Source organism: Ceratotherium simum, chromosome 30 (genome assembly GCF_057802395.1).
Source record: "Ceratotherium simum simum isolate JZ-2026a chromosome 30, ASM5780239v1, whole genome shotgun sequence".
NCBI lineage: Eukaryota > Metazoa > Chordata > Mammalia > Perissodactyla > Rhinocerotidae > Ceratotherium > Ceratotherium simum.
The window spans coordinates 23,516,152-23,660,330 of record NC_141929.1 but is presented as its reverse complement, the minus strand read 5'-3'; the positions used below and the strand labels follow the sequence as shown (position 1 = coordinate 23,660,330).

The window sequence follows — 144,179 nt, the reverse complement described above, 5'->3', positions numbered from 1 at the left end:
AATGACATTGATATCTGGATATCCGAAGTAACATCATGTCTCACCTGTTTGATTTGGGCGTACGAGGACCAGGCAACAAATGGAGTCCTGGTCAAGGTCTGGTTACTGTGGGTCTAGTGGGTCCAGGTACTCATCTGGTGGGCATTTCCCTGGTTCTTGAGGGTATAATTAGAATAGACATAGCTTGTAGTTAGCACAGCCACCACATTGTTTTCTTGGAGGGTGTGATGGGAGATATCATAGTGAGGAAATCCAAGTCGAACCCTCTAAAACTGTCCCCCTTCCCAGTCAGGACTGAAGGTCTGAAACAATCTCATATTCCGAGGGACAGGGACATAAATTAGGGCCACCCTTAAGAACCAAATGGATGCAGGGGAGAAGATATCATATCTTCATTTAAATCACTAGCCTGGCCTCTTCAAATCGTTAGGCGACAACAGTGAACTAACATAAACTCAGCAGAGCAGTAGCCAAAATTGCAACTGTTGTGCCAGATGTGGTGTTTTTGCTAGAGCAGATCAACATGATTTCAGGTACATGGTATGCAGCTATTGATCTGGAAAATGTGTTCTTTTTTATCTTTATCAGAAAAATTGAACAGACAGTTCAAATTTACTTAGAATGAACAGTACACATTTACATCTTGAGATATGTTAACTATGTCAACCTTTGTTATTATGAAATCCAAAGGGACCAGCATTTTCTAGAAAACAACTATACCTATATTACCTTTAAAACTACACACTGAACCAGTATATTGATCATGTCATGTTAAGCAGACCAGAGAGCAAGAAATGGCTAGCACATGCAAGGCTTTAGTAATACAAGAACTGCCTACTGGGCAAGATATAAACTCTATGAATATTCAGAGTCCTACCACATTATTAAGAAATTAAGTGTCTAATGGTCTGGAGCATGCCTGGACATCCTCTCCAAAATAAAGAAAAAAATATTGCATCTTGCTTCTCCCTTCATGAAGAAGGAAGGCCAAAGTTTAAAAGCCTCTTAAGCTTCTGGAAGTAGCTTATTTTATACCTGGGAAAACTGCTTCAAACCATATACTGAGTGACAGAAATGACTAAAATGTCTGAGTTGAGTCTAGAGCAGGAAAAAGCTCTCCAGGGGATCAAGGTTATGGCTCTGCACCTTGGACTCTTTCTTCTGTCAGGCCTTATGTTATTAGAGATATCAGGGGTGGCATAAGATGCTAAAAGGAACTTACAGATAGACCCATTGGAAGAATCTCAATGCAGACCCCTCAAATTCTGGAGCAATGTCGTCCTACCTGCAGTGCAAAAGTATACACGTTTTGAAAGTCAGCTCCAGGTATTTTTCTGGCCTCCAGTAGAGACAGAACATCTGACCATGGGACATCAATTACCATATGGGACATCATTACCATAAAACTAGAAGTGCCCATCACTAGCTGCGTACTGTTAGATCCACCAAGTAATACAGTTTGGCTGGTCTAACAACAAGTCATCATAAGATGGAAGCAGTACATCTGAGATCAAGCCCAAGCAGGACCAGAGGTACAAGTGAGCTATACAAGAAGGTAGCCTAGACCCCTTCCTCCACGACGTATCATCCATTGTTGCAATAGTTCCCTCAATTCATACCTTTGGCCATGTGGGATATGTCCTATGAACGACTGATGGATATCCACTCAGTATGTAGGTACAAGCCAAAAATGGATGACTGCTGCCCTATAGTCCTAGGGAAACCTAGAATGAGAGTGGTGAGGGGAAATCCTCCCAAGGGCTAGAAATTTGTGTGAGGCATCTGGTCATTTACTTTGTGTGAACTAAGAAGTAGTCTGGGATTAGAATAGATATAGACTCAAGAGCAGTGATGTGACTTGACAGACTGGTTAGGGGCTGGGAAGGAGAAAAATTGGAAGAGAATGAATGAGGAAGACTGGTATAGAGGGATGGGATAGACATATCTGAAGGAGTATAACATGAGAAATTGTTGTATTCAATGCTACCTACCAGAGAGCATCCACTACAGAAGAGACCAACATTTACACTATGGTTCACTTTGAATAGTCTATGGGTTTTGGACAAATGTATAATAAGTTGTATCCATCATTATGGTATAATACAGAGTATTTTCACTGCCCTAAAAATCCTCTGTGCTCTACCTATTCATCTCTCCGCCCCCCCTCAATCCCTGTCAATCTTTTTACTGTCACCACAATTTTGCCTTTTCCGTAATGTCAATTTGTTAGAATCATACAGTATGTAGCCCTTTCAGATGGGCTTCTTTCAGTTAGTAATATGCATTTAAGGTTTCTCCATGTCTTACATGGCTTGATAGCTCATTTCTTTTCAGTAGTGAATAATATTCCATTGTCTGGATATACCAGAGTTTTAAATTCCCTGTCTGATAATTCCAATATTCTGTCATGTCTGGTTCTGATGCTTTCTCTGTCTCTTCAAATTGTGTTTTTTGTTGTTTTTTTTTTATAGAGGACCCTCATCAGTGGAGAGCACTTCTTCTTTTTTTTTTTTTTTTGTGAGGAAGATCAGCCCTGAGCTAACATCCATGTTAATCCTCCTCTTTTTGCTGAGGAAGACCAGCTCTGAGCTACCATCTATTGCCAATCCTCCTCCTTTTTTTTTCTCCCAAAGCCCCAGTAGATAGTTGAATATCATAGTTGCACATCCTTCTAGTTGCTGTATGTGGGACACGGCCTCAGCATGGCCGGAGAAGCGGTGCATCGGTGCGCGACCGGGATCCGAACCTGGGCCGCCAGTAGTGGAGCGCACGCACTTAACTGCTAAGTCACGGGGCCAGCCCCCAAATTGTGTTTTTTGCCTCATGGTGTACCTTGTAATTTTTTCTTGAGAGCCAGACACAATATACCAGATAAAATGAATGGTTGCAAATAGGCCTTTAGTAATGTGGTGGTGAGGTATAGGAGAGGGAAGGTTCTACAGTCCTATGATTAGGTCTTCATCTTTTAGTGAGATTATGCCTCTGGATTGTGAACTTCACAAGTGTTTTTAAGCTTTTTCTCCCCCCTTCAGAGGAAAGGATGGCTAGAGTGGGCTGGAGCTGGGTATTTATTTCCCTTCTCCTGGGTCAGTTAGGCTCTGGTAATATCATAGCTGATTAGGCTCTGGTTAACTACTTTCCCCTCAAGGCAGGCCTTGTTAAGAACAGAGTGCTCTGGCATATTTCAAAATGGTTGCTTTTCCCTCTTTTGCTGCCAGAAGCCCAAGGAGATTTTTCTCTGATGTTTACTGGGGGAATGTGCTTAGGCTCCACTATGATTAAGTCCTTCTAGAGCTTCTATCTGTCAGACTTGTCTGGTCCTCCAGCAATTCATCAATTTATAGTTCAGGTTTTCCTACCCTGGCTCTGGTTCCTGTAGCAGTTTCTGCTCTTGAGTGTCTAGAGGCTCGGGTAAGCTGGAACTCCTGTATTTGCCTGTCTCTCCAATCTTGGGGTCTGCAGTTTGCCCTGCGTCATCTTCTCTCTTACGGATCCAAGAAGAGTTGTTGACTTTTCAGCCTATTTAGCTTTTTACTTGTTAGGGTGGAGTGGCGACTTCCAAGCTCTTTACATTCAGACTTCCTTATATGTTGAAAGGCGCAACGATTCATTTTTGTACATATTTTGGTTTACCTTTCCGGCTTTAAGGGCCTCAGCCAATACCACTAACTGATGGCTGTATAGAGTATCTGATCCACTGACACAGACTCCCATATATCATCATGTCAGACCAAGGGATCCACTTGACAGAAAAGACGGAGAGAGAGTAGGCATATGGCCATGAGAGCCATTGGTTATTTTTCTTTCTACATAGGCTGAAGTTGCTGGCCTGAGTGAGTGATGAAATGGTCTATGAAAGGCTCAACTGGAGGCCCAGCTCGGAGGTGACACTTCTGTAAGATTTTTCAGGTTTCAGAGTACACTTTAAATTAATGACCTTTATAAGTTGGTGTGCATGTCCCCTCCCCCAATAGCAAAGATGCACAAGTCTGGGAACTGTGGGTGAAAGCAGGAGTGGCCCCATTACCAAAGCTTCCAGTGACCTGCTTGAGGAATTTGTGCCTCTCATCTCCAAAACTCTGGCCTCCACAGTTTTAGATGTCCTTGCTCCCAAAATGAGAATGCTTCTGGAGGAGACAAAGCAAGAGTTCTGATGGACTATAGGCTATCTGGACAGTTTTGGATCCTTCTGTCAAGGAGCCAACAGAAATAACTGACCCTGACCATGGGGAGGAAGTAGCACTGCTGTTACACAGTGGGAACAGAGAGTAATGTCTTCACACCCAGGTGATCCACTCCGGTATCTCCGAGTCCTCCCTTAAGAAACTATGATAGTATGTAGACAAGTGCAGCAAAACTACAGAGCCCTCAGGAATAAGGGTCTTGGTCACAACAGTAGGTAAACTACCAGGACATACGGAGGGAATGACTGAGGGTAAGAGAAATACAAAGTAGATTCTGGAGGAGGGAGGGAGACAAGTGTCAGTTGTGGTCTTTAGATGAGTTACAGCAGGGCAGCTGCTCACCTAGCAAACCTCCTTTTCTAAACTTCCCCAGGAAGAGAAGTCAATCAGAATCCTGAATGAGTTCTTCTCAGATCTAGATTCTTCTCTCAGAAGTGAGTCCAAGGGACACAAAGGTGAATCATAGTGAATCTGCTAGTTGTCCCTTTGGAACAAGAGGACTCATTATCCCAGCTTCTGAGAGTGCTATTGGCAGATAGTCCTTAGGTTAGTCCCTGTGTAAATTATCTCCATTGAAGAGAGTTCCCTCTCCCAAATTCACACCCTTTCCTGGAGCAGCTCATATTGAATGACTGATCCAATAGGGGTAGAAATACCTGGCCCTCTTGCTCCAACTGGGAATAACACTGAATGGTCATCTGAACTTCAATATTGCACATCAATTGTCTGAAGCTTCCATTAAGACTGCATCACACATAAATTAGCCTTTTGCACAATCCTATATCTTTTCCTTCCCCCTCCATAGATTCCTCATTAACTTCCTGCATGGGAGTCTCTATCTTAGAGTCTGCCAGCCTGAGATAGCCTCCTAATTGTTCTTCTTGCCATCTTGCCCATTCCTTGGCCCTAATGCATGGTATACACTTGGCAACAGTAAATTATTGTTTAAAGTAAGTTATGTTATGTCTATTAAATACTTAAAGATTACTCAAAACTTTCCAATCAATTTTAAATGTATCCCAACTCCTTACTAGGCTCTGAAGGAATGATCTCTTTTTAGGTTCTCTGACCTTATATCATATCCATCCACTGATTTGGTCACTAAACACTAAACAGACCTCCTTCTAGTTCTAAGGACAAGTCACAATCTTTTTTCACTACAAGGCCTTTGCACACACTGTATTCTTTGCTTGGGTGATATTGTATTTTGTCCAGCTCAATCTCACCATTCATATATCAGTTCAAATATTGATTCCTTAGTGAAACCATCACAGATCACCCCATCTAAAGCAAGTCTCCTGAAATTCTATGTTAGTCCTCTATTTCTTTCCTTCACAGTAATTTTCATAGTCTGTAATTATTTCTTCTTGTTTACTTATCATCTGTCTCTCACATGATACTGTAAGCTCCAGGATACAGCATAAATTATATCTATAGTGATTGTGTATGTGCATTCACATTGTATCACAGCACATGACCCCTTTTCAATAAATATTTAGAAATTCATGTGTAAGATCAGCATAGGATGTAGTTATATCCAGCCCTGATCCCAAAAGAATTTCTTTTGTTAATACAGCCTTCCCTGACTAATTCCTATCACGAGAGCATGAGGGTGTGGCCCATATTAGGATTTGACATAATCCTTTCACATAAACTATATGGTGAACACATCCCCTCCACTTGCATTGCTGCGCAATGGCCAATGCCATTCCATACATGCTTTCCATGCACACAACAAAATGGACCTGAGGCTATGGATCTCTGATTGTGACAAGTCTATCAGGACTCACATATTACCTTTGGGTTGATTATATGATTGCTCCAGACCTGGAAGACGGCTGCTCAGTACGGCCTCTAGCCATTCTCTTGTTTTGTAGTTCCTTTGCTAATACAGTAGTAATAAAATTTCTGATTGGCTGCTTGCCATGGCAACCTTATGTGATGTTCAAGTACATAGGAAATAAAGTGGAGAATTAACATTGCAGAAGAACATGGGGTTAAAGAGAAAAACACACATCTATTCTGTTTCTGTATTTCTAAAACATCCCTCCAAAATCATCAGCTGAAAACCAAAGTTATGTCCTGATAACAATAACCATCTTTCTAGGACAAAGAGTAGTACAATGCAAACTCTTAGGTCTATAAAGCTAGAACCAACTGTGTGTATGTGTGTCTGTGTGTGTGTGTTATGCACACATTGAGTGGTTGAAATAAACCTCATAGTCTGCTCCAGTGCACCACTGTGGGGCACAGAATAGGAACAAGAAATGGTGCAGAACCCCGTGCTTGAGATGAGATGGGAAGATCAAGCTGAACAACTAGACCAGGTGCTCCCACTGATGCAGAACTAATGGAAGAGACAGAAGAGAAAATCAACAAAAAATGTAATAAGAACTTTTGTGCAATTAGATCACAAAGAGAAGTTTCTGGAATTAAAAAAGGGGGTGGAATTTAAGCTCTTCCATAGAATTATAAACATCCTAAGGGACGAAGGGCAGGCTGTCACATTATGTTTGTAAGTCCAGTTCTCAACACAATATGTGACACATAGGGAATGCTCAATAAATGAACTGTATGGAAACGATTTCTTGAGTAGGACCAGCGAGTCAGCAGCCCCCAACCCAGAGAGGTGCCTGAATAGGGCCTGTCCATATCGCACCTGAAAAAAAGCAGGCATATGGCTTTGAACAGCTTACTTTACAATGCCTTCTTCTTTTATAAGATACTTGGCCTTTTGTGAGTGGAGCTACAGCTGTCTCTGAAAATGGCAACATCTGATCCTAAGGCCTAGAATATAAAGCACTTGAAAATGTCATTCATTTAAGGTTACCCTCTGATGCTAAGAGCTTAGAAAAAAAATAATGGGCAGAACTGGCGAAGGAAAAGAACAACCAAACAACTATTTTTAAGAATATGAAGGATAGGAATGCATGCTTTATGCCAGAGACCTTTTTTTCTTGGAAGAATTTGAAATAGGTTTATTATTTTGGAAAATATGTGGTCAGCCGAAGAATAATAGAAATGATAGAATTATTTATCTCTTTCTAAAATAAATGTGACCAGGGGAATGCATGATAGATGACTGTTGTATGGCTCTAATAAATGGTAGGACCAGGATAATTGAAAATTGCAGTAGAAGTGATTTCATAGATGGAAATATGATTAAAGTGACAATTCCTTATCAGAAAATCTAGGTTCAAATCCCCACTCCACTTCTTTTTAATTATGTGATCTCATCTGCAAAATGGAGATTACAATGGCACCCTCCTCTCAGTCATTTGGTGAATTAATAATGCATATAAAGCCTAGATATATAGGAAATAATAAATATCCCTACTAAGGGAAAACCTCATTTTACTGATTGGTACCTAGAAGCTCATTCATTAGGACATTTATGAAGCATGTCATATGTTTCAGGTATTGTGTACCTGGGGTGGGGGAATAAGAATATGATCTCTGCCTCGGTTAGAGTCACAGAGTTTTGGGTTCAAGCATGATTACAAAGACTTATGTCAGAAATATTTGCTCTAAATGAAAGGAAGGGCAAAAAGTGAGGAAGATACAGCAGTAAATGCTTAATTCTGCCTGGAGTGTTCAGGAAGAACTTTCTGGAGCAGGAGGAATATATAATCTTTGGCTTTACAGATGTGTAGAAGTTTGCTCCATTATAATGATGGGGAGGAAATTCTGACCAGAAAGAAAAGCACAGTATCAACGATGTATGGCATATTAGCAACTGCAAGAACCGGGTGGGGACGTAGAGTAGAATATGTGAGCATGGGCCAGAAAGTTCTGCAGAGCCGTCTGCAGTGGGTCTTCTGTGTCAGCCTGGAGTCCTTATACTATACGAAGTTCTATACGAAGACCATAGAGAGGCAACCTTGTTTGGAGAGGAGGATTGTCTTTTATTTTATTTATTTTTATTTTTTAACTTTTCATATTGAAATGATCTTAGATTTCCAAAAATGCTGCAGAAAAAAAACATAGATTTTCTATATTCCCTTCATTATGTTCCCCAAATGTTAACATTTTGTATGCCCATAGCCAATTATCAAAAAAGGAAATTAATATTGACTGAGCAACATTTTGAGAGTCTTGGCTTTAGCACATTTTAGCTGTATGACTCAACTAACATATTTGAATCTCAGTGTCTTTACAACTTGAGAATAATAACTGCTTTAGAAATCTAATATATAACTTAAATTATACGTTGGGTAACAAATATAATATATTTTCTGGAATACAAAAAGCTTACAAACAATTGTTTAATAAGTGTTATACTTTAAAGAAATGACTGTGTGATGAGTTAGTCATAGTAAAGATGCCTCCTTAATGCCTCAATGGTAAATGTGCAAATAATAAACATGTCTGACTCACAAAAGATAGACAGAATTTGCTGAATGTCAAAATGAAAGTACACAGGATTTTTTGAGAGATATCTGGACCTCAAACCAGCTTACTGGGAATGTTAGATTTGGGCTTCACAGGCATAATATTTCTTTTTCTATGAATTATCAGCTTTCCAATTTAGCTAATATTTTGTGAGTACAAATTCTGATTCAGGGTCTTTTTTAGACACTGAGAGTATAATAGGCATCTTCTGACATGGCTTCTGGTAATGCCCAACTTCTGACATTCACTTTGTGTAATCCCTTCCTATCCCCAAAGTATTTGCTGGACCCAGCAAATGGTTTCAATCAAATAGAATATGACAAAAGTAATGAGCCATCACTTCCGGGATTAAGTAAAAAAAGACTGAGTTCTATTTTGCTAGAACTCTCTTTCTAGCTCTTCTTGCATGCTTGTTCTTATTAAATAAGCTCCCATATTGTGAGCTGATCTGCAAAGTGGCCTCCATGTCAAGGAACTGAAGGAAGCCTCTGATCAACAGCCTTTGAGAAACTGAGACCCTGAGACCAACAATCCACGAGGAAACTAATCCTGCCAACAGCCACTTGAGTGAATTTGGAAGATCCTTCCCCAGTTGTGCCTTCAGAAGAAACACTTAATTGTATCATTGTAAAAGACTCTGAAATAAAGGACCAAGTTAAACTGTTCCTGGATTTCTGACCCACAGAAACTCTGATAAAATAAATGTCATTTTAGGCCACTGAATTTGGAGGTAATAAGTTATATAGCAATAGATATCTAATGTAAGTGATAAACCAGTTATATAAAGTTCCTGTTATTACGTAGCTGCTATATTGATGGAGGAGAATCATGTAAGTATCTAGGACTGCTTTCCAGGCAGAGAAATCAGTGCAGATATTTCTGACTACACCTGAGGAAACGGAATTGAAGAAAGAAAAAGTAATTTGAACCAGATAACACAGCACAAAAGGATAATACTTGCATTTGTATGCAGATTTAATAACTTTATATCCTCTTCTTTTTCTAGTGGTTTCATAAAAGGAATAAAGTAATAATAGTAAACTCATAAACAGATAATCTCAAAGCTTATAAAGAATTAGCAGATCAAATTCAGTATTATGTATCTGAAAGGAAAAAGTGAAGGGAAACTCAAGGCAAAACATTATGGAGAGCAGAAGAAAGAGAAAGAAAGAAACAGAAGGAAAAACCAACAACAGAAAGTAAGAAGAGGATGGATGGCTCCATTTTGGGGTGAAGTCAGAAGTAGTGCTAGACCCTCTCAATACTGAGGGATTTTAGTACATTTTTATCCTTGTACAGAAAAGTTCAGTGAGCCTGTGTGTGTATGTGTGGGGAGAGAGAGAGAGAAAAGAAGAGAGAGATTCTCCTTTTCCTTTTTCTTTCTTTCTCTCTTTTTTTTATAGAGGTATTGGATGGTTAATTTTATGTGTCAACTTGAATGGCCTAAGGGACACCAGATAGCCGGTAAAACATCATTTCCGGGTGTGTCTGTGAGGGTGTTTCTGGAAGAGATTAGCATTTAATTCAGTAGACTGAGTAAAGAGATCTGTCTGTGCCAGTGTGGGCGGGTACCATCCAATCTTTTGGGGCCTGAATGGAACAAAAAGGTGAAGGAAGGAAGGACAAATTCTTTCTCTCTTTTGGGATGGCCATCTTCTCCTGCCCTCAGACATCAGAGCTCTTGGTTCCCGGGCCTTGAACTCTGAGACTTACACCCTCAGCTCCCCTGGCTCTCAGCTCTTTGGGCTTGGACTGAATTACACTACTGGCTTTCCTGATTCTCCAGCTTGCAGATGGCAGATTGTGGGACTTCTCAGCATCCATACCTGTGTGAGCCAATTCCTATAGTAATAAATTTCTATACTACCAATATCTATCTATCTATCTATCATCTATCTCCTATTGGTTCTGTTTCTCTGCAGAACTCTGACTAATAAAGTTATTGTTTACATAATGCTCATAACACTTGCGGCCTCACAATACCTGCAACTGAAAATAGGAGACCAAGTGATACAATCGGACATCATTTAGTTCGGTAAATTTAACATGTTGTTTTGTTTCTAGCCACAGAACTGTCATCTAATTGGCCATTTATATGCATAGTTAGTCACTAAAACCAAAAAAAAAAAAAAAAAAAACCAGAACTAAGATGAGGCTGAAGAGGAGGGAGCAGAGACACAGAGCCTTCCCAGTCTCCTCTGCCCACAAAGCGGTTCCAAGCGTCAGTCTACAGTGACCGATCTGCCTCAGTACCCAACTCTTCAATGTCTTCTCAAAACCAAGAGGAAATTTGACTTCACTTGTTTGTACAGGAAAATACTCTCCAGGATGTCCTGACCTCTTTGGAAAAATGCAGAAATTCTGACATTTTAAAGGTTAGCTTTATATTGTACTTGGCACAATATACTTTAGGGAGTAGTTAGCTAGTATTATCCAAGCTGCCTAAAATCTCAAAGGTCATGTTGGACCACATGTTCCCTCCCCGGCCTGTGTTCTTGCTCACACACACCTGTCTCTATTCCACCTGCACAGCAGGAATACTTCCTCCATGAAAAATGGGAACGTAGCATACACCTTCTACAAATCTTAGACCATAGCACACTGTTTTTGGGAGAAAGAATTCCTAACATACTTGGAATCTGAGCATGACTTACGTTCCCCTTTTGAGCCTTGTGTTTAATAGATGGGCTATTTGCACTTTTGGAGAGAGAGTACATTTCGCTTTTCTAATCAATGTTTGTGACTCTTGCTTTACCTCCTTTGTGAAGAAATCTTTTTCTCCTTCCATCTGCTCTATCAACCAATCACCAAGGGCACTTCAAATGAATGACTCGCCCTGAGATGAAAGCTATTAATTAATCCAAAATTAATCCAGAAATTCTGATATTTTTGTTTATTTATTTATTTATTTTTTGTAATGCAGTAACATTGGTTTACAACACTATATAAATTTCAGGCCTACACCATTACATTTCAATTTCTGTATAGATTACATCATATTCACCATCCAAAGACTAATTACAATCCATCACCACACACATGTGCCTAATCACTCCTTTCACCCTCCTCCCTCCCCCCTTCCCCTCTGGTAACCACCAATCCAATCTCTGTCTCTATGTGTTTGTTTGTTGTTGTTTTTATCTTCTACTTATGAGTGAGATCATATGGTATTTGACTTTTTCCCTCTGACTTATTTTGCTTAGCATAATACCTTCAAGGTCCATCCATGTTGACACAAATGGCTGGATTTCATCGTTTCTTATGGCTGGGTAGTGTTCCATTGTCTATCTATACCACATCTTCTTTATCCATTTGTCCCTTTCTAATAGGAATGTCCCTAGTGGGGGCCTTCTTTTTTTTTTTTAATGAGATATTTGGCATTCTAAGTTTCCAGGTGCCCTTTTCCAATTTGAAGTGGCAACATGAAAAGTCTTAGTTTATAATGGATACCTTTTTCTTGAGGATAAAGTGAACTTTTTATAAGGAATTGTTCTCGTAAGATTCTGTTAGCTCAGGAAGGGTCCAAATTTCCCAAGTCTCCCAAAGACAGGTAGTAGAAATTTTACATTTCAAAATCCATTTTGAAAATTACCAGTGGATCTGAAGAACCAGATACTTTAAGGTGATTTGATTTATTTAATAGCTGCTCCTGGGATTTGAATATCAGTTTCAAAACACGTTTAGAACTAGTAAGTTAGCACATTAGGTGAACTGATTCCTTTCAGCAACTTTTAAATAAGAATAAAAATAATCTCAATATCTTATGGTCTGTGGCTTTGAAAAATGCTTACATTTCATTATTGTAGTATTCACTCTCCTTTGCATTTATGAATATTCTAGGAGCAACAGGGCAGAAGTTGGACTTTAAAAAAGTTGATCTCTATTTACATTCCATTTGAATAAGCTTCTATTTAAACAGAGAAAGTAGGTTTCCAATTTTAAAACACGAATGAATAATAAAAATGAAGATAATGCTATGTATATTCTATTTGGTGCTAATGTGGAATGCTATTGGAGGGGTTTCTTCGTCATTTTAATACCTGGAGGCTTTTTTTTTTTTAACAATCTCTGCCACCTGTATTCTGTTTGAGATCTAATCATTCAATGTCTACAAACAAGTGATAACATTATTATGCATTTTTGTTAACTTTCACTCTTTACAAGAGTGACAAATATTCCTTTTCTTAGGTCCAATAGCTCAGGCTGGGCACCAGTGGACTCATTACAATTCCATTAATCAGCAGAGGCCTCCTGAGAGTCTAGCTTTTTAAAGCCCCTGTCTTTTATATCTCACTGGATTTTCCCAACAAAAGCCACGCTGTTTGTTATCTTTTTCATTTTACCATTCCCTTTTAAAAAAGAAACAATGAAAACAAAATCCTGAGATTAGGTTGGTGATATCAAAATGATTCTGACAGCCAGCGACAATGCTGCCAACCTGAAACGGGCTGCTTACATTATTTATGAGCATTAAATGTCACCAATTTCCCCTTCATCAGATAATTTCAGGAGACATAACCAATTCTGTGGAGCAAGAGGGAATATTTGTACATGTGCAGCCGCCTCCACCGCCCCTCCCCACACCAGCCCTTCCGTATATCACACTGGCTCTGTGTCAAATTCTCCTCCCTGGGAAGACAACAGGTGCACCTGATCATGCTTCAAGTTTCACTACAAGTCTCAGATCAGGTCGCTTGATAGGGATGTCAAGTGTGTTCTAAACCAAATGGGACCCTCTGGAATGTGAAATCATTAGAAAGTCAACTAATTTTTCTTTTTTTACTTCTGTTTCCCATGTTCCCTTTAGAAGTCAATTATCAGAGGTAAATTAGCAGAAGTTGAAAGGAAAGACAGTATCCCTCTGGCTCCATGATCTATTGATTGCTTTGGTGGCTGGGAAGGAGGGACTCAAATAATGAGGGGAATGAACACAATCCATGTCACTGGGATTATCAGTGTGAGAGGGAGATGGGAGTCAGCTATTGAGGAATATTTAACTAACATTTACCAGGTAGTCTGAGTTTTTTCAAAGCTCTAATTGCTAAGTAGTGACGTACCAATTAATTTCATATCACACTGGCTTTTATACTCTCATTCATCCAAGTTGAGCAGTGAGGTATGTTTAAAAACCAAGCATCCTATGACAGAGATCTTTTGGGAGAGGTTTTTGCTCTATCATTCAGTGTTCTGTCCTTAGCAGTTGAAAGGGTTCTAGAGTTCTTGTGGAACTGGTTTGAACTTCTGATTATAAATCAGGTGTCTGAGGACCAAAGAGGTTTTCGTAAGGTTAATGTTTTCACACTTCTGGAGAGCCGAAATGGGGCTATCAACATAGGCTGTCTTGGCCTTGCATTCTTTCAATTCAACTAGAACTTAAAACAGCAACAATTTCTCCTTCACCTACTGCACAGGAAGAGAATTATGTTTCTGCCATCACTAAGAACGACATACACGTTTCAAAGATATTCATCAAATGCTAGATATTACAATAGGTGTTTGCTTATAAAAATGAGTAGGTCATCTAAAAGCTGACTTCTGGAAGAGGAGCTTTAGTCAACTGGAAAAGAATTAGGGTAGTGGTAGAGGTAGAACTAGATTTGAAATGGATGGTGCAAAACGTATTTACTATCGTAAGTAACCCCCTTACTCCATCCATTGGTTCATACAGAGTTCATTTCAGATTACCTATTGGACATTAGTTTTATTTTTTCTACTTTCACTTTTTGGATTGTTTGTTTCGTATTTAGTCAGAGTTTTCCAATAGGAGAATATATACATACAAGTATTATGAGAAATTGGCTCAAGTCATTATAGAGGCTGAGAAGTCCCACAACCTGCCATCTGCAAGCTAGAGACCCAGGAAAGCCAGTGGTGTAATTCCAATCTGAGTCAGAAAGCCTGAGAGCCAGGGGAGCCAGTGATATAAATCCCAGTCCAAGGGCAGGAATAATTTCCAGTAGGCAGGCAGGAGAAGAATGAATCCTCTATTCCTCTGTCTTTTTGTTCTATTCAGGCCCTCAACAGATTGGATGATCCCCACTCACACTGGGGAGGGCAATCTACTTTCCTGAGTCTACCAATTAAAATGCTAATCTCATGTAGAAACATCCTCACAGACACACCTAGAAATAATGCTTAATCTGAGTACACTGTGGCCCAAATTGACACATAAAATTAACCATCACAGCCTTTCACCCTAGTCCTAATACCTCCTTTTGGTCGCAGGCTCCATCCCAGGGAGGCAGTCCTCATACGTAGCTTATATAACTGTAGAAATCCTTAAGACCTTCTAATTCTTCAGAGTGAGATATATACAAGAACAGCAATCAACTCTACATTGTATAGGAGTTGTGACAACAATTTTGTTATCATTATCATCATTAACATAACTAATGTTTACTGAGGAAAGCCATCTAAGCACTTTAGAAAACAAATTCTCTCGTCTACAATAAAAGGAACTGGGAAAATTCACAAATACGTGAAAATTAAACAACAAAGTCTTGAGCAACCATTGGGTCAAAGAAGAAATCAAAAGGGAAATTAGAAAATATCTTGAGACAAATGTAAACGAAAACACAATATACCAAAACTTTCAGGAAACAATAAAAGCAGTACTAAGAGAAAGGTTTATAGTGATAAATGCCCACGTTAAAAGACAAAGATCTCAAGTAAACAACCTAACTTTACACCTCAAGGAACTAGAAAAACATACTACACCCAAAGCTAGCAAAAGGAAGGAAATAATAAAGATTATAGCAGAAATAAGTGCAATAGAGAATAGAAAAACAATAGAAGTCGACAAAACTAAGAGTTGGTTGTTTGAAAAGATAAACAAAATCTACAAACCCTTAGCCAAGCTAACTAAGAACAAAAGAAGACTCAAATAAATAAAATCAGAAATTATAGAGGAGACATTACAACTGATGGCACAGAAATAAAAATATCACAATGAACTATTATGTATAATTATATGCCAAAAAATTGGACAATTTAAAATAAATGGATAAATTCATAGAATACAGCATACCAAGACTGTATTAAGAATAAATAGAAAACCTGAACAGACCAATAACAAATAAGGACATTGAATCGTTAATCAAAAACTTCCCAACAAAAAAGGTGCAGGACAAGATGGTTTTACAGATGAATTCTACCAAACATTTACAGAAGAATTAATATAAACTCTTCTTAAGCTCTCCCAAAAACTAGAAAAGGGAACGTTTCCAAATTCATTTTATGAGGCCAGCATTACCCTGATACCAAGGCCAGACAAAGACACTACAGGAAAAGAAAACTAGAGGACAATATCCCTGATCAACATGGATGAAAAAATCCTCAACATAATATTAGCAAAATAAATACAACAGCACATTAAAAGGATCATTCACCATGATAAAGTGGGATTTATCCTGAGATGCAAGGATGGTTCAATATACACAAATCAATCAATGTGATATACCATATTAACAGAATAAAGGATAAATACAATATCATCTCAATAAATGCAAAAAATTTGACAAAATTCAAAACCCTTTCACGATAAAAACTCTCAACAAGTTAGGTACAGCTGGAAGTTACCTCAAGACAATAAAAACCATATTTGAAAAGCCCACAGCTAATATCATACTTAACAGTGAAAAACTGAAAGCTTATCTCCAAAACCTCGAAGAAGGCAAGGATGTCCACACTCACTACTTCTAGTCAACATAGTAACAAAATTATTCCATTGAATCCTCATGAAACTCCTAGAGATAGGTAATTACTATGTCTACTTTTACAAATAAGTAAAGGAAACATAGATAATCTAAATTTTCTAGCATTTCTCTAGTACCTATATCTGGTAGATGTTAGAGCTAGGATTCAATCTCAGACAATTATAACTATTACATATACAACTTCTTTTCTTGCCAAATGAGAAAATACTTTTTCGAAAAGTCATGATGCTTGGCACAGAGGAAGTGCTCGATAATTATCAATAATTAAGAAATCACTGTGTGTGAGACTTTATGCAATTCTTCTTCCTATGAAGAAGTATTCCTATGAGGGAGCATTTTATCTCTCAAAAAGCCTGTCATTTTTTTTTTTCATATAGCAAAATGTGTAGGCACTGATAAATATATATAATAATGCCAGTTGTGTGTGTGTGTATGTGTATGTGTCTGTGTTAAACTTACTTGCCTACAACTAAACCCATCTCAAGTCTCAAGTTGTAATCTTATCAGTTCTCATAGGCTAAACACCACCACAGCAGGTCAGTGCTTGTCTTGATTCAACTCCCCGGACGAGACAGGGGCAAGTCTGAAGCTGACCTGATGTTTCAACAGGTATAATTCTTTTATATGTTCTAGGTGTGGACAACAGGCTGGCAGCATTATGTCCTACCTCAGATTGTTTGAATACTACATTCTTCAGCCCTTAGTAGTTTCCTCCATCCCCCGCTTACTGTTGGGCAATACCACTTACATGATTACATTGCATTTGGTTTATCCTCACTTTCTGTTGTATCCCACCTCTCTACAGCCGAGCAGAAAGTGAAAGTGATCACGTGATGGCATTGCAGGTGACACAGCGCTAAGCCTCAGAACTAGACTGATGGTTAATGCCTTATGGACCAGACACTGCTGAGGTTTCACTATAAATGTGAAGAGCTGGAAGACAGATACCTGGTTCAGCTCATTTCTTCTCATTAATTATGGGAGATGACTGCCTTTTGCTTTCCCAAATTTCACTTGTATTTGGAAATTAATTAATAGATCATTCACTTCAAATATTAATTTTTATACAATTTTTAATGTCTCATATCTTAGTCAGGTTTACTGCATGCACACCCTAGGGATGGGACAAAGGATATCGTTCAGGATTAGCCAATCAGGATACTTTGTTCATATATGTGCAAATGTCCCAAAATGGCCAATGAGATAAATTTCTGGGAATTTTGTTGCAGTTGGGGACAAAGAAAATTTCTCTTTTACTGGACTTGATGATGTAAAAAGGAAGCCACTGGTGACTACTTGCCATCCCATTTGAGAACCTCACTTGAGAGCGAATCCAAAATAGTGGAAAGTGTGCCCAAAAGATGGGTTCTGAAAGGTTCAATTATCTTTTATTTCTTGTTTTTTAACTAAACTATGAATTTCAGTTTTCTGTTACTTTTAAATGGAAAAATACTGAGCCATATAATCGCTATTTCCGTATTGTGTTTAAGAAGATTGAGGCCCAGAGATGCTCAGAAATATTTTACTTTGCATATCAACTATCTTTCTTGGAAAGTGAACTGCAATTGGGGATGAAATCACACTGATACTTAACGTTCCTTCTTGCTACTACTAGTTGTCATTTTTTTGACTCTGGAGATGATTTTTGAGACTTTTAAATGAGAGGAAATGAAATATATTCTTATTTCCCAACTCAGGGTAACGTCCATTAAAAAGGAAAAAAAACACATACCACTATTAACTATTTCCTCCTTCTGTCTGATACTCATTCAACGGAAAGAGAAGAGCCGAGAAGAAATGACTGGTTTAATGAGCTTGAATGGCACTAACCCCTTATACATCATCAATTTTATTACTAATGGTTATCATATTTTAAGCACTTGCTTTATTCCAGGCACTATGAAAAGCACCTCTTATATTTTCTCATTGAATCTTCAAAATAATAGATGTGACAGATTCTATTAATATCCATTAGTATTGTACATTAAATTAATAAAATAAATCTCAGAGAAGCTAAACATTTTTCCCAAAATCACCAGCTGGCAAGTAATAGGCTTTGAATTTAATTCAGCTCTGACTTTATAATATAGAGGCCACACTTATAGCCATCCTTATATAGAGTACACAGAGCTTTTTATCTTCCATTAATTCATTTAAATTATATAAAACATCCTTAAGTTATCTTATAGAGGAGAAGGTTATTCATAGCATATTCTCATACAGAATTATTTTCCCCTAATTCTGAGGCATGTTTTTTTTTCCTTTTTCCCAATTCACTTTCCTGTTCTCATTCTCTTTAGGTCTAGGGAAGAAGAGAGATTTCCCCAGGACATAGATACTTTTTCTCAGGATGCCCAAATCACAGTCTATTTGTATTATCTGCATAAGGAAAGAATTGTTTTCCCTCTTCATATTAATAAGTAGATTACTTATGGCACAATGCAAACCATAATGGAACACATTAAGTGTAAAACCCGTATTCCACACTCTGTTGACACACATAAAAAGAACAGCAACCAAAAATGGAGGTATGTAAATAAAGTCTCTATCATCATTTTGTTAATATACATATTGAAGCAGAGCAGGTAAAATGGTGATCATGATGATGATAACAATAACAAACATATCTGCAGCCATAAAACTCACATAAAAGTGGCTTAGAGGAAACAAGGAAGTTAACATACCACAGTCTTACTACCAGTTGCATCTCTGTTCCTGTGCACGATGACTCGTTGATGACCTCTGTTGATATGCCTCTTTCCAATTTCTTACCTTCCTTCAGTATATAAAAGAAGACTGAATGCACAGCTAGGGTTTTCATCAAAATTCATGTCAAGCACTACCATTTGTTATGGACAATTATAGGAATTAGAACCAGATAGATTGGGGGTTTGCCTCTGATTCCATCAATTTTTCATTTTTACCCCAAGCATTAAAAGCTGCTTCCTAAAATGAGAAGAATATTCATTTCCACCCTTTATGGAAAAATTAATATTAGTTAAACTTTACAATGAGTAGAATAAAAGAAGAGAGAGAGAGAGATGGATTTCATTATTACCAGCAAAACCTATGCCTTCAATACTATTATCTTGTTTTGTTCTAGATCTTTAATGTGATATATCAGGTGCAAATTAGTTTTATTTTTTATTAAAATTGAATGCATTCTGAGTGCCTAATAGGTGTTAGCAGAGGACTCATGTGGTAGAAACTCAGTAAATGATTACTAAATGAATAGAGAATTCATATTTGTATACAATTTTTACAAGATTCATTTATAGTAAAAACATTAACTGAAAATACTTATCATATGGTTTGGAGAACTTAGTATGATATTAACAAATGACAGAGAAAAGAGAATTACTTAACCCTTTTGGAAATTACTTAACCATTCATTTGTTTTTATTTATTTTATCAAAGAGGCAGGGAAAAATTGGAGACACAAAAAAGTTCGTCTCCAGTCATTCTAATTTTATCAAAAATAATAATTATTTTAATAGTAACTAAATATGCATCTTAATAATAATTTAAAATGTTCTCCATTTGTGATTTATCTTGTTAGATTTTCATTCTCAATCTCTGAGGTATTAGGGTATAACAGTCATCTGTTCTTTCTCCAAGTAATTGATATGTATGGAAAACTACTTTCAACAACTCATGAATACACATTATTTTTAAATGTGACATGAAATGTTCATCCCATTGAGTTGGGCCACAAAGAATTCTCAATAAATAATGAGTGTTATTTTTCTGACAAAAATTAAACTACATTGGAAACAAAATAAATATCTATAAAAGATGCCACTTATTTCAGAATTAAGCAACACATTTCTAAATATCCCAATGGTCAGACAAGAAATACAAGGCAAATCAGAAAATATTTCAAAATCATGACAATGAAAACATGATTTCAATATTTATGGGATGCAGCTAAAGCAAAGCTTATAGAGATATTTAGAGCTTTCAATGTTCATATGATAAGAGGAGAATTAAATTAATAAATACAAGAACAGAAATCAATGAAACAGAGAAATGACAATAGAAAAAAGCAGAAATCCACATATTGGTTCTTTAAAAAGCTTAGTAAGATGAATAAATCCGTATCACGACCAATTAAGAACAGAAAGGAGGAGAGAAAGAGAGAGAGAGAAAGATATAGAACAGATTACTGATAACAGGTTTTAAAGAGTTGACATCACCACAGATCCTGCAGAGAGTATAAAGATAATAAGACAATATTATAGTAAATATTTTATATAATAATTGAACAGCTTGGATAAAATGAGAAAATTCCTTAAAAAGCAAAACTTACCAAAAGTGACTCAAAAAGAAAGAGAATATTTGAAAATCTCTCTATACAATTAAAATTTGAATTAATTATTAAAAACATGTATACACCCCCCTACACAAATCCAGTCCAGAACAGTTTCACTCACAAGTTATATCAAACATTTAAGGAAAAAATAATGCCAAACTTACACAAAATAGTTCAAAAAAACACAGGAGGTAGAATACTACCAAATCTGTTTTATGAAATGAGCATAACCCTGAAATTAAAACCTGACAAAGATGGTGCAAGAAAATAAAATTACAGAAAAATATCCTTTATAATCATAGAAACACATACTCCTTAAAAATATTAGCAATTCATATAAAAGGATAATAAATTCTGACTGCAAGAGGCAGAATAATGGCTTCCCAAAGATGCCCACTGCTAATTCCTGGAAACTACAGAGTTAGGTTACATGGCAAAGGGAAATTTAGGTAGCAAATGGAATTAAGTTTGCTAATCATCTAATCTTAAAATAGGGAGATTATGTTAGATTATCTGCATGAGCCCAAAGTAATCACACTGGCCCTTATGAGTGGAACAGGGAAACAGAAGAGAAACAAAAGAGAGATGGCACCACGAGAAGGACTGGGTCTGACGTTGACGGCCTCACAAAGTGTGTAGACCATGAAGAGAGTCAAATGAAATATTATTTTAAAAAAGGAAATAATTGATTAATGTATAAAATCCATGATTTGCATCATTTAAGAGTCAATTTCAGGGTTTATAGTGACACTGGATCATTTTTAAGCTTAAAAATTTGTTTATTGTAAGAATTAATACGATCTATGCTATTCACGTTTGAATAAATGTGAACTCTCGCAGATTTTAAAAACCTGATTCCTTGCCTGAATTGAAACACTGTTAAAATTGTATACATCTGCACACAATGCATTCAGTCAAGGGAGTTTATATGTAAATCTAATGGTTGTTAATTCCAGAGAATAACATTCAAAGTGATAGTTTAAAAAATAAATGATTGATTTAAGAACATTGACAGACTGGAAGGACTACTACAAGCTTGATTAAATAAAGGAGTATATTGATACATCCTGTATTCACATCCTGTGGCAGAATCATTTTCACCACGGTTCCCATAGGAACTATGGGGGCAAGTGTTTTATTTCAGTCATACACCAAGAGCTTGTTGGAAATGCAGATTCTCAGGCCCTGCCCCAGACCTATTAAATCAGAACCCGCATTTTCACAAGATTGGAAATTTGCATATGCATTACATTTTGAGAAAATGTTACCTAGAAAATGAGCATGGTGTAAGAGTGAAATTAGTCAGATGTAGGTTACAATGTGCAAACACAGAATTTTTTTTCACTGCTCTCTGAGTTTGCTACCAATATATGCATTCCAATATGTCATATATTAACAGCCTAGAACAATTCTTAAATTATGATGTATTGATTTTATTTCTGGAAGTTTATTTTGATGAATTAGTAAAAACTTGGAGAAAGTAAACAATAGAAATAACACATCATTGAAATATACAAAGCCTTAAAATAAAAACAAATAATAAATGCCTAACACATAGAACAAAAATTAAGTAAACATGGGACATCCCTATAATAGATTAGAAATTCTCTAATGTATACTACCATAAATATTACAATACTGAAAATGTGATATAAAAAATGATATAAAAAAGAAAACCTATGCATGTGTTATGATCACAAAAAATCAAATGAACACAAAAACTAAGCATATCAAAAGGAACACTTCAAGAGTTTATCAAAGCAGAGTTTATTCCTCTGCCAGTGGAATATTGAGCCATTTCAATAAAATTTTGTTCTAGTATATACATAACTTTCCTATTTTCTTTAACCACATACACTAACTTTAAAATGAAAAGTAAAATTAATTTGGGAAAATATTTTTTTGAAAGAAAGAAACCAAAGGGTAAAATTGGGATTCTTTTTGCTGAATATGAATAAACATAGATGCAATAAAATAGGACAGAAGAGAGAATTCTGAGTTGCCCTAAATTCCATCTCTTACTGAAAATAGGACAATGAGACAAGAATTCTGACTTGCCCTAAATTTCATCTCTTTCTGCTAAGTCAGCTTTAATAAGACAGAAGGTGGCATTTTTTTGACATATATTTCTGATTGGCACTCAGACCAAAGTTACTGCCCACCAATGTGTAGTTGAAATTAACTCTTAGAGAGTCATTTGCTACTCTCAAACTATAAATATGTAGAAGGTTATCTGTGAGTGTGGCAGGGAAAAGTAGGTGGAGGGAAAGTGATCCACAGGGCCATTTCAAAATTTCCACAGATATTTGTGACCCAGCTTTACCTTGAGCAACAGAATGAAACAAAGAAATAACTCTATGTCCTACTTCTTTTTACAAAAGGACTTATTTTCTAAACTTCTTTGAACAAAATCATTCTAGGCCCTACATTTTTAGTTTTACTAATGAATCAAATTGTAATTCAAATAAAATAGAAATATGTGTGCCTGTTTTCAGCAGATTTTGTCATGCAGCATTCATTCATTAAAATAATTCGTAGCAAATAAGATCAATTTATAGAATCATGACAAGTTCATTCAAATATTTTTTCATCTAAATGCTATCTTAATTCTGCATAATTTGAAAAAGATATTCACATAAGATTACTTTAACTTGATCAAGCTTGATATGGATAATTGGAAAACTTTGGAACAATAAATCAGAGTAATTTTACTAAACACACACCGAGAAGTTCATTATTGCAAAGAAATATACTACTACTCTGACCACTTTCTGTAAGCTAAAATCTTAGTTCATTAAGAAAAAAAATGACAAGAACACCACAAAATCCACATTATCAATATTTTTACCATGTGTCTCTTACTGTGCTTCTAAGAATATTGCATAAGTAATTTCATGCAGACCTTACCATGACTTTTTGAGGTGGATGCTCATTTTGCAAAAGCTAGAACTGAGACTTGGAAGACAAACTGCCAATAAGTGGCAAAGTGCGCCATATCCCTCAAATCTACTGTATATAGAAAATATGGTTTACAACTTATAAGTCTAGAATAATTGTAGCTAAATAACTAATTTAGAAATGTATGTATGGATTTTTATTCTCTGTTTGAAAACTTGGCCACTTAAATGTGACAGTATCTATGTTTGGAGAGTGGACTTGGTGTAAGAACTAAGCTAAAGAAGAATCTATAAGCATTTGCCCTCTGAAGCAACTAATTCTATTTTCTCAAGTAATATAAGATCAAATATCTTACTCATTCAATTGGTCACCAGGAAAGCCCAGTATTAATATGGCTCTAAAAACACACTTTGCACATGCAAAATAACATAACACAAAGAAAACATGCATTTTTCTCTTTTTTCACGTATCTGATATACACTGATTCCTAGAATTAGAAGGGTTCTTAGAAGGTGCTGTATTTCTCAATAATGTTTATTTAGTGCATTAAGAAAGAACATGTTAAACCCTCCATCCAAAGGAGAAACATACTCTATCATCTGCAACATTCCTGAGAAGTTGATTAATAGGTGTCCCCCCTACTGGACTGTAAGATCCAAAATGGGAGGGAAGGTTCATCATGATCATAAGTCTTCACATAACACAATGCTTGAACATTATTAGGTCCTTAACAAACTTGAATGAGTGAACAGCTTGGTGTTCATTTTGAAGTTACTCCTTGCTATGGGGAGTACGGAGTAAATAAGTGCTAAAGATTGAAAAGTTCCTCCTTACATGAAACTCTCATCTCTATGCTGTCTCATCATTGGTTTATTTCTTAACATTGTAGCTTAACCATAAGTTTGCATCAAGTAGGTTCAGACGACAAATACCAGCCAGTTACATCAATTAGTATCAGTAATGAGTTATAAAATAAGCGACAGAATTAGTAAAGGTGGTGACAGAGACTGATTACAATTGAATGAAGGGGGCAGGGAAATTACTTCAAAAAAGAACTTTTATAATTCTTTATAACAAATTTTAAATCTATAAATTCCAAACGTGTCAATCACTTTCTTGAACAACTTTTTAGCCTAAGTTATAGACAAGTGGTAGGTTAAGGCTTAAAATGGGGTTACTGTCTTGTATTTGCAAAATGTGCAAATTTTTGTCCAAGATACCTAAGATATTTGAAGGTAAATTACCTAAATTTTTTTCTTAATTATTTTTTTCAAAATCTGTCTTCTCCTTATAAGATATAATAACTCAGAGGTGTTTGGACCATTTTCTTCTCATTAAAAGATTATTATAAATGAAAAACAAGATCTTTCCCCCAAAATGACCCCCATTTGATTTGATTTGATTTGAAGGGTTCTCTCTTTCACAGGTTTGCCCAGACTTTCACATCACAGAGCTGCATCCTGCTCGACATAGTTACTTGCTCGTCTTCACTTAATGACTCTCATAAAAATCGCTGAATCAGAGCAAATGTTCTACCTCTCCACTGCCCAGTCCTTACAGCATTTGTTAGGAGCTCATTGATTACTGTGGGAACATTTGCTAAGGGTCTGTGGCTTGGGTTTGGAGCAGAAACTTCTCCAAGGAGTTTTGTTTCTCTTTGTTTTCACGTTTAAAGAGGTACTAAAAATGGTTAGACACGATCTTGCCTTTGAAATAGAATTCTCTCAAGTTGTGTTTAATATCTCACTATGTGGCTCTCAGAAGCTTTCAGACTCTGTGTCTTTAAACATCCTTTGTTCATCTTTGCAGGTGTCAGCCTTGTAATATTGAAAGGAAGGTAGGTCTGCTACTTTTGTAATGGAAATGCAAACCCAGGCTTATTCATTAAGGACAACAGATTAAGTACACATAGGACATAAGTGCTTCTGACCGAGTTCCTATTCCGATGCCAGTTAGGAATTTGCTACTCATTTGCGTTGTGATTCATTGGCCATAGGGGTCTGTCACACACAGAGAAGACAGAATATTAGAGCCAGGAGGAATTGTAGAGGGGGAGAAATTAGCACATTAGTACTTAGATGAGCAGAGTAAATGCATCTTCTTTACCTTTTGTAACTAGCTGCTTTTGCTTTTTTTGGACCTCCATCTTGCTGGAAAAGGAGGAGATTTTAACTTGCTAATTGCAAGTACTCTAGTTGCTTCTGATTTTAAAATGTGTTTTGTTTTGTTTGGTTTGGTGAGGAAGATTGGCCCTGAGCTAACACCTGTTGCAAATCCTCCTCTTTTGGCTTGAGGAAGATAGGCCCCACGCTAACATCTGTGCCGGTCTTCTTCTATTTTGTATGTGGGTCACTGCCACAGCATGGCTTGATGAGTGCTGTCAGTCCACACCCAGGATCCGAACCCATGGACCCCAGGCTGCCGAAGCAGAACGTGTTGAACTTAACCACTACACTGTTGGGCCGGCCCCTTAAAATGTGTTTTTCAAGTAACTCACTTTCTTATGCGGAAGTGCTACAATTTTCAGTTTTCTTCACCTTTCTCATGCTCCTTCTGAAGATGATGTCTGTGTGTGTGAAGGCTGGAGTGTTTCAGTAGTGTTTAAAAGGGCATTTGGAGGCAATGTAGAGGTGAACCTGGAGTGTAAATAGACATAAGCTGACTCTGGCTGAGCTTGCCTGGGACAGCCCCTGTTCATGCCTGTGGTCCTGGTGTGATTATTAACAGTGACCCTTTTACTCCCCAAATGTCTTTGCTTAGACAATGTAGATGAGGGTGTAAAGACGGGCACATTTAGAATCAGTTCAAACAGACTCCATCTCTATCAACATAGTGATTACTGATTTTCTTTCAGAAAAACTGCAAAGTCACGTAGCCAGGGCATGTGCAAAAGAAGAAATCTTGACCTGAAACCACCTCGGAACCAAAGATCCTCCTTTCCACAGAACACAAGGATGGGGAAAGACCAGAACTTGAATGTCAGACTCCTCTCAGAAGTGAGGGGTCAGTCATTCAGGAAGATCTGGTGTTAAAATTCCTTCTCCACCTCATCATAAATGTTTGGAACCCTGTCATAAATGTTTAAAACCTCATCATAAATTCTTGAAGCCCACCAAACAAAACCTGTCCCACCAGCATTTTCACATGTTAGCCTGTTCTCCCTAAGCTCTTAAATTTTGCCCCAAATCTTGAATCAGGGAGACAGATCTGAGAGCACAAGCCCCTGTTCTCCCTGCAGATGGATCTTGCAGAGTAAAAGCTGATCTCTTTTCCCAAAGGCTGATGCTGTAATTAACTGGCTTGTTTATGCACATCGGGCAGAGAATCCCAATTTTGTGCAGTAACAAGGGTACCAGAAGTCAGTTATAGAGACTACAGTTTAGGGCACAACATCTAGTTTATGTCAGGCCTTCCATTCTGAAATCTAGTACACATAGTGTTTCATTTAGTTTATTCATTAATTCGGCCAATATCTAGCACTTTGCACGTGTCAGACACTGTTTTAGGCTTTAGGAGATTTGGCATTGAACAAAATAGACCTATCTCTGTTGTCATGAAACCTACATTTCAGTGTCACTGGTTCATGGTCCACATTTTGGGAAACATTAAATGATTTAATTTATTTTACTGATGATGAAACAAGGCCTCTAAAAATAGTGACTTCCCCAAGTCAAGTAATAGGTTAATGATAAATCCATAATCAGAATCCCAGTTGCCTGACAAACAGCTTAATTACCTATAGCAGGGGCTGGCACACTACAGTCTACAGGCCAATCTACCCATTTTCTGTTTTTGTAAATAAAGTTTGTTGGAATATGGCCAAGCCTATTCATTTCTGTATGTCTACAGCTGCCTTCGCCCTACAATAGCAGAGTTGAGTAGTAGCAATAGATACCATATGGCATGCAGAGCCTAAAATATTTACCATCCAGCCCTTTACAAAAAATGTTGGCCAACCTTTCTTCTATAACATAGGTGTCCCTATTCCTGACAATCTCATTCAAGAAGGTAAAGCCTGACAATGTAGACTTGTAGGCATAGCCATTTACCACCTGTGTTGCCTTGAACAAGTCAATTAACCTCTCTGGGATTTAATTCCCTTATCTGTAAAATGGAGATAACCATTAGTGCATTGTTAGTAGTGAAGATTAAATTAGGTAATGTGTGTAAAACACAGAGCTGGTAAAAGAAGAGAAAATAGTTGTTAACATTTCTAGCTGGATAGCTGGTCCGTGAGCTCTCGTCTGTGGAGGGTAAAGGTATAAGGTGAGATTTTGTTTCTATTGTTTCTGTGCCTTTACAACCAATGGTTTCCTGAGAGTTTTTGCCCATAATTTTCTAACGTGAGTGTTACATACAGCACTCAGGAGTAAGCGATGAATCCGGGCTTTAGTGGCCTCTCAGCTCAGCAAGAGACATCTTTTTCTTATAAATTTGTGGATCACTGCTATGAGACTTCCAAGTAGCGGGATTGACTTAATGAGAAAAGAGGAATGAGGAGCAATTACATTTCTATTAAGTGGACGACATTACCCTTGATAAGGCTGTTGGAACTGAAGCATCCTCCTCTCCCTCAGGTGTAGTCTTAGAAGCACAGAACTGATTGATTCATTAAATATGTGTTTGTTTTTGCCTCTGAAATCAGCTGTCTCCTAAGATAATTCCTTGGTCACAAAAGACTAAATTCCAATTTATAGTGGAATTGTTAAGCCAGCACAGAGGCTATGAGAAGTATCAAGAAAGGTTGGCTCCTAGCACCCATGAAATATGAGCAGATTCCAGAAAGTATTTGGAAATTCTCAGTGGGACACATAGGCCATTTGTAACACTGGAATTGAAAGAACCATGGCCATAGATTGCTACAATATGGTGCAATTCCATCTTAATTGTCAAAACAATCAAATTAGCTAATACTTGTCCAACAGTTTCTGTGTGTCAATAACTATGCTAAGGATTTTAGTAACTTTATGCTATTTAATACTCTCAGCCATCTTAAGACCTTTATTTTACACATCATGAAATTGAATTATCCAAGGTTAACTACTTTGCAGTGGATTGCACAGCTTCTGAACTACAGAGGTGGAACTGAGATGCACACCAGGTCTTCCTGTATACGGAGAACATTCTTTGTCAATAGTTACACCTTGTTTCCAAATTATGCCTGTTTAGAGTTTCTCTGTGAAGCCTTCTCTGATAATACTAAGAGTTTTACCTCACTCCTATTTCCATCCAAACATCTATTGATATTATGACCAATGATTATCTCACTCACTTTAAGTAAGTAGACATAGCTTTACTCAGGATGACAAACAAATAAAAAACAAAACAAAAATATACTCTCTGGGGGGCTGGCCCGGTGGCCTGGTGGTTGAGTTCAGTGTGCTCCGCTTTGGTGGCCTGAGTTTGGTTCCCCAGTGCAGACCTACACCATTTGTTGGTGGCCATGCTGTGGTGGTGACCCACATACAAAATAGAGGAAGATTGGCGCAGATGGTAGCTCAAGGCAAATCTTCCTCAAGCAAAAAAGAGGAAAATTGGCAACGGATGTTAACTCAGGGCAAATCTTAGCAAAAAAACCCCCAAAAAAGATACTCTCTGTTGAAGTAATTTTTGGTTTATTCTTTTCCTTCTTTCTGTTAATCATCTTCTGTGCTAATAAAATATTTTTTCCAAAGCTGTTATTTACATAAAATTCCTAGTATTTGCTCAGGTTGTTACTAGGATATGAATAACAGTCAATATTTATTGTACATTATTCATGTTTTAGGCACCTGGCAAAGTTTTACATGCAACATCTCATTTAACCTTCATAACAATCTTGTGAGTTAGTATCATTTCCATTTTCCAAGCAAAGAAACAGATTCAGAGAGATTAAGTAATTTGATCAAATTCATACCACTCCTAAAAGTAATCAAATTCATCCCACTCCTAAAATTACCAAAATCCATGTGATTCTAAAATCTGTATCCTCTTAAACACTTTTCCATACTTCATCTTAAGAGCCTATTTTTCATCAGTTGATTAAGGATACTCCATCTTACCCTCATATGTTCTGAAAAAATTCTGCTAATCACTTATTTCTAAGCGAATGTCTCATCTCTGGCTGTGTGCCCTTCTAGTTTTCTGTCTGCCTTCATTCTGAGCCTGCTGTCATCTTTAGCTAGCCCTCTTCTCCATCTCTATGCATCCTTGTGTTCAGGTGTAGTAAATGCAAGCCTTTTTATTTAGCTCCCTCTGGAGGTGGAAATACTAACTTCCAAAGTAAGTCTACATTAAAAAAGCCTCCTTTATCAAACTCAAATAAATAATTCCTGTGAAACACCATTTACTGTTCATTCTAGCTGCTATTATGCAAGAATTTTTCATTTTAACTTTCCTTGTGTTGAGTGATTCCTTAAGCAATTTCTCCTCAGAGAAAGACACTCAAACTTAATCACCACTGCTGTCATGCCAAGGATTGTTTTAAGGTAAAGAATAAGGAACAAAAGCAGCTCATGGATGACAGAGTTGGTGTAAGATCCTTGTTAAGGATGTAGGGATTAGAATCAAAAGGATCTGGATTTGGATCCTAACTTTCCTATTTAGGGATCATACGTCTTGGAGAATTATTCAATGTTACTGAGTCCTAATTCTACTATCTGAGAATAGACCATCTGCATACTTCACTGAGTTGTTCATCCAGTCTGTACTTGTTGAGTGCCTACTATGTGCCACATATTGTGAAGGTTGATTAGGACAACTAGTATAAGGCAAGGCAGAGGGGTGGGGTTTAACACGAATCACCTAAGCCAACACAAAGGCTAAATGCCACCCACCAATCTTGTGAGGGACTAGAGGATCCCAGTCAACCTTCTATTAGAAGTTCCATTGGTTTTTTTTTTTTGTAAAGCTTTATTTATTTATTTATTTATTTATTTACTTATTTATTGTGAGGAAGACCGGCCCTGAGCTAACGTCTATTGCCAATCTTCCTCCTTTTTTCCTCCCTTTTCTCCTCAAAGCCCCAGTAGATAGTTGTATGTCACAGTTGCACATCCCTCTAGTTGCTGTATGTGGGACGCGGCCTCAGCATGGCCAGAGAAACGGTGTGTCGGTGCATGCCCGGGATCCGAACCCGGGCGGACAGTAGTGGAGCACCCGCACTTAACCGCCAAGCCACGGGGCCGGCCTCCTAGAAGTTCCATTTGTTTTAAAGGAATCTCTCTGAGTAAGAACTCGTACTGACTCTTTTAGAGCCAAGGTAGTTTGGAGAGCCAAGGAGAAAGTTTTCTGAGAATATAATCACAATACCTGGTCTGATAAAACCTTACTTTGTGAATTAATGTAAAGTTAAATGCCATAAGGCATAATATATTCATCACAGCTGGTTAAACATGTAACAAATTACCTTAATTATGGATTAGAATGCAAACAATCAGAAACTGCTGGAAAAATATGAATTATATGGTCACAAAATGAGGAGTCCAATCAATTGGGAATTTGTGAAATGTTCCATGAGAGGAACAGGCTGCTAATAGAGATGAGGAAAATATATTTTAAACTGTCATTGTGGTTTTCAGGCAAAATGATGCCATGATACCGACATTACCTTAAGGAGAACTGATATCCACTCATATATCTCTCTAAGGTAATCTTTGGGGAGAATCATTTCCCAGCCTTAACACCTGGCTGCTGTGTTCAATGCACTTCCAGGCAAGCTGCTTTCAAACCAGCGCAGGAAACATGTGTTTTGAATGGTCTTGATTTCAAGTACTTCTTGACTTTCTCTTTACTTCATGTAGTTCTAAAAATCAGAGTAAGAGGGGCTCTCAGACACCATTGAGTCCAAGGCTTTTATTTGACAATAAAGAAACAGAGGCTCAAGTATGTTAAGTGACATACACCTTGTCCAGGAGAAAAGTCTAGAAAAGCTGTGACTATGTAATGGAAAGTGATAGCTACTATTTCCTGAACACCTATTACGTCACAAGCACAGGGCTAGGAGTTGTAAACACATTGTCTCATTTGGTTAGCACAATGAACCTATGAATAGATATTGCTATTTTTATTTAAGAGAGGAGGGAATTAAAGCTTGGAGAATTGAAGTGACTTTCCCAAATAACAAGTAATTTACCTCTAGTCTAAATATAGATGTTTGACTTTCAAACCCATCGTCTTTCAATTCTACAGATTGCCTCCCTATTCACATTTACCTTGAAAAAAAGAAAAAATTCTATGCTATAAACACAATAGTTTTTAAAAAGTTCTATATCAAAAACCACTAGAAACAAAAATATCGATGTCTTTTTTCCTCCTTATTAACTAGTTATTTTGACATAGATATGCAGCCTAGAAATAACAACTTTATAACTCAGAAGAAGGAAAACACTCTGTAGGCTTTTGCTTTGTTTAGTTTTTTTTGTTTTTCTTTCATTGAAGAAAGAACTTGAGTGAATTAAGAAAATTTAACTCTTGCTTCAGCAACTTGATTGATGATTTCTGGAAATACAGTTTACTATACCTTAGCAAGTTACTGGAAGTTTTCCTCTATTACACAGGACACGAGGGGAAAAAAAAAAAAGAGTTGTGCTGTTCCATATTTATTCAGCCATGATTAATCTAGTGTTGAATAATAATTTTTAATTTCCATTTCTTGAATATATTTATTAATTTACCTCCTGCCAATATATGGCTCTGGTTGCCACTATTTAGAATTTATGCCTGTTCTTCCTAAGTATCATTTGCATAATGGAATGACGAGGTCCATTCACTAGCAGTTGGTTGTGTGGGGTGTTGGATAGAGTGACTGTGTTGTAATTAGTGGCATCTGGCCTCTGGTTTCATTAGCATGTAAATGAAACAACTAGAGGCCATGGCAGCCTGGTGGCTTCACAACAGTCACTATAATGCATATCTGCTTTTATAAGCATATCAGTGGGATTGCTTTTTATAAAGGAATAAAGTATGTATGTCTGAATGAATTTGACTGTCTATCTTTGCATCCTGAAATCTTAAGGAATTTTATTTGTCAAAGAAGAAAACAGGACTGTAGTATGTCAGTCTCAACCTTTCCTTTACATTTTTAAGCTATTAAAAATGTAATCCAAGCTCTGGTCTCTACCTGGCCTGCCTCCATTTCCCCATCATCTCTTTGTCTTCTTTATTTTCCCTAATTAAACTAGCCAGTTCATCTTCAAAAAATGCAGCACTTTTTTTTTTTTTCTCATGGCAATAACTTACATAAGAAACAACAAGGCTCTCTATTCCCTATCTCACTGTGTTTAGACTCTTCTCCACAATCTTCATGGTTCTATTATTACTTGGGATTACTGATGATGATGGATAGATTGTAATTGGAGCTAACCCTTGTTGGTATGTACAAAGGATTGTTTTATCCTCACTTGATCCTCTCAGCAATTCAATAAATTGGAAGTACCAAATCTTTATTTTCAGATTAAAAAGAAAAACAGAAGAGAAAAGAAGGAAAAATGAGGCTCAGAAAGGTCCTGCAACTTGCCTAAAGCCATTTGATTAACTGTTACAGCCAGGATTTGAATTCCAGCCTCTTTGACTGTAGAATCCCATTTTCTTAGCCACTTTTCTCTCAACTTCCCACAACAGATGAAAACTTGTTCTGGGAAGCGATTCTGTGCTCTGAGGATTCCCTAAACAATAGAATTTTATCATTACAAAAACATTCTAAAGCTCAAGATTTATAAAATTTGTCACAGTGATAACTTTGGATGTTTTACCTATTTGGAACTAGATGTTTATTTGATTTTTGCACGTCAATGTGATTTTACTCCTAGTCATCTCATGGATTGAGATCACTATTTTCCAAAGAGTAAAGTGTAGAACAGAATCTCTGTTTTATGGATTGTTTATGGGTGTTACATGACAGTGGTGTTTCTTGGTCTATTAAGTTTGGAAAAACTTGGGGTAAACTTCCTTAGCAAGTTTTCCCTACAGTAGAATTTCTAAAAGCCTTTTAATATGTTAATGTGAATATATCTAACTTCAAGGGAGGCTGAGAATGTATCTTTTATTTTTGCCTTGACTGCGTGAAGTTCTATTTGCCAGCAAGAAAAAAGTTGCAGAAGTTGTGGGTTAAGGACTGTTGGGTAAGTAATACCCTGTTTCTAGCATCTCTATATGACTCTGGGCAATAAATTAAAATTTAGCCCTATATTTCTCAAAGGCCTTTCCGATCATTTTTTGAATCATACATATTATTTACACCTTGATTCACAGAAGTCACTGAAATGTGGGAGAATGAAACATCTCAAATTGTCACTGTAAAATTTAAGGAAGATAATGTATGCAAAGTACATAGGCTAGTATCTAGCATAGAACATATACTCATTAAAGGTTTGTTTAATTTAAATATGAATCAATTTCTAGAACTTTATATTGTGTTCTTTTCCTTATCTATTAAGACTAATTTTGAAATAGTAAAGTTTGATTGACAAGAAGAAAAAAACTCACTACCATCATCCTTAATAATTATCAGTAATAAGCAGTGAATTAATAGCAGTGGCCTCTCTCTGTTGCTATCAATTACACACATTATTAATAGATTGACAAAAATCTGCCAAGGCTTAGATTGTTAACAGGAATTGACACTTCAGTTATTGCTAGTGTTAGACATTAATTTTGGAAGGTGCAACGATGCTACGTTAAAATGCGTGTTGTGATGGTTTATGGTGTGGGATAGAAGATCCCTTCTGGAAAGTGGTTTGGGATGTAGGTTAAGGGAAAGATATAAGCACATGTCAGAGAGAAGAGATGTGGAGAGAAGCTTGTGCCCACACAATGATTACTGACACATGCCAACAACTGTCTTATAAAGCAAAGACTCTGGGTCATTAATCTGAATATTTGTAAGTTTGTTAAATAAAATTTAGAACAATCTCAATATTGTAGCTATTAAAAATAATTTATGGGGGGCTGGCCCGGTGGTGCAAGCAGTTAAGTGCACATGCTCCGCTGCGGCGGCCCAGGGTTTGCCGGTTCGGATCCTGGGCACGCACCGACGCACCACTTGTCAAGCCATGCTGTGGCAGCATCCCATATAAAGTGAAGGAAGATGGGCACGGATGTTAGCCCAGGGCCCGTCTTCCTCAGCAAAAAAAGAGGAGGATTGGCAGATGTTAGCTCAGGGCCGATCTTCCTCACAAAATAATAATAATAATAATAATAATAATAATAATTTATGGGGTGGGGGGAGGGCAAAGGTTGAAGTGGCACATATGTATGGTGATGGATAAAAACTAGACTATTGGTGGTGAACACGATGCAGTCTGTACTGAAACTGACATATAATAATGTACAACTGAAATTTACACAATGTTATAAGCCAATGTGACCTCAATAAAATAATTTTTTTTTTCCTTTTTTTTTTTTTTTAATTTTTTGTTTATTGCAGTAACATTGGTTTATAACATTGTAAAAATTTCAGGTGTACATCATTGTACTTCTATTTCTGCATAGATTACATCATGTTCACCACCAAAATACTAATTACAACCCATCACCACACACATGTACCCAATTATCCCTTTCACCCTCCTCCCTCCCCCTTCCCCTCTGGTAACCACCAATCCAATCTCTGTCCCTATGTGTTTGTTTATTGTTGTTATTATCTACTACTTAATGAAGGAAATCATACGGTATTTGACCTTCTCCCTCTGACTTATTTCACTTTGCATCATGCCCTCAATGTCCATCCATGTTGTCACAAATGGCTGGATTTCATCGTTTCTTATGGCTGAGTAGTATTCCATTGTGTATATATACCACAGCTTTTTATCCATTCGTCCCTTGATGGGCACTTAGGTTGCTTCCAAGTCTTGGCTATCGTGAATAAGGCTGCAATGAACACAGGGGTGCATGTACCTTTGCAAATTGGTGTTTTCAAGTTCTTTGGATAAATACCCAACAGTGGAATAGCTGGATCATATGGTAGTTCTATCGTTGATTTTTGAGGAATCTCCCTACTGTTTTCCATAGCGGCTGCACCAGTTTGCACTCCCACCAGCAGTGTATGAGAGTTCCCTTCTCTCCACAACCTCTCCAACACATGTTGTTTCCTGTCTTGTTAATTATAGCCATTCTGACGGGCGTGAGGTGATATCTCATTGTAGTTTTGATTTGCATTTCCCTGATAGTTAGTGATTTTGAACATCTTTTCATGTGTCTGTTGGCCATCTGTATATCTTCTTTGGAGAAATGTCTGTTCAGGTCTTTTGTCCATTTTTTAATTGGGTTGGTAGTGTTTTTGTTGTTGAGATGCATGAGTTCTTTATATATTTTGGAGATTAAGCCCTTATCAGATGTATGGTTTGCAAATATCTTCTCCCAATTGTTAGGTTGTCTTTTCGTTTTGTTGATGGTTTCCTTTGCTGTGCAGAAGCTTTTTAGTTTGATGTAGTCCCATTTGTTTATTTTTTCTATTGTTTCTCTTGCCCGGTCAGATGTGGTGTTTGAAAAGATGTTGCTAAGACTGATGTCGAAGAGCGTACTGCCTATGTTTTCTTCTAGAACTTTCACAGTTTCAGGTCTTACATTCAAGTCTTTAATCCATTTGGAGTTAATTTTTGTGTATGGTGTAAGGTAAGAGTCTACTTTCATTTTTGCATATGGCTCCCCAGTTTTCCCAACACCATTTGTTGAAGAGACTTTCTTTTCCCCATTGTATGTTCTTGGCTCCTTTGTCAAAGATTAGCTGTCCATAGATATGTGGGTTTATTTCTGGGCTTTCGATTCTATTCCATTGATCTGTGTGTCTGTTTTTGTGCCAGTACCATGCTGTTTTGGTTACTATAGCTTTGTAGTATATTTTGAAATCAGGGAGTGTGATACCTCCAGCTTTGTTCTTTTTCTCAGGATTCCTTTAGCTATTCGGGTCTTTTGTTGTTCCATATAAATTTTAGGATTCTTTGTTCTATTTCTGTGAAAAATGTTGTTGGAACTTTGATAGGGATTGCATTGAATCTATAGATGGCTTTAGGAAGTATGGACATCTTAACTATGTTAATTCTTCCAATCCAAGAGCACGGAATATCTTTCCATTTCTTTGTGTCTTCTTCAATTTCTTTCAGAAATGTTTTATAGTTTTCGGTGTACAGATCTTTCACCTCTTTGGTTAAGTTTATTCCTAGGTATTTTATTCTTTTTGTTGCAATTGTAAATGGGATGGTATTCTTAATTTCTCTTTCTGCTACTTCGTTGTTAGTGTACAGAAATGCAACTGATTTTTGTATGTTGATTTTGTATCCTGCAACTTTACCATATTCGTTTATTACTTCTAAAAGTTTTCTGGTGGATTCTTTAGGGTTTTCTATATATAAAATCATGTCATCTGCAAATAGTGACAGTTTCACTTCTTCCTTTCCAATTTGGATCCCTTTTCTTTCTTTCTCTTGCCTGATTGCTCTGGCTAGGACTTCCAATACTATGTTAAATAGGAGTGGTGACAGTGGGCATCCTTGTCTGGTTCCTGTTCTTAGAGGGATAGCTTTCAGTTTTTCACCATTGAGGATGATATTAGCTGTGGGTTTCTCATATATGGTCTTTATTATGTTGAGGTACTTTCCTTCTATACCCATTTTATTCAGAGTTTTTATCATAAATGGATGCTGGATCTTGTCAAATGCTTTCTCTGCATCTATTGAGATGATCATGTGATTTTTGTTCTTCATTTTATTAATGTGGTGTATTACGTTGATTGATTTGCGAATGTTAAACCATCCCTGCATCCCTGGAATAAATCCCACTTGATCATGGTGTATAATCTTTTTAACGTATTGTTGTATGCGATTTGCTAGTATTTTGTTGAGGATTTTCGCATCGATGTTCATCAGTGATATTGGCCTGTAATTTTCTTTTTTTTGTTGTCCTTGTCTGGTTTTGGTATCAGGGTAATGTCAGCTTCGTAGAATGAGTTAGGAGCTTCCCCCTCCTCAATTTTTGGAAGAGTTTGAGAAGGATAGGTATTAAGTCTTCTTTGAATGTTTGGTAGAATTCACCAGGGAAGCCGTCTGGTCCTGGACTTTTATTTTTGGGGAGGTTTTTGATTACTGTTTCGATCTCCTTACTGGTGATTGGTCTATTCAAATTCTCTACTTCTTCTTGATCCAGTTTTGGAAGGTTGTATGATTCTAAGAATTTATCCATTTCTTCCAGATTGTCGAATTGGTTGGCATATAGTTTTTCATAGTATTCTCTTATAATCTTTTGTATTTCTGAGGTGTCTGTTGTAACCTCTCCTCTTTCATTTCTGATTTTACTTATTTGTGCCTTCTCTCTTTTTTCTTGGTGAGTCTAGCTAAAGGTTTGTCTATTTTGTTGATCTTTTCAAAGAACCAGCTCTTGGTTTTATTAATTTTTCTATTGTTTTTGGTCTCTATTTCATTTATTTCTGCTCTGATTTTTATTATTTCCCTTCTTCTACTGATTTTGGGCTTTGTTTTTTCTTTTTTTTCCTGTTGCTTTAGGTGTATTGTTAGATTGTTTATTTGAGATTTTTCTTGTTTGTTGAGATAGGCCTGTATTGCTATAAACTTCCCTCTTAGAACCGCGTTTGCTGTTTCCCATAAATTCTGGCATGTCGTATTTTCATTTTCGTTTGTCTCCAGGTATTTTTTGATTTCTTCTTTGATTTCTTCATTAACCCAGTCATTGTTCAGTAGCATTTTGTTTAATCTCCATGTATTTGTGGTTTTTCTGATTTTCTTCCTATAGTTGATTTCTAGTTTCATACCTTTGTGGTCAGAAAAGATGCTTGGTATTATTTCAATCTTCTTAAATTTATGGAGACTTGTTTTGTGGCCTAATATGTGATCAATCCTGGAGAACGTTCCATGTGCATTTGAAAAGAACGTGTATTCCTCCGTTTTTGGATGGAATGCTCTGTATATATCTACTAGGTCCATCTGTTCTAGTGTGTCGTTTAAAAAAATTACTTTTAAATTATTAAATATTAAAAAAATAAGACTAAATATTTGTTCATTTAATTCTCAGAGTAACATTATGGGGAAATTGAAGATTAGGAAATTGAGATCAAGTAGTTTAAATTACCCAAGTTAAGTTGCGTTTGGTTGGTAAAAGAGCTAAGAGTTGAACACATCTTTCAGAAGTGAAGGTATTTTTCACTATACCACATTATGTCCCTAGAGCTCCTAAGGTTTGGGAGAAATAAGTGGTGACAAAGGGGGCAGAAGGAATGGTAATGGAACCTTTGAAATGGTGCATAGGAAATGCCTTCAACACAGCCCTCCTAGCGCCCCCTGGGTGCTAAGTCCAAGTCTGGCTTCATCATATCTATTGGAACACCAGCTCCATTTCCCTTCCCAGGAAAATCAATGATACTGGCTTCATTTTCACATTATATTTGTAGTCTGCTATTCTAGTCTGCTAAATGTGTGGTGATTACGACTAGCGCTGATGAAGAGTTGGCCTGTGGTGCCTCTGTTCTTACCAGCTGTGGCTGGATTCTCGCTCTATTCTCAATCTCCATCACTATCAGATAGGATCCTCTTGGGGATGGATATTGCCCTGAGTTCACACTGGGCTGAATTCATACATGGGACAAGATGAGAGCATATCTTTCACCCATGGAGATTTGGGAATACCTCCAAGATTATAAATACTCACAGTCTTCATATATATCTTAAAGGAAATAATTTTTCATCTCCAATGAGAAAATAACATTGAGAAGCAATGGTAGTGAAATACTTATTTTACATTGAAATGGCACCTCAAATACTTATTCTATATATAAGCGGGCAAGGCCAGCACAGTACTCTGCCCCTTCATCCCGTTTTCATACTTTAATACACAAAATTCCTGAGATTCTCAGATATTCTCAGATGTCTAGATTTTTATCTCTGACCTATTTAAACTATCTCCTTGAATATAATTCTTGGATTTTTGCATCCTTTGTCTGCTCTTTCTACAAAATCTCTATGTGGAACTTTAGTTTTTGGTTGGTTGTATGTTTTTCACTGTTTATGAGTGTAAAATTCCTATGCACGATGCTGACAGATTGTACTGTTTCAGGAACAGTGCTATATGTGCATTACCTGTTTGGTTCTTACACTCATCTGTATTAGTGGGCGAGGGCTGCCATAATAAAATACTACAGACTGGGTGGCTTAAACGCAGAAATTTACCTTCTCACAGTTCCGGAATTTGAAGTCCAAGATTGAGGTGTTGGCAAGTTCAATTTATCCTGAGGCCTCTCTTCTTGGCTTGAAGATGGCCACCTTTTCGCTGTGTCCTCGCATGGCCTTCCCTCTATGCACGTGGATCCCTTCTGATAAGGACACCAGTCACATTGGATTAGTGCCCCACTCTTATGACCTCATTTAACCTTAAATATCTCTTTAAAGGCCCTATTTCCAAATACAGTCACTTTGGAGGCAAGACTTCAACATATGAATTCTAGTGGGACACATTTCAGTCCATAACATCATCCAAGAAGATGGATAGAGTTTATCCCTGTGTTACATGTGGATAATAGTTTATCCCTATCTTAAAGATGAAGAAACTGATCTCATCTCATCTCAAGTTTGGGCAGACTGTCTTTCCAACTCGGAAGCTAGACTCTTAGCTGTACTACGTTGGGCTGGAAAAACAAACACACATGCTGTGTGAGGATGTGTACATCAGGGTCAGCTAGAGACATACACCATTGTAGGTCATAGGAACAAGGGTTAAGGGACAGAGTTGAATTTTCAGAAGCCAGTGATAGAGCTAAAGATAGAGTTTGGAGTAGGGGTTTTAAGAGTCCCAAGGGCTGAAAATCCACCATCTGGAACTATAATCAAGATTTTTATGATGTACATTTATTGAGCATTGCATGCTAGGCAATGAGTTAAGTGCACGTGCGTGTTTGCATACACACACATACACACACACACACACACACACAGTGAGATAAAAGTCCTGTTATTGTTCTCATTTCCCCAATGAGGTTCTGGAGGCTCAGAGAGATTTAACAACTTGCCAAAGAACATAGTGGGATAACCGGTATTGACCCACTGGCTGTTTATCTTTTAGTTCATAAACCTGAACTCACTAAACAAAGCTGTATCTTGAGCTGGCAGCTTCCATGTCCTGTCTCAAATTCTCTCACTTACAGGAACGTAGCCAGAGCTCCTGATGAGAAAACCAGTCATGGACTCATCTCTGAGACTGAGCTGAGATTCTTCAAAAGAAACAGACAATAGAGCAAATGTAAGTTTATTCTGCAACGTATCTCTATTCGCATGTACAGTTTCATAAAATGAGGTTATCCACTCATCATTCAGATGGTTTGCATGCTCATGACATTTGTAGCCTTTGCTACCACATACTATTCCATTAGAGAGTATAACAGCGACGTCTCTTATGTGCCTTAATATTCTAAAGTCTCTTATTAGTCCAATGCTATCAACCTCTCTGATTTATGTATTCTAAAACTTTTAAGACCAAGCCCATTTTTTTTGTCCAGCCCATTGGATGAAAAAGGATATATTAGGATGGAAATGGAGATGATGACAGACAAAGGAACATGTGTTTATTAAGTGGCAGGAACTGAGGTAACCACTGTAATTGTGTGTGTGTGTATGTACGTAATTACAGTTAATCCTTAGAATTCTATGAGTAGATAAGATCTACTATTAGTCTTATTTTACATAAAGAAACTGTGTTTTACATAGATTATTCCCTCACATTTTCCATAAGCAAGTGGTGATGAGGGTATTAAAATTCTATAGACTGTGACCTACATATATACATTGATATTATATTATATATATTAAATACTTGAAATTATCAGTAAAAATTAGCAATGCAGGAATCTATAATATAAAACTAACAATCACAAAATATATATAAATAAAAAATGTAATGTTTTAATATAGTAACTCACTATGTACTGGCCCCAGTGCTAAATACTTTATGACTTAACTCATTTAATTCTTACACAAATTCAAGAGATTAAAACAATAAGCATTCTCACATTACATATGATGAAATTGAAGAACGGAGAAATTAAGGAATTTGTCCCAGTGGTCTTGCTGGAGGTTGGAATCAACCCCAGATCCAAACATTGGCAGTCATGTTGTTAAGCACTGAACTATACTAACCTTCAATGACACAGAGTACTGTATTGAAGTTATAAGACAACGGTGAGTATATTGACTTTATATATATTTTTTTAATCCCTGTGGGAGATTATTTGCACAATAGTACTGACTAATGGCCTCGCTGTTTACCTATGATTTTGCAGCTCCTCCCATGATTGACGGAGTCTTTGGCCATCAATTGTATCTTGGTCATCCTTCTTTCTTTGGCTAAGAGAATGCAGTGGAAGCAGGGGGATGCCTGAGGATTTGAGTACTTTACTCTTTCTCTTGGAATGCCTGAGGTCTGAGGCTATTCTAATGGAAGATAAGAGATCACATGGAGAAGGTCCCAAGTGTAGAAGCTAAGGCCATCTTAGATCAGTCTACAGACTTTCTCCCAAACAAGTGAGAAAACGCAGATCACATTAACAACCCACAGCTGACCATAAACACATGCGCGTGCCCTGTTGAGAAAAGAAGAACCACTTCTCTGACCCTTAGGCTTGGGAGCCTATTTTTTAAGTGTATTTTTTGGTGTAGTTTGTTATATTTCAGTAGCTAACTAGTGAAGAAATTGACAACAGAAGTAAGGTAATGCTATAATAAAAACTTACAATGTGTGCTATTGTTACGGAACCAGGTTCGTTTTGCCTGCCGCCCAGAAAGCCAATCACCAAGATGACGAGATTGCAGAAAGAGAGGGTTTAATCACATGGCAGCCACGTGAGGAAACGGGAGAATGAGTCTCAAATCCGCTTCCCCGAAAATAGGGACTCAGGGATATTTATGGGGTAGGGGTCAAGGTGGTCTGAAAAGTGGAGATAGATGATTGGAGGTGAGGAGAGGTGAGGTAGTTGATGATCTGCGTAAGCGTAGTCAGACTTCATGCCTCTTCATAGGACGCATGTTCACAGAATGGCAGTGTTGGCATGACCCGAGGGTGGAGTTTTTAGCCTCTTGACATCAAAAGGTCACTTATTGGACATCTGCGGGGGCCCAGATGATGGGTTGGTGGTCTCAATCTGCCTGAAGTGGACAAGGGGCTCTAATTCCTGAAAAGATATCTCAAACATCCATTACCATGGTGACCCAGGCTTCAAGGAGATGTTATCTATAGGAATCTAGTGGGAGTCAGATAGCGTGTTGCCTGAAAGCCCAGTTAACAATGGGCGGGGGAACAACGAAAAGCTACAATCAGTAATTGCAAAAAAGAAAAAAACTTTACTTCCTAGCTACTTAATCATCAATGGCTAACTGCTTGCCGGTTTCACTATCAGCCTCATTAAGTAATAAGTGAAAGTTTATTTTAAAAAAAATGAGCAAACAATTGGAAAAGGCTGAGAAAATGTGAGGAAATTTTTATTACGGGCTATCGTGACCCATTTTATACAGTAGCAAAACAATTCACAAAACTGTAGCCAGCTGTTAATAAGAAAATGGAAAAAAAAATTATATGGCTCTAGATAAGGAGTTCCCTAGGCAGAATGTTGAAAGTGTCAGCTGAGCACTATCAGTTGTATATGTTAAGGTGTGGGGGAAAAAAAGGCATGAGCTGACAAAAGAACCGAGTTTTCAAGTAGCATTCAAAAGGAATGTAGAGGCACCAGGATTTATTAGCCTAGAAATCAAATAGTAGCTTATCTGCAGTTTCTCCAGCTAGCAAAAGATTCTCAAAGAAAAATACATGTTTGAGGAATAAATAAAATTAAGGATGTATCTGCAAGAAACTTTGTTAAGATCTCTGAAAGCATTAAGATGGTATCTACTAGACTCCCTCAGCTAGGAAAAAATTCATCTAGGAATCTTAAGGGTGTTGTTCTATAGTGATGTGACACGGTTAAATACTTGTGGCATGTTTCAAAACCTTTTGTGATTTTAGTTTTGGCAAACTGAGTTGAATAAGATTAATAGAAGGTTCACAAAATTTTAAGAGGGTTGCATCGCAACAAAAGACCTTAGTTTGGGTTAAAAGGTGACAAGATGATTCAAATATCCAGAAGCCATCTGGGATTCGAAACTTGTATGGGAAGGAAGAAAACTGTTCAATTGTCACTGCAGATGCCATTTTCGGAAGGATCCAAAGAGGGTGATGAAAAAGGAAGGATATCTCAGAGGTTAGAGCCAAGGACCAAAAAAGTAGAGCCAAGAGTAGTGGTGAACAATGTATTGGAGATCTAGTCCTAGGGAGAAGAGCCCAGGGAAAATTCCCCACTCTCGGCATGTGTGTTTGGGGCGGGGGGGCAGGGGTGGTGATGGACAATATTTGACCAGTGTGTTTTCAGAATTGGTATGGATTAGTGATGCTATGTGTCTCCGCTTCCTCCCTCTCACTTTTAGAATGAGACTATGCATTGTGGTTATCCTGTCCCTGTTCTACTATTGTACGCTGAGTATACGTATGAGGCAGATAACTCGCCTTTCTAATTCATAGGTCTCTGGTTCAAAAAGGAGTCATCTCCAAGGAACTGCATCCAGACCTGACAAGATCTTGTGTTTGTAGCCTGGTATTGTAATTATATGACACTTTGGAGAATTTGTGGAGGGGTAAATAGATTTTGTGTGTCAAAGAGATATGAATAATTTGGGCCGAAGTTCAGATCACAGTAAATTGATTACTTTGATGGGCCGAATAACAATCTCCCTATTTCAACATTCTTTTCCCTGAAAGTTTCTGGTTTTCACTCACTATGACTCTTGGCTGGCCTTGTGTTAACACTTTTGAGCCTAAGCCTGCAGAGGTTTGCATACTCTGCTCGCACTCATTCAAGATTGGGCTGATTTGCTCTGGATTCTTGCATCCACAATGAGAACTAGGCCAAGTCAGTCTACTGGTAGATGAGAGACCTCATGGAGGAGAACTGAGGGACTCCAGCCACCAGCCAGTTAACCCCCAAAAGCTGTCTTACCTAATCAACACAGAGCTGACCACCAATGTATGAGGTAACTTAGCCAAGACTGGGAAACCATGTCGCTGAGCTCATCCTAAATTGCTGATGCACAGATTTTAAGATTAATGTGTTATTATTTTAATACACTATATTTGGGGGTGGTTTATCCCACAGCAATAGTAGCTGATTCAACTCTGCAACTGTGGATTTTTTATCAAAATTCACATAGTTTCAGTATTTTCATTTGTTATTTGAGGATAAAATCAACTTTAGGTTGTAATCATATTAATAAATAAACATTTAAAACATATAGAACATAGTAGAGTTCTAATAAATATTTTAAGTGAATGAATAAATGGTTAGTATTCAATAAACTTTTTCCAAAAATTGCGTTGTAAATGTTATACAGTTAGGGTAATTGTGAGGGTTTTTTTCCCACTGCCCTACGTTGGAGAATAAGAAAATGCCTTTGGGTTCTTTCAAAATAGATTATTCTGCTTCTGTAATGGGTACCAGTAGGATTGATTGAAGAACAATGCCATATTAGGAGTCACAGTGGTTTGGAGAAAGCCAGGAAACATTTTCTATTGCGATAAAGATAAAAGAGCCTTTTCTTAGAGAAAGGTAGTAGCTAAGTGCTTTGTAAAAATAACAAAGCAGAATCATTACTCTAGAGAAAAAATAGCACAGTCAGAAATTATATATTACACCTTTTAAAGGAAAGTAAGAAGTCAAAGTCATTGTCCCAACCTTATGAGGCACTCTTTTTTGTCTAGATTGGTTTACACTAATAATGCTATAATTTGTGCCACCTAACTCTTTTTTTTTTAGAGAATCTCATGTCTTTTTTTTTTGCATTCAAGTATTGTAATATGTCAAGGAGTACAGACTAACCCTTAATTTTGGTCTTATTTTGGACTAAAGTCATTAATCCTCCACCAGGTACAGACGATATATGACATAATATGAGGGGAAAAGCGCTTACATTATTACTCATGGTCAAAAGTAAATTAGAGTACATAGGAAACAGGAGTTATTGAGAGCTCTATAAAATTCTGTACTGTTGCTGAATAATACAAAGGAGGGTTGGGGTGGCAGAGCTCCGGCAGAGACCCAGGATGAGGAATTAAGACAACTGTAGTAATGAATTGGGATATAATGTCGCAGATATTACTCCTATTATGAAAGTAATTTAACTACATTATTCTCCGTTTTCTCATTTGTTTCATGGTGTGAGGCAAAGAAAATGATTTCTAAAGTCACTAAAATTCAAAATCTTGAGTGTAACTCCCCTCCCTTCTATCCAAACCCTCTTTCTCATTCAGGGGCTGTTGAGGCCTTGGATGAGAGCTTATCCAAGCTTCCTAGTGTTGAAATATGGGAGCCAATGTCAGGGATTCTATGCAAGGTAGTTCTCACAGATATGAGAGAGTTTGGAGGCTCAAAGTAACACCCACTTTTAACCTTGCTTATGTGGTTTGAACCTGACAACTGATCATGTCATTTTTTTTTTTTCCTCAACCTTTGGCCCAGCACAGATTATGACACATAGTAGTAAACTTGCAAGCATTTCTTGAGTCTGTGTTGAAGACACTCAATGTCTTTTGAAAGATGCATAAGCAATAAACTACAGTAGTGTGTGACTCGTATGTGGGAGAATAGAATGGTATGGTATGGGTACACGGAGAAGAACATGATGAACATGCTATGAAGTCTCTGAGAAACCTTCATAGAGAGAGCGCATCTGAGGAGGGTAATAAAAGATAAGTAAAAGTACGACGTGCAGAGGGAAGAAAGAAAACCTTCAAGAGACACAGAACTCTAGTAGTTGATTCTCGATGTGGAGCTCTTATCATTTAAGATGTCTAGACTTGTGGCTAACTCAGAGATGTGGTCGATAAAATATTTGCTAAACTGAATTGAACTGAAAGACCCTCCTCCTTCCCTAGATGTGAAGGAGGCCCAGATTATCAGAAATGGACAAAAGAAAGTTGGAACCTCCTTTCTGACAATGTTCTCAAGACTGCATTGTTTTGCCTCAATTTCGTTTCTCTTCGGATTGCCATATTAAATGTGTAACCAAAATGTCCTAAAGGATGTTTCATGAATATTGTGTACAGTAGTTTGCTTGTTTAGGGTATGTCTTCCAGTGTATCTATGTGTGTTTAGGGATGCGTGTTTGAGTATTGTGATGGCAGTTTATGAATTTTTGCTGACTTAATGGCTAAGTCTCCAAGATCTATGTCTCCAAACTGAGTAAGCATTACTGTTCCTCACAGCCTGAAGGCCTGATGGTATGACAATAGTCTTTGGGAATATTACAGATGTGAATTCAAATCCCCCCCCGAGTTTAAGTGTGCTTCAGCTGAACAAAATGACAGTAGCTGCAGATTACATATGCAAATTGAATTTTAAAACTAATTGAATATTAATTGAGAAGGGTTCTATGACTCAGTAGGTAAGCTTGGCATGATCAGTAAACAATGTCTGTCATGAGCCAATCAAGGTGAGTGAAAGACCAAGTGCTACTTGTCATCCATCTTTTTCTGGATGGTGATAGGGCTATTGAATTATTATGTGCTGTATTTTCTTCTTCATTCTCTGCATCCTCCACACCCCCATTTCTGCCATTCTATTTATAATCTCTTCCTGTTTTACTCTATGTAATCATGTACCTTTCTTTCTTTTTTTTTCCTAATAGCTATTTCATCTCATTCTACCTAATAATCTCTGCTCAAGAGCTGAAGGAAAACAGATATAGAGAAGTCCTTGTCAATGGAATAGCATGCCATCCAAAGTGTTTGAATATGTACTACTCCTAAATCTCAGATTTATCCAGTGTCTTGAGAGACTTTGATAATATCCCCTCAGACTTTACTTGAAGAACAGAAACAGTCCATTAGGCCTGCACCAGCTATTCCAGAATCAGGAGTTTCCTAAAACCCAAGAACAGTCCCTTCCCTTTCCTCTCTGACTGTCCTGATGAAGCTAAAAATTACCATTCTTGTTGTTGTTCTAGTCCCTAAGACACTAAATATCTTTTTGTACCCCCACCCCGAACTTCTACTACAACAGCCAACAAACCATATGCAATTTTAATGCTATTGTCTCATAGAAAATTCAATAAAAATGATTAGAATAACTTGGGTTCTTATTTTGATCAAGCTATATGGCCCAGACCATTGGAAACCATGTTTGTTTTATCTACTCCACTGGACTGCTGTAAGGTTTATGGAGATAATGGACGTGAAACTGTTTGGTATAATGCAATTCAGATACAAGGAGTTGTTATGCATATATGTACTAATTTTGTATTTATACCTCCCTTCCAAAAATGATTTCATGTAGCTAATGCATATTCAATAAAAAAGAAAGTATTCTACTTAAATCAAAACAAAAAAGGGCAAAATAAAAAAATCAGTTATTTTATCTTGCTTCTTTCTAACCCTTTAGTCCTCTATGCATTCTGAAATTAGCTATATGAAGACTTTACTTAACCTCTAAGAATTCTGTGTATATTTAGAGCTATGTTTTCAAAAGAATTGATGGTAACTCTATCTAGAATGTCCAGTAACTGGTATATATTGTCACTTAATGAATGCTTTTTTCCCTCACTATTTAGTTTACTGTATGCTCCCTGTGGATATAGATAGGAAGATAAATGAGAATTAATCCCTAGCAATGATAAAAGGTAATTAAAGGGTTATTTAATTTTCTACTACTTTCAGGAAAAATCTCATGCTTCCATAATATGATTCAAGATAAGTTTCCCACCACTTCTTCCACTTCTGGGTACAACTACCCCTGTCTATCAAACCAAATCAAACTATTTTCCATGATCCCAAAAGCCCTATCACAGTTTCATGTCTATTGCAAGACACGTTAAGTTTCTTCTGCCCTAAACATCTTTTCCAACTCTCTGAATAAGAAATATTTCTTCAACCTCCAAGAATCAGCCCTACAATCTCTCGCTTTGATAAGTCTTCTTCATCATTTTAGAATTACTTGTTTGAGAGATGAAGAAGAGAAGAGATATTACGTTAACTTAGGGCAAAAATCGTATTGATATCTGCCTTCATCTGCATTTCCTGGCACAGGGTTAGGGCAAGTGATCTTTCATTCTATTTTTAGGGAACATCTGCAAAGATGAGGAGAATTTGCTCCAATCCGTTGACATGATGCTAATGCAAATAGCTTTATTAAGGAGCAATTCCCTGCTTGTTTAATAACCTGACAGAATCCTGCAGCATATGCTAGCACACTAGTTCAGAAAAATCTGCCAAGATAATCCTAACAGCACCACATCATTTACAACCACTGGTCAAAAGAACAGAAGTGATTGTTGTGGCTTCATTAAACCCACTGTCAATGAAATCTTGAATGCATCCTTTGAATTTAGGACTTTCTCTCCCAGCCAGCCACTCTAATCATAGGAATGGTCATTTGCACTTGAGTGCCATCAACTCTACATTGTTGCTGCAGTGGTACATTTAATTCAGTGTTACAGAGTTAAGGGGAGTGAACAGAATTCATCTTTTGTCACCTGCTGCCCTCAATAGATATTCTTCCTGAAAAGATTATAGTGAAAATAGTTGTGAAACTATTGATCCTTAAACCTAACGCCCTTGTTTCTGTTCCCCACTCTCCTATTCTCATGAGTTTTCCAAGGTCTTCTGGGTCCTTTTCATGGGAAGATAGTTGAACAAAGGCAGGTTTGTCGTGATTAGATTATCTCCACACGTAACACCTAAAAGGTCATTCAGTCTTATCTCTGAGACAACTAACTTTCTTTGGAAGTAGATGAACTATGTCTCTTTGCTGCTGATTTGTTTCAAAAATAAGAAAAGGTAGAACAATAGATACATTATGCAGAGTGTTTCTGAAAGAGAACTTTTATAAATTGGTAATTTAGAAAATCAGTGGGTTGCAGACGAGACACAGCATCCTCTGCCGAGCTTTCAGCAACAACAGAAGTGTCATTTGAGTCCAATCTTTAATCAAACTTTTTAGAATTTATACCTGGTCCATGCAGAATTGAGTACGTGGACTGAGTGATATATACCAATGCCTCCGATTTCCATGAGATCTAAGATGCTGCTTTATCAAGCTCATTTTTCACAGGAGGGAGTTCAAGCAGAGAGAGAGGTTAAGCAGTGCATCCAAGTTCATTCTGAAAGTGAACGGTAAAAATATATGTTCTCATCCCTTCTTTTGGACTCACTGCTCCTGTTGCTTACAAAGAATGGTATGACTAACACCATTTTTCACCAAGCTATCCCAATAACTAACACGATTTTTCACCAAGCTATCCCCACACCCTTTCTTACCTAGGATGAACCACACTAATTTTAGTCAGGTAGTCAGGGAAGTACTCTCACTCTCACAAAAGGTGAGACTCTTTCCTAGCACTAGGAAATGAATCCTAGTTGATCTGAATGAACACTGATAATTTCAGTCTCTAATTCTTGATGGCTGCTCTAAGGGTAAGTATATAACCCAGTTCCAGATAATGAGAATTAAATATAAATGAATTGGAGGACTGCCCTTCCTGAAGTAAACTATAGAGTCCTTAAATCTACCTTGTACTGTGGTATGAGAATACTTAGAGCTGTAATAACTATCTGTGTCTAGGAGGTAACCAACAGACATATGAAAATGGCCTGGGGTCCTTAGTATATTTATGAGCTAATATAACACACTCAGGGCCACCTGCCTCCAAACTTCTTGTTAAATAAGTTAATCAAAGTCTCTATAGCTGAAGCCACTACATTCTTTTACATGAGTTCAAAGCATTACTAACGGATAGATGAGGTCAGAGTACATACCACAAGTACAGTGCCTTGAGTGCTTACATAGAAAGTGGAGGCTGATGGGGGGTGATGGTAATTAAGACTTGAGTGAAAAAAAGAGTGTCACTTAAGTCCATACAGTGAAGGGCAAATAGGGTAGAGCTGATGCACTTCTTGAGTCACAATTAAGAACATGTTTGAACAGAAATACAATAGAGTTAGTGCTGGTTCAGGCTGGTTGGAGGTCCATGAGAAGATCAGCCTGCGGGAGCAGTCATATGTAGCACAAACCAAAATGATATTAGACAGAACTGAACTTGTTCCAATAACTTAGTATGAATTAAAACAAGTGGAAACAACACCCAAGTCTAGGCCCAGATAGCTTGGGTATGGGCTAGAGTTGGTAAACTGGCCCATCAGAAAAATCTGGCCTGCTGCCCATTTTTATAAATAAAGCTTTTTATTAGAACACAGACATACCCACTGTTTATGTATTTCAATGACAGAATTGAATGGTTGAAACAGAGACCATATGGGCCACAAAGAATAAAATATTTGCTATCTGGCCCCTAAGAGAAAGATTTTCCCAACCCCTGTGTCTTGACATGAGTACAGCCATGTTTGGCCGCTCCATTGACCTACAGCCACCAGCACAAAAAAAAATACAAAGCTGCTTTCTGTGTGGTGGGAACTGGCCTTTTCCCGGGAACTGGCCTTTCTCCCACGGAGAGAGTTGCAAGTTGTAACATTTCAAGGCTCTTGGAGCGTCGTAGCCCAGAATGGACTGGCCATCTGTGCCGGGCTGAGACGATAACCAAAGAGAACAATGCACGTACACAACTACTGGGCTGGGACGTTAGCCAGGGGACTCAGTGCACGTACGCCACTGATAACCATTTGTGCATGGAAACACTAAATGCTTGCTCTGCAAACTCTGTAATTGCTTACTCTGAAAATTACTGATGGTATAAAAACTGCTGGAAACTGAGACCCGGGGAGAGTTCCACGTGTGGAGGGGACACCTTGCCCAGGACGTGTGATCCTTGCCCAGCCGTGTCGATTGACAGGACTCTCCCGGCAGTGGGGCGTGGATGTTGTGAGTAACTGATTTGATGTGAAGTAATTGATTTGATATGAAGTAATTGATTTGATGTGTTCTCTTTTCGGTCAACCTGGTGTTTCTCTTTCTGGTTGATTTGTGTCATTTCTCTTCAGCCGATGTGGGTGTTTTCCCTTTCCAGTCGGGCTGATGTTTTTTCCTCTTAATATTTGACCTATTTGGATCTGTTTGCAGACTATCACCTTTACTATCCTCTATATAATAAAATATACCTTCAGTCCATTTGTTTGGAGTGGAAAGTGTCTTTTACGTCTCTGATCGAATCCCCGAACCTCTCATAACACCCTGGGATTGAGTGTGCACTGAGGATTTTATAGTCTGAGGACAAGACATGGGAAGGTGAGAAGAAAAAGACCAAGAAAAATTGAACATGCCCTTGGAGGCATTTGAGTGGGGAAAAGGAATAGCTGCTACACCATAACATCACAAAAATGCTTTGTATCTACGCCAGTGACTAACACTACAGTAAATGCTGTGTTTGCATAACTGAATAAAAAAACAGACAAATTCGTAGCTCTGCTAGCATTTTATGGAGGGAACTTTTGATATGCTAAGCATCTGACTACCCATTGGCTCTGGTATTTAGGCCAGTAGCCTAAATAAATTAGTGCACATGTGGAACAGCTCAAGATGAGAATGTGTGTGGATAGGGAGGTACGGGTTTTGGGTGTTGAGGTGAAGGAAACAGAGAGAGTGGTACTGACATATAAAGCTTTAGTATTCTATTTTATCTTTTAGATTGCTTTTGGCCCAAAGCCTGACTGATGTTTTACCATTACCCATCAATATGATTACACATACTTTGGATCTAAAATTGCATTCCCAAAACTAAGCATCATCAAAAATGCAACAAAGGAAGAGATGGCTCATGACAATCCAAATGCCTCCATACAGAAAGAAAAATAAACATTTCATTTTCATGAAACTTGCTTTGAAAGCTGAAATTCACATAATGAATTCATAAAGAGACTTTGCTATGATAGGAATAATTTGGCCCTAAAATATGAGCTGTCTTTATTCATGTAATAATTGCCTGGCAGTACTGAGGTGTACTCCCCCTTCTTTCTGCCCATGTTTATAATGTTGCCAAGAAGTAGAAAGCCTAATACAGGGTACCTCATGGCTGAGATTTCACCCCAAGTCATTTGAGTCAGAAGACATCATGGCCAGTATCAGAACCATGTCTCTTCACGAATAACTGCAGTCAGGAGCATAATGCTGACCTGCACTTACTTGCACCATCATTTAAACCCAGTAATTGAAGTACTGAGTGAAAAAAAAAAACAAAACAGTATCCCAATAAGAGCTTTATTTTTTACCGTGAAATAGTCCAAATACAGAGCAAACTGTAGGGGAGGAAGACAATTCCTCTACCCTCTAGGTCCTTCTGCCTAGTCTAAGAATTAAAATGACATGAGACAGAATAACAGGAGAAAAATCAAAGTTTAATAACACATATACCTGGGAGAAACACAGGGAAACTGAGTAACTTGCCAGAAGGGCCAAAACCGCCACCTTAAATACCATCTTCAGTTAAAGACAAAGGAGGATGTTGGGTCTTCAAAGAGGAGGAATGCAATTTACATGGAGATGGAGGTACAAATATTTGTTAAACAAATGTTTGCTGGGCCAACTGGAGAGAGACATTTTACATCACACGAGAGTTATCTTATGATATTAATTCCTTCCTGGAATAGGCCTTCTATCTTAAAATTCTTTGAGGCAGTTGGGGGAAGGTCAAAGTTTCTTTCAGAGTCTTTGGTTCTTAAAAATAATCAAGGCAAAGAGACACATTTTGGGGTGGCCAATTCTGATCCCCCACATTCTTTACAAAAATGTTCTTCCGTCTCCCTTCTGTCTGGACTACCTGCTTCTCTCATGTTCTGGATAATGCCTGCTGACCTTATAAGACACAGTTCAAATGTCCTCTCTTTAAAGGAGTCTTTCTTCACTGACCTCTTCTAGCCCCAATGAACCCCACACTATTGTACTTACTCAGTGCCCTGTACCTGGCCCAACTACCTATTTATATCACTGGTTAAAGTTTTTGTCTCTCTTGAAATGAGGGGACAATTCCTTTTCATCTCTCTATCCCCAGTATCCATTGCAATGCCTGAAGCTGTATATTAAAGAAGAAATTAATACAGAACAGCAAAGGAATATCATAATAAGCTTTTTTCCTCAATTCAAGACTAATCTTTCTTTTTCTGAGCTGAAAAGTGATTCCTGACCTACCTTCAAAGCAAAATAACGGTAAGTGTAGTCATGTGGCTTTGTGAAACCTGATCTTGACTAGTCTGGGTTCTAGTCTGAGATCTCTCATTAACTAGCTGTTATTTTGTACAAAACACTTAACCTCTTTGTGTTTCATTGTCATTCTCAGTTGGAAAAAAAAGGAACATAGGATGGAATTGGATAATATCTATGATGCCTTCTTACATTCAATCTTCTCTGAAACTGTAAATGTGTATTTGTGACAAAAATAGATTTTCTTTTCTTTACTGTAGAAATCACTTTTTTTCAAATAGCATGTCATAGTTATTCTGATATTATGCAGATCTGTGATCAGAAATGATAAAGCATATATTACCCAGTTATTCTAAAAGAGAAAGATTAAATGTCACTACTATTATAAAGTTATGTTTTTAAGTTGACAAGTGTAGTGCCCAAAGATGTGACATTGTTATATATGTATATATATGTGTCTAAACATATATACACTCACAGTATAAATAATACTTTATAAAAATCCTACTGCTAATTACTATGCAAAATAGGTGTTATTTGAATTATGTTTTATTAAATCTGTAAATTAGGTGCAGACTTTCATTTTCTTTTTAGAGGGACAGATGAAAAGCATAGATCTGATACTCTACCATCATTAACACAATTGAATGGCCTTAATTTCTCAATAGGATCATTCAATATTCATTTTTTAATTTCTGCATTTACACATAATATGTCTCTGGAGGCCTCTAACGGATTCCATTGCTGCAGTTTTAATGAGAACTATCAAAGGTTACTATGAGATGATGATCTATAGTTAATTCATAGATTTCCCCAGACATTTGTGCAACTCAGTGCTGTTTAGATTCTTTTTTAATTTTATTGTCTTGAAACATTTATTCCAGTTTTAACTGCATCTTTAATCATTATTACCATAACCCTTTCATTCTTAAAGCTAGTATTTTGAGGATTAAAATGGAAAAATTATGGCCTCTTTAGGGAATTTAATAACTTTGCTTATGAAGAAACATTGAAAAATTATTTTATGTCCGTGTGATGTTTCAAAATGTGTTCTGATAAAATATTTTAATCTAACCAAGCAATATTAATGTTTCTTTCTTCAAAATTTTATAATTATGATTTATTATATTTACACAAATGCATTGATCAGAATAAAACATATGAAGTGCTCGGTTAGAGGTAACAATGATTTTGCAGACTATGTGTGAGTCAAAAAACACTGATATATATATCATATATATTTATATTTATATACAAAATGTAGGACAATAATATCACAGAGGATGGAAGAGGAGAACACAATTATACTTACAACAGCAACCTTGAAGTGAGAAGATACTATTTGAAGGTAAACAGACAAGTTAAAGATATGTATTGTAAACCCTAGAATAATCAAGAGCTATAACTAATTTACCAATAGTGGAGATAAAATGGAATACAGAAACCATAAACTTAAATGAAAAAAAAATAAATAAAAAATAAGAAAAGGGGAGAAAAAAGAAAAAAAACAACAGATGGGACAAATAGAAAAAATAGCAAGATGGTTCAATTAAATCAAGTCATACCAATTATTACATGAAATACAAACAGTCCAAACTCTCTAATTAATGAAAAGAATCAAGGCTCCTTTGAGGAGTGGCAGGCAATATACAAAATGAGCCTGATTCATATATGTGTGTGTGTGCGTGTGTGCGTGTGTGTGATAAACCACTTTGTAATTGATTTTATTTATAAAAAGTTAATTATTTTATAAAAAATTTTAAAAATGAGAAAAGTTTTATATTTACTCATATATTAGTTATTTCTGTTGTCCTTTATTCTTGTGTAGATCTGAATTTCCAATTATCATTTCGTACCTTCCTTCAGAACTTCTTTTAACATTTCCTTTAATGCAATTTTTGTAGCAATGAATTCAGCTTTGATTTATCTGAAAAAAAAATTTATTTTAATTTTCTTGCTTATAGAATTCCAGGTTGAGCATTTCCTTTATGTTTTTTCATCAGCACTTTAAAGCTGTTGCTTCATTGTACTGTTTCCTAGTTTATGTAAAGAAATATACTGTAAGTTTTATATCTGTTCCCCTGTACACAATATTCTTTTTTTCTCTAGCTAGTCCTAGTTGTTATTGTTGTTGTTTGTTTGTTTGTTTTAAAGCAGGTTATCAGCAATTTAAATATGATGTGCCTTGGTCTGGTTTTCTTTTTCTTTTTTTATTCTGCTTGGGTTTATTATTTTTTCACGCTTGTGATGGTGTTTCCTATTTCTGCTGCAACAAATCACCACAAACTTACTGGCTGAAGCTAACACAAATTTATTATTTTACCCTTCTGGAGGTCAGAAATATGAAATGGATCTTATGGTCTAAAATCAAGGTGTGGGTAGAATTGTGTTCCTTTTTGAGATTCTAGGGGAAAATCCATTTCCTTGCCTTTTCCGCTTCTAGTAGCCTCCTGCGTTCCGGGGCTCACAACCCCTTTCTCTATCTTCAAAGCACGTCACATCAAGCTCTGCTTCTTAATTGCATCTCTTTCTCTGTCTTTTTTTTTTTTTTTCACCTTGACCCTCTTGCCTTCCTTTATAAGGATCCTTGTACTTATGTTGGACCTATCCGGGTAATCCAGGATAATTTCCCCATCTCTAGATTCTTAACTTAATCACATCTGCAAAATCTCTTGCTATGTAAGGTAACATATTCACTCCAGGGATTGGGATGTGACATTTTGGGAGGTCATTTCTCTACCATAATAACTTTATAGAGTTCATTAATATTGGAAAGAAAATGGCTATTATTTCTTCAAATGTTTTGATGCCCTCTCCCCTTTCTTTCAGAGACTAGAAGTACACATGTGGTAGACTGCTTGATATTGTCACACAGATCACTGTATCTGTGCTCATTTCTTTTTGTTTAGTTTTACTTTTTTTCCTTTCTGTGCTTTGTTGTGGATAACTTCTGTTGCTGTATCTTCTAACCCACTGATATTTTCTTCTCCAGTGTTGACTTTGCTGTTAATCCTATCCTATCATATTTTAATTTCAAGCTTTTTATTTTCCACGTCTAGAATTCTCTTTTGGTTCTTTTTTATATCTTTAATTTCTCTTTAAATTATCTTCAGGTTTTCCTTCAAATCCCTGAACATATTTACAATAGCTGTTTTAATGTCCTTGTAGGCTAATATCATTGTCTCTTTCATGTCTGGGTCTATTTCTATTGATTTCTTTTTCCTGGCTATAGGTCATTTTTTTATCCTGCATCTTTGTATGTCTAGCAACTTTTTATTTGATTATGAGCATTGTGAATTTTACGTTGCAGAGTATTGAATTTTGTTGTACTAGCGTTAAGTTCATGGAAATTGTTCTGGTAGGCAGTAAATTTACATGTGGATCAATTTGATTCTTTCATGGCTTTAAAAACTTTTCTAGAGTGTCTCTAACAGTCATTTCATGGGATTAATTCACCCCTCACTATAAGGTATGGCTTTTCTCAGATTGCTACTGAGTGTCTCTTGCATTTCCAGAGGTCTTTTCGTTCTGGTTGATGACAACTTGAACACTTCTTGGCCCTATGCTTCAGCTTATAGGTCCATGGCAATTGTTCTTCCTAAAAGATGTTTTATCCCAGACCTATGGAGTTGCACTCTATGATCTACAGATGGTACTCCGCCAAAGACAGAAGGGGATTCTTTTATAAATATCTGATACTCTTTCTCTGCATATTTCCCTCTTTCACAGCACTCTGTTCTGCATATTCCAGCCACATGATCCCTCCAAACACCACTTTCTCTCTTCTACTGAAGTCTGGAAATTGCCTCCAGGCATAAAACTCAGGGTATTTAGAACTTGCCTCATTTTTGCCCTTTTCCTCATGGATCATAGTCATATCTAGTACGTGAAAGAGTTGTTTCCTATATTTTGTTCAGTTGTCTAGTAATGACAGCAAAGGGTAAGCTCAGAACCTGATATTTCCATAAGGTCAGAAGCAGAACACCCTCATAGTCTTTATTTTTTTTTTCAACTAATATATTTTGAAAAATTTCAAAAAATCATTCCAAAATGACTTAGATGAAATTTTTATTTCCAATTAAAATGAAGACTTTAAACAAAAAAATACTGATTTTCCTGTTGCTGTTCCTCTTCCTCCTTCTCATTATTATTATCATCATTTGCATGCCTGGGTCTATGAAATGGGATGTATAGTTGCTACATGTCTTGAAGCAGTAATTAATAAATTAATTCAATATGTTCTTATCAAATGCTTATCCACTCTCATTCCTCTTTTAGGCATGCAATTAGAAAAATCTTAAAGCTAATGCATTTGACTCTCATATTTAATGAATCTGTTGACATGAAACCAGGAGGACATACTTCAGAGAATACGTTCTATACAAAATGATGGTGCCACGATTTATTTCTGGCCCTATATTATGTGCTCGTGTTATGGAAATGATAGAGTATAGAGTTATATTCAGTTTAATCAGGAAATGAGATATTTGAAACAGTTACTATAATACAGAGCGGCAAATGCTACACTTGAAGTGCAGACACAGTACAATGGAAGGACAGAAGAGGAAGCATCTCACTTCTTCGGGAGATTAGGGAGGCCTTCACAAGTTAGGCTATCTATGATGCGTAATGGTAAGAATGAATAGGAGCTTTCCAGACTGATATAACAGGGATGTGCATTTCAGGCAGATGGAGAAATGAAATCATTGTGGAGAACAGAACAGGACAAGTCTGACAAACTGTTACCAAATTAACATGACTGAAGTGTATGTGAATACTTGGAAGTGAGCAATGGGAGACAGGGCTGGAGCCATAGACAAGAGACCATGCAATACAAGTCTTCTACTCTCTGTTAAGGATTTTGGACTTCATTGCCTAGGCATTGAGCAAACCATGAAATATTTGAAGAAGCAGAAGAAGAACTCTTAGATTTGTACACCAGTATTTTCAAGTCAGTTATAATTTCCATTTTCTCCTAAATGGACAAATATGTTTGAAATGACACGAAAATTCCGATATTATGTTATTGTAACTCTACCTGTTGGACGACCCTTCACACTTTAACTTCCTAATTTAGTTTAAGAGAAGGGTCTAGCAGACTTCTACACAAAAAAGTAGACACATGCATTTTTACCTTCAGGATCCTGAACTATTGATGGACACTGTGCTGGGGAATAACATATGTTGATGACAGAGACTCCTTGGATATAGATGACTAGAGCATTGGGGTAAGAATTTAGTCTGGGCCCAGAATAATTTAACCAGATATTAAGGTATTTTTTATATTCTTGATCTATTCCATTGGTAAAATCAGTAGTACATTGTTTTCATGATAATTGAAATTATTTTATTTCCTTTGTTAAAATTTTGGGCCATACCTTATAATTTCTCATGTTAGATGTCTGATTAGTAGTTATTGTGGCATAACAAACCACCAAACCACTTAGTGGCTTACTACGATAACTATTTATTAGCTTCCAGTCTGCAGGTCAAATAAGCAGTTCTTTGGTCCAAGGCAGTTTGAATTATTATCGGTGGGGCTCAATGCGTTACAAGTATAAATCGTTATCTGGGGATTGGCTCTAATGGGTGTTTCTGATATTGGCTGAACACTCTCACTCATCCAAAAGCCTTGGCCAGGAAAACTGGACTTGGACTTAATCTCTCATCCTACAGAAAGACTAGTTAAGGGCTTGTTCTCACGGCACAGTGGGGGTTCAAGAGACCAAGAAGAAGTTTGCAAGGTCTCATGAGGTCAACTAACATGATGTCGCATCTGCCACATTGTTTTGAACAAATCACAATATAAACATCCCAGATTCAAACAGTGGAGAAACAGACACTCATTTTTGATGGGAGAAACTGCAAGCTCACATTGTAAAGGGGCTTTGATATAGAAAGTAAAACAAAATGTGGCTATCTTCACAAACAATCTATCACAGAGGTTTTTTGTTTTTTTTTTTTAAGGAAACAAATATATGGCTTTACATCTATTATAGGTATCTAGTATAACAAATTGGATTTGTAGTCTTCTTTAATATATCACTTGTTTCTCAACTGATGACAACAGCAATAATGTTTTGCAGACTCTGAGCACCTAATAAAGAATAAAGTTATACTGACTCTTTATTTCTTGCTCCCTGCAGGCAATAAGATAGACCCTGTTTTCGTCTCATAATTATAATGCAATTTACTGAGATTGTTTTCCAACCCAAACCTTCCCACTCTTTAAACATGGTCAGATGCCAATTAATTATCTTAATCTTCTCTTTCCCTTTACATCAAACTGAGTTCTAAATTGACATCCTTTCTAGCTGGATGGTTGAAGCTATTCCCTTGGAAAATAAGGCTCGGGTTAATCTAAGTCACTTGAATGCTCTTTTCTTCAATAATCCAGATGGCTTTATTCTGTATTCCTCTGGTAAAATGGAGATTTTCTTACTAGCTATTGAGGGACAGCAATATTAAGATCAATTCATTTTGAGTTTTATAGGTTTTATGTGATAATTATGCTTCTTTCTATTAGTGTTTTTAGCCAACCAGATCTGTCTCTCCAAAGTTATAAAGTCAGCTAACCAAAGCACCATGTTCTATCATATTCAGCTAGAGAATCTATCTTTTACCCATTGTTTGTTCAAATAAGGTTTCAAAGAGAGGTTTTAACTGACGGCACAGTATCATTTCTCTATATGGAGACCCATCCAATAGCTGCACCAGAAAGTCTTGTATTAAAGAACGAACAAGAAATTTAGATTTTATACGTGCAGCTTTAATCTAGAAAGAATTCTGTGAAAAAAAAAAAAAAACTGAAAAGAAAACTTTCCTTCCTTTCCAAGATCAGGCAAATTTAGCTTAGAAGAATTCGTGATTTAAGGATTAAAGCATGGAGTTCTCTAATTGGTTGTCTCAGAAAACTAAACTCTAAACTAATTTGTAAAATATTTAGCAATCGTAACATAAAGAGAATCAGGGGGTTCACTAGAACACTTTCTTTTGAGTCTCTTCTGTAGCTCTTGATGGTGTATGGGAGTTATCATGGATATACGAGAGAACGTTAGGGAATTTGGTTGGAGAATATTGATTAATTAATTGATACCATTAATGTTTATTGAGAATATACTAAGCACTAGGAATCGAGCCATGAACAAAAAATACAAAATCTCTGACCTAGAAGCTTAACTCGGTAGTGGTTTAGGAGATGCAGAAAAACAAACATATGGAAACTTAAGTGGTGATAAGTGCTATAGAATAAAGGAAGCAGGGCAAAAAAAAGTAATTTTTTATACTATCTTGATAGGGTAACCTGGGAAAGGCATTTTGTAAAGATGATAACTGACTAGAGATCTAAAGGAAGTGAGGGAATAAGACTTGTAGATATCTGGAGAAATTTTGTAAAATATTTTATTTAACTCTACATATGGCACTAAGTTTTTAATATATCACAGCAGTGGAGCAGCAATTCAGACATACTTGAAATAGAATCCCTGATCTCAGACCAACCCATTCTCGTAAGTTGGTAGATAATCAACATTTCTGTGTATTTCTGAGTAAATTAGCTATTGGCTGTACAACAAACCACACCCAAACTCATCCGTTAAAACAACAACCACATAGGGCTGGCCCGGTGGCGCAAGCGGTTAAGTGCGCATGCTCTGCTGCGGCAGCCCGGGGTTGGCCGGTTCGGATCCCGGGCGCGCACTGACGCAGGGCTTGTCAGGCAGTGCTGTGGCGGTGTCCCATATAAAGTGGAGGAAGATGGGCATGGATGTTAGCCCAGGGCCGGTCTTTCTCAGCAAAAACAGGAGGATTGGCAGATGTTAGCTCAGGGCCGATCTTCCTCACATACACACACAAAAAAACAACAACAACTATATATTTAGCCTAACAAGTCTATGGGTTGGCGATTTAGGTTGTGCTCTGCTGGGCAGCTCCTCTGGTGTCAGCAGGGCTCTCTAGGTCAGCTGTGGGTCAAATATTGGTCACGAGTTGACTGTCTCAGATCTGTGGGATTGCAGCTAGGACAGCTGAACTCTTATCATCTAGCAGCTGACCCAGACTTATTTAAACCTCAGAAGACAAGTCTCAACAGAGAGAGCAGAAGCCGGCAAGGGCAGTTGAGACTCAAAACTTCATAATGTCACTTCCAGTGAGTCTATTGACAAAACAAGTCATAAGGTGAGCCCAGATTTAAGAGGTATGGAAATGGGTACTCCTTTCGATGGGACAAGTTGTCAAGTCAGATAGCAAAATAAGTGGATACAGGGATGAAAATGATTGCAACCGTGTTTTCAAAAAGCATTGTTTTGTTTGCTTGCTCTTTTGTTTGTTTGAGTAGGGATAACAGTACCTGCCTCGTGGAATTCTAACTTAAGTAATGTAATGCAAATAATTAGTTCACAAATTTTGTTCAAAGCAAAGCAAAATTAAACAGAGTACATTTGTTTACTCTCAAATATGTTTCAGAAGGTCACTTTGTGTGGAAGTCCCTTAAGTGAGAACTAGTTATGCAATTACTGCCATAATTAAAAGCTCATTGGGTTAAGGAAATAATGGCATATTTATAAAAGTTCTTTCAAATTTGTTTATTTAAATAGAAATAGGACGTTAGTACTACCAAAGTTTATCATATAGTTGCAAAATAAATAACCTGCAGCCATCTGATATGAGGATCTCAACACATTAGAAATAATTGCTAATATTTATTAATTTTTTATATTTCAATAAATATTTATTGAATGCCTCTAATTTCTAGGAACCATGAATGAACTGGAGATAAAGTTGTGAGCAAAGAGACTTAGCCAAGTGATAATGGAGTTCACAGCATGGCCCCTTATGTAACACTTGGTTTATTATGCTTTCTCATGAATATCATTTTATTTGATCCTTATATTAATCATGTAATATATCATTATTAATATTCTCATTAAAGAAAATTGTGGCTTTAACGTTAGGGGAACCTAACACACTTCACATTCTGCTATGTTACTCCATACTGCCTCCTGAAAGCTGGCAAATCTGTTAAATGGGAATATATAAATATATTCATGAAAAAAATATATATCACTTTTGTTGAAAGGGCTACCATTTATAAAGCCTGAGTTCAGCCCTAAAAAATACAATTGGCAAAAGTTATGTGACATAGTCAACAATTCTTAAGTCTCTATGTTCCTGGAGTGGAACCAGAACTTTAATCCTCATCTCCTTACATCACCCACAGCAAGGCTAGTTTATTTTCTTTTATTTATTTGTTTATTTTATTTTTTTATTTTTTATTTTATTTCTTTTTTACTTTTTCGTTTATTGCAGTAACATTGGTTTATAACATTGTATAAATTTCAGGTGTACATCATTATACTTCTATTTCTGCATAGATTACATCATGTTCACCACCCAAATGCTATTTACAACCCATCGGTATATATACACCATGGAATACTACTCAGCCATAAGAAACAATGAAATCCAGTCATTTGTGACAACATGGAAGGCTAGTTTATTTTCATTCATGGGAGTTCTGTGAAGAGTCCAAGGTCTTTGTTTCTTTACTTTTTTTTTAGCTATCATGAAAAGAAAAAAACATGGATTTTGAATCATGTAGAAGACCTTGTTTTGGAATCTTACTTACATGTTTTGAGACACTGGGCAAATTACTGAGATTCTGCCTCCTATGTGAAAAATAGGGGAACTAATTCATATTGAAAATGGTTATTGCATTAGACTCTGTCAATGACCCACTCAAAGCTCTGCCCATTACGAGGATTTCTTCTCATTACTGTCTTTCAGAACTCCAATCCCCACCAGGGTGCTATAGTGCAGTATCAGTCAATTTTCAGGTCACATCAACATACTCTGCCAAGTCACTTATGAATTAAGCTCATCAATTTTCTTACACCTTCAGCTGGTACTAGGTAAGACCGTATAAGGCCATAAGTGTGAACTTAGATAATGACATCAGTGTAACCATGGTGGGTGACATGAAAGTCTAGGATACCAATTTTTACAGCTCACTTATGCTCTCTGGAGCTGTTCAAGCCCAATTGCAGATTTATAACTTTCATCTTATGTTGAATTTCTGCTGGGCCTACTGTTATGATTTAGGGGTAGTGACAACACACAGCTTCACAAAGGGAGTTTTGACTGCATAGTCTCTTGATGTCCCCTGGTAAGACTCTTGTTCTCTACCTAGAGCTGCTTTTGAATGATATATCATTCTCTACTGCAAATGGCATGGCCTTGCTCTAAACTAGGTGTTGTAATAGACTGAATTGTGTTTTCCCCCAAATTCGTATGTTCAAGTCCAAAGCCCCATTGTGACTATTTTTGGAGATAGGGCCTTTAGGGTGATAATTAACGTTAAATGAGATCATAAGGATGGGGCTCTAATTCAATAGAAATGATGTCACTATAGGAAGAAGAGGAGGAAATATCAGAGATCTCACTCTCTGGGTACAGAAAAAAGGCCACGTGAGGACACAGCAAAGAGAAGACCATCTACAAGCCAGAAGAGGGGCCTCACCAGAAACCAACCCTGCTTGCACCTTGATCTTAGACTTGTAGCCTCCAGACCGTGAGAAAATAAATTTCTGTTGTTTAAGCTACCCAGTCTATGGTACTTTGTTATGGCAGCTAGCTCAGACTAATACATGTATATTCCGTGTAACTTACCTATTAAGACTTGACAGGAACTATTCACAGTGTCCTTTCCTACTATACACACAATTCAGAAGTTCTGGTTAATACAGTGGTGAAATGACCTTTTGAAGACACAGCTGAGGCACCATGTTGAAGAGGATACCCTGTGAAGATAGGGTGCTATCCTTCAAAGTGCAATATACAACTTATATCAAAGGCCATTAAATGGTACTGGGTGCTCAATAGTTAGAATATATGGGCCCATGAACTACAAAGTGGAAGTAGAAAAGATGATAGTCACTATCACTTCCAGTGACTCAATTTAGTAATTTGTTCTGACAACACCGGTTTCTATGGGTCTACAAGTCCTGGTTCCCAGAGGAAGATACAGAATCTCACCAAACTTAAAGCTGTGTTAGCTACCTGGTTTCTTTAGACTCCTCAAGCAAGTAAACCCAAAGGCAAGGGAAGCAGTTACGAAGTTGGTGTGTGTAGGTGGTCCCGAGTATCACAAGAAGGTAGAACTGTGGCTACTTTATAGCAGGACCAACTATAGGAGCAGAGACGCTAAGTTTACCCAGAAATTGTAACTATTCACAATCTTGGAGGAGCTTTGATGGAATGGAGGAAATTGAATATGACAAGCAAGTGGATATGAGAAATGCAAGGAACGAATTATAATAAATGTTGTGGGAGTTCTGCCTAGATCTGCTTTACTGGCCCAGTGCACCCATCTCTCATTTCTGCACATGATGGTTGATATTGGCTCATGATCGTACTTTTCTCTGGAGAGCTGCCTCAACTGATCAAAGCTTTCTAGCCTAGGAGGCTAAGCCCTACCCTCAGGAGTAGACTGTATCCAGTTACTAACTGATATGGGGTGCACACAGTGAGACAACTCTGTGGTACCATTCATGATCCAGAGCTCCCTATGAGACCATTAGATTCTCAGTGGCTAAACTCTCTTTGCTTAGCTTCTTCCCTGTCCTATTCTGGTTCCTTCACCCCCTTAGGGTTTTCTCCTGAGGGCATTCCCTGAAAAAATCACTTACATAAGAATCTCTATCTCAGGCTTTGCTTCTAAGGAACCAGACCTAAGGTAGGTTATTGTCAGCATAAAACAATGTGTGTGAAAGTCTCTCTCAGCAAGTAGAACTTCTATGCAAATTTACTAAATCTTTTTGCTCTAGATCTTTGATGGCATTTTGTGTATTTTAGGCATATAACAAAATAAAAGAAATACTACTCTACTCAGATCAAGAGAATTTTTAAATATATGTGACTAAAAATAATGCAAGCTTGGGTTAGAAATGCTCCCCTATGAATCAGTTTAAAAATTATCATAGAATTATCCCTCTTTAGAGGGTTCAAACTTGTAGAACTGACTGTTGCAAATCTTTCTTCTTTTGCATGTAAATTTGTGGATTGAACAGAACACTTTATGGAGGAGCAGTAAATACTTTCAAATGTGGACATACAGTTGATCAAATTCAGCTGAACTGCTATGTAGCTGAATATACTGCTGTGCCGGATACTCACGGAATTGGGCCTGCCCTGCAATGACTCAAACCTAATCCTACTTCTGTGTGTCATTTTGTAGACTGTGAAGGTACACCTCAAAAATGTCTGTGGTTGAAATTACACCCAGTATGTGTAAGATGTGTTTTATCTATTGTTTTGTACTGATTTCTGACAAGACTCACATTTTCAAAATGTGGAAATGAAGGAACTTGTCTTGACCCCCAGGTAGGTTCCAAGCCAGACCCTTCTGATTCCCAAGTCCATGTCTGTTCTATTGCACCATTATATCTTGCAAGGACTGGGCCAACCACTTTCTTTCTTAGAATCTGCAGCTCGCTAGGTGGAGTTTTTCTCTGATGTCTGGTTTTCTGTCTTTCAGCTTTGAATCTCACTCTCTTACTTTGGAAAATTTTTTTTTTTCTGAGTTGTTCCTTTTGCATAATAATCTTCATAACAAAATAGTAATAGCATCACCTATGTAACCATTGTTCTATTCCAGATCTGAGCAAAGTATGTTGTATTCATTCTCTCATGCAATCCTCACAACAGTGCTCTGAGCTACTTGTTATAATTATTTATGGATGAGGAAACTACCTCTTGGAGACATTAGGCTAATTGCTGAGGTAACAGAGTTAGTAAATGTATCAGGGAGATTTGATCCTATGCAATTTGACATCAGGAGTCTTCCTTTATAAACTATTCACTAGCTTGCATCTCCTTGGTTATCTCTGAAGTAGTTCAAAATAATCCATAAATTATAGTCCTTACAAATCTCAGCACCTGTAAAGATTTTCCTTTGGACTCTGTCCCTTTATTCGTTTGAATGATACTGTTTAATGGATCTCTTTTTCCCTTCCTTCCCTACTTTTCTAATCATTCCTACTCTCTAATATTTTTTATCATCTAAGTTGTGTCATGTACTGTGCTTGATGCTGAAGATGTGATCATGGACACAATATTTCTCTTGCCCTCAAGGAGTGCAAATACTGGTTTCATAGTCTATTTGTGTCAGGGATCATGCTTTGATATTGTCATTTGACACGCTAGGATAGGCTTTATTGGCAAAAGTTTCCAATCGTATGAGGTTGTAAGATTCCTTTCGAATGTGCCTTGCTTATATTAAAGAGAATTAGCAATTTTCATAGGCCAACCAGCTCAACATTGTCAGTGTTGAAGTGAATAATCCTAGCTTGAAATCAAGTTTCCTCTCCTGATGTTTATTCCAGAAACTAAGTTTAGAACATGTGCTATTACTTGCCATTACCCATGAGTAATGTTGCTTTGTACCACTCTGAGCTTTTGCTCATATTATCTGTACTTAGAAAAACCCAGCTATTGCCTATCTAAATGGACAGTGTTGGTTATGTGCTCCAATAGTACTGTCTCTATATATATGCGTATTATGTATTTTAGGACTGAGCCCATGGGATTATTCTTGCTTACTTAGATGATTTCTTTATTCATTCATTCTTCCATTAATTTATTATTAAATACTTATTTGGGAACTACTATCTGCCAGACATTTTGATAGGCACTGGGTCAGTGCCTGTCATTAGAATGAGATAAAATGTTTGTCCTTTGAGAGTTTACATTCTAATTGGGAAGACAGATAACAAAATATTGTGTGTGTGTGTGTGTGTGTGTGAGCATGCAGCAATGGAAAGAAGGAAGAATTGAAGATAGAGAATGACAGGGGTAAACGTTGAGGACATTTTAAATAGAGTGATCAGGGAAGGCTCTATGAACATATTTGAACAGATTCTTGAAGGAATTCGTTATAGCTGGGCAGACTTGTGCTCTCCTCAAGAAACAGCCAAGCATCACCTTTCAGAAACCTCCTAGACATGGACTCTTGGAGCAGAATCTATGGCAACCCCTTTGCTATCTCTGCCACCTCCCTGCTTTGCCCCGTTCAGTGACACAATACCATTCATTACCATTGTTTTGATGGGGATGTATATTTGAGAAAAGATGAAACTGCAATTGCCTTTAGCGATTGTGCTCTGCTGACAAAGCACAGCATTCTGAGTTTGCAGCTGCAGACAGATGAGCCTAGATGTTCTGCTCTGTCTGCTACTCTTTAAAAGATATTATAAAAGGCCACATCTCAAGTCTCATCAACATTCTTCCTCTTTTCATATTTTGCTCAAACTTTATTTCCTTTCTTTCTATATTTTGAAAAGAACAAATTCAGTTCTTTTCCTCCAGTGTACTATGTTTTCATTTCACACAGTAGATCCTCCTTCCTTGCCTAAATCTCAATTTCCTTAAATCATGGAGAAGAATAGGAGAGAAATCAGATTCCGTGTCTCAGTGTGGTCTGTTTTCTATTAGTGCTGTCTCAACAGGTCTGTGAAAAGGAGAGGCCAGGTCCACAGGCTCACTTTTCAGGGGAACCCGACAGTGGTTCCTTACCTCCCTTGTTATTTCAGCAAAGTTGTGAGTGTCTGGTTTTGCCTTTTCTCCCTGTGACCATTTAATTCCTCCCCAAGAGGCAAAGCCTTCAGCGCACTCAGAGTCTGAGACTTGCTCCTCAGGAAGCACCACGTGTTCGTACAGTTCTCCCACCGAAAAGCTTAACGATTCATTATCAGCTTGGCCTCTCGGAGCTCTGCCCTCCTTGGCTCCCCGCAGATCCTGTTCTAACCCACTGGACAAAATCGCCTCAAGCTGACTCTCTCAGAGCGTGAGAGCTTTTCTTTATAAACGTAGTTTTGTTTTGTTTTTCTACAGCAATAGGCTGGAGGTGTTTGAGAACATAGGCACAGACCATCCTTGCCAGTGATTTTTTTAGCAGTGTTGTTAGCAACTCTTTTATGGCAGAGTAGGGTTTCACACAATTCACGCAAGAGTACTGCTCTTTTTACAAGGACACTTCCAGGAAATTATAATAATAATAGCCTAATTTTATTAACCTAACTTTACTCATCATTCCACTCTCTTCAGTGTACCAGTTACTGTGCTACGTATTTAAATACTTGATCTACCCTATGTGAGCACTCTAAGTCAGGGGCTGCTATGATCCATATTTTGTGGATGACACTCAAACAGGTTAAAAGATTTTCCAGGGTTGCACAGCTAACAAAGAGCAGAGCAAAGTGCTCTGTAGAATCAGTGAATTAATCTCCAGGTGTGACTTTTTGGTTCACACATGGTTATAAATCCAAAGCCAGCTTTTATACAGAATGTGTCAATGTCTGTATCTTGGTGAGGCTGAGTAGAAGCGAAAACTCACACCTTTCATAATCACCATGCATTTGTATAATTTTAAAGCACTATGGACTCAGCTTTAGGGTTGTGATTTTATTAAGTATTCTTTTGGACATCCTCAGTATTATGATTAAGTGCAGTATATATGAACGTGTATGTGAAATGGCTAAAATAAAAAAAATGTCCTGGGGCTGGCCTCATGGCATAGTGGTTAAGTCCTGCACATTCTGCTTCAGTGGCCTGGGTTCCTGGGTTCGGATCCCGGGTATGGACCTACACCACTCCTCAAGCCATGCTGTGGCAGCGACCCACATACAAAGTAGAGGAAGACTGGCACAGATGTTAGCTCAGGGCTAATCTTTCTCAAGCAAAAAAAGAAGAAGATTGGCAACAGATGTTAGCTCAAGGAGAATCTTCCTCACCAAAAAAAATGTCCTGTTGAGAAGGGTGTTTAAGGATGTGAGGGCCATCTGAATCAGCTGATTCAACTGATCTAGCTGGCTAGGCAGGTATCCCCTTCCTCCCTCACTGCTCCATGTGTGTCTCTCCCAAAGCTGCACTTGGTCCAAGAGGATGACCTTCCCTGACAGACAAGAACTTAAAAAACAAAAAGACCTTTAATAGTGTCGTGCAGAAATATCCGTGGTTTCAAGTTAGTGCATAATTAAGGATCCTTCTTCCACTATGCCCTTAGGAGGCTAGTCCTTATATAAGAGAGCAATAGAAATCTTCTCCCACCCCAAATGGGAGAATGATGATGTTGCAGATCAGAGATGGGTCTGATTAGAAAACACAGAGGTGGCACCAAAAATTAGAAAAGAATTTTTCCTAGAAAGAGGATGCTGCCCAGTATTTTGAATAAAGCAAACCTTTTAGAGATAGGATTAGCATTTCTAAATTTCTGATGCAATGGTTGCATTTGAGGTGAATCCTGGGCAGGTTCATAAGCCAATGTTATATGTTTTCTGAATATGATAAGAATAACCCTGAAACAAAAAAGAGACATCCCAGTTCAAAATGTATTGTGTATTATTCATGTATTATGAAGAGTATTAGTGATACAGTGAATGATTAATAAAATTTCACAGCATAAGAAAAAAAAAGTTTTTCCCCTTAGTCATCCAAGTTAATTAATTTCCACCAATCATTTTGAATGAAATAATTAAAAGCTTGTTTCTGGACCACAATGACTATTATTTCTACTTGTATCTTTCTTATTTTTTTTAGTTTTTTGTTTATTGCAGTAACATTGGTTTATAACATTGTATAAATTTCAAGTGTACATCACTATACTTCTATTTCTGCATAGATTACATCATGTTCATCACCCAAATACTAATTACAACCCATCACCACACACATGTGCCGAATTATCCCTTTCACCCTCTTCCCTCCCCTCTTCCCCTCTGGTAATCACCAATCCAATCTCTGTCTCTATGTGTTTGTTTGTTGTTACTACCTACTACTTAATGAGTGAGATCATACAGTATTTGACCTTCTCCCTTTGACTTATTTCACTTTGCGTAATCCCCTCAATGTCCATCCATGTTGTCACAAATGGCTGGATTTCATCATTTCTTATGGCTGGGTAGTATTCCATTGTGCATATATACCACATCTTCTTCATCCATTCGTCCCTTGATGGGCACTTAGGTTGCTTCCAAGTCTTGGCTATTGCGAATAACGCTGCAATGAACACGGTGGTGCATGTATCTTTATGCATTGGTGTTTTCAAGTTCTTTGGATAAATACCCAACAGTGGAATAGCTGGATCATATGGTAGTTCTATCCTTGATTTTTTGAGGAATCTCCATACTGTTTTCCATAGTGGCTGCACCAGTCTGCACTCCCACCAGCAGTGTGTGAGAGTTCCCTTCTCTCCACATTCTCTCCAACACATGTTGTTTCCCGTCTTGTTAATTATAGCCATTCTGACGGACGTGAGGTGATACCTCATTGTAGTTATGATTTCCATTTCCCTGATAGTTAATGATGTTGAACATCTTTTCATGTGTCTGTTGGCCATCTGTATATCTTCTTTGGAGAAATGTCTGTTCAGGTCTTTTGCCCATTTTTTAATTCGGTTGGTAGTTTTTTGTTGTTGAGATGCATGAGTTCTTTATATATTTTGGAGATTAACCCCTTATCAGATGTATGGTTTGCAAATATCTTCTCCCAACTGTTAGGTTGTCTTTTCGTTTTGTTGATGGTTTCCTTTGCTGTGCAGAAGATTTTTAGTTTGATGTAGTCCCATTTGTTTATTTTTTCTATTGTTTCTCTTGCTTGGTCAGACATGGTGCTTGAAAATATGTTGCTAAGACCGATGTCAAAGAGTGTACTGCCTGTTTTCTTCCAGAAGTTTCATAGTTTCAGGTCTTACATTCAAGTCTTTAATCCATTTGGAGTTAATTTTTGTGTATGGTGTAAGGTAAGGGTCTACTTTCATTTTTTTGCATGTGACTATCCAGTTTTCTCAACACCATTTGTTGAAGAGACTTTCTTGTATGTTTCTCCATTGTATGTTTCTTGGCTCCTTTGTCGAAGATTAGCTGTCCATAGATGTGTGGGTTTATTTCTGGGCTTTCGATTCTATTCCATTGATCTGTGTGTCTGTTTTTGTGCCAGTACCATGCTGTTTTGGTTACTATAGCTTTGTAGTATATTTTGAAATCAGGGAGTGTGATACCTCCAGCTTTGTTCTTTTTTCTCAGGATTCCTTTTGCTATTTGGGGTCTTTTGTTGTTCCATATAAATTTTAGGGTTCTTTGTTCTATTTCTGTGAAAAATGTTGTTGGAACTTTGATAGGGATTGCATTGAATCTATAGATGGCTTTAGGAAGTATGGACATCTTAACTATGTTAATTCTTCCAATCCAAGAGCACGCAATATCTTTCCATTTCTTTGTGTCTTCAATTTCTTTCAGCAATGTTTTATAGTTTTCTGTGTACAGATCTTTCACCTCTTTGGTTAAGTTTATTCCTAGCTATTTTATTCTTTTTGTTGCAATTGTAAATGGGATTGTATTTTTAATTTCTCTTTCTGCTACTTCATTGTTAGTGTATAGAAATGCAACTGATTTTTGTATGTTGATTTTGTATCCTCCAACTTTACTGTATTCATTTATTACTTCTAAAAGTTTTCTGGTGGATTCTTTAGGGTTTGCTATATATAAAATCATGTCATCTGCAAATAGTGAGAGTTTCACTTCTTCCTTTCCAATTTGGATCCCTTTTATTTCTTTTTCTTGCCTGATTGCTGTGGCTAGGATTTCCGGTACTATGTTAAATAGGAGTGGTGAGAGTGGGCATCCGTGTCTGGTTCTTGTTCTTAGAGGGATAGCTTTCAGTTTTTCACCATTGAGGATGATATTAGCTGGGGTTTGTCATATATGGCCATTATTATGTTGAGGTACTTTCCTTCTATACCAATTTTATTCAGAATTTTTATCATAAATGGATGCTGTATCTTGTCAAATGCTTTCTCTGCACCTATTGAGATGATCATGTGATTTTTATTCTTCATTTTATTAATGTGGTGTATTACGTTGATTGATTTGTGAATGTTGAACCATCCCTGCATACCTGGAGTAAATCCCACTTGATCATGATGTGTAATCTTTTTAATGTATTGTTGTATGAGATTTGCTAGTATTTTGTTGAGGATTTTTGCATCGATGTTCATCAGTGATATTGGCCTGTAATTTTCTTTTTTTGTTGTTGTCCTTGGCTGGTTTTGGCATCAGGATAATGTCGGCTTCATAGAGTGATTAGGGAGCTTCCCCCACTCCTCAATTTTTGGAAGAGTTTGAGAAGAATAGGTATTAAGTCTTCTTTGAATGGTAGAATTCACCAGAGAAACCGTCTGGTCCTGGACTTTAATTTTCAGGGAGGTTTTTGATTACTGTTTCAATCTCCCTACTGGCGATTGGTCTATTCACATTCTCTATTTCTTCTTGATCCAGTTTTGGAAGGTTGTATGATTCTAAGAATTTATCCATTTCTTCCAGATTGTTGAATTGGTTGGCATATAGCTTTTCATAGTATTTTCTTATAATCTTTTGTATTTCTGAAGTGTCTGTTGTAATTTCTCCTCTTTCATTTCTGATTTTACTTATTTGTGCCTTCTCTCTTTTTTTCTTGGTGAGTCTAGCTAAAGGTTTGTCAATTTTGTTTATCTTTTCAAAGAACCAGCTCTTGGTTTTATTAATATTCTCTATTTTTTTTTAGTCTCTGTTTCATTTATTTCTGCTCTGATTTTTATTATTTCCCTTCTTCTACTGATTTGGGGCTTTGTTTGTTCTTCTTTTTCCAGTTCCTTTAGGTGCATTGTTGATTGTTTATTTGAGATTTCTTGTTTGTTGAGATAGGCCTGTATTGCTATAAACTTCCCTCTTTGAACCACTTTTGCTGTATCCCATAAATTCTGGCATGTCATATTTTCATTTTCATTTGTCTCCAGGTATTTTTGGATTTCTCCTTTGATTTCTTCATTGACCCAATCTTTGTTCTGTAGCCTTTTGTTTAATCTCCATGTATTTGTGGCTTTTCTGATTTTCTTCCTATAGTTGATTTCTAGTTTCATACTATTGTGGTCAGAAAAGATGTGTGGTATTAGTTCAATCTTCTTAAGTTTATGGAGACTTGTTTTGTGGCCTAATATGTGATCAATCCTGGAGAATGTTCCATGTGCATTTGAAAAGAATGTGTATTCTTCAGTTTTTGGATGGAATGCTCTGTATATATCTACTAGGTGCATCTGTGTGTCTTTTAAGGCCAACGTTTCCTTATTGATCTTCTGTTTGGATGATCTATCCGTTGGTGTAAGTGGAGTGTTAAAGTCCCCTAATATTATTGTGTTACTGTCTATTTCTCTTTTTATGTCTGTTAATAATCGCTTTATATATTTAGGTGCACCTACATTGGGTGCGTAGATATTTACAAGTGTTATATCCTCTTGTTGGATTGTTCCCTTGATCATTATGTAATGCCCTTCTTCGTCTCTTTTTACCGTTTTTGTTTTAAAGTCTATTTTCTCTGATATAAGTACTGCTACCCCAGCTTTCTTTTCATTGCCATTTGCGTGGAGTATCTTTTTCCATCCCTTCACTTTCAGTTTGTGAGTGTCTTTAGGTGTGAAGTGTGTCTCTTGTATGCAGCATACATATGGGTCTTGGTGTTTATCCAATCAGCCACCCTATGCCTTTTAATTGGGGAATTTAGTCCATTGACGTTTAAAGTAGCTATTGATAAGTATGTACTTACTGCCATTTTTTAACTTTTTTTCTCAGTCTTTTAGTAGTCCTTCTCTGTTCCTTTCTCCTTCTATACAGAATTGATGGTCTCTTTAGTTTGACCTCTGTCTGAAAGCTCTACTCTTTAACTCCCCTCCTCCCTCATTTTATGTTTTTGATATCATATCTAACCTCTTTTTTGTGCATTTGTATCCATTACCCTCTTATCATTGAAATAGATAATTTTTCCTATTTGTGGTCTTCTCTTTTCCCTTTAAATCAGTCCTTTTAACATTTCTTGTAGCACTGGTTTCTTGGTAACAAACTCCTTTAATTTTTGCTTGTCTGGGAAATTTTTGATCTCTCCTTCCATTTTGAATGATAACTTTGCTGGGTAGAGTATTCTTGGCTGTAAGTGTTTTCCTTTTAGCCCTTTAAATATATCATGCCACTCTCTTCTAGCCTGTAAGGTTTCTGCTGAGAGGTCAGCTGATAGCCTTATGGGGTTTCCTTTGTATGTAACTTTTCTTTCTCTTGTGGCTTTTAGGATTCTCTCTTTATCTTTAATTCTGGACATTTTGATTATGATGTGGTGCTAGGCCTCTGGGTTTATCTTGTTTGGGGCTCTCTGTGATTCCTGTACCTGGATGTCTGTTTCCTTCCTTAGGTTAGGGAAGTTTTCATCTATTATTTCTTGAAATAGATTCTCTGCCCCTTTGTCTCGCTCTTCTCATTCCAGGACCCCTATAACATGGATGTTAGTGTGCTTGATGTTGTCCCAGAGGTCCCTTAGACTGTCCTCACTCTTTTTAATTCTTTTCTCTTTTACCTGTTCAGTTTGGGTAATTTCTTCTAGTCTTTCCTCCAGCTCACAGATCCGTTCCTCTGTATCCTCTACTCTGCTTTTGAGTCCCTCTAGTGAATTTTTCATTTCCAGTATTGTATTCTTCATTTCTGATTGGTTCTTTTTTATATCTTCCATTTCTTTGTTGACATCTCATTGAGTTCATCTATTCTTCTCCCCAGATCAGTGAGCATCCTTAACACTCTTTGTTTGAACTCTCTGTCAGGTAGGTTGCTCATTTCTCTTTCACTTAGTTCATTTTCTGGGGTTTTGTCCTGTTCTTTTGCTTGGAATGTATTCCTTTGCCTCCTCAGTTTGGCTCTTTCCCTGTGCTTGTGTCTACGTATTGGGTAGGTCAGCTACGTCTCTTGCTCTTGGATAGGTGACCTTATATAAGTGATGTCCTAGGGGGCCTGTAGTGTGCTTCCCTCAGTTCTCAATGTTCCAGGGGTGACCCCTATGTGGGCTATGTGTGTCCTTCTGTTGTGGCCTGTTTGCTCTCCCTGTAGGTGCCCAGGGAGGCTGAGTTATGCTCCTGGTCAGCTGTTGTAATGCTCAGCTGCTTGTAGTTGTTGTGGGCCCTTCAGTCTCTTTATCAGGTGTGGGGAGCCCCAGCACAGTTGGCTGCATGTTCTAATACCACATTTGTGTTGCAGTATTTCTTTTAAGTGAGTAGGCCCCCAGCGTGCAGGTTGTTATGCTCAGGGGCTTACAATTGCTATAAGCCTCCAGCCTTTAGGTCTCTTGTCAGCTCTCTGAGGACTGCAGCTGGGTAGGGCTGGCCTCAGGCACAGGAGCACCAAATTGTTTCAGGCTTTGGAAGGTGGGGCAAACCCCGTATGTGGGTCTTTGAGAAACACAAGTCTTCTGCAGCTGACAAGCCCTGCCGCCCACAGGTCCACACACACAGTCAACACAGTCCTGCCCCGTGTGCATGCCCCAACCTCCTGAAGTGGACCTAGTCTCTCCACGGCAGGAGCCCCACACACTCCACCACCGCCCCACACTTTCCACCCACTCCTTGTGCCTGTCCTGCCCCATTGAAGTGGGCTCAGTTGCCAGGCTGCAGAGAATCCAGTCACCAATCTACACAGACCCACAAGTTGCCTGAGGGCTTGTTGTTGGGTGGGGCCAGTCTCTAGGGTGGGCTGCCTGCCCTGGCTGAGCTGGATTAAATTGGTGCTCTAGTGGGTGGGTCAGACCTGGGCTAGCAGGCCCCAGGGAGAACTCCAAAGGCATCTGTGTCAGCAGGCCCACACCAGGCCACAACAATGGCCGCCGCCAATGTCTCACTCCCTGGAGAGGTCTCACTTCTCCCTGCAATGCACTCAGAATCTATCAGGTGAGTCTCTTTTCACCAAAGCACTGTGCACCTTTCTTTCTGCTGATTTTAGGTTGCTTTCTGAAACGGATGAATTTGTGTGTGGGCCCTTTAAGGGCCGGTTTTAATTTCTTTGTGAACCAGCTTTTCTGGGGGTTCTCCCCAATGCTTTAGTAGCAGGCAAAGTCAGATATTATGCCACTTGTCTCAATTGTACTGGGTCCACAAAATGCCCACAGCTGGGGTGCTCCCCGGCTCAGGGCCCCACTCCTCCAGGGAGGCTGCGGACCTGTGGGTTGCTCCCGGGCGGCCATGAGGCACTGCGGCTCGTGAAGGCAGCGTTTTTTCTCTCCAGAAGGGAGTTTCTGCCTCTTCCACCTCGATTCGGATTGTCCTTTGTTGCAGGAGTTCCTCTTATCCAGTTTTCAGTTCTGTCTCAGGGGTAATTTTTCTGTGAGTAGCTGTAAATTGGCTGTGTCCACGGGAGGAGGTGAGTTCAGAGTCTGCTTACACTGCCATCTTGACTTGGAAACCTCTATTTCTACTTTTTTCTAAACAGGTTTTAAAGTTTATTATAGAATAAAATATTTATAATTTTCACTTATAGCAAGGGTTGTTGATTTCAGCCAATCAATTTTAATCCTTATAAAATTTTATCAAGGAATTGTCATAAATTGATAACTGCCAGTGTAGGCTCATCCTTTCTAAGGAATGTAATCAAAATCCTAATATTCAGTTTGGGCAAAACCTAGGAATATATTCGCAAAGTCATTTGTCTTTACTTAATCAATATTCTTGTTAAGTACTATTTCTATTTGGTTATAATACGCATTATGAAAACATACTGTCCTTTCTTTCCATTTTTCTGAATACAATAACAATGTTTACTTGGAATATAATCATTTCCCATTTTGCCATCATTCTTGTATTGAAGACCCTTCATTGTGGTTACCATATCATAAATAAACCTCCCAGAATCTCGGCATGGACAATGGCTGTCACCAGTGTGTGAAAATTAAAACAACCTTTGAAATACTCACTTTGAATCCAGAGATTTATCTACATAAAGCTTTCCTCATAACTCATTTTACTCTTGCTTTTGAAAATGCTCAGACCTTGAAATTCTTTTTCTGTATATTCTTCAAACTCACCACCACGTGGTGCTTTAAAAATTCTGAATCTTCGTTAATTCTTTCCTTTATATTCTACTCTGCATAAGTACATTTTCTAAACACTGCTGGAGCAACTAGCATAAGTGTTAAGAATGCCTCAGTAAGTTTTAGTCAGTGTCATTTTTTAAAGAAGTAAATTCTTTCTTCTTCTTTTTTTTTTTTTTTGGTGAGGAAAATTAGCCGTGAGCTAACATCTGTGGCCAATCCTCCTCTTTTTGCTGAGGAAGATTGGCCCTGGGCTAACATCCGTTGCCCATCTTCCTCTACTTTATATGGGACGCTGCCACAGGGTGGCTTGATAAGCGGTGTGTAGGTCCACGCCTGGGATCTGAACCTGCGAATCCTGGGCCACTGAAGTAGAGAGTGCGAACTTAACCACTATGTCACTGGGCTGGCCCCCGGAAATTATTTCTTGATTTATATACTTTTTCTACTGTCATCTCCTTATTGGGAAGTTTCCAAAGTAACTGATTTGGCATGCTTGTTTTTAAATATATTTATCCATCATGCAAAGAAAGATCATGGGTAATATGGTATATTACTCAAATGGAAGAGTTTTGTCTCTCTTTATCTCTTAAACAGATATATGCCCAGAATCTGATGATAGGCTTACACCAACCTTTGAGTCTCTCTACATATTTCTTGAGAGCTACTGCCTAACTTAACATTTCACAAAGCCTCCTTCAGTACTACTGAGTGGGTACCTTCATCACTTTTTTCTCTTGTGCTGTACAGTGCCACATATTTCATCATATAACCTCTACTTAACCTTATATTTTTGCTTAGAATGATTATAAGATGGAGCTTGTTCAATGACAAAACTCTTTGTATAAGCAAGAAGAAACTGTCCTGGAATTGTTAAATGGGTAGGTAAGCCTTTTATGACAATATTCCCCACATGAGGAGTCACGGTGCTAGTTATTTCTGCAATTTAGAAAGTTAGTTAGTAGAAAACTACGGTTTTGCTCTAATTAAACAAACAAGTGACACCTTAAAACAGAAACAAATGTCTGTGTTATTCTCTATTCTCTCATACCATTTCCCCGAATTTTTTTTTAAACAAACCTGTTGTCAGGTTTAAATTAGCTTTCTTGGTTGAAATCAGCAGTCTTAATTTGCAATTGAAATCCATCCAATTAAACAATAGATTGCCTGGAATTAATGGTAATTGAACAATCTAAATTAAATGGGAGAAATTGTGGACAAGTGAAGGGGAAAATAAACATGGTACAATTCAAGCTTGGGAAGTCACATACGTTAACGGGACCACGGAACCATGTTTCCTGGGATGCCATTTGCCTTCATATACATCTATAAAAGCCTTTGTGGGAACATACACTGACCTAAAAAATGAGTACCCTGGCAGATATTGAGGCAACTCGAATTGAAGTAGCAATAAGTTCCTATCTTGGCAACGGATTTACTTTCTCTTGGTTAATAGGACATGGCAAAATATCCCTATGTTGCCATCAACCACATAAATGTGACAATCCACCGCATATATTGTAATATAGCTCCATCAAAGGGTCTAAGTCTCCTTGCTCAGGCATGATGCAATAGCTAAGCCTCTGGAAAATAAGTGCTGTGGTGAAGCTTATAGTGATTTGTTGCCAGAGAGAGAGAATTACAGAAACATAATCTAGTTCTTGCATAGGCATTGCTATGTCTTTGGAGAGCTAACTCAAAACAGTTGGCTTTTCAAAAAGAGGTCTCTGACTGGCTCATAATAGGTATTCCAAGCAAAGCAAGGCAGCCTACACCTAAAGAAACTGCTACGATCACCTGCAGAGGCAGATGGACCCCCTCACCAAAGATTTGGTTCAGAGACACTAACGATACCACAAACACACCAAGAGGGTACGAAAAGGTTGATTACTTACATAGCTGAGGTCTCTGCAAGGAGCAGGCAGGCCTCTCAAGCAGATTAGAAATGGCTTGAGAAAGCAGGAAAAGGAGACTGGCATGCATTTTTACTGTGGTTAGGAGGTGGGACTGGAGTGAGGGCTCTCTGGTGTGGGCTGGGACTTTTCGTGGTTTGAATGTCCTGCTTGTACCAAAGGAGCACCCAGGTTTCCTTATCAGTTTGTCTACATATAGGACACAAGGCAAAGAGGCTTAAAAGCTGCCAGCAGTCAAACATCAGACTCAAAAAACAAATGGAGACAGGCTCTTCATTACAGAGCTGAGCATTGAGAATGAGCAACGTCAAAATGGGTATGCCTCCAATTCTGCTCCTGATCCTTCAAACTGAGCTGACCTACAAACACACTTCCCTCTAGCTGGTCCATACAGCAATACATAAAATGCTATGACAGTTCTAAGTAAAAGTTCAGGTGCTCCTAAACTACCTTTCGCTCACCCTGACCCAGATGTCTCGCTTGCTTCTGATTCCCCTGTTTTCTCTAAATCCAGGCTCTTGGCACAGGATCCATATTAGAAACACATTACGGCAAGTGAAGCTTGGCAACATCCTAGAATCAGGGCCTGCTGCTTAGACCTCTATCTTCTTTCAGAACTGTCAGCTGTGCTTATCAATTCAGCTTCAGTGTTTCTACCCTCACCCACACACTTTGCCTTTGGCAAAGATTTGCCACTCTATCCAGATGATGCAAGAACCCCTTGACCAGGTCAACTCTATCCTTAATTGCAAAGTGGAGGATTTGAATATTGAGGTTGGTTACGTTCTGACTGTTCCACCATCTCAATCTCCTAACTGTGATTATATTTTCCTCTCCATTGCGTCAGTTGCCTTCTATTTGCTGAATGTACCACTTTCAAATTTCCTACAAATATAACTACCTAATCTGTTTCCTCATCTAGGCATCTCATAAATGGGGTTCACAAGACTCTAGATTCAAAACTGAACTCATTCTTCATCTACTCTAAAACTGCTGCTTCTCCTAAAACCCACCTCAGTGAATACAACCAACATCCTCATAATTTCCCAAGCCATAGATTTAGCTGTTTTGCCCTTATCTTCATCGTATATCTAAAGAAATTCCAATTATGTGGAGTCTAGCTCCCATATATGTTTTGAATCTATCCAGTTATCTCAAAAAACATGGCTATTTCACTAGTTTAGGCCTCCAGCACGCCTTTCCTGGATTATTTCAACAGCCTACTAACTGATATCCCTGTCTCAACTTTTTTTCAGTCCAAGTCATTCTATCTGTAACGTTAAGGATTATCATTTAAAATGCTTATCCAATAACGTCTCTGAGTAAAATCCTTGGGAATTTTCCCATTACTCTCTGTATAAGCTAAAGAGCACCAATGATTGCTGGTGACCACTGAAGCTAGGAAGAGGCAAGGAAGGATTTTTCCCTGGACCTTTCCGAGTAAGCATGGCCCTCCTGATACCTTTATTTTATACGTCTAGCCTCCAGAATTGTGGTAGAAGAAATTTCTGTTATTTTAAGTCTCCTAGTTTGTGTCAATCTGTTATGGCAGCCCTAGAAACAAATACGTTTACTCAGCATAATCCAGTCCTTGCTTATTTCCACAGCTATAACTGTCATCATTCTTTTATACACATTCTCCTGTCCTGCCTTGCACACACATACATTTAATTATTCACATTTAAGAAACTTTATTATTAATACATTCTTCTCATTTTACATTCTATTTTATCTGACTATATTGCCTATGTATTTGTTATGTGTGGTTGTCGTAGCAAATTGCCACAAATGTCGTGGCTGAGACAACTGAAATTTACTCTATCATACTTCTGGAGACCATAAGTTTATCAGTTTCACTCGATTGTAATCAAGGTGTCGGTGGGGCTACAGTTTCTCCAGAGGCTCTAAGGGAGAATTTTTCCTTGGCCTGTCCACCTTTTGGTGACTGCTGGCAATCCGTTGCTTGTGTCTGCATCGCTCCAATCTCTGCCTCCATCTTCACGCTGCCCTTTCCTCCTCTGTAAGGGTATAATCTCCCCCTGCCTCTCTCTTATAAGGACACTTATGATGGCATTTAGAAGCCACTCATATAATTCAGGATAATATCATTTCAATATCGTTGATTTAATCCCAGCTACAAAACTTTACCAAATAAGGTAACACTCACACAAATTCCAGGGATTAGGACCTGATCTCTTTGGTGGCCAGTATTCAGACTCCTATGTTCTATATCATTCTTGACCCTATGTCTCTTCCTTTGGTGGTTCTCAACTGTGGGGCATTTTGTCCCCCACAGAACATTTGACAATGTCTGGAGAAATTTTTGATTGTTAAATTGAGTAGTGTTACTGGCATCTGGTGTGAAGAGACCAGGGATTCTATTAAACAAATCACAATGCATAGGACAGAATCCCACCCCACCCTCATCAACTATGAATTATCTAGTCCAGAGGGCAATAGTGCCCAGGTTGAGAAACCCTGCTGCTAATTCAAATCCCATTTCATATTATTTATTCATAATATCCTCCTGTGATCTTCTTTTGTCCACCAAGATTGACTGAGATGTTTGTGATTAATATTTCAAAGCATCTTTTGATTTCTTTGTAATAGCACTGATAAAATTATATTGTGATTGCTTTTATATGTCCACTTCCCCAACCAGCCTGTCACCTCCACAAGGCTGTATGTATGCATATCTTTTTGCCCTTGTATTAACTGTGGCTACCAGGGTCCCCACATAGAATACATGATTAATCAATATTTAAGTGGATGAACAATTAATTAACAAAATATTGAATTCACAGTTGCAAAAATTGGAATTATGAATATCATTTGTCCCCAATCTATTGGATAGTTAGACTTTAATATATTGACCACATCCACTAGTGGAATGATCGACATTATAGATCTCATAAATTCACATATTCTTGGACACTTCAAACTTCAAATACCCAATCCTATTGACTTTATTCTATTAATTCCAATAACCCTATTATTGTGTCCATATAGCCCAAAGACCATCAGATCAAGTAACTGGTTCTAATCTCAGTTCTCCTTTGACCAGCTTTATTTGATTCTGGGAAAGTCAGCCTCTCTGAACCTCAATTTTATCCACATTAAGTTGTAAGACTCTATCTGGACGATTTCTAGGTCTGTGACTTTATCACTATAAAACAATCAGTGGATGTTATTGTTATTTAGGAGAAAAATTGATATGGTATGTTATAGATTATGACATGCATTTTGTCTCAGGTTCCTCTTTCATAAAATGAGTTTAGGGGACAATAAAGTTCTTTACTGCTACTTCTACAAAACCATTGTATTTATATCTATACTGCTATTTCTATAAAGACCTAAACAAGAAATAGATAATCATGAACTAAAGCTAGATAATCGTAAGAGTTTAGTAAAGGGATTATTTCCAAAGTATGAGCAGATTGGGGGAAATCAATAAGGGAGGGTGAAATGTCCCAGGGTTAGTAACAAGAGAGGAGCTATTTCCACTAAGCAAGGCTCAAAGAAGTGCTGGGAAGAGTGGTTAGCAGAAATCAGAGAGAGATCTGCATGTGAAAGATGCCTGGCAGAATCTGTGGCCTTAAGGAAATATATCAGCCAACCCGCGGTAAACTAGCAGAGAGGAACTAGGGAAGTAAAAACTCTGATCTCACTCTCCTCCTGCTCTCTAATATCCTACTTACGCATCCCATTGGTCTTACTCTAACCTAACCAAAATCAGTGGGCACTGGAGTCCACTGATGCTGTCCACAAAGTTCAACCTCCACAAAGTCATAAGCAAGGTGGTGGGAAAACAGAAGATACCTAGCACAAGATTTGATGGGAATCATTCTCATGAAATTTTATTATTAAGTAGGAGTTTGGAAAGAAAAAAATGTCAGGAAAATGCTAATGACTTCTCATAGGTTGCAGTATTGAGACAAACAACAAAATTATTTCAAAGCTTGTCTACCAGATACAGATGGAAAGGGTTTAATTGGCAACTGCTTATTTTTTTGTCGAGAGAAAGTTTTGACTTCACACTCCTGGTTACCCCTTTAATATGAAGACTCACTAATCAGAAAAAAGCAGACTGTTTAACTCTTTGTCAGCTACAATCAAAGATAACTAATTTGCTGTATTAACGTATACAGGGTTCGGTTGATGAATTCTTCCCATCTTTCAATTTTAGTTATGGAAAATATAAAAGTGACCCAAAGCAAACCTCAAGGAATGAGAAGTACAATGTCTGATATTAAAAAAAAAAAAAAAATTTGAGTGAGAATTACAGCAGACTAGATATATCAGTAAAAAATTAACAAACTTGAAGACACAACAAAATTAAGTATCCAAAGAGGAAAAGGACTAAAAAAATGAACAGAGCATCAGTCATAAGAAAAAAAAATTCCAAATAGCCCAATACATGCGTAATTGAAGTCCTTCACAAATAAAAGACAGAAAAGACCTGAAAAAAAAATTATTGGCTGAAAATTTCCAACTTGATGAAAGCTATAAACCCATAGACACAAGAAGCTCAACAAAGAACCATGGGGAAAACTACCCTTAAGGCACAACGTAATGAAATTGCTCAAGACGAGTGATAATGAGAAATTTTTAAATGCGACTAGAAAAACAAGAAATGTTAAACTTACAAAGGTAAGGATGGTAGCAAATTTCTCTCTGGAAATAATGTAAGTGAGAAGAAAAGGGAGAAACATCTTTAAAATATTAAAAGTAATGAAAGAAAGAAATTGTCAATATAGAATTCTATATCCTTAGAAATATCTTTCATAAACAAAGGTGAAATAAAGACGTTTTCAGACATACACAAGTTGAAGTTCTTCTGCACTGCAATAATTTTTAAAGAAAGTCCTCCAGGCAAAAGAAAAATTATACAACATGGAAATATGGATCTATACAAAGGAATGAAGAGCATGAGAAATGAAAGACATTGCTAAACATATAAGAAATTTTTATTATTTAAATCTCTTTGAAAGATAACTGATAGTTTAAAAAAATAATAACAATATAGTGTTATAATAAAAAATATATAATAAAAGAAATGAAATATAAACAATAATAACAGTTATTTGTAGAAGTATAAGACAACAATAGTACAAAGGCCAGGAGGAGAGTAATGGAAGTATGTTATTGAAAATTTAATACTTTAAATGGAGTAGTATAATATCACTGGAAGGTGGGCTCTGATAAGTTAAATATGTATGCTATGAACTTAAAGCAATCACAAAAATAATAGAACAAAGAATTATAGCTAGTAAGCCAACAAACAAATAAAAAGAACTCATAAACATCTACATTAATCCAAAAGAAGATATAAAAAGAACAAAGAACATATTGGACAAATAGAAAACGAACAGCAAGTTGATGGATTTAAACCTAGTTGTACCAACAATCAGTTAAATGTAAATGGTCTAAAAACCTCAATTAAAAGAAAGAATGGTCTATAGGATTAAAAAAAAGGCCTAACTACATGACGCCTAAAAGAAAATAACTTTAAATATAACAGAAATAAGTTAAAGTAAAATAATTAAAAAATACATATATATATTCCATGCTAACACTAATTGAAAGAAAGCTTGAGGGGCTATATTAATATCGGACAGAGTAGATTTCAGAGCAAAAAATACTACCAAAAATATTTAGGAAAACTTAACTGCAAGATGTATCATGCTCATTGGTCAGAAGACTTAATATTATTAAGAGGCTGATTTCCCCAACTTGATCTATATTCAGTGCAATCATAAACAAAATGACATCTGGCAATTCATTTTTTATTTGGGTAGAGAGTAACAAGTTAAACTAATATTCATATGTAAAGGTAAAGATAGTAGAATACTGAAAGAAATTTGAAAAAGAACAAACATGAGTGAGTAACCCTAACTGACTTCAAGGTATATTACAAAGCAACAGTAATCAAGACAAGATGGTATTGGCATTAAAAGATAAACAAATAGATCAATGGACAAATAGAGTCCAGAACTGATCCACACTTATACAGTCAACTTACTTTTGACATAGATGTGACTATATTTCAGTGGAAATAGAAAAGTTTTTTCAACAAATTTTGCTGGATAAGCACATGCAAGAGAATTGAACTTCAATTCATAACTCACACCATATACAAAAATTCAAAATGGATCATTTAGACATATAGGTAAAATCTAAAATTATAAAATAAATTTAAAAAATTGGAGCAAATATCATGGAATTTTGGTGATATAAGATTTCTTAGATGCAATAAGAAAAGCACCATACACAAAGAGCAACTTGATAAATTGAACTTTATCAAAATTAAAAACTTCTGCTCCATTTTCAAAATACCATTAAGAAATGTTAAAAGCACTGTTACAAGAATGAAAAGACAAGTCAAAGAATGTGAGAAATTATTTGCAAAACATTTATACAATATGGGACTTTTGTCCAAGATATAAGTAATTCCCAAAACTCAGTAATAAGAAAACAAAGAACCTAATCAAAAATTGGTAAACTATTTAAACAGAAACTTCATCAAAGTTTTAAGCTTTGGGTGTTTTTTCAGTAATTTTTTTTTTTTTTTTTTTTTTTTTTTTTTTTACCGTGTGGGTACAGAGATTGCTGTGACTTCCCCCTCTCTCCTCCTCTTTCTGCAACTTCTGTGCTGAGAGCTACTTTTCCCTGTCCTGTGTCCTACCCCAGAACTTGGGAAATTGGGGGGCCAGGGGCAGCACCAGGACCCTAACTCCAACTGCCAGAGATGGTTCCAACTCAGAGGTGGTGCCTCTTGGCCCTCATTTGTATAGTGGGCATGAGCGTCAAGTTTTTTAATTTTATTTTTTGCCTAACAAAGCCAAAATCCATTCCTGAATGCTCTTCCTCTCTGGCTCTGACTGTGAGGAAGCTCCTAAGCAGAGAGTACTCTGCTCTCCTCTCATGGCCCAGGCTAACTTGGCCTCCCCTGCCTAGGACCAGCGGGGGTCCTAGCACCCTGCAGGGGCAGGGGAAAGGCTGGGCAGGGAGGGCATTTACTTATGTATTGTCTCAAACAAAAAACACAACCTTATTTTCTTTATAAAAGCAAAAAAGGAAACCGGAAAAGATACCAACCTTTGAATCATTAAATCTATGTTATACTGCTCACATTAAATCTATGTTACATTGCTGGAGCTAAAATAAGCTCAAAGGAGAGGCTGATAGCAATGACAACTAACAGAAGACAGACACTCAAATACAGTACTGAATTACCAAATAGAATGAGATGGTAAAACATCCAGACATGCGCATTTCTTTCACATACAAAGTTTGATTTAGCACCATTGAATACACGTAGAATCTGAAAAGCCCAATGCAACTGAACAGATTTCTTGGGATCTAACATTAAAAACCAATTGCCAGACAGTATACTAAGAAAGCTTATTTAGGGGGACAAACTACTTGGAAAGATAAATGTAAGAAGTAACAGGAGGAAGTTAAGGGAAATGACTGCTACATACCGCAGGAACATAATGGAAGGCAAACACGGCCCCCAAAAAAGTTCCACTGAAAACAGAAAAGGTTGAAAGCACATTGTAAAACTAGTGCCCAGCTCCAAGGCCAACAACTTGAACTAAAAAAACTGAAAGAGACCTTGCCTAATGCCAGGTCAACAAGATATGTTGTAAGATCGTGAGGTAAGAGGTATGATGACAAAGAAGCCCATGAAAAGAAAGTTAACATCATTAGCCATTAGAGAAATACAAATCAAAACTATAAAGTGACACTGCTACATACCTATTAGAAGGGCTAAAATGAAAAACATTCACCATACCAAGTGTTGGAGGGGATGTAGAAAAACTGAAAATCACACTGTGATTCCTACTTCATTTTTTACACAATCATATCTAATAGTTAATAAAGACATTTAATAGTTTAAAATATTATTTGCAAGGATAAAAAGAACTTCAGTTCTTACCTGTCTCCTAAGCTCTGCTTTCTTCATCTGCAAAATAAATCACTCTACAGGACAATACGCTCGAAAAGTCTTAAGAAACCATAGAGCAGATAGATGAATGCCTTGTCCAGGGTTATACAACTAATGAGATGTGAATTTAGCCTTTCAGAGTCATCTACCTGTTAAACCCATGCTATTTCCGCTTTTTAACTGTCTTTGCAGTTAAACAGATGATTAGTATTTTAAGAATTTTATTGAGGCATAAATTATATACATTAAAATGTACAGATTTCAAGGGTATAATTTGATAATTTTAATATATGTATACACTCATGAAATCATCACTATAATCAAGATAATAAATATATCTATCACTCCCAAAAGTTTCTTCACGCCCATTTTTAATCACTTTTGTCACTATAGAATACATTTCCTGGATTTTTACCTACATAAAATCATATAGAATGCACTCTTTTTTTCATTCATGTTGCTGTGTGTATCAATCATCTAATGATTTGTATCTACCCCAAGCCAAGGCAGCTCTATGCATACATTACTATTTTAAATTTAGAGGACATTCCTCTCTGAGAGACCCAGGTGGCTATCTTGCATCTGTCTCTTTTCTCAGGTGTGTGTATGTGAAACAGCTCTGATATGAAAAAAGACTTAATGAAATATATGGGAAATGAGACTTATGAAAAGTAATCCATTTGTGGTAATGAAAGGATGCCTTTCTTAGAGCTTCTGGCAAAGCACTTTGAGATATTAAGTACATTGTTAGAGGGCACATAAACAAAATTAAAACACAGACATAAAACTGATTACAGCAGTGGGCTAAATCGAATGAAAATATAAAAAACTATCTTAAAATTCGAAATGTGCTGTGCTGTGTATATCACATGATTCTAAGATAATTAGAATTGCATATTACACTGGAGGTATCTGTTTTCTATAAAACTGTTTGCAATAGATCATTCCGAAACATTATGAACCATATATTTCCTTTCCAAGCTTGCCTATCTATTAAGCCCACAAGGAATGAAATTGAAAGTCTACACATGAGAAAAAATTTTAATTATACAAAGTAATACAAACACTAAACCAAGAAATGGATTTAAAAAATCCATTTAAAAACAATATGTGCTACCTTTTGGAAGTGAACTTTGAGGCTGTGTATTTTCGTGGTAGAGTTCCTCCCTCAACGGTTTGGTGTTAACAGTATTTTACTTTTTTTCTCTTAAGCCTGATTTTCTTTTTATGAAAAAAATTCTCACAAACTTCCAAGTACTCTCCTGTCTATAGGATATTCAGAATGCTTGGCAGCTATCTAGCCTATATGAGGTAGGCAGTTTAGGGTGGAAATAATATATCATTTTCCAGTTTTACTACTGATATCTACTTTCTTTGAAAGAAAGTTGGTGGTTATATGTTAAAAATTGGCTCTAGTATATAGAAAATACAAAAAATATATTTTGAGCAATTAAACAGGGCTCCCAACAATTTGAGAAAAATATACGCAATGGGAATTCTATATACAAGAGAATCTTCATGAATATACACTAATAACATAACATATACATACACATTGTAAAAAGTATAAACATTTAGAAATAGACATAGTCCTCCCAAAAATATTTGCATCCCAGTTCTATGCACCTGTTCCACTGCATTTAAAACACCCTGAAATTCTCTTCTCCCTTGACACTGAATTAGAAAATATATACAAGTAAACTCATCACCTGAGAAATAGATAAATAGCTACAACCGTAAAACAAAGAAAAAATTATTTTAACAAATGCCACTAAATGCACAATTTATAACAAAAAGAGTATGAAGACTGAAGGGAGGATGAGATTGATGACAACTGAGAAGCAGAAACCCCGAGATCTTGGTCAGACACAGATTTCCCTAAAAGTAAGTTTTAGCATCTTGAAATATCCATTTAACAGTGTTTTGATTAAATATATGAGAACTAGGGATATGGTGGGTCATGAAAGAAGAGTACTATATTTTTAAACGGAAACTGAGTCCCACACAACAGAATGAAATGAGAGTCGTGTTTAAAAAAAGAGAGGACTTACAAATATGCAATATCACTATTTTAATACTTAATCTTTTCTTCATAAGAGGTCTGCTTATGGTAAGATAGAGAAAACAAGGAAAGATAAGCTTCAAGGTACATCTATGAACTACATGAAGCCAAATTATTCAGATATTTGTCAATAGGCAGCACAGGATAATGATCACTAGGAGAAGAAAATAAAAAGAAAAGTGAGTCCTCCAATAGTCCCAATTTACAACAGTTCCAAGCTTCAGCACAGTGAAGAGAACCCAAGCAGAACCCAATGGTCTCGCTGAGTTGAAGAGACAGAGTTTAGAGTTTGGCGAGGCCAAGTCAGCTTGAAGTTGAGGGGCAAACACTAGAGAGGAATTTCATAGGTTGTTCCAGAGATCTGCAGAGTGGTCCCTTTCAATTCTAGACTGAGGATTTTTCTGCACATGCATGTGAGGTATTCAATATTCAAGAAGGAAACCCCGGAAAGGAATAAACAGAAGGATACACAAAGCTTACACAGGGCCAAAAGTTCATCTTTCCGCTAGGATAATTCCAAATAAAAGAACAAGAGGAGAAAAAGTGAACAAATTCTCAGTAAGCCTCAGGACAGCCTGAAGTGGACGGACACATGTAACTGGAGTTCCAAGAGGAGAGGAAATGGAGAAGAAAAAATATTTGAAGACACATAATGGCCATAATTTTTCCAAACTTGTTAAAAACCACTAACCCCAGGACCCAGATGCTCAACAAACCCCAAGCACAAGAAACATGAAGAAAACCACAACAAAATACTCTATTCAATTTGAATAACCCCCAAAACAACAACAACAACAAAACATTTATAAATAATAGTCTTAAAAGCATCCGGGGGGTCAGCCCTGAGGCCTACTAGTTAAGTTTGGCACGTTCCACTCCGGCGGTCCAGGTTCAGTTCCCAGGCATGGACCTACACCACTTAGCAGTGGCCATGCTGTGGTGGTGACCCAAATACAAAATAGAGGAAGACTGCAGATGTTAGCTCAGGGAGAATCTTCCTCAGCAAAAAAAAAAAAAAAAAGCATCCAGAAGGAAAAAATAAATATTACATACACAGGAAGATAAAGAAATGACAGCAGACTTGTCACCAGAAACCACGCAAGCCAGAACAAACTGGAATGACATCTTTAACACAGTGAAAGAAGACGTTTGTAAACCTAGATTTCCACAACCAACAAAAAATCTGTCAAAAATAAAGGTGAAATATTTTACCTTTTTTTTTTCCAGACATACAAAAGGTGAGAGAATTTACCATTACAAGACCAGTATTACAAGCAACATTATAGGAAGTCTTGTCCTTTAGCATTAAGGAAAATGATACCAGATGGAAATTTACATATATCATAATTAGCCAAGTAACCATGAATATAAGTAAACAGACTTAATGTTCTCTCCAGGAGAGGAATGGGTGTGGATGTTGTGAGGTGTCTGTGTAGTGGTAAATGTCCTGATGACATGAGAAAGGGTTTGAATTGCAAACAACTTAAACATGGAGTCTTGTAATCAATAAAATTTTCGGCAAGATACATAATTGTTTTTTTTTCTCCCATGGACATGTTACAACTCACACGTAAATCAAGTATTCTTGAGTTTATATTGTCTTATAGTTAATATCATATTAACGTATAGTTAATGTCAGAATTGTTGCAAAGAAGAACTCAGTATTGAGAGATAGATAGGCATACTCATCTACCTTAAAGCTTTCTTCACTGTTCTTTCTGCTAATTTATGTCATGAAAAATGATCTATTCTACTCAGCTGTGTAGGAGACGGGGATCAATAGAACTATAGAACAAAATACTAGTGATGTAAACATTGGCAATATAACTAACAATCAAGAGAGGAGAGGAAGGGTAGTGAGAGGAATTGTAGTATAAGCTAAATTCCTTACTTTTAATAGCAGAGCCTCACAACAATAAAGTTGATATCTATATTAACATTTCTTCTGTAATATCTTTGCTTCTGTTATTTTTTGTTTTATTTTAGAAGTCTGTTTCATAGACGGTTACCTGATATGGTGAGAACATGCTTCCTAGTATGTCAATAGCTCTTTGTTTCCTTCTTTTTTATCTCATTTTTCTAAAATCAAATAAAATTATTTTAAATGAAATAAGGCATCTAAGAAAATCACTTTAAATACATATGCATACACATAAATTGAGACACCTATCAATCTATCCTTCTATCCCTTCTCCTATTTTTACATCTACATAGAAAAATATTTGGTTAGGTCTTACCAGTATCAACTATGGCAATTTCTGGATATGGAAAGTTGTGAAAATTGTGTTATTTTCCTTGTTTAAATCTTACTTTATGGTTTAATTTTTCAAAATAATCAGGATACATCATTTTTATTTGAAAACACTTTATGGCTTAAAATGTCATTTAAAGTTTATCCAAATTTTCTGTGAATAAACTGGGACTTAATCTTAGGAAGATTTTGTATTTTGAGTAATAAGGATAACACAAATCAGAATATTTCTAAAGAACATTGACACCTCTTGATTTAATTTCTTTGATGTTAAACATATTAAAGGAAATATATTAAACAGAAAAAGTAAACACCCTAATGCATAAACATGTTCATTTTTTAAAGTAAAGATTAGAAAACAATAAATTATCTAACAATAAGGTAATGGTTAAACAAATGATGAAACATTAACTGGATGGAATATAATCCAATCATAATATGTATGACTTGTATAAACCAACATGAAAATGTCTGATATAATTTTGGAAAGAAAGTAGGAAATAAAATTTTACATACCAAATGTTCACAACTATATAAACATGGCTGATTTACTAGATGAGAACACATCAAAATAGTCACATTCTTGGGATTATTTGGCGTTATTTTTTTCATTTTCCTACTTTTAATGCTTTTATATTTTATAAATTTGCTCTCACGGCCATTTTTTTTTTGGCCATAAGAGTGAATATAAACTATTTTTAAAATAAGTATGCATATAGAAAAATGAGGAATGGATAATATATTTATTCAGTAAATATCTACTGACCATTCACTTTACAAGTTAGCTTGTTGTCTCTTTGGAAGACAGAGAACAGACCCAGGGATTATGGAGGATAAGGAAGGTCAATTTTAATAGAAAGGAGTAAGAGAGAAGAAACACTTTACAATAAGCCCTTTTATGCCTCCAGAAAGTTTAGCTGTGCTCTCCTTGTGAACTTATTTAGCAGGGATTTAAGTAGATCCAGCCCAGTCTTTAGAAACTCATATGATATTACCCTTTGTCACTGTGTCTTGACCATGGTATGCCTCTTACAATATCTGGACTATAGACTCATTATGAGTCCCTCACAGAACTGAGTCCCATCCCTGTCATGTACTTGCCTCATTTTGTTCTTAGGGATCTCGGTAATTTAACCAGACACAGGACTCCTTGTTGACAGACCAGTCTGGTGCTTTTTATACTTACGAGAACCACAATATCTCTTTTTCCAATACATTTCCTTCCATCAGTATCCATTCTCACCTTATTGAAGACACTATTTCTGACCATTGTTGGACTATACCCTGCTCTTCTCTTGGATAATCTGCTCCATCAGGATGCAGGTATCTGTTCAAAATTGACGTCTAATGGGGACGATAGAACTAACCAGCAAATGGTCAGTCAGACTCTAGGTAACTTAGAGTTCTTACAATTAATTAATCAAAGACCTGTAGCAATTAGTAATGTTTAAACTAAAGTAAGTTAGCAAAAGTCAGAATGTGTGTGTGAGAATGAGAGAGAGAAAGACAATTTTTAACACCATAAGAACTAGCTGTGAGATTACCCAGCCCAGTGGTTCTCAATAGCCCTGTTGTGATAGATTAGTTGGTCATAATCAGTTGATACAGTGCTGCATTTAATGTGATTTTGCATGACATAATTTTACATTAATTACATCAGATAAGTAAAGCATATTGTTGTTTTCATTCTCTTGAATTCCACTATGGTCCCTTATCTGGTAGAGAAGTAGGAAAGTTTTCAGCCCCGGAATTTCAGCACTCAAGGGTAGTAAGTTATGGTGGGCATGTGAATGGCTTTGATTAGGAGAGGTGCCAATAAATTAACATTGAGAACTGCAGACCTATACAAAGCTTCGTTTTGTGCTGAGGATAAAACTAACTCTTGGAAAGGGAAAGTGATTTTTCCAAGGTCACAAAGCAAGTTTATTTCAGATTTTTTTCCTCCCAGCTCTTGGAATTCTCTCTACTACACCTTCACGCAACATTATTGGGATCTCATCCAAAACATTCAGTATGTGATGGGAAGTTCAAACCTATGGCAATGTCCTATGCAAGGCGCATGGGTCTCTGTTTCTGTACACATTTTAAGGGGTTACAACTAACTTGCTTTCAAAGAGGAAAATCATTGCTCCCCTCTAGTGTCTTTCATTTATTCTTGACTTGTTATTTGTAGCTTCCATTAACTTCTCCAGATGCTGCAAAAAAGAAAAAAAAATGTGCAGAATTCGCATTAATGATGTTCCACGTATACTTTTCAACTACTTTTAAGGATAATATCCTTAGGAAACAAAGACTTAATCTTCAGACAGTGAGCAATGGGAAGTTGTGAAACCCCTAAGTTAATATTATAATATATTTTTCACAAATCACATCAAAAAAATCTCAACATCTGATTAGCCTAGTTATTTAATTAGTTCTGAAAATGTGATAGAGAAAAATAGTTAACACATGGAATTTTCTGACAGATAATCTGTTATCTACAGAAATTATTATTGATGTCCCTGAAGCTACTGGGATGATGAACCATTTACCAAATCTAAAGTCTGTATGGCTTCTCAGGAGCAGATGGCAAGAGAGTGCCTCAATTGAGACAATTCCTGGTACTGCAGTGATGTTTATTTAAAAAATTGTAATTGTTTATGAGGCTACTGCAGTATTTTTAGATTTTAAACAAGATTAAGAAATATGCTAATTTTAGTAGACTGTTAATGTGACTTGCTATTTCAGGCACACTGTATGTGTTTTTTAAAAATGTATTTATTACCAAGTATAAAGTAATATAGTTTTAAAAAGAAAAACTAAGATGATTTCCATAGATTAGCATCTTGTCAGTTAGTAGCTGTTAAGCAAGTTAGTTAACCAGTCTGAGCTTCTGTTCACTCATCTCTTTTAGATGAAATTTGGGAAATCCTTCCAACATAAAAAAATGTATATTACTGAGAAGAGGGCTATACATTTTTTTATGTGGGGAGATAATAGCAAAGTTTTGATATAAATTAAAGGATCAGACAGAGAATGTATCTGGTTTCTGTGAATGTATTTATGAAATATATTTAACTGTGTTAGGTAAGATGAGTTCATCGTTGAGATCAATAGCTTAATGAGAATCATTGTGTCAACAGGTTTTTACTAAGAATGGTGCCATATAGAAATTGAGTTTTAATCTCCTGTATGGGCCTTGAATAATTGGTTTGATTAAGAGTGAGAAAGTTCCTTTTCGGCACTTGGGAGAAGGCTAATTTTGACTGTTTGCAGGAAGATTTCCGGCAGAGAGTGTGACTATTAGAAGAATAATGGGAGGTCAATGAGATTTCCTGACATTTCTTAGCAGGAAAACAGGAGTGAGATGAAACACCATTGTTGCATCTTTACTATATCCTGCACACTATGCTTGACACAGTACAAACATATATCGTTTCATTTTTCAAACCACCCATGATATAACGACAATAACACAAACACTAATAATGAACAGTTTTTAAGCACTTTTTTCCAGGTACTTTTATAAGAAATTATGCATTCAATACTCACAACAGCTCTATGTTATAACCTAATTTATAGATGAAGAAAAGGCACAGAGTTGAAAAGTTTTACCAAGGGTATAGATCTTATAAGTGGTGGAACCAGAATTTGAACCCAGAAAGTTTACTTCCAGAGTATGTGCTTCTAACCACAAGCTATAATGCCTTTTCAGTAGGCAATATTATTTCCGTTTTATGTTAGAGGTACTGAAGTTCATAGAAGTTAAGTAATGTACCCCGTGTCACACAACTCAGAAATGGAAGAGTTGGAATTTGAACTCGAAACTGTCAGTCATCAAGCCAACTCTCTTTTCCTTGTGAACACTGAAAGAGAGTCTCTGCAGCAAGATTTATAAGGTTGAACTGAAGGAGAAAGCCATTTCAAGGGTAGTTTTTTAAATGTTTTGACCTATCGTTCTAAATTTACAACCTTGTTGCCACCTCAAATACCATATCCTGACCACTGATTTATTGTTCATATTTCAACAAATGAGATCTGTTCATTCATGGCACCTCCTCCCTATAAAGCCCTTCTTGCCTTTCACTTTAAGGCCCAATTTTCCTTGTATGTCTTTCCTAACCACCTCAGTCATAATCATATCTTCCCCCTCTTAATCTTTAACTCTTGTTATTTACCTAAGACCCTGAGTTAGCAGGCTAACTAACCATTTATGTGTGGAGTCTTCCCACCTTACGACCATATGTTTATGCCTTTCTTTCTAATTTAGTTCAACTACAAATAAAACCCAGACACTCTTTATCTACATTAAAATGAAAGATATTCAAGGTACTCTAGCTGGCAGAGTCAAAGAGTTTCTTCAGTCTTTTGGACGTTCTTTTTTATCATGGTCATAGTGCTTGGTAGGCCAATACTCGTTCTTGGGGACGATGAATGCTGATAATACTCAAAGACAGCTTTCTCTCTTTTAGTCATCAGCATCTTGACGTCAACTTCAGACAGAGCCTTCTTTGCCTCTCAGATGGCTTTGGTAATATGTAATCAAGGGAGAATCAGAGCTGACTTATACACACACATGCACAACAATATATACACACCTAAAATAATTCAATTAAGAGTATTCATATTTCTCACCATGGTCTTAAACAGCTGAAAAGTCTCTGCCCTCATTTTTTCAAAAAGAAAAAAAAATAATTATAAATATGGAGGCATCGGGACCAGTTTATATTCTGAAGTCAGAAGCAGACACCTCATACGAGCTTTAACTTTTCTTTTATAGTAAGTTTTGTGTAGCCGGTGAGCCACTGTTCACGTTTACAGTAAGCTATATGTGTGATTGTTAATGATCAAAATCCGACATGTTCACACACACATGTTTCACATATTTATTAGTTAAAGTGACCAGGAACAAAAGCAGATTGCTTCTCTACCCTCAAGATACCCATTTTGACCACTGATGTCCTTGAATGCTCACGGGGATTGAGACTACGAGTCCAAACATCCAGCTCTGTCAATTGGGTTTTCTGTGGTTCACATCATTTCTTTTGACATTTTTAATGGGGCTGCATTAATGGATTTTTATATAGTTGACACTGTTCAATACTTTTCTGCAAAGACAAGGTGCTGCTGTATGAAAAGATGATTACTCTAGTTGTGCTATCTATGCTTCTAGAGGACAATGCCACTTTTTCCATTTAGATGGAGTTGACATGGGTCAGGAAGCATCAACTTCCATATAAATGGTCCTGGGGAAGTAAAATTGGTATGCCAAATGAAACACTTCAGAGATATCCAGAAACATACATATTGTGGAAATTGTGGCTTTCACAAGATCTTGACTTCATATTATTTATGAGGGTAATGTGTGTGCTTGTGCGTGTGTGTGTGTGTGTGTGTGTGTGCGTGTGTGTGAAGACAGAAGGGACTAGAGGGCTAGTCAAGTCCTTTATTCATTTGCACACTCATAAAGAAATGATAAAGAAAATTAATTATATGTTTCCTTGGACCGTTCTATTCTTGGTTTCCCAGAGATAAAGCACATTGGGGAAATAGAGGCAGTTTAATAAATATGCTTTTGCCAGGTTTGGCAGAAAAAACTAACAAAGAAAATATCTGGAGAAAAAGACCAAAGCATGCAATTTCTGTAAACCACAGGAGATCTTTTCATTAGTCTCCTCTTTGGTTCTTAATAGTTTTCCAGATGCATCTAGGGACTGTATGATGATTAACTCTGTACAATTGCTCTGTCTCTTTATTGATGCACAGAACTTCAATCTGACTGAGTGAAGAGGAAAATTCTATCTGATATGCTTTATGTTATGATAAAGTCATTGCTGAGATAATGTTATGTTAAAATAAAATTGGATTCCAACCTCCTTTTAAGTATTTAAGTTGAGACATTTCAAGTATCACTGAAACCCTAATAATTAGCTCCAAGCAACTCTTGCTTACCTGCAAGGATCAGTAAATGCTTAGGAAGACCCAGAAACTCTTTCTACTATTGGTGCTAATGAAGTATGAAATAGACTAATTTTACCTTGTTTCTTTGCTAGTTTTTTTCTGCCATAGAATATCAGACATACAGAAATTGTGCCCCAGTACCCCCCAAAATAGGCAATCTTCTCTCTGCCATTTTTTCTTCTTTACAAATAAGGAAACAAAATCACAAACAGCAGCACTAGCAGCAGCACGGCCACCACCACCACCATTATATCTACATCATCTAGCATCATTCCACACTTATTGAGACTTGATTCATCTGATTTTTTCTCTCTCCAGTCTGTTCTCTACATTGAAGTTTCTTTGAGCAATTTGCCTAAAACTCCTAAAAAGTTTTTCTTTGCTCTAAAGATGAAGACCAAACCATTCCATGGCATGCAAGGCTTCTGGATAGCCTGACTCTTGACTATTTTGAGCACCACGTGCAGCTTAATCACCCTCAAACTCTGCGGCAATCACAATTTTTTTTCATTTTCCACCGCGGTTCCAGGCTCTCTTCTGTTTGGGGGCCTTTGTACACACCGTTTCCTCTTTCTGAAGCAATCTTACTCACCCACATTCTCCACCTAAATAACTTCACCTATTTTTATTCAGATTTCATCTCACTTCTCACTTTCATAAGAGCAATTACTCTTCTTAACATTAACATGAATTTGAGGTCAGTCAGTAGAATACTCTTGTATTATTATTGGTAAACTAGAATCATTTCATATTTTTATATATGATTCCCACCACTAGGTTCAGTCATCTTATTATACACTCTTGTGTCATCATAAACAACTCAATATCAATTATTTCATTACAATTTTCATGTATTTGTTTGATATTTGATTAATGTGTATCTCCATGATTAGAGCCATGAATAGAGGGGTGATTCTGCATTCAAAATGCAGTATTTGTCATGTAATACATACAGAGAAAATATTAAATGCCGAAGAGCATTATTGTGTGTCAGGTAATGTCTAAGGTGTTGCTTATATTATTTATTTTATCTCCACGAAAAAAAGGAGCTTTAGGTATCATTACCTCATTTTATAGTTGATTGATAAAATAGCATGCCCAAAGTCACAAAACAATATAACCCACCTTTTATCCATGTTCACCACTCTAAGATATATCCAAGTCATTGCAATCTCTTGCCTGGATTTTCAGCAATTGACGCTCTCCATTAATCTTATACTCAAAAACCCCCCCAAAACAAAAACTCTCAACACATTAACACACAGAGTGCAGTTTATAAAGGTTAAATTCAATAACATCACACTCCTTCTTAAAACCCTCCAAAGGTTTCCCGTGTTCCTTTCATTACAATCCAAAATCCTGGGAATTCTGCTTCAAGAAATGTCAGCACAGCTTGTAGCAGACTATTCATCTGGCAGATAATATTTATAAACTCTGAACCGAATTTGAACTTACACCCTCACACACACATACATACACATATAGAGAGAATTATTTGAAGGTACTGGAAAATTAAAAGGAAAAGATAGGAGAGTTGTCAAATTTAGAAAAAGAGCAAATACAATAGCTGATAATTCTATTTATATTTTACCTGAAGGCAGTCGACATTGTTCTAGATGCCTACACTCAAGCTGAAAAATCACAATATTACTGAATTAAGGACTAGGAGAATAAAGTTTGGAGCTGTCAGAGTAACTGGAAAGTAGGGAGGATATCTTAGAAAGTAGGAGCCCACAGACATGGGAATCCAAAATCTGAATATAAATACTGCTCAAATCCTTGCATAACACCTGAATTGAGCTTGCACTAGTGAGATGCCAAAGAACCAGTAGAAAACAACAGGTGAAAAAAATGAAAGAACTGAGCAGAGATTTCAGCTGCTGCTCACTGAAGGAAAAATAGATTTTGGAGTTTTGAATCCAGCCAAGTTAACTGCCTAATAGAATAAAAATCAATAGTACCTGAAGGAAGGAGACATAATCCAGATTCTCTAATACATTCCATCTACAATGTCCACAATATAATTAAAGTTAATATGCATGTGAAGAAGTAGCAAAATGTTCTCCTTAATCAAGAGAACAAAAAAGTCAATAGAAATGACATCAAGATGATCTAGATGTTGTAATTTGCAGAAAAGACTTTTAAAACAGCTAACATAAATATGTTCCAATACATAAAGAAAAGCATAGTTGTAATGAATGAATTAGTGGGAAATATCAGCAGAGAAAAATAAACCACAAAAAGGAACAAAAGAGAATTTCTCGGACTGAAATCTACAATACCTAAAAAAGAAAAAAAAAAAAATACTGCATGGGCTTAAAGGCAAATTAAATACGCCACAAGAAAGTATCGGTTAACTTGAAGATAGAACAATAGAAATTATTCAATATAAAGAAATAAGAGGAAAAATGAAGATAAATGAACAGAGCCTCCTAGACATGTGAGGCAATATCAATAATTTAAAAATATTCAAAATTGAATTCACAGAAGAAGAGTAAAGAATGAACGGGGCAGATAAAAATATTGGAAGAAATAAAGTCCCCAAATTCCTAAAAGTTAATTAAAAACATAAACTTGAAAATCAAAAAAAGCTCAGAAAACAATAAATAGGATAAATACAAGGAAAACAAGATTTAGACACATCATAGTCAAAATGAGGAAAACCAAGATAAAGATAAATTTTAGAAGGAGATAGTGTCTTTTCAACAAATGGTATGAGAAAAATTAAACATCAATACCCATAAATGAGCTTCAACCTAAACCTTATACCTTCTATACACACTAACTCAGAATAGAGATATAAATGTAAAATTTTAAACTACAGATATTTTGGAACAGATTATGGGAGAAAATATTAATGACTTTGGTCTAGGCTAAGCTTCTTAGATATGATACCAAAAGCATGACCTGTGAAAGAAAAAAAATAGATTAATTGAACTTGGTAATAATTGGTAATAATGGTAATAATTGATAATAATTCAAAGCCTTTGCTCTCTGAAAGACTCTGTTAAGAAGGTCAAGAAATAAACTGCTGACTGGGAGAAAGTATTTGTGAATCAACTTTCTAACAAAAGACTTGTTTCCATAATACATAAAGAACTCTTTACACTCAACAGTGAGGAAACAAATAAAAAACAAACAAGCAAACAAAAACTTTTAGAAAATGGGCAGAAGTCTTGCTATACACTTCACCAAAGAAAAGATGAAAATGGCAAATAAACATATGAAAATATGCTCAACATTTTTGGCCATTAGGAAAATTAAAATTAAAATCACAATGAGACATCACTACAGACTTACTAGAATGCTAAAATAAAAATAAAATACTGATAACACTCAATGGTAGTGAGGATGCAGAGATACCTGGTTACTCACACATTGCTGGGGTGAATGTAAAATGGTACATCCACTGTGAAAATCTGGTTTGCAGTTTCTTAAAAAGCTAAACAAACGCTTACCATATGTCTCAGCAATTTCACTCCGGAGTTATGTACCCTAAAGAAATTAGACTTAAATTCACACAAAAATCTGGATATGACTGTTCATAGAAGCTTTATTTGTAACATTCCAAACTGGAAACAACCCAAATGTTCTTCAACAGGTGAGTGTTTAAACAAACTCTGATACATCAATACAGTGGACTACTAGTCAGCAATAAAAAAGAGCCAACTATTGACACATGTAACAAATTGGATGGATCTTAAGGGTATTATATTAAATAGAAAAAGCCAACCTTAAATGTTACATACTGTGTATTTTCTTTTATATAACATTTTTACTATAACAAAATTATAGAAATGGGAAGTTATACACAAAGACATGTATTAGTTTCCTGAGGCTGCTGTAAAATATTACTACAAATTTGGTAGCTCAAATTAACAAAAACTTGTTCTCTTACAATTCTGGAGGCCAGAATTCTGAAATTAGTATGACAGAGCCAAAACCAAGATGTGGGCAGGGCCATACTCCTTTTGGAGGCTCTAGGGGAAAATCTCTTTCTTGCCGCCTTCCAGGTTCTGGCGGCTGCTGGCATTCCTTTGCTTGTGGACACATTACTCCAATCCTCATGGCCAGACTCTTTAAGTCCCTCTCTCCTCCATACTCATTGATTTTTACTCCCTGTGTGTCAAATATCCCTCTGTCCTCCTCTTACAAAGATACATGTGATTACATTTAGGGTCTATTTGGACAATCCAGGATAATCTCATCTCAAGGTCCTTAACTTAATCACATCTGCAAAGACCCTTTTTTGTCATATAAGATAAAATTCACAAGTCACAGGAATTAGGATGTAGACATTTTTTTGGAGGACCATTTGTCAATCTACCAAAACATACATAAAAATGAAAGTGCATGCAAAAAATCATGAAATCTGAGTAAGATCAGATTATAAATGTCAATCAATTTCCTGGTTTTAATAATGCATTATAATTATGTAGTAGTCTATATAACATATTGGAAAGCTGGGTGATAGGTTCGTGAGACCTCTCTGTACTACTTTTTCAACTTCCCGTGAATCTATAATTAAGGCAAAAAAAAGTTACAAAAAAAAGGGCTAGAATAAACACACATTACATACATGGCACTCATGACACAAACGATGGTTGACATGGATCAGTGGATGCCAGAAGACCTTGGAATTACATCTTTAAAGAGTAAAAGAAAAAAAAAGTATAAACTCAGTAGTCTATATACAGTTAACTATCCTTCGAATGAAAGCAAAATAATGATGTTTTCAGATAAACAGAAACTAAGATTATTTATTGGCAATAGACTTGCACCACATGGCAGGTGAAAGAGAAAGGACATAAGATGGAAACACAGATTTACAGGCAGGGAAAAGAACACCATAAATGTTCAATATGCAGGCAAATGTCAAATATTATATATTTCTATATATTTTATTCTCTTCATCACTTGAATGATGCAGAATTATTTTAACTAAGATTATGCCTCTGCATTGTGAGATTTATAATATAGTTAGGTGTAATCGATATGACAAGAGGATAAATGATGGATGGAAGAGAATAAGGAGAATTACACAAAAATTATACAAGACTCTTTCATCTTATGTGAAGTAATACAATATAAAATATTTTTTAATGTGATAAAGGATACACATTGCAATCCCAAGAGCAACGACTATAAAAATAATTCAACAAGGTAGACAGTTGAGGGACTAAAAGGGAAAACTGACAGAACTAAATGGTTCAATAGAAAAATCCATAATGACACATGGAGACATTAACATACTTTTGTCAGTAATTGATTGGACAACAAGACAAGAAAATCAGTAAAACATAAACAATATCAACCATGTTTACCTATTCAACATTTCACCAAAGTAATGCAGAATGTATATTCATTTCAAATGGGATAGAATGATAACTAAACAGTCCTTATGTCAGGCCATATGATAAGTCTCAGCAAATTTCAAGATATTGTAATCTTACAGAGTATGCTCTCTGATAAAAACTGAATTAAATCAGAAATCTAAACTAATACTATAAACAGAATATCTGCAAAGTGAAGAACATCCTTCTAAATAAATCATATTACAAAGAAGAAATAATAAGAAAAATAAGGAACTATTTTGAATAGAATAAGGAAAATAGAATGTATTTACAACTTGCGGAATGCAGCTAAGTAGTGAATGCCTAGAGAGAAAGTTAGAGCTTTAAATGTTCACAATAGAAAAGAATAAATGTTTAAAATCAATGATCTAAGTTTCTGCTTTATGAAGCTATAAAACTGAGCAAATTAAATCTAAAGGAAGTAGAAGGAAGAAAATTAATGATAAGAACTGAAATTAATAGACAACAAATGATAGAGAAAATTAACAAAGCCAAAAGTTGGATATTTTAAATAATAAAATTGATTAAACCCAGTGGAATAGTGGCTTAAAAGTTGCCACTCTGTTCTAATAAGTAAAAAGATGAATTAACTGGAAAAACCAAACCTATTCTTACATCTGTCAGAGAAGTGAAGTTACAGAGCACACTGCCGTCTCCAAAATTGGAGAGACAGACAGGGAGAAACAGAGAATCACAATTTACCAGAGCAGAAAGCCAGAAGCAGAGACTTCCACAGGAACTAGTGCTGGGTACATTATGTTTGTATTTCAACAAAAAATTATAAGGCATACTAAAAGACAAAAAACACAGTTTGCAGAGGCTGAGCAAGCATCAAAACTAGAGTCAAATGGCAGAGATGTTTGACTTATCAAATCAGATATTAGGAAAAAACTATGATTAATAAGCTGAGGACTCTAAGGAAAAAGTAGACAACAAGCAAGAACAGATGGATAATGTAAGCAGAGAGATGAAAATTCTAAGAAAGAATCAAAATGAACTGCTCAGGATCAAAAACACCGTAACAGAAATGAAGAAAGCCTTTGATGGGCTTATTCCTAGACTGGACATGGCAGAGGAAAGGATCTCTGAGCTTGAGGATATGACAACAGAAACTTCTAAAACTAGAAAAGCAAAGAGAAAAAAGATTCAAAAAACACAACAGAATATGCAAGAACTGTGGGACAACTACAAAAGGTGTAACATAGGAACAATGGGAATACGAGAAGGAGAAGAAAGAGAGAAAGGAACAGAAGCAGTGACAGACAATTTCCCTAAATTAATATCACACACCAAACTAAAGACCCAGGAAGCTCAGAGGATACCAGATAGGATAAATGCCAAAAAAAAAAAAAAACCCTACATGTAGGTATATCATACTCAAACTTCAGAAAGTCAAATATAAAGAAAAAATCTCCAAAGAAATGAGAGGAAAAAAACACCTTACCTATAGAGAAATAAAGATAAGAATTACGTCTGACTTATCCTCTGATACCATTCAAACAAGAAGAGAGTAGAGTGAATATTTAAATTGTTGAGAGAGGAAAAATAAAAACACTAGCCTAGAATAATGTATCCTGCAAAATTATCCTTCGAAAGTTAAGGAAACATAAAGACTTTCTCAGACAAAAAAAAAAATGAGGGAATTTGTTGCCAGTAGACCTGACCTGAAAGAAATGTTAGAAGAAGTTCTCTAGAGAAAAGTAAAACAATATAGGTCAGAAGCGCAGATCGACATAAAGAAGAGCACTGAAGAAGTAATAAATGAAGGAAAATAAAGACACTTACTTTTCCTTATTCTTAATTGATCTAAAAAATAACTGTTCAAAATAATAATAGCAGCAATGTATTTGATTATGTATGCTTATGTAAATATCTTATATCTTAAGTCTACGTGTGCATGTATATATATGTATATATATATATGTTTATACATAAAAGAAATGAAGGACAGCAAAGACACAAAAGAAGGGACAAAGGAATTATGATTATCTTGTTCTTATTTGGTACTCACACTACTTGTGAAGTGGCATCATGTTATTTGAAAGTGGACTTGGATTAGTTGTAATAAGTTGTAAATGGATATTGCAAACTCTAGAGCAACAAATAAAAAATTTTAAAAAAAAGTATAATTGATATGCTAAGAAAAGAGAGAAAATGGAATCATACAAAATGCTCAATTAAAACCACAAAAGGCAGAAAAACAGTGGAAGATAAAAATAGGAACAAAGAACAATTGTAACACATAGAAAACAGTAATGAAGATGGCAGAAATTGATTCAGCTCTATCAACAATCACGTTGAATGTCAATGATCTACACATACAAAGAGACAGAAATTGTCAGACTGTGTCAAAAAACGTGATCCTACTACATATTGTCAAGAAATCCACTTTAAACATAAAGACACACATAGATAAAAGTAAATGAGTGGAGAAAAATATACCATGCTAACAGTAATCAGAAAATGGCAGAAATAGTTATATTAATTTCAGACAGAATAGACTTCAAAGTAAGGAAAGTAATCATTTTTTTTACATGTCATGCAATTTTCCATTTCCTATAGTATCATAGACGTGCTAGGTTGCTCTTTAATTGTTGTGTACTATTAAATGATAAGTTTTTATCTTGTCCAACTTTTTTGAGAGATCTGGTGTTCATCAGTTGAAGTCTATATTCTCCTGGTCCTTGACTTGGTTTTAATCCTCTGAGCCATGTCTGGAATAGCCATACTATCTTAGCAAACAACCAGCTTTACCAATCATACCATGAGAATACAAAACATGCATGTGCATGAATACATGCATAAAAATACACAAGAGCACACACACACATTGGCAACAACTGACAGAGCAAACATGATCTCTCCAAAGGTCCCTCCGTTTGAATGCAGGAAGCTCATTGCTGGTTATTTGCTGAAGAAAGAGAGAGGCAATCATTTATTTGATGTCAAAAACAGTCTGTCACTTATTTTATTCTGTCTTCTGCCTCAAAAGAACAGCTCTTCTCTGCTTTGGATATTCACATCAGTGAGTCTTGAAGCACCAGCTTGTGGTGGTGGAATGATCTGGTGGTTTCTGCTCCCTTTCTTTTCTCATTTCAACTTACAATCTTTCTTCTCATTTCATACGGGCCTGGGTCATAGAAAATTTTGGTAGCTGATCTGCCGTGTCTTACCTCAACTGGTGCTACCTCCATTCCATTCTGTGGTATTGATCTTTTTCATGCCATGGTATCTGGATACCACTAGATTTCATCTTTGTAAGCAATTCTAGATCTTGACACTTATTGCAGGGAAATTCCCATCATGCTTCTGACATGAAGAATTCTAGGTCAACTCTCACGCTCCTTCCATCCTTCTTGTGGTCTAATTTCACTGTTTTTCAGAGACCATTCTTACTTGTGCCTGATAGCCATGGATTCCTCCTTCCCTAATTTCGTTGATAACAGAGTACTATTTTCCATTAACAGAGTACTATTTTCCATTCTGTTTTGCTATTGTTGTTGCATACTCTGATGATAGTGCTGTTATTGTTCTTGGTTTGGCTGTGTTATAAAGGAAACAGGACTGAAAATGCCCTTACGCTCACCTTTAACTGAAAAATCAGTGCTAAGTGTTTTATAAAACACACTATTTCAGTCCATCCTCAAAGCAACCTTAAGCAATAGGTATAGTTAATCTCATTTTGCAGGTGAGAAAGCTGAGGTTCAGAGAGTTAAAGTAACATGGCAAAGGTTTATCATTGGGAAATGGCAGAGATGGGCCTTAGTGCTAGGAGCTGTCTACTACGAGGCCATAAAAGCATATTATGTTAAATAATAGTTAGAAAGGGTAAGTAAATTAAAACACTATAAAAGCTTTTTTGGTAATAATATAATTGCAAGGTCCTGAGGATATTCGTGTTTGGAGGTAGGAAAAGGAAATAACTGATTTTCATTCATAAGGTGAAACATTGATGTAAGTCCTCCTCCCATTACAACAGTGAAATAACATTGATTTTCACAGTGCTTAAAGATTTGTGATATGTTCTAATTACTGTGAAGTCTGAGGTAGTGTGTGCGCTTTAAACACTTTTGATAGCACTTAGACATTCTGTAACCACACCAAACATACCTTTTAATAAGACTTTTTTTGGCACAATGAATCTCATTTGTCAGTGGTTTATTTTTGCCTCTTGATAAATCAGAAACAACAAGCCATTATTTAGCAAGTAAATTATTCATTGTGAGTTTAAGAAAATATCACTTTATAGAAGGTTATTTTTACTATTCAAAATGGAGATATTTTTATTTTAATATTAGGAGAGTTAGTTCAAATCATATGTTAAGCTGTTCAGATTTGAAATTTGTGTCTTATGTGAAATTAATTCTAATGGTATATTTGGAGATTATGGTGAATTAAATATGATTGACATATTTTAACACTATGCTTATGTTTATGCTTATGGTGTTTGCAAAAGAATTTAAAGACTAACTGTTATAATTTTTACAATTCTTATTCCCTATTCTCTAGTTTCAAATGAATTCTTCTACTATGAAGTTCATTAGAAGTTGAATATGATGTAGAAGCAAATACTTAGTTTTAGAACATAAGCTATAAATTTTAAAATTATCTTAAGGGCTTAATTATATAGATATGATTATATTTTGCATCACCCTCATTTATCATTTTGTTGGAATTAGTTGGAATTAGTCCTCTTCATAATCAAGAATACAAACTTCATTAGATGTTAGCTCAGCGTGGCAGTGTTTTTTCATGGCATACAGATAAATCTGGCCTGGGGTGAGTTTTCCTAGAATAACTGTATTTTCTGTATTGTGGCATTATTACACAACTTTAGGGGTTACACTGTGTTCCAGGTACACACTTCCATTTGCATGCATAGTAGTTTATATAAATAGTTCTACCAAGAGGTACGCACCAGACAGACCTATGTCCAGGCATACAAGCTTATGATTGTCTAATGCCATAGTTATACCAATATGATATCAGTCATGTCACATATGTAGATGAGCATGAATTAAACTGGTCAAAAACCATGGGAATCCCATATTCAGCAAATGGGTGATGAATATTTGTGATTGACTGCTGCATGATTTGCCAAAAGAGCTAACACAATCTCCTCAGCCAGAATATAAAATTCATAGAGTGAGGATATATTATGAGAGGTTTGGGGATTTGATCGGAGATGTAAAAGAAACTTTTCACTCCAAACAAATGGACTAAAGGTATATTTTATTTTACAGAGGATAGTAAAGGAGATAGTCTGCAAACAGATCCAAATAGGTCAAATATTAAGAGGGAAAAACATCAGCTCTACTGGAAATGGAAAACATCCACATCAACTGAGATAGCAGCAGATTCAAATAGATCATATAATGAGAGGGAAAAACATCAGATCGACTGGAAAGGGAAAACATCCACATCGACTGAAGGGAAATGACACAAATCAACCGGAAAGAGAAACACCAGGTTGACTGAAAAGACAATACATCTGATCAATTATTTACAACAAATTAATTATTTTATAATAAATCAATTACTTCACAACAAATCAATTACTCATAACATCCACGCCCCACTGTTGGGAGAGTCCTTTCAATCAACACGGCTGGGCGGGGATCACACATCCTGGGCAAGGTGTCCCTTCCACAAGTGGAACTCTCACTAGGCCTCGGTTTTCAGCAGTTTTTTATAGCATCAATAATTTTCAGAGTAAACAGTTACAGAGTGTTTTTCAGAGCAAGCATCCGGTGTTTCCATGCACAAATGTTTATCAGTGGCATACATGCACTGAGCCTCCTGGCTATCATTCCAGCCTGGCAGTTGTGTACGTGCATTGTTTACCTTGGTTATCATCCCAGCCCGGCACAGATGGGCAGTCTGCCCCAGGCTGTGGAGCCCAAAGGGTCTTGAGATTTTTACACATTGCAACTACCTCCATGGGAGAAGGGCCAGTTCCCACCATGCAGAAAGCAGCTTTTATATTTCTTTTTGTGCTGGTGGCTGTGGGTCAATGGAGCGGCCAAACATGGCTGTACTCATGTCAAGACAGGATATTTAATCTTGGACCCATGGGTCCAGAGTTCTTTGTGGGAATTGTTATTCCCATGAAATTGTGTAAAAAATTCAGTTATGGATTTGAATGTGCATTTTTGGAAAATCTAAAGCTTTCATCACTTTCTTCAATTTTGTAACTCAAAAGTGATGAAATAGCCCCACCACAGGACAATAGAAGCAACAAAAGACATGGAGATAGGTAGAGAAAATAAATCAAGCCATCTAGAAAATAAAACTTTTTTTTTTTTTTTTTTTTTGTGAGGAAGATCAGCCCTGAGCTAACATCCATGCCAATTCTCCTCTTTTTGCTGAGGAGGACCGGCTCTGAGTTAACATCTATTGCCAATCCTCCTCCTTTTTTCCCCCAAAGCCCCAGTAGATAGTTGTATGTCATAGCTGCACATCCTTCTAGTTGCTGTATGTGGGACGCGGCCTCAGCATGGCCAGAGAAGAGGTGCATTGGTGTGCGCCCGGGATCCGAACCTGGGCCGCCAGTAGCGGAGCACGCGCACTCAACCGCTAAGCCATGGGGTCAGCCCCAAGAAAATAGAACTTTAATCTTTCTTTTTCTTTTGCTTAATGATGTGTGTGATGGAATAGCATGTCAAAGATAAAGGAGTTACCTCTTGGCTTTCTAGTCATAATATCCATAATGAAGCTTTCTCGAAGAGGCACATATATGTGGACAATATTTTAATGATGTAGGTAAAGTGAGATATGACCACAGATGGGGATATTGGCAGCAAACTAGGCCATTTTCTTCTACGTGTTCCCATCATGAAACAAAGAGCCTCCTGGATCAGTGTTGAGCAAAGAAATACCAGATTTCATATAACTAACTGTGCAAAATGAGTCCTGTTATATACTTATTGGGTCTTAAGGTGCCTACATGAAATTAAGTGAGTTTGGTAACCACCCAGCTTCTAGGATGCACACAAGCGATGCTACATTATTGCACATCTTTAGGGATGACATTGTTTTTCACAGACTTTCGTTCGCATTAACTATAGTGTATGTAAATAGTGCCTCCAAGAGATGTGCCCCAGACAGACCTATGCCCAAGCATGAAAGTTTATGATGGTTTAATGCCATACTTATGTCCATATGATAACAAGACTGGCTTTACAAAGAAACATGATACTCTGTAAAATAAAAAATATATTTTAGTTTGCTCCTATATATATTCCTACTTGCCTAATCTATGATTTTCTATTGTCACTAAGAGATACCTAACAATAACAATAACAATAGCAACAACAAGAGCAGCAAAAACAACAGTTTGAAAAATAACATTTGAGTCTTTGAGCTAGACATGGAGAGGGTTGAGGTCAGGAAAGGTTTCTCAGTGAGGATAATGTAGCAATAAAAATGACAAAAGCAGGGGCTGGCCCAGTGGCATCTCGGTTAAGTTCACGTGTTCCACTTCAGTGGCCTGGGGTTCACAGGTTTGGATCCTGGGCATGGACCTACACACTGCTCATTAAGCCATGCTGTGGCGGCGTCCCATATAAAGTAGAGGAAGATGGGCACAGATGCTAGCCCAGAGCCAATCTTCCTCAGCAAAAAAAAAAGAGAGGAGGATGGGCAACAGATGTTAGCTCAGGGCTAATCTTCCTTACCAAAAAAAAAAAAATGGCAAAAGCAGATAATTATTGAACAACTACAATGCCTCAAGCTATGAGATAAGCCCCCAAATACTTTGTAAGTGAACAATATCAATATACTCACTTCTCACATGAATCTTGACTGAAGAAAGAAAAGAGTTAACTAAAATAAGAAAAGTAAGATATAACAGGCGAAAGGAACATCATTAATAAAGGTAAGGATAAATGAAATAACATGCTGTATTTGGGACCTGCAACCTGTTTAGTATAATTGGAGAAAAACCTCCTGATATATCAACTAGGAGGTTACAATTCTAGATTGGAATAACTGAAACCGTTTATAAAGTGAAAAACACAACACGTTAGGTTAGGGAAACAGCCTTCAATCACTTATCCACATCCTTCTCTGCTTTGGGCATCCTCAAGTATCCCTGACCATGAACACTTCTATGGATTGGCGACACAGGGGCTCTTTTGTAGGCCTATTATATTTTTAGAGATTCTTCTAAGTAAAAACAACAACAACAACAATTCTCACAACATCACAAAATCAGTCTCCCTGATTTCCACTCAGGCCCTAAGTTTTACCATTTAGATTCTCAAAGATCCAATGACTTTATTTGTGTGGCCCTTATGGTATCTGAAAACACCTCTTCACATGCCTCTACTCGGACTTTTTTCAACTGATAACACAAACATAATTAGAACAACAACATTTGGAGAGTTAATGTTAGACCTAAGTATTTATTTTTCCTCTTCTTGGAAAACTGTACTCCAGGGATAGTGTACTTTCAGCACCTGTTATCAGTTTTTCTCCACCTGTTATTAGTGTATTGTATGGTGTCAAAATTGTCAAAAGCAAATAATCTTGAGAATACTAGTTCTTTAAATAGCACAAAATATTGGAACCATTTACCATTTTAATAACGGTTATCAACTCAGCTATGTTTGCTTTAGAGGGTAGACCCCAGGCTGAGCCACAAGAAGGTTAAAGGTGAAACCAATAGGAAAAGTACCTCATTGACTTATTTTGGTTCAACCTCACTGTTAACATTCCACACAAATTACACCTAGGCCCACATATGAACTACCAGCCAAAGGTTTAAACCACATGGATAGTTTGAGGACTGCTCACAGATCTGGTATTCATAAATAGGGTTTGTTTGAAAGAGCAGGAACAGTAGTATGGTGAACCCAAGATGATAGCAAAGATTAGGTGCTTATAGCTGTGGCGAGTCTTTGCTGAGAAGTTATGGGTTCACTGCAGTCTGTGACAGCAGAGGATATTTGGAAATCCTAAAAACAAACCTGAAAGACTTGAAGCCTCGAGGGACAGAATTAGATGTAGGAACAACTGGGGATAGGGGAGAATGGACAATGGGAAGGCCAACAGGTAGAGCTAGTTGAAATTATGCGATGGAGTTTTTGAAGAGGTAAGGTCAAAAATGTTGAACTCTTTCCTAGGCTTGCCTACAGGGAATTCCTACTGGCCACATTATGCAAGATAATCCTTGGGTTATGTTATATCCTATACGCCTCATCCAGTACTTCTTACTACTAATAAAAAGCATAATGAGTTATTGGTGAATGCTCAAGTTCAAGTCATAGAATAAGTAAAGAATAATAGTTTATCTTCAGTACAGCCTAAATGTTTTCTTTAAATTTTATTGGTAAAATACATCATGCATGATGGGGTTTTCAAAAGCACTATATCATTGAGATTCAGCTTTTAAACAGTGTATACTTTGATGTATCATAGAATCCAATAAAAATGCTAAACCAGGCCGTTAAATATTTATGTGCCGTTTGTATATTGTGTTGAGAAGGGACTTTAATTAGTTTGCTGTACAAGAGAGAATCTACATATCCATAAGGAGAAGAAACGTTAAGATGAATGTTCTAGCCATAACTTCCTACATAGAATGCTTTCGGGTCCAATCTGGAAACTATTCGAATAGTATTATAGAAATAAGAACAAGATGGAGTAAGGGCAGAAATATATAAAATGAAGATTACTCAATCAATGATAACGTTATATTGTAATTAAGTCTGATGTGATGAAATGTAAATTGCATAGCATGCAGAGGACATTCTATGGTCTGATAAAGTAAACTTTCTGTTTAGCTGAAGGTAAATCAAAAAACTCATTTTATTGCCTTACTCATGACAGTTCTGACACATTCTTAAGATTTTAATTAGTCTAATATCTTGCAATGTCTCAGGAGGGACGCCTGGGGAGTTGGATAGTACTTTAGAGAAAGAGAGGGTTGGGCTCAATGAAATCCAACTCTCCCATGTCTGAGCTGTGCAAACTTGTGCAGGTTATTATCTGAGCCATATTATTTTTGATTTATTTATTTATTTTTTTTTTAAAGATTTTATTTATTTATTTTTCCCCCAAAGCCCCAGTACATAGTTGTCTGCCATAGCTGCACATCCTTCCAGTTGCTGTATGTGGGACGCGGCCTCAGCATGGCCGGAGGAGCGGTGCCTCGGTGCGCACCCGGGATCCGAACCCGGGCCGCCGGCAGCGGAGAGCACGCACTTAACCGCTAAGCCACGGGGCCGGCCCTTATTTTTGATTTATTGATTAGCTATACTAATAATTTTCATGGAGTCTTTGTGAGAAGATAAAATTAGAGAAGTTATAGTTTAATTAATAATTACAATTCTTGGCTCATAATAGATGCTCAGCCAATGTTCCTCTCCCCACTGGTCTCAAAGTCATTATCCTGCATATATTTTTATTCCTCTATTTTCATTTTCAATTAATACATTTCTGCCAAGTCTTCCTGTCTGTCATGACTATGATTTCCTGTCTGTCTTCAATGCCACAATTTAAAATAAGATACTTAAAAGAATTAGCTTTCTAAAGGATCAGTCACCTACCACTCAAACTCCTCCAATTCATGTAACTGTATTAATTCTTCTAAATTACTGATTCCAGATTAAATTTTAAACCTTTGCCCATTTTTCAAAATCCTCATCTGTACCTCTCTAAACACAGATTTCACTAGTCCACAAATGAAGTCTTGCTCTAAATGGTGGAGAGTAACCATGTAAACATAATACACACACTAAGAACATCACCTACACACTACTTTCTTCATTTTGCCTCCAAGTAAAATAACTCTTATCTCATTCTCTGTGAGTCAGTCGTTTTACCTCTCTACGACTCAATATCCTCATCTATAAAATGGGTATAATACATATTGTCTAGCACATAAAGTAATGCTCAGTAAATATCTGTTGTCATTGTTAGAGTTGTTATTAAACTCTGCACATCCTGAGAACACCACTTCCCCTGGAATTTTTCTATGACTATGTCATTTCACAATGGTCTTGCTCCTTTGAACTCTATGACATTTGATGCTGATCACATTACACTGGAGATCATTAATTCACTTGGTTTTGTTTAAGCTTTGACCTCCAAGTAAAAAACAATTATTTGAGGGCATGACCTTTGAATTATAATTATTTTGGATCTCCAGTAGAATTGTGGGTATAGTGAAATGAAGAGTGAATAAAAACTAGCTTTTAAATATAGTATGTATTAAATACGGTATGTAACACAGCCTTAGTTCTTTATTTTGTTGTTCTTGTAATTAATTTTATATTACTGTGCTTTAGATATTTTGTTCCATGTTCAAATAATACAATTTATTACTTTAGTTTCCTGACCCCTTACCGGAGAATTCTTCTATTTTCAATCCCCTCCCCAAAACATATGTGCTTATAGAAAGGGATCCATTGATTAGAAAAGTCATTAATTCATTCATTTAGAATTTGAATTAAATTTTAATACTTTGATCAAGTTTTGCAGTATCAATACAATTACTGATAAATGGCAGTGGAGGAATTAAGTGTTTCTTGAGTGACTTTTCCCTTCTTGTTTTGGCTTCTTTCCAATCATGCTTTTCTACAAAGCATTCTATGATTTTATTCGTCTACACTTCCACCTTATATTGTTCCACTGAGCACAGAAGTCAATAATTCATCACCGTTAATAGAACTTTAATTAATGGTAACAAATTAGAGAAGCATAACTGAAATCACCAAGTTAAGGTGGTAGATATCCTATATGGAACTTGGTGTTAAAAACTTAGGTGGGATTAACTAGTAAACTTTAGAGTTATTCAGGTCTTTTGATTCCCACAATCAGTGGGTAAAATCAGAAGCACAGAGTTCAAATTCCAATAAAGAATAAAAATTGCATTTAAAATAAAATTTCAAACCAAAGAAAAAATGCCAATCAGTGAACGTACTGGGCTTGACATCAAATAGTAATATTTCTAACTATCAGTAATATTTGGTGAAGAAACTCGTACTAAATATCTGGTACATAAAAGAAGGCTGGCAGGGGTCGCCGGGTGGCGCAAGCAGTTAAGTGCATGCGCTCCGTTGTGGCGGCCCCAGGTTCACTGGTTCGGATCCCGCATGGGCACCAACGCATGGCTTGGCAAGCCATGCTGTGGCAGCATCCCATATAAAGTGGAGGAAGATGGGCATGGATGTTAGCCCAGGGCCAGTCTTCCTCTGCAAAAAAAAAAAAAAAAAGAGGAGGATTGGCAGATGTTAGCTCAGGGCCGATCTTCCTCAGAAGAAAAAAAAAAAGGCAGGCAGAATCCTATGACCTCGGGGAATTCTCAAATGTGAAAATAAGAACAATGCTAGGAGATAGGATAAGACATTCAAAATTAAAAGATATATATTCCAAGAAAAAACTTTATATTCTTTTTGAAATCATCTAGTCCTTTTTGAGGGCTTATCCATTTGGCATATTGAAAACGAAACTGGATTACCGTTGTCCCCATGTATCCGCGGTCTTACTTTCTGTGGCTTCAGTTACCCGCGGTCAACGAAGGTCACTGAATACCACATGGGTAAGAGAGAGAAAGACCTCATTCACATAATTTTTATTACAGTGTATTGTTCTAATTGTTCTGTTATTATTAGTTATTGTTGTTAACCTCTTACTGTGCCTAATTTATAAATTAAACTTTTTCATGGGCACGGATATATGGGAAAAAACATAGTACATATAGGGTTCGATAGTATCCGTGGTTTCAGGCATGAACTGGGGGTCTTGGAATGTATCCCCCGTGGATAAAGGGGGATTACTGTAATTATTTAGGAAATGCAGAAGAAAACAACAAATGGCAGAAGCATTTCTTTTATTCTGAATCATTTCCGATTTATAATTCTATGACAATAGTATTATCTGGCACATAGTTAGGTGCTGAAGAAAATTTACTTTATTTCCTCCAGTGTCTAATATTTTTCTACAGCAGTTCTTTCTAGTGCAGTTACTTATACTTTATAAGATTGAAACAAAAGTCAAGTAGCATTAAGACAAATGTGTTCTATCAGAGTTTTTCTTAACCACATGATAGCAGCTCCCCATTGTTATATTTTAAAAGGTTTCAAAGACTAAATAACATGAATATAATCTCATGATTGAGTAGAGAGACACACCAAGGACTGACAATTTTCCAAGCTCTATTTATTCTATTTCATAATGTGGGTTTAATATTTCCCACAATACTTAGTTATGGAACACTCATTCATACCCGATGGCAGAAAATTATCCTTAAGGAGACTTACATTCACTCTTTTATTTTGTTTAGTAAAAATGGAGGGTAGTAGATGAAAGACGAAAATGTACAGAACCAAGAAAGGAGGATTATGAACATTCATATGATCACAGTGGATAATATATGATGTGCCAGGAACATAAATAACTTATAATATGAGGACTGAGCATAGCAAAAACGCTGTGGGCCATGAAACTATCTGAGCAAGATGGTACATATGCACATATATCTTCAGTGAAATCTGAATTATATTCGAGATCACACTTTTTTTTTTTTTTTTCAGAAAATGTCAATAACTGACCACAGGATTGGAACACAGTCAGCTACATCATGGGGAAAACATTACGACCTGTTTAAAAACCATGATGTTGTCTCTATCCACAACCATATCATAGTTACCCCTGCAATCTGGGTATTGCCAAATTATCAACCTCTATTGCCCGACACAAAGAGAGGTATTTTTATAACAGGAATTTGAACATGGACTTTGGAGCGAGATATGACTGTGACACTTATTTGCTGTCAGATCTTGGGTAAGTGACTTAACTTCTCTAAGTCTCATTTAACTTATTTGTAAAATGTCAATAAAAATAGCATCTCCCTGGGATGGTGGTGAGAATTAAATGGAATGATATTTGTAACATATTAAGTCCTACTCTTCTTCCCATAGCATCTTGTGCTTTTTTATATACCTCTCAAGATGTATTGTAATCATTGATTTGCTTGTACTTTTTATCTGGACTCAGAGTGCTTGAAGAAAGAAACTGTCTTTTGTTCTCCTTTGTGCCTAGAGCAATGCCAGATACATGGTGGATACTCAATATATGTCCATGAATAAATGAAAAGGTGTGGATGCCTTTGGTAATCTGATCAAAATTTCCCAATATTCTCCTCAGTCAACTTTCTCTACTCACATGTTTGGTCCTATTTGTCCCATGCAACTTTCATGTACCTAACTTTGAAAAAAACATTTTGCTAAAGATATAAGATGAACAGGAAGGTGCTATGGAAGAGTGCAAAAGTGATGCAGGATAGAGTTCTTTATTAGCCCCATCTCTTGCACCTTAGCTGCACCCTCACTCAGACCGATCACCTCACCTTCCTCTGAACGTGTGCTCTTCCCTCTGTTGGTAAGTACCAATTACCACAGCTCATATTTACTCCCGACCCATCTCTTCCCTTCTTAGGACTACATAATTATCCCTTGACCTCTGACTTCCAGGTGGTTTTAGCCAGTGGAGGCACCAGCCGTATATCTTAGGCCAGGGAAGAGAGATGTTGGGATATTTATTCCCCTGACTACGTTCAACCTGGCTTTTGTGGTTCAGCAGTGACCCTCTACCAAAGGCCACAGCTCCTATCAGGTGAATCTCTCTATCCAGCTACCTCTCCAGGTTCCTTTAACTCCTTCCCTTCCTGCCCCCTTATACAAGTGGATGGCAAATGCTCCCTCCTCCCTACTGTAAATAACCCAGGGGTACAGCACTATCCCTTGTGGTTTCCCTAAACTTACCCATACTTTATAGATGAGCTCCTTTATTAAACTCCATTCAAATTACCCAGTTTCATTGTGTACTCTACTGTGTGGCCTTAGACAACTAAACCCCTCTAAATCTTTCTGTCTTCATGTGTAAAATGAAGTTAATTATTGTACCACTGTGGTAAATATTTGTGGATTAAAAATATTACTTATGTAAAGTACCCATTACAGGAATTTAATTTGGAATAAATGAGTTGAGACACATAAAGTATTTAAGACACTGATATATGGAACAAGTTCAATAAGTGTTAAAATGTATTACTATGATCACCTCATGACAAATATTCTTTTCTCCTCTGGTATTATATACTTTTACTTATCTCTTATCTCAAGGTGTTATAAAGCATCTCTTTAATGTGTATCTACCTCAGTAGTTTGCAAGTTCCCTGAAGGAAGGGTTCATGCTTCATTCATCCTTCTATCACTACTGCTTATCGTAGGGTGGGGCACACCAGACACTCATAAAATTTGTGGAAAGCCTGGATGAGTTCATTACTCACAATTCCTTTGTCAAGAATAATCAACATGTACAGTTACTACACTTAATATAGTATGAAAGATCAGTTCCTTTAATTTGTTGTATGTATTTTCCACAGATATGAGACACATTTTTTGAGAACATGATGATGGTTCCAGTCAAGCCTTAGTTCCTGGAACCTTACTGAGAAATGAAATGATTGGGGTGATTATGTCCGTGACAGGCCTCTACAACATCTGCTAAAGTGAACTTGGGCTATGGAGTAGGTAAGATTTCACACAGTGTTCCATTACCAGTAAAAAGACATCTTTCAAGTTTGATTTTTTCTTAGCTGAATTTGTTGTTTGTGAAATTGTATTTGAAACTGATTATTTTAATACTTATTGCCTGTCACAATTTAACCATCTAAGAAATCTTCAAAACTTATTCTGAAGTTTAAATAAAATCAAACCATAGAATTACAATGCATTTATCAAGGTGTCTACAGGACAAATACATAAAGAGAGATTTCCCAAATGCTTAAAAATGTGAGTAAAGATCCTTGATTTTTCTAAAGTCATTTTTCAATCATCACACTCTATACTTTTTTGGAATTCCGATTGCTCTGAATTTGGTCTATACATGTCATAGCTTCAATAACTGTTCTTATTAATTGGGATTAATACAACTAAATTCAGTATTGCTGTGAGGAATCAGTGGAGAAGATACATGAAAATAGCCAGCATAATTTCTAACATTTGGAAGGTACTTAATAAGTATTAATTTACTAATCTTACCCCTTTTTCTTTGTTTTATAGTTTAATACAAATTTTAAACAAACATAAGCCAAGTTAATGACAAGAACAAAAATAAACGAAAATAAATAAACAAAACAAAATAGAGACTAGATTACAGACCTTTAGGGATTTTGTGGATCAAAGTCCATTTACTTATATTCACAGTATCTTTTGCATTTTCTCATAGAAGGGATGCCATCCAGCTTCCTATGATGGGTAATAGAATTTATAATCTCATGAAATTATATGAATCTCTTCAATTTCCGTGGCTCCCTTGGCCTGATAACTTATTTATTTATTGTTGTCCCATTATATGAACTAGTGTTTTTGGAAAAAGTGACCAAAAGCATCCAAAGCCATGTTGGATAAGTAACTGACTAGGACTCGGAAACCTCACTTTTTGGTAATTGTTTTGTAATTAACTTCCTTTATGGCCTTAAGATATTTTCTTGGTTTCTGTGAACTTAGATTTACTCATCTGTAACATGGAAGTGTATGAGAATCAAGACTTCTGATATCTATCCACTACTCTTCTTTTTTTTCTGTAACAAACTATATCATTTTATAATGTAGGATTTCCTCAGTTTAAAGTACATTATTTCTGGTGTAAAAAAATCAAAGATTTTCCTCAATAATCTGTAATATTAAAAATATTTTAAAATTCATACATGTTGTTAATAATATCAATGATATGAAGTCTGTAGGTTCTGACGCTTGGCCACCTCAAGTCTTTCTTTCAAAACTCAATTTGATTTTGATTCAGAGACACAGGGCAAGAGGAAGCCTGATTATCTAGAAAAGTTTCTAACAGATTCAATGACTCACAGAGGCCATTTCCGAATAAATGGGTATTTTTTCTCTTCTGTTCTCTTGCCACATCCCAACGTAAATAATAATGAACAGCCACAATGACAACGTGAAGGCATTTTTAATACATGCATAGATTCAATTTTGAATATTTACTCAAAGCTATCTGTGGAGTTTGTGGTAAATTATTTTTACTTCTCAGAAGACCAAGGTAAACTGAGACATCATTTGTTACATAGTAGAAAAGATTAAGGATATTTCCCTCCTAGAAACTGAAACCTAACAGATAAAATGCCCATTAAAATTTCTATGGAGTTATAAAAATGAAATATATTTGCTCCATTTAGGCAATAATAGAGCTACTGAGCTAATATGTTCTTAATTATCACATATGGTTGTGAAGAGAATTTTCTATTATTTCTGAATAACTCTCACTTTTTAATATCTTTTTTATAATCCTAAATGCATACAATTGTCTTCTTTACAGGATCTATGCAACATTTGGCTGAACACTAAACCACTATGGAGTATTTGTGGAAGGGCTGACAGGAGATGAGCTACAGAGACCAATGGAAAGTGGACATGACTTTATGTCAATGATGTGGTCAAAAGTCCAAAGAAAATAAATGCTACTGATCCCCAGATCACAGAGAATTGTATAGAATCCAAAGTGTTAGGCAAATCTAGAGGTCAGGTTTTGGGGAAGACAAGGAGAGGTTGAGGAATGGGACAGAAAAGGGGGCTTTACTTTGACGCTAAACTGAAATGAGTTTCCTGGATCTCCCTCTTATTATCAATTTCTAATGCCTGTCTGGCTTCATGTAAATGGCAAGTGGTTTGGGCTTTCCCACTGTTGGGAAAAACAAATGAATCATGTTACATGCTGAATGACATTTGTAAAGGAAAGAAACAATGAAAGCATTAATAGGCTCTGTGCTGAGTCAGCAGTTCCAAACACTTCTATATTAAATGTGGAAGTCAGCCAGAACAAACCTTTAAATATCTTTTTCAAAAAGAATGACATAGAATAAAAATAATGAATTAAAATTGGCTCTTTTCTAGCATGACTGTTTATGATGTTTGTAAAAGAAATTTATTAGACAGACTCTCTTCCCAGTAAAATTTACTGATTGGTTTATTCTTTGACAAAAGACATGAACAGAACAATTTTGCAATTGCCTGAAAATAATGCTGGATTTATGGTCTGGTCAGAATATAAGAGAAATTTAATCATCCAGAACAGATGGAAGTGATGTAGTCAGCAAAATCTCCTTCTCGAGTACAAATGGACCAGCAAAAGCTCTCTTATTATAGAGACGTTGTGTAAGAGATGGCAGAGACTTGGAGGCAAAGAAGGAGAGATGAAGTAGAAGACAGCCAGAAGATGGGGAATTGATAGAGAAGGGAAGGGATGTGGATGATGCGATTTATCTTCTTCAAAGTCAGTATCTGTAAGACAAAGAGCAACTTCAAATATGAAATCAAGTTGCAAGTAAAGAGATAAGGTTAGAGACTGTCCATCTACAAAACACCTTGTCATGGGTTGAATTGTGTCCCCTGCCAGAAATTCATATGTTGAAATCCTGACCCCTAGTACCTCAGAATTTGACCTTATTTGGAACCAGGGTCACTGCAGATATAACTAATGGTGTTAAGATGAGGTGATTAGGGTGGGCCCTAATCCTATATGACTGGTGTCCTTATAAAAAGGATAAAGATGTACACAAAGACACACACATAGGGAAAGTGCCACATGCAGAGGAAGGCAAAGAATGGACTGATGCTTCTTGGCCAAAGATTGCCAGCAAACCACAAGAAGCTAAGCCAAAAAAAGCACAGCCATCAGAAGGAAGGAACCCTGCCACACTTGGATCTTGGATGTCTGGCCTCCAGAACTCTGAGAAAATAAATTTCTGTTGTTTAAGCCACTCAGTTTGTGGTACTTTGTTAAAGAAGCCCTAGCAAACCAGTACCACCCCAGAACTGCACTCTTGAATAATTGCAAAAGGAAGCTACCAATAAAAATCCCTAAAATACAAAACCCCATTCCATTTTAAAGTCAACAAGAAGTCTCTTCAAGAAGCCTAACCTTATTAAGAACTATTTTATTCCACCGCATTCTGAGGGTATTGATATATATTCCAGAGTGAACTCTACAGTTCCTGATTTTAAATATTGTAATTGCGTTGTAGTTGGTTCTCCAGTATCTGATCTCCCTGAATATATGTTAAGTTTCTTGAAAATAGAAGGTTTTCTCCTTCTAGCAACTAGGAAAGAGCCAAATATGCAAATGTTCTTAATTAAAAAAAAAATCAAAGTACCCTAATGTGGTAGGCTTCAGAGCCAAACACTTTGGAATCTAAAATCTGGATCAGTCACATTCAACACATACCTATTTGGACTTAGGATGATTAGAAAGATTAGATATTATAAATAAAGTATTGGCTGCACTGCCTACATACAGAAAACACTCAATAAATAGCAGATGGTAAACGATAAATGGCAAAGTGTAGGGGAAAGCTTATATATGGAATGTGTAGTCACAGAGGTGTATCAAATCTTGAATTTTTTGACCATGGAAAGATGACTCTTTGAGCCTTGGTTTCCTCCTCTGAATAAGTAGGATAATAATGGATAACTTCATTATTAAATGAACTAGGCCTGTGTTTGGTAAGTTATATGAACTCAAGTTATACAAACTTATTAAGTGTTAGTTATCTCTCCTTTGATATATGGATTAATTAGAAAATTGCAGATACGTAGACAAGTTGCATATTATTCCTCATTGATAGATGGTTTTATAAACATCCCTCCCTCATTGGTTTGCTGAATTGTGCCCTAATGGAGAGTCTCAGTTTCTATCTTAGCTCTGATGATAGAAAAACTTTTTAGACCCTCATGGCTTTAAACTAAGCCCTAGATCCAGAATTTGGTGGTCCATGAACAAATGTGTCTTGAGTCGGTGTTCTTTATCACCAACTCAGATTTAGATCCCAGATATACCCTGTTATCTCCTTGGTTATATGGCAAGCCCAATTTCAACTCCAATTGACAAAATTGATGAGTCTAGATCCATTGTAGTCTTCCACTGTCTCTGTCTCTTGTATTTTAGGTAAGACTCATTTTCTGCAATTAACAGATTTTTCTTAAGTTAACAAATTGTATAAAATGTATTATAAGAATACAAGATATTCCATGGAAACCAAACTTTTGTGTCAAAAAGTAAGTGATATTCCAATGCCATGAGGAACCCATCTCTACTGTCCCTCCTTACTTCCTGAATGACTGTTTTGTTCTTTTCTGCTCAGACTGACATTCTTTGCTTCTTTGTTTCACACTGCACAATTTATGGCTACACATAGTCCTTAGCTTACATGTTAAATATCCAGCCACTTGCAGAGAGAAAATAATCTCACCTTGTTCCAATTGCTAAATTACTGATATAAGAATTCTGACTGTGGGGCCAGCCCGGTGGCATAGTTGTCAAGTTTGCCCTGTCTGCTTCGGTGGCCCAGGGTTTGCGAGTTTGGATTCTGGCCATGGACCTACACACCGCTCATCAAGCCATGCTGTGGATGCATGCCACATACAAAAGAGAGGAAGAAGGGCACAGATGTTAGCTCAGTGACAATCTTTCTCAAGCAAAAAGAGGGAGATTGGCAACAGATGTTAGCTCAGGGCCAATCTTTCTCACCAAAAAAAAAAAAAGTCTGACTGTGCCAGCTTGGATTATGTTCCTAACTCTAGCCCAATTCACTGAGAATGTGGGATTGGAATTCTTTTTAATAAAAGCCACCAGTGTCCCAATGACTGAACTATATAAATGGAAGGTGGCAGGGGTAAAGGTTTCCTGAAATAAGGTCTAGGAAAGCAATCAAAAAGGTATCTGGTATTCCTAATGCCTTTCTATGTCAGGAACCTTGTCCTTAATCATAAAAGAATTGGTGAAAGAATTCCTACAGCAGCTCCTCCTCATGATGAGTTGAATGATTTGTTTCACTTTCTGGTCATTCTGTAACTTCCTTGTTTGTGCAGATCTCTGACAGCTATGACTGATGCCTGCTTGGCTTCTGGGTGTCCTAAGGATGCCAGAATTAACTGTTGGCATATATGCATTTTCCTCCTAAAATCAGATTCTGAGTTCTGATGCTTGGAAGCTCTTATGGCTTTTGGCATATCAAGATATACCTTGGACCACCATGATCAACTTGTATTGTTGTATTTATTTTCCTTTCAGTATTATCTTTCTCTAAAGTCTGGTGTCTATTTTTCCAACGCAGCGTATCTCATAATACAGTCTGACCTTATGAAGATAGTAGAGAATCTTTCACATTTTGACAGCACTCTCCTCCAAGCAGCCTTTAGAAACACTTTTGTCTTCCTTGACACAATCTGTTGACGTGCAAAAGGAGACATAATTGTCCTCTCTCCTGGAACACCAATATGCTGGAATGGCCTTCCTGCTTGATGAAGCTTATGGCAGAGACCAAATTGCATGCTGACTGGCCAGCATGGCTATTAACCTGCCTGTTCAGCTCTCATGCCAGAAGAAAAGACAAACAGGGCTTTACTGGGGTAGTAAATATTCCATACATCCTTGGACTAAAAGTAGTTACATCTGTGAAAGATTTATATTTATAGTCAACATAAATTAACTGTCCAAAGAAAATGAAAAATATAGATGTCTACATAATTTACTAGCAGACCAGCTTGCAGAGTTTCAAAGTACATTGAAGTGATTACCAGGAGAGCCCTGGTGCTGACAGGAACTTAGATTCACAGTGAGAATATTATTGCTTCCTACACAAATGAGTAAAAGTATAAATAATGCAGCCTCAGGAGGAAACTCTTTATTTTTTGGTATCAAATATCTGGCCATCACAAGATAGGGTAGCAGAAGGTTTGGGAGAATGTTAATCTCTCATACTGTATCAACTTGAAATTATGGAGGGAAGATGCATGTGCTCTGATTTCTTGTAATAAAAATACACTTTGTGAGTTGAATGAACATATGCTTCTGAAACGATAATGACCTCTAGGAAACACTAGCCTTAGTGAAATTTGCCTGATCTAGGAACAAATGTGCAAATTAAAGTATCGGCTCAAGAAGTATATGGAAATTTAACTTTATAATAAATGTTATTCTGACAATAGAATTTCATCATTAAAATGCACCTAATAGATCCTTCTGGTTTACCCTTCTACTCCAGTAAGCAAGGCAGATGAACAGAGAATTGAAGCCTGCATTTTGAAATCACAGAGCCAAGAAATGGCCTAGTCAAAAGTAAAACCAGAGTATTATGACTCTCACTAGAATATTCGTGAATTTTCACCATTCTCTTTAAGAAAAATCATTCAGAATGCCTGGCACACTTCCTAACACATAAGTGGTACTCAATAAATATTTGTGGAATGGATTTATGAATGACTGAATATTTATTATCTTAACAGCAAAGTCAAGGTTTAGAGAGGTGAAGACAGAGTCTCCTTACCTAATCACTTTATCATTCAATAGGGAAATATAAAATAATATATTTAGAGCTCTTACTTTAAGCCAATGATTCCAGGAACAACCTCATTTTTGACATAAAGTTTTACCTTGAAAATACTTTATTATTGCCACTTAAATGAACACCCGCTATAATTTGGGAATGTGTAGCTATGAATACCTGGGTCTCTCTCCGTATAAATGGCAGTTCTGACACATGACCAAGCTTGGGAATTTGACCTTTTCATCTACTTACTTGAGCTGCATTACCGACTTTGCATGTTTTCATCTTCTGACCTGTGAAGTTAGGTTGAAAATAAACATAGATTTCCCTCTGGACAAATATATAAAGTGAAGAGGACTGTCTCTGATCTTTCCTGAAATATGATATTCCTTCTATTCTTGGCACCAACAAAGACACCCTTATGATTCCACCACTTTTGTATCTGTAAAAATATTTTATTACTATATCATATTATATTATTGGTATAAATTTCCATAAAAAAGATGTAAGATTTGTATGTATGTGTGTTTATGCGTGTGTGTATGGATAGAAGATAAAATGAAAATTCATGATTGAATATTTCTATGCTTCATTTTTAGAAAATTTCCCTTTCTCCACAAAATAATCAGTGTTCACTGAACACCATCAGTTTCAAATAATTAAATCTAAAATGTCATCATATATGATGATTATCCAGATAATTACCCAAGAATAACAATCCTACTACCTCTAAAAAGAAATGACTAATATTTGAAGGGTGAATCATGGACACTACTGTGTGATAAGTGTGACGGAGAATATCAATCATCTCAACATTTAGTCTCCCCTTTTCCATTGTACTACAACTACTGTTTTTATAAGGACCAGAGCTGCCCAAAATGAAGATGACTTTTCATAGATTCATTTTCAGCTAGATGTTACTACATCAGTAACTTCTAATGAGGGAGATTCAAGCAAAAATATTCTGTAGCAGATTTTTGTAACTTTAGCTTAAAAGATAGTTACTACGTATCTTGGCCCCTTATTATTATTTTCCTCTTTCTTCTGGGTTGGACTATAAACGTGATGGCTACTTTTGGATCAGCCATCTTGAACTATGAGTTCATATTGGAAATAGAATCCAGGCATGGAGGAAAACCAGCTTGAAAGATTCCGGTTTCATGAAGAAATTCATTCTGTCTTTGGACTACCTACCTCTGTACTTTAACTTGAGAATAGAATAAATTATTTATTGAATTTATGACTTTTTTATGTCATGACACTCTTACTAATAAATAAATAAATAAATAAATACATTCAACCCTTAATATAAAGGCAATTTGTATCTAGAAATAATTTGTATCTGGTACTACGATTGATACTGGGCAACTATAAATATTCATAAATAGGAAGAAAATGTGCTTAAATATATTCATCTAGAAGAACTAAGAATTTTTCATTTTTTTTGGCATCTCGATTACACCACCTTGCACCTTGAAGAATACTCTAGGATAATATGTGTATAGGGAATAATAGCAGAGTACATCTTATTCATTTTAAAGGGCACTGGCTACAGAACCTAGTACTATATTCCAGTAAGCAAGTTTAGAAAAAGATTTCTCCTCCCCCAAATCCAAACCTCAGTGTCTTACCATACTGATTTAGAAATGACTGATACAAATTAAAAAAAAAAAGATTAAAAGAAACACAGAGAAAAAGTATTTGTGTCAAGAGCTTAGGGCTATACTGCCCTGTGTTCAATATGCAGGTTTTCTCAAAGCCAGGAAGCCTCTGGACCCAACAACCAAGGGGGAAAGAGACAGAAGCGAGAGAGATTGACTGAGAAAGAGAGAGAGGGAGAGAGGGAGGGAGAAAAGGAGGTAGAAAATAATCAAATGTCACTTTGTTTTTTCTCCTTCAATTCACTGATAGAAAATAGTAGCCTCAAATTTGAGCAAAATCCTTCTTTATTTATAGGTGGAATTTCTGTCTTTCAGTCTTCACTCATCGTTGCAGAAGAGTATGGAGAATGGAGAAAGTAGGAAGTTAAAAGTAGTTCTAGCTGTCTTAAAGTTGGGGCCCAGAAACTGTCTGTTTAATGGAGGCATGGATGTATGAATTAATAAATAAATGAACAATTGGGTAAGCGATGTTAATAAGTTGCACTACTGATTTTTAAAATTGTGCTCTCTTTTTCTGTGTGTGTGTATACACACACTTACATATGGTCTTTTCTGAAATATTATAATATAATATAAATACATATTTAAATTTACATATGGTAAAAAAAATCACTGTTTTTTTGTAGATATAATTGCATGAATTTTAACATATGTATAATTTTGTGTAACCATCACCAAGAACAGGATACAGAATAATTCCAAAACCCCTCAAATTTCTCTTGTGCTGCTCCATGATAGTCAAACACTCCCACAATTCCTAACCCCAGCCAATCAGTTATCTATTCTCTCTCCTTTTGTCTTTTCCAGAATGTAATACATTTACAATCAGATAATATGTAACATTTTGAACTGTTTCTTTCACTTAGCATAATGCATTTGAGATTAAGTCACGTTGCTGTGGTGATCGATAGTTTGCTCCTTTTTAATTGCTGAGTAGCATTTCATTACACCACAATTTATTTATTTAGTCAAATGCTGAAGAGAATTTAAGTTGGTTCCAGATTTTGGTGACTATGGATAATGCTACTATAACTATCCATGTGCAGATTTTTGTCTGAATATAAATAGGTATTTCTCTAGAGTAAATGCCTAGAAGTGAGATTGCTGGGTCCTGTGGTAGGTGTATGCTTACTTTAATAAGAAACCACCAAGCTGTCTTCCAAAGTGGCTGCAACATTTTGCATTCTCACCATCAGTGGATGAGAGTTCCAACTGTTCCATATCCTTGGCGGCACTTGGTATTGTCATATTGTTATATTTTTAAAGTTTATTTTAGCCATTCTACTAGGTGTTTATTAGTATATCATTCTAGTTTTAATTTATATTTCCTTAATGACTAATTGATATGAAGCTGCTTTTCATGTATATAGTTGCTATTAATGTATTTTCTTCAGTGAAGTGTCTGTTCACATATTTTGCCTGTTTAAATTGGTTTATTTGCTTTACCATTGTTGAGAGTGAAGACGTCTTTATGAATCCTGGATAAAGTTTTTTCTTAGGTATGTAAATTGAAACTCTTTTTGAAGTCTCTGGCTTATTTTTTCATGTCCATAACTGTGTCTTTTACAGAGCAAAAGTTTTTAATTTTGATGAAGTTCAATTTATCATTTTTTTATTAATCATTATTTTGTTGTCATAAATAAGAAGAGTTAGCCAAATTCAAGGTCACAAAGATTTTCTCCTATGTTTTCTTCTCAAAGTTTTTTTTAAATAAGTTTATCTTTTACATTTAGGTCTATGATCCATTTAGAGTTAATTTTTACATATAGCGTAAAGTTTAGATCAAAGTTCTTTTATTTTTTTTTATATATGGCTATCTAATTATTTCAGCAATATTTGCTGAAAAGACTATGCTCTCTCTATTGAATTGCATTTGTAACTTTTTCAAAAATTAATCGACCATATTTGTCTCCATTTCTGCACTCTTTATTCTGTTCTATGTGTCTATTCTTTCACCAATACCACACAGCCTTGATCAGTGAAGCTTTTTTGTGAGTCTTAAAATCAAGAAGTGTGTCTCTTAACTGTTATTCTTTCTCAAAATTGTTTTGGCTCTTCTAGTTCCCTTCTCTTTCCAAATAAATTTTAGAATCAGCTTGTTTATATTTACAAAATATCTTCTGAGATTTTGATGGAGATTTCATTAAACCTAAAGATCACTTTGGGAAGAATTGGCATCTTAACTACATTGAGTCTTCCTATTCAAGAACACAATTTTTGAACTATGCAATAAAATAAGATGCTGGTTCCTTGCAAAGTCATTCCAAGTAAAATATAAACACCGTGCAACGACAGGGATCCCTACTTTATGTTGTAGACATCGTAGATATTACATTTACATACTGTGAAAAAAACTTTCAGACAATGTAATAATTTTTGCTTTCAATAGTCATACATATTTTAAAAAGTGTAAGAGACAAAACGTAGTCTATTATATTTCCTCAGATATTTGCCATTGTTGTGCTCTTAATTCATCCCTAAGGTTATCTATAATATCTCTTCCGTCTGAACAAACTCATTCTGCATTCTTTTAAAGCGTGTCTATGGATGTCAAATTGTCTTCATTATCTTTCATCTGAGAATATATTTCACTTTCATTCCCGAAAGATAGTTTTACTGAATAGAGAATTCTATGTTGACATTTGTTTTTTTCTCTCAGCACTTTAAGAAACACTTTTCTACTCTCTTGTGGCCTCCATTGATTCTGATTGGAAATCTGGAGTCATTTGAATTATTTTCTTCTATGTGCAATGTGTTGTTTTTCTCTGGCTGCTTTTAATAGTTTCCTTTATCTTTGGTTCTCAGGAGTTTGATTATAACGTGTCTGCCATGGTTCACTTTACCTACATTACATACATTTACCTACTTTACTGAGTTTCCTAGACCTATGAATTACAGACTTTGACAAATTTGGGAGGTTTTCAGCCATTGTTAATTCAAATATTTTGTTGGTATGTATCTCTTTCTCCTTCCTATTGAGTCTCTCAATGCCAAAAATGTTAGACCTTTTGACACTGTCACTCAGGTCCCTGAGTTTCTGTTCATTTTGTCTCAAACTTTTTTCTGTCTATGGTTTAGATTATGGTTTCTATTGATCTATCTTCAAGTCCACTGACCCTTTCCTATGTCATGAGTACTTTTGGTGATTTTTAAATGTATATTATTGTGTTTTCCAGTTCTAAAATTTCTGTTAAAGATTCTACTTCACTGACAAATCTTCAAATTTCCATTCATTTGAAGACTGTTTACTTCATGGTGCATGATAATGATAGACGATTTAAAGCTGTTAAGAGACTGTGAGTCCTGTCAAAATCTCTTAGAGAACTTTTTTTAAAGCAATCAGTCACACTGATTAGATTCAGGCCATAAGTCCTGACTCACTTTTTTTTGAACCGTAGCTCCAATGACAGTTTAGTTTTCAAAGCCTTTGCTGTACAATTCTGGTATGTCCGGTATTTGAAACATCCAAGGTTCACTCTGGGGCCTGGAAGTGATCCACACATTTGTTCAATCTTCATAAATTTGTATTATTCATTCTGACCAGTTCCATACATGAGTTGTTCAGAGAAGAGCCCAAGACCTCACATAGAGATTCAAAGTATCTCTTTTGCCCACCTTCCTGGAATCTTCTCCATACTCTTGAATTCCCAGTGGCCCCTTTCCTGCTGCTCTGATTTAAAACCTGATGTTTCAGTATCCCCATTCTGTTGCACATGGCCCATGACTGGGTCAATATTGGTGTAAAAGAGCAAGAGAAAAGAGTCTATGGAGCTGCCCCTGTAGCCACTGCCATCTCCCACCCCCACTGCCTCTGTTGCCACCACCATAAGGATTCAGTTTGTCCCTGGGTTTGCTTAGCATGGTGCTGGAAAAGTCAAAAGAACTCTATTCTGGGGCCAGCCCCGTGGCCTTGCGGTTAAGTGCGCGCGCTCCGCTACTGGGGGCCCGGGTTCGGATCCCGGGCGCGCACTGATGCACCGCTTCTCTGGCCATGCTGAGGCCGCGTCCCACATACAGCAACTAGAAGGATGTGCAACTATGACACACAACTATCTACTGGGGCTTTGGGGAATAAAAAGGAGGAGGATTGGCAATAGATGTTAGCTCAGAGCCAGTCTTCCTCAGCAAAAAGAGGAGGATTAGCATGGATGTTAGCTCAGGGCTGATCTTCCTCACAAAAAAAATAAATAAATAAAAATAAATAAATAAATTTTGTGTTAAAAAGAAAAAAAGAACTCTATTCTTCTACCTCCCACACCACTATCTCGTTCTTCATCTAGAGAAAGTGTCTTTTCTTAGAACTTGTTCTTTCCTTATCCATTTGAGTCTAATCAAGAAGATACAGGAGGAAAAGACAAACAAGCAAAAAACACATAACAAAAACACACAGCAAAACAAACAACAAGAACAACGAAAAGAGCAAAAGCACCAACAGGGAATTTATCACTAATGGCTATTTTTTGAGTTTTGATTTCCCTGCTCTATCTGCCTGCTCTTATTTACCGCTCAGAGTCCTCTGGTAGCTTTATTTTTTTTCCAGGATTTTTAGTAATAATGAGTGAGCAAGATGAGCTGGATGTGCATACTCCATCTTAACTGAAACTGAAAACTTCCTTCACCAAAAATATATAGAACCTGAGTCCAATGGACCATTATGAATGGCATGTGAGAGATGTATTGAAGAGAGGTGAGAGAAGAAAGCATTATTTTCAGCATTCTAGGAAAGGATATTCTGTATTCTTCTTTGGAGTTCCAGAGTTTGATTACTAGAACGATGATGGACAGTCATTTCCTTAGAGATGGCATTTGAAATTTCCTTGATAGTGAAGGTTAGAGGATGCACTAAATAAAAGTGAGAGAGGTTGAGAGAGAGAAAAAATTATTCCATATGAAAGGTTCGAGGAGATAGTCAAAGATATTTCTCACATCAATTTTTTGTGTGTATTATTTTCCTCGGCATATCATATCTTATCTTCTATGTTCAAGCAGGTTTATATATATATATATATTTTTTTTTTTTAATTTTTAAAACTGTAGTAAAGAAAATACTGGAAATTAGGACAGTAACCAGAGTAGACTAGGAAGAGAACACAATATACGAATTAAATAGTTAGAGAAGGACATTTGAGTATATGGCTAAATTTAAAATCATAATCAATAACTTCAGAGGCTGGTTGAAGCAAGTGTTGACTCAGAAAATGGTGGGTAATATGAGACGAGAGTTTAACAGTATTGCCATGGGTAAATCAAGGGAAAGCAACTTGGTGCCAGCCTTGTCTGGGAGAAAGTTATTGTCATGTTCAGTAAACATGCACACCTCTAAGAGTCGAAGTATCCCAGTATGCCATGCTCAGGAACTGTTAGGGGCAACTGATCAGAGATAATGTAGGCACCTGAATTCTATGTGCAAGGGATGAGCCCAAGCAAGGAGAGGCCATTAAACTAATTAAATCAGAAAGAAACTTTTATTTCCATTCCAGGTTGACCACTTGGACAAGAGTGTGAAGATCAATCCAGTTGAAAGTGTCAATACTGAAAGATGAACAGGCAGTTGGGATGCATGGCAATATTTTACAGAAGTAGAACTGTTATCTGATGCAGTTTCTGTGATTGTGAAAGTTGGGCAAGTTTTGATAGATGTTTAGGCATACTTAGAATGGATAGGACATAACCTATTGTATGCAAGTTATTGGCATGCTTATGGAGAAGGAGAAGTTAAGGGTGAAATTTCAGATTTCCAGTTTGTGAAACTAGCAGATGTTGAGATGTGAGCAAGTCGGCATCTAACCAAAAGAAAGAGTAGGCAATGAGAAAGCAAAAATATAAGAAAAAGAGAGTCGTGGGGTAAGAGAAGTTTTGATTTTATTTATGTATATTGCAAAATATTTGTGAGCCATGAAATTTGTGATGTCCAGTAGGTAGCTGGAATTGCAGGATGACATCTCTTACCATGGAATCTGGGAGTTCAGCTCCAGAATCACGATTTTATAGTTATAGAAGAGTTACATTCTAGAAAAGTGAGTTACAGGAATGGCTGTGAGAATAGGGCGATTGTTAAACCCAAATAGTGGCAGCATAATTCTGCATTAACCTGGCTTCCTCAAGGTACCAGGGTTGGATGACACTGGGGATGCTTTATTTATAAGTGCTAGGGAGAGGAAGGTAGAATTAGGTGCTATGAGTCTCATTGTGGTGTTATTGATTATAAGAACTTATCTAATTTTGTTCATACTGCACAGAACATATATCTCTCCCCCAAAGTAGAAGCATTTTGAATTATTTCTGGTGAACTGTTGTCAATTCATCTTTTATCATCTACAACTAAAGGAGCAAATAGAATGATTTTGACAATTTTTTCCTTTTGAAAAAAAATTCTTCAAAAAATTTAAGGACATTTTTTAAAAAGAAAGAAAGAAAAAAAATGAGAAAAAGAACATTTATCTTTAACTTTTTATCTGACTTTTCTACTTTCAGCAACTGTAATGACAGTTTCTACCATTTCTGCACAAAACCCTGATTTTGAGCTCTTATCTGGGCAAATCAGATATACCATTAAAATTTGAACCATGAATTCACACAATTATTTCTCCCCAAAATGATGCAGCTGCTCAATTATTTTTATTTTTTTTGTGATGAAGATCAGCTCTGAGCTAACATCTGATGCCAATCCTCCTCTTTTTGCTGAGGAAGACTGGCCCTGAGCTAACATCCGTGCCCATCTTCCTCTACTTTATATGGGACACCACCACAGCATAGTTCAACAAGCAGTGAGTCCGTGCGCACCCGGATCCGAACCGGCGAACCCTGGGCCATGGGAGCAGAGCGCACGTGCTTAACCGCTTGCGCCACCGGGCCGGCCCCTCAATTATTTTTGAATTCAATACTACGTGTAAACTAAGTGCCATTCAAATCTAATATAGATTTTAAGCAAAGTAAATGTTCACCACTGAATCAGGATTCTGCTTCTCCATTTTGGAAATAAAGAGGGGATGGAGAACAGAAAACTGTCTGCGAATGATCCTATTCTTGACAAACTTCAAATTAAAAGGACGTATAGTAAGTCTTTCTTTAATACCTGAACTAAATCCCGTGTATGAATGTCAAGACAATTATTGCTGGTGGAGGATTCTGTCAACAAAACAGTTTACTAGGAAGTACTGTGACAATTTCCACTATACACTGGGAGGAAGGAGGAGTAATTTAAGACACAAAATTGTTTTATTATCTCAGAAGCCCCATGACTTTGGACTCCTTGGATTGAAGCACTGAAAGGAAATGTAGAAATGATTAACACCACCAGCTGCAGGTTGAGCTGCGTGATGATAAGAAGTCACTTTTGCAGGGAAAAAATGCAATTGATTACATTTTAGTCAGAAAAAGAAAGTAACTGTGGTATTTCATACATTTGATTAAGTTTTTTTTCTCTTTAGGGGACATGAAAAGTTACTATACACATGCATTTATCAGTAATATGTAGATACACTCAATATTGATATTATGCTTATCTACTGGGGTGCACGAAGAAACCAACAGGATGTTATAGAACTATGAACTAAAGACACACACACACACGTACACACAACTCCTGGAATATAGGGTGAAAATCACACTTTAGAAATCAAGAGGCTTGGATCTGAATGATAAATCGGCTCTTGAGTTTGCACAATACATTACCTCTCCAGGCTTAGTTTCTTCATTTGAATAAGGAGCACGGCAGTTCCTATCATGGTGTTGATATGAAGATCAAATAAAATGGTATCTAAAGTATTCACTAGAATGCTTGACATACATTCAACATCCATAAATGGTGATTGTTTTTGCTGCCACTACTGTGTTGTCTTAATTGTTGTTATCCAAATAAAACTTGCATTAATGTTGGTACTATTTGTTGTGTAATGCATGTAAGAACTTAAAATGTGTGGAAACATGGATCCCAATCAGTTGAATCCAGTGAAAGGCATGTGTTTCACATCCAGGCTGGCATAGAGACATATCATAGAGATGTACCCTGAAACCAGTCCATGGTGTGGGCAGTGATCATCAGGATGGATAAGGATAAAGTCATTGAATGTTTTCGTCTGGGACAGGACCAGATCTATGGAACAAGTGGGTGCTGTGTCTGCCCTAAGCTACCTCTTCCCTTCTCTCCCACCAAAATGAAAAGTATGGGTTAGATGTGAAGCCTTATGGATGGCTGTGCCCATGACTGACACGTTAAAAACATGATTTTAGAGGTTAGTGTGATAGAGATTTAGAAGGTGAGTTGGAGAAGAAGAAATGGGTTTGCAGAAGCATGACACTCACTTTTATATTATTATAGGCATGCCACTTTGCTCTCATGGCCCAAAGAATATTGGTTAATAATCTATCTACTCCTTGGGGATCTCAGGAAGAATTCCCACTAACTAAAGTGTGAAAGAGATCAGAACTAGAATATTGCATTATGCAGAAAAAAAGGAAAAAAATAAAATTTATGGGACTTTCAAAGATATATATCCCTTGTCCACGTGCCTGCCACTTTCTCAGATATGGACTAGAGGTAGGGAATAAAAGATGAGGTGTCATGTCACTGCTTTGAGTGAGTTAATTTCTGAAGCCACTTGAAGCATTTCATGACCTGCCGCTTGTGCCTCCTCCATCTATACTTCTCACCTTCCTTGTATATCCAATAAGAGATGAAAATTTGCCATACTACAATGGCAACGAGGGGGATATAAATGGATAGGTGGCTACCTCTGATGTTAGCTTGCGTTTAATGATGTCAAAGTGACTGTTGGAAGGGTAGAAAAAGACAAGGTCATGGAAGCAGAACACACTAGAAATTCTATTCTCTCATGATTATATTCCGTTCTATTTTATCTCGTGGTGTTTTTATCAAGGGATAATTTAGACTACTTCTAAATTATCCAGCAACACATTTATTTGCCTCTACATCCTCAAGGAGTCATTCCAGAATCATACATGATTGTGACACACTGCAAATATACTGATGTCTGGGCCCATGAAAAGAGGTCCTGTCTAGCCTAACGCTTGAGATCAGTATTCTAAGAGTATCTTGGCAAACAGCAATGGGGATGAGAAAGGGAAATCCAAGCCCTATCTATTGGCAACATGGTTTCAATCAACTTTTCCTTGTCCAAATGTTTCAAGAGAAAAAGTAAGCTGAAAAGAAGTTTCTGAGACATAAAAGATGGGTACTGTTACATTAAAAAAGAGAGGCTGAGGGGCCGGCCTGGTGGCGCCGTGGTTAAGTGTGCGCACTCTGCTTCGGTGGCCCGAGGTTCGCAGGTTTGGATAAAGCCATGCTGTGGTGGTGTCCCATATAAAGTAGAGGAAGATGGGCATGATGTCAGCCCCAGGGCCAATCTTCCTCAGCAAAAAGAGGAGGATTGGCATCGGATGTTAGTTCAGGGCTAATCTTTCTCACATAAAAAAAAAAAAAACAAGTGGGGCTGGCCCCTGGCCTAGTGGTTAATAAGCTCTGTGCGCTCCACTTTGGCAGCCTGGGTTCATTTCCCAAACATGGACCTACACCACTCATCAGCAGCCATGCTGTGGCAGCAACTCACATACAAAATAGAGGAAGATTAGCACAGATGTTAGCTCAGGGGGAATCTTCCCCAATAACAAAAAAAAAGAGAGAGAGAGAGAAAATAATACTTCAAAGAAATTTATTGCAAAAAAAATAGTAAGGAACATTTTAGAATTTGCCTTCTAAATGTCTATATATTCTATGGATATTATTTTATGAACATTTTATGAAGAAATATGTTCATTTAGTGCCTATAATATACTAAAGTTAAAGAAGTATATAAATATGGAATTAAATCATGGTTCATTTGTATGGTCTAATAGTCTGTAACCAATAAAATTTCACTATTAAAATATGTTTAATATCACAGAAAAGTAACATATGAAAATATCTGAGGGGCCGGCCCAGTGGCGTAGCAGTTAAGTTTGCATGCTCTGCCTCGGTGGCCCAGAGTTCGCAGGTTCAGATCCCGGGCACAGACCACTGCACCACTTGTCAAGTCATGCTGTGGTGGTGTCCCATGTAAAGTAAAGGAAGATGGGCACAGATCTTAGCCCAGGGCCAATCTTCCTCAGCAAAAAAAGAGGAAGATTGACAACAGATGTTAGCTCAGGGCTAATCTTCCTTACACACCCACACACACACAAAATATCTGAACACATTTATACATATATAAACAGGACCTTAATATGGTAGTATATTAACTCATTTTTATCCAAACACATACAGTCATCATATACAGCTGCATAACGACATTTTTGTCAAACAAACAGCATATACGATGGACAGCATATACAATGGTGGTCCCATAAGATTAGTACCATATAGCCTAGGTGTGTAGTAGGCTATAATATCGAGGTTTGTATAAGTACGCTCTATGACGTTTGCACAACAGTGAAATCACCTATTGATGCATTTCTCAGAATATATTCCTGTCTTTAAGCAACACATGACTGTATGCATATACATAGATGAGAAGCAAATGGCAGTGTTGATTTTCAAAATTCAATAGCTCATTTCTTCTGAATACAGGCATCACAGACATTATTGTTTTCTTTTTCATGCCATTTTGGATTTGCTTAATTCCTCTCAACCAACATGTACTACTTTTATAATTTAAAAAAAAAAAGTAAATTTAAAGATTATAGGCAGCATCATGAGAGATGAAAGACCTATAAGAAACCTTTAAAATGTATGAAACACTTTGAAGTGAAACCCAATGCTCAGAAAATAAAGTGTGTAATTATAGAATTATATTCCCACAGTGAGTTTCTTTAGGGTAAAAATAGTCTCATTTATCTTTTCTGGCCCATCAAACAAGCTTGACAAATATGTGATGATTAAATGATACTTATGAATTTTCAATAAAAAGTCATATTTAATATTCTTTGTTTAATTGGACAGAGGAATTTATAACACATTTATCAAAATTTAAATAAAAAATACCTTCTTTTACAGAAAAGAAGATTGATAGATTCACTTACTTGCTCTAATTTTCACAGAAATTTAGTGAGAAAGATGGAGTAGATTATTCCAACTTCAAATCCAACAGTTTACCCATTTCCCTGAAACACTTGACTTAATTCATAAGTAATTTCTGAGAATGTGTTATGTACAAACTCCTATTTGGGACAGTATTTGCAGGCAAAAAAGTGCTCTAGAATTTTAGAACTTCCCGTTACAAGAATTTAAATGTTGGGGCTGGCCAGAGCATCAGTGCTTTAGGAAAGGATAATGAAGGGGAACTGGGAAGAAAGTTTGGGAGAGTCAAAACCCACGTTATTTCCCAAGCGCTTTCAAAGCTTCTCCTATAGTGAAACTGCTAAAGCCTCTGGAATAGCAACATCATCATCTGTATGTTTCTTACAAGCATAAGGGTAGCTTCTGCATTTTGAGAAAATAATTTTCTACCTGGTTTCTAAACAGGATGTAAGTCATTCTTGAGGACTGTGAGGTAAACTATGCACTTACTTTCATTCTTATAGCTTCAATGATAAGACTGAGAGACAATAAAATGGAATTCCCAATACAAGAACCACCTAATATGAGGAGAAAAGCAAATGGCGAAGTGTATCTGAGTTTATGTGAACTCAAACTTTACAGAGGCAGATGCTAATTCATCTCTGCCAAAGATAAACCTCTAACAAAAACACAAACTATGTCAATTGCAAAGTGGTTTTCTCAAAGGTCATGTAAAAACTAGAGGGCTCTCAAAAGTGTTTTAAAGTATTCTTTGCTGGAGAGAGTTGATTTAATTACCTGTAACCTGCCCTCTGGGGACAATTACAATTTGACAGCACTCTGCAAAGACGTATTTGCAGGAAAGGAAACACTAAAGATGCGTTCTGTAAAACTCCTAACACAACGATGCAAAATTTTATAGTCCTTCAATTTATTTTCACATAGTATGAACAGAACTAGATTTATTACTTTATTCTTGTTTGTTTGTTTAATAAATATCTTTTTTCCCCAGCAGTGCTACCAGGAATCCAAATGATTCAATGGCAAGAAATATTTCAAAGCTAAGAATGAGAAGAAGCCATAAAGAATTGAGCTTAATTGTCTTCACAAATCTAATCTGACTGTTCTCATAATGCTTTCTCCCCTGGGTGCCTCTGCTTCAGACCTTTTGTGTCAAACAAGGAACAATTAACACAAACTTAAGAGTGCAGGTTATATTTTGGAAATGATACTGTCACATTCTTACCGGAGTTCAGAAAAAACAAAACCATATATTGGTAGTGATTTCAACAATAACCAGGTGTCATCATATGTGATGAGCTCATTGAAGGCTGATTGTTTTTCTCTTGGGGTTTTATCACTAGAAGTTGATGCCAAGATCATGACACTGGGGGAAAAAAGAATGTGATCTCTTTACTATTTGACTTTCAGAAATGGCTCAAATGACTGTTTTAATTAGTTTTTAAGGCAGGGCCTGAGAGTAGCTGGGGGAAACAGATTGGGCAGATTTTCTCTATAGACTTAGAAATTGGTATTTACAAAAGTATTTTCTTCAGAATACTAAGTTTTTCATATGTTAAATTGAAAACAAAAAGATTCTATGGTCAACTATATTAGGGGAAATGTGCATTTAAATAAAATTAAAATCTTATCTTGCTTTATATTTCTCATAACTTTTTTTCTAGCTAAGTGGGCATAATCAATTTCCAAGAAAGGGATAAAATGGGCAATTCTCCAAAATTTAGTTGGTTCCATAACCCTGTTTTTTGTTAAATATTTTATGGAGAAGTGTCCTTCAGTGTCAACTCTGGCAAGGGCATCATTCTAGTCCCAACATCTCCCACATCTTGTGATTGACCCCTGATTGACATACAATATGTTTCTGGGAAGGAGGGGAGGAGCGAGCCAAGTTATTTAGAATACAATATTCTCAGAATTTTGGCAGCCTAGGATTAAGGCATCTGTCTCACAGAATAAACCACTTTTTTTGCATCTCCATGGTCTCAGACATTGTGGTAAGTACTCTTGAAAATGTGAGAGGAATTCAATATATCTACACAGGTAAGGAAAATGAGACTCCGAGTTAAAGTAATTTGTGCAGCTCATTGTGACAAATCTGGGAATTAAGCCTAATTCTGATGTGCCCACCCTTCCCACAACCCAGCACTGAAGATAAATATTGTCGGGACATGTTTGCATGGTCCTTAGACCATGTCTCAGACCATAAGCCCATGTGGATTCCAACAGAGCAAACCAAGTCAACCAGGCCACCATCACTTAGCTATCAATAATAACTATGGACTTTAGAACAGAGTTAAAAAACCTATTTCCAATCCATTGCTTACCTCATATTATTTATGATTTTCTAGGATATTAGGCTAGATGACAGAATAGGCTTCTCATGCTTGTATAATAAGAATCAAACACCACCTCCCCAAGATTTTTATTTAGAGTCTAGTAATCTGTATGTTTAACTAACGTCCCAGGTAATGCTCTTTCAGGCGATCTTTGGACCATGTTTTAAGAAGCTTTGTTCATATGGAGAATATGAAGACTGCAGTTATTGCTAATCTAGAAAACAAAAACGTCTATCCAAAATAAGCAGTTTAATCATTCCACAGCACAAAAACTTTGTTGGACACTCAAGGAAAAGAGATGAAAGTCAGAATTTACTAAATTTCCCACTGTTTTCAAAAGGCTTTCTGTCAAATTCCTTTGTTTTTAAAGCTAGTTCAGATTAGGGGAGAAATAATCTCCTACCTATTGTTTCTAATTTAATAATTCATTCTTAAAAGACTCTTTGCCCTTGTGCTTATTTTTTAATCTATGTTCAGTTCAGACTTACAAATATTGAGGTAAGTAGTAAGAAATGGGCTGAATGAAGAGTACAAAAGGAAGTCAGACACTGGTCCTGCATCCCAGTATCTTAGGCTGCTATTGGAAGCGGGAGGGCAAATCACGTAAGAAAATAAAGTATGGCAATCTTATTTTCTAGAACCAGAGTTCCATTTGTCTGACTAGGGCTTCTTATTGTTCTGCTCCATGCGTCAAGAAGCAGAAGGGGGCTGTACTGTGGACACAAAATGCCGGATTTTTGCACATTTAAGTAGAAGAGAATATTCTAAATTAGCACAGCTGTCTACAATCCAGAACTTTGGGATATTATGACTATTATATCAAGCAGGACTTAAATAACAAGGTTTAAAAAAATAATAAGACCAGTTTCTAAATCCCAAAGTTCCAGGCCCAAGTACAAGTACTGAAACTTAACAAATGTAGGCTTTCCAATTGGTAAGAATATCAGTCTCTTATTTATCCAGCGAACTAATTTATACCTGTGTTTGGATTGTCGTCTTATTCTACTGCCCCCTTTTATTCCAGCCTTTTCCTATTTATCTGAACAAACAAAAGAAATGGTAACAGAAAGCCACTCGGGGAAAGTAAAATATTTTTGAATAGACCAAGGAGGAGCCCTGGTTTAGGGATAAACTAGTCCTTTTCAGCGCACGTCATACTGACAGCTCTCTTATTCCAAGTCTTGCTGCGAGACAGATAATATCACAGCATGCCATGGAGACAAAGAACTAAAGGGCCAAAACAGAGCCTTCAGAAAGGAGCTGACTTATTGATTTTTTTTCTTAAATCACATTTTTTTGAAAATGGAGAAGTTGAGTTTCTAAGAGGAAAGATGCTTTTGCCTTTCTACCTCCTTGATTTCTAAACACTAGGAAAGAATTAGGGAATGTGGTAAGTGTTTCAAAGAAAATCTATGCAGATATGCAACCTAGAGGTAGCAATGGAACTAGAACCCACACTTTCAAACTTCAAGTCTGGTACTCTTTATGTTCTTACTTATTTGTTTGTTTTTAGGAATACATTAAATGGGATTCCAATAAATTGTCGGTAAAATAATTTCCATGGGTAGAATAATTAGTCTTTACTTGTCACATCGTCCTTTGTTGTAATCTCTGAGATCTGCTGTGGAATTGAGCAGTACTTAATAGGACATTAGAAAAGGAAGTAGGAAGCAGAAGTGGAGGATTTGCCAAACTAGAATATCTTCCTTCCCTGCCAACCAGAATAGAAGCAACTACATCTTCTTCAACAGGAAGATCCCCAGAAAATCAGAGAAGGTTGGGCTGGGATCCCTGCTTACCTTGAGATGTTCTTCCCATCTCCACAGTGGTCTCAGAATGAACAACCTTTACAAAAATAGGATAGTTCCACTATCCAATCAGCAGTTGAAGGAAAGCTAAACATTGCATGTCTTTTGTTCATATCCATATACATATACGGTGACCAGTTCCCACCAGACAATTGGCATGGTTGGCAGGGAAAAATTAAAATACCTCTCTTAAGTTCTTTAGCTAGAATTAATCATGATCGTGGGCATTATCCCTCTATTTCCTCTAGGATTTATGACTAATTTATAACATAGGTATTATTATCCCTCATATATATACATATACACATATGTGTGTATGTGTATGTGTGTATGTGTAAATATACAGAGACTTAGAGCTTATCTTATACAGCTAATTAGGACAGAGCCAAAATTCCAATCCAGATTTCTCTTTCTCCACATCTGTTTGCTCTTCTCTGTACCATGACGTTTTCTCTTCACAAACAGAAAGTATTCTGCAGTTTCAAAATGGTGATGCACATAATATGTCCTATATGACATTCTAACACATTGTAATAATTATTTATTGTGTTCATTGTTTATTGTCTGATTCATGACCAAAGATTCAGTTTTCAACTGAGAGTCTCAAGTGGGAAAATTATAGTGGAATGGGGAAAAAAATCACAGTGATGTAAATATAGACTTGAACCGTGGTTATGCCAGCAAGTCATGATATAATCATGGATTAATTACTCAATCTCTTAGAGTCTCACTTCTCTTGTCTTGAAAATGAGAAGACAATTTCTCTCTTCCACAACTGTGATGATTAATGTTAATGAGAACTGAAATCACCCAGTTTCTACCAGGAATTTGAATTTATGCTCCTACTTGCTTTATCCTTCAAGCTATTTTCTCATCTCTTGTACTTCCCACTTCCACTCCCCTAGACTCACTTCATTTTGTTAGTTTTGTATCAGTCTGGGTTGTATACAATTTCTCATGTGCAGAAAGGGACAAAAACAGATAAATCAATCTTGGTTTCACCATGCAAGGTCTCTTCTGATCCCTCCTCTTTCATGTTTAATTAGATGGAGTTGATTGTATTTTATTTGTAGTCATGTTGCAACTTTTGCCTTGTTTTAAGAGTGAGCATGTTTACCTGAATTTATTAGACTAAATGTACATAGTATTGGCTTCAGTTTAGTCAACGTCATCATCATAAGCACGTGAATGACAGATCTTAGAGTAGATACCAGAATCAATAATTCCCTGCTCTTATGTAATTTTCCTTCTAATACCTCCTTCAGTGGGGAGAAGAGGCCTGATAATAATTTTTAAATTAAATCCATTCACACAGGACAGAATAGGAGAAGAAAATTTGAACCCAAATAAGGAGAAAGAGAGAAATCATTCCATAGGAGTACACATGCATTTTAACAAAGTTAGGAAAGGCACTTGCTAATTGAACGAAAAGATGGGTGTTGTTCCAGACAAATGTAATCTTTAAGAAGTGTTGTGGAGTCATAAGAGAAGATAATGTGTTTGTTTGAGGAATATTATTCAACAACATTGAAACATTGTTAGAAGATAACGAGTAGAGCTGGTGGCAGCATTTTGGATAGATACAGCCCAGATAAGAAGAAGCTCAGACATCAGGAAACCACAACTCACCAATGTTGGCTGATCATCAGAACCACCTGCAACATTTTGAAAAATACAAATTTCTAGTCTTCGCTCTTTGAATTTATGACTTTTCAGATGCAGGGTGAGGCTTCATATATATATATATATATATATATATATATATATATATATATATATATACACACACACACACACACACACACACACACACACACAAACAGACATCATATATATACACACTCATTTTTTTTCAAGTACCCAGCTGTCACTATTATCAGCCAGGTTTCTGTACTGCTAATATACATGCTAGAGAATCACACAGAATTTTGTGTCAGAGGGAGAATTGGGGATATAGCAGTGCTGTGCATGATAGATCGACATTTCAGGGA

General features: G+C 36.6%; 1 long non-coding RNA gene across 1 annotated transcript; it reads left to right on the top strand.

Annotated features, from left to right (window-relative positions):
• The first annotated feature begins 78,088 nt into the window (after positions 1–78,088).
• On the top strand, positions 78,089–118,436 carry LOC147913122 (uncharacterized). Its single transcript, XR_015549187.1, has 3 exons — positions 78,089–78,431; positions 116,560–116,809; positions 118,413–118,436. It is a non-coding gene; the product is annotated as an uncharacterized LOC147913122 (long non-coding RNA).
• The last annotated feature ends 25,743 nt before the right edge of the window (positions 118,437–144,179 follow it).